This window comes from Helicoverpa armigera, chromosome 29 (assembly GCF_030705265.1).
Source record: "Helicoverpa armigera isolate CAAS_96S chromosome 29, ASM3070526v1, whole genome shotgun sequence".
Classification (NCBI taxonomy): domain Eukaryota; kingdom Metazoa; phylum Arthropoda; class Insecta; order Lepidoptera; family Noctuidae; genus Helicoverpa; species Helicoverpa armigera.
The window spans coordinates 2,635,348-2,779,526 of NC_087148.1; the positions used below are offsets into that span (position 1 = coordinate 2,635,348).

The 144,179-nt window shown below is 36.5% G+C and overlaps 9 protein-coding genes across 10 annotated transcripts; 5 read left to right on the top strand and 4 right to left on the bottom strand.

Moving 5' to 3' along the window:
- The first annotated feature begins 3,102 nt into the window (after window positions 1-3,102).
- LOC110377746 (mucin-2) lies at window positions 3,103-13,899 on the top strand. Its single transcript, XM_064042749.1, has 7 exons — window positions 3,103-3,225; window positions 7,309-7,407; window positions 8,715-8,894; window positions 9,841-9,903; window positions 10,544-10,765; window positions 11,434-12,455; window positions 13,204-13,899. Exons 3-7 carry the CDS (start codon window positions 8,768-8,770, stop codon window positions 13,339-13,341), a joined length of 1,572 nt encoding a protein of 523 aa, XP_063898819.1. The 5' UTR covers window positions 3,103-3,225; window positions 7,309-7,407; window positions 8,715-8,767; the 3' UTR covers window positions 13,342-13,899.
- An 894-nt stretch (window positions 13,900-14,793) lies between these two features.
- LOC110377724 (fatty acyl-CoA reductase wat) lies at window positions 14,794-22,418 on the bottom strand. Its single transcript, XM_064042524.1, has 11 exons — window positions 22,254-22,418; window positions 21,762-21,948; window positions 21,240-21,330; window positions 20,708-20,830; window positions 19,689-19,813; window positions 18,225-18,383; window positions 17,720-17,829; window positions 17,313-17,380; window positions 16,663-16,858; window positions 15,686-15,878; window positions 14,794-15,214 (listed from the first exon to the last, which is right to left on the bottom strand). Exons 2-11 carry the CDS (start codon window positions 21,929-21,931, stop codon window positions 14,860-14,862), a joined length of 1,590 nt encoding a protein of 529 aa, XP_063898594.1. The 5' UTR covers window positions 21,932-21,948; window positions 22,254-22,418; the 3' UTR covers window positions 14,794-14,859.
- A 732-nt stretch (window positions 22,419-23,150) lies between these two features.
- Window positions 23,151-29,465, top strand: LOC110377740 (fatty acyl-CoA reductase wat). Its single transcript, XM_064042525.1, has 6 exons — window positions 23,151-23,315; window positions 26,985-27,198; window positions 27,635-27,759; window positions 28,196-28,354; window positions 28,724-28,833; window positions 29,371-29,465. Exons 1-6 carry the CDS (start codon window positions 23,176-23,178, stop codon window positions 29,463-29,465), a joined length of 843 nt encoding a protein of 280 aa, XP_063898595.1. The 5' UTR covers window positions 23,151-23,175.
- Window positions 29,466-35,988: 6,523 nt separating this feature from the next.
- On the bottom strand, window positions 35,989-47,771 carry LOC110377744 (DNA-binding protein Ets97D). The gene is made up of 11 exons (XM_064042712.1): window positions 47,446-47,771; window positions 46,578-46,676; window positions 46,259-46,380; window positions 45,513-45,672; window positions 44,814-44,979; window positions 43,731-43,856; window positions 43,257-43,330; window positions 42,968-43,056; window positions 40,558-40,696; window positions 39,208-39,361; window positions 35,989-38,809 (listed from the first exon to the last, which is right to left on the bottom strand). Exons 1-11 carry the CDS (start codon window positions 47,585-47,587, stop codon window positions 38,683-38,685), a joined length of 1,398 nt encoding a protein of 465 aa, XP_063898782.1. The 5' UTR covers window positions 47,588-47,771; the 3' UTR covers window positions 35,989-38,682.
- Window positions 47,772-49,588: 1,817 nt separating this feature from the next.
- LOC110377739 (sorting nexin-32) lies at window positions 49,589-60,863 on the top strand. Its single transcript, XM_064042645.1, has 12 exons — window positions 49,589-49,737; window positions 50,202-50,330; window positions 51,272-51,442; window positions 51,941-52,062; window positions 52,620-52,788; window positions 53,455-53,614; window positions 54,701-54,816; window positions 55,444-55,553; window positions 56,064-56,136; window positions 56,755-56,772; window positions 57,809-57,918; window positions 58,518-60,863. The coding sequence occupies exons 1-12, from the start codon at window positions 49,627-49,629 to the stop codon at window positions 58,606-58,608; spliced, it is 1,380 nt and encodes a 459-aa protein (XP_063898715.1). The 5' UTR covers window positions 49,589-49,626; the 3' UTR covers window positions 58,609-60,863.
- Window positions 60,864-61,748: 885 nt separating this feature from the next.
- LOC110377721 (uncharacterized) lies at window positions 61,749-65,422 on the bottom strand. Its single transcript, XM_021336709.3, has 3 exons — window positions 65,189-65,422; window positions 64,017-64,280; window positions 61,749-61,927 (listed from the first exon to the last, which is right to left on the bottom strand). The coding sequence occupies exons 2-3, from the start codon at window positions 64,200-64,202 to the stop codon at window positions 61,787-61,789; spliced, it is 327 nt and encodes a 108-aa protein (XP_021192384.3). The 5' UTR covers window positions 64,203-64,280; window positions 65,189-65,422; the 3' UTR covers window positions 61,749-61,786.
- Window positions 65,423-70,194: 4,772 nt separating this feature from the next.
- LOC110377732 (transmembrane protein 145) lies at window positions 70,195-81,504 on the top strand. The gene is made up of 15 exons (XM_064042526.1): window positions 70,195-70,322; window positions 70,832-70,981; window positions 71,485-71,621; window positions 73,601-73,901; window positions 74,263-74,451; window positions 75,043-75,127; window positions 75,509-75,730; window positions 76,294-76,466; window positions 77,035-77,166; window positions 77,554-77,641; window positions 77,856-77,929; window positions 78,047-78,121; window positions 79,955-80,046; window positions 80,457-80,920; window positions 81,326-81,504. Exons 1-15 carry the CDS (start codon window positions 70,227-70,229, stop codon window positions 81,502-81,504), a joined length of 2,457 nt encoding a protein of 818 aa, XP_063898596.1. The 5' UTR covers window positions 70,195-70,226.
- A 5,534-nt stretch (window positions 81,505-87,038) lies between these two features.
- On the bottom strand, window positions 87,039-92,997 carry Sgt1 (suppressor-of-G2-allele-of-skp1). Its single transcript, XM_064042715.1, has 6 exons — window positions 92,837-92,997; window positions 90,772-90,888; window positions 90,319-90,520; window positions 89,664-89,749; window positions 88,666-88,770; window positions 87,039-88,225 (listed from the first exon to the last, which is right to left on the bottom strand). Exons 1-6 carry the CDS (start codon window positions 92,867-92,869, stop codon window positions 88,121-88,123), a joined length of 648 nt encoding a protein of 215 aa, XP_063898785.1. The 5' UTR covers window positions 92,870-92,997; the 3' UTR covers window positions 87,039-88,120.
- A 484-nt stretch (window positions 92,998-93,481) lies between these two features.
- On the top strand, window positions 93,482-103,342 carry LOC110377738 (nitrilase and fragile histidine triad fusion protein NitFhit). Of its 2 annotated transcripts, none has more exons than XM_064042703.1 (11): window positions 93,482-93,624; window positions 94,185-94,367; window positions 94,706-94,864; window positions 95,157-95,352; window positions 98,139-98,271; window positions 98,904-99,122; window positions 100,177-100,386; window positions 100,980-101,094; window positions 101,580-101,657; window positions 101,908-101,993; window positions 102,411-103,342. In XM_064042703.1, exons 1-11 carry the CDS (start codon window positions 93,616-93,618, stop codon window positions 102,523-102,525), a joined length of 1,503 nt encoding a protein of 500 aa, XP_063898773.1. In that variant the 5' UTR covers window positions 93,482-93,615; the 3' UTR covers window positions 102,526-103,342. The 2 variants fall into 2 exon arrangements, with proteins under 2 accessions (XP_063898773.1, XP_063898774.1); XM_064042704.1 differs by lacking the exon at window positions 93,482-93,624 and adding an exon at window positions 93,773-93,889.
- Window positions 103,343-144,179: the final 40,837 nt, after the last annotated feature.

Here is a 144,179-nt window from a genome sequence, read left to right on the forward strand (position 1 = left end):
ATAGGGACTGTAGTGAAGTATAAGGTAGGATATAAGGTAATTTATAGGAGCAGTAAGTACGTACCTATATATATTACGTTATTATGGTAGGGGAACTACAATATATGAGAGTACATAAAAAGAAGAAAGGAGTGTAACGTCACAGGTACATTAGGGTTGTAGGGCACTACGGTACTCGGTAGATCCACCAGCAAATTAATGAGTATAGTCAGCCATTGATACTTGCTTTCATATTATACCTATTATGTTTGAAGATAGCCTGTTTTGAAGAGTAGGTAACCAAAAGAAGTTCAAATGTTTAACCGACAATATTAATGTAATATTTTTTCCTTATTTTTTCCTTAAAAGTACCTATAATAAAAGTTAACAGACAAAATTAGTCATTAAGAAAACTGTTCAAAGTTCAAAAGAAGACTAATATGTAATTAAGTAATTGATTTGGCATCGAGTGTCACGGATTCGATTCAATTTTTGTGTGTTTTATGTAAAGACTTTTTTATAAATATGTAGAAAGAAAAAATATTTAACAATAGCTGTTCTCAGCGGTTCCACTCGCGTTCTGAAGAAACTATTTCTAGCACCCGGATAAAAAGTAGCCTTTGTCTATTCTCAAGCTGTAGTAAAACCTTGGAGGAGGTGGGATACATAAAAGGCCTACGACGGAACACGACGGTTTAAGTCAGTAAGAGTCTGACACTCCCTCAGCGCTGCTAACCCACAGCGGGAGGGCAGCATTTGATGATTTTTGACGTCGTTAAAAAAAAAGGGATCTCAGGGGCTAAGCTATCTATCGAGTGGCTAAACTACAGCTGCACGGGTTGAATGATCATTAGGTTAAGCAGTCAGATTTCAGAAGCCAGATAATCGGACAGCCGGTCTCACCAAGGGGTACTGGGATCCGGGGCTGCGGGTTGTTCGAAAGAGATGTTGATGTTCGAGAGAGAGCGGCCCTGGTACATAAAAGGCCTATGACGGAACACGACGGTTTTTAGTCAGTAAGAGTCTGACACTCCCTCACCGCTGCTAACCCACAGCGGGTCATTTTATGATTTTTGACGTCGTTAAAAAAAACGGGGTGCCTACTGGGATGTCCAGGTAACTGAGTTGAGGAGGTCAGATAGGCAGCCGCTCCTTGTGACACACTGGTACTCAGCTGCATCCAATTAGACTGGAATTTAACGCAAACATGTTTGACTGATGAATAAGCCCTAGGCCTAACAACACGAATGAATCAATTATTATTCCAATTATTAATAATTTTTCAATAACAAAGCATTTTATTTGTTAGGTATCCGCCGATACTTTGCGGTCTAGCTGTTGAGGAAAATATGTCAATATGATTAATGTGTAATTCATTTAATATCATTGCTCGACATTTTATTTCAGTTCTATATATGTACTCAGCGGAGTGTTTTTAATCCTATGTTTGTTTATTTTTTGTGATATAAATAATGTAATAATAAAGATAGGTATACAAGAAAAACTATACTTTCAGTGTAAAGGTTTTCAAAGTGCGGAGAAAGTTGGGAAAAATTGTGTTTTCAACTCGTTTGCTTTGTGTTTTTGATCACAAAAATAAAGAGAATGAATCTATGAAGTTTACATATTTACCTCTACATTGATGTATTAATGTGGTAAGTTTCTTTCATTTCGTTACCGATAAAGTGTCAGTTATAGTCTGATAGTTATAAGCATATAGGCTATCAGTGACTTTATTAATTTACCACTAAAACTGGCCATTAATATCCCACTTTTTTGCTTTTTGGTTTATCCTTTGATGCTCATGGCAGCTTCTGCATGTGGCCTGAATAGACCAATGAAGACCACAATATTTGGGGAGTTTGTTCCGCCACTTCTTCCCCGCAAAAACACATAGGAAGTGGTGAAGGGTGGGCGTTTTGAGGGCTGTCTTTTGTTAAGTTCTGACGTTTAAAAAGTGCTGTTTTGTAGTTGGTAGCCATGTTTGAATAAACGATTTTGACTTACAAATTACTTCGGCATGTGGCCAGGGGCCCGATTCTCCTAATTTTACTTAAGTGACATACGATTCACGTTCGACTGAGATCCAATCCCGACTCAATTACGATTGAAGCGTATGTGGCATTCCGCTATTTTTTCTTTGAAATAAACGTTTTTATCCTTTTCTGTCATTCAATAATGAATTATTTTGTCTGCAAATGATTTACGATTGCAATATGATTGTAGAGAAAACTACCGTATAGACCAAAATCACCAAAATAAGTAGCAGACCAATCGAATGTCATTGGAATACGATTGGTCTTATATTAGTTGCAGAATGCCCGATATGTTAAAAACTGCTATTGCGATCATATTGCGATTCGATTTCTATTACATTTTTACATTATTAACTTAGGAGAATCGGGCCCCTGAGTAGACCAATGATGACCACAATATGATATCTTCCACAGACACTACGGATCTCTTAACTTGCTAGAAGTCTTCAGAAGAAAACAATTGAATTATGATCCATATTTGGGTATTCTTTTTCGTCACCATTGTATTTCAAACAATTGTTAACGGTAAGTTATTTTAAATTTTTATACAAGTAGCGGGGTGTATTAAGTTGAGCATTTTTTGTATCAAGTCTGTCGGTGGCATTGATGATTAACTAATTTGTATGCCATGTTTTTTTTTTTATTGAAAGCTGTCTTTTAATCTGTGGCACGGTTCTTGCTCACAAAATAAATAATTATTGGATTCCTTTTAATTCTTACCAATAGTGTACCCGGGCCCAAGGCTCAATTATGCAAATTTTTCTTAAGTGACATACGATTGATATCCAATTGAGATTAAATCACGACTCAATTACGATTGAAGCGTATGTGACATTCTGCAATTTTTTGTTTTAAATAAACGTTTTTATCTTTCTGTAATTCAATAATGAATCATATTGTCTGCAATTGATTTGCGATTGCAATACGATTGGCAATCAGACTACCCTATAGACCAATGGCATATCAATGGCAAACCAATGGCCAACCAAAAACTGCTGTTGAGATTCAATTGACATATTATTAGATTATTAGAATTGAGACCCAGGTAACTGGGTTGTAGAGGCAAACGGCTAGCTAGGTAGATGATGATGATTTTTGTACTATTATAACCATTCTTTTTTAGCTCAAACTGGCACATTGAACGCGACGGAACATTTGAAAAATATCCCGGCAAATATCGATCGGTACGAAATAAGCTATAACACGACAGGTATGTTAAAAATTACCCCTATATTATATAGACTCCATTCGAGTAGGCACTTTCTTAGGTAAAAAATCTTGACAGGAGTTTATATCTACACAAATGCATAGGTAGGTATTAAACAAATAAACTACTTCTTCGAATAATAAATTCAATCGATTTACAGCCAGTTAAAGTTAAAGCCAAAGTAAAAGTCAAAGTAATGTCTAAAGTAAAAGTAACGGTCAAATTCAATTTTTCTATTAGTTTTGCTGTCACTTTAGCCTTGAAAAAATGTATTTGACCGTAACTTTTACTTTAGACATTACTTTAACTTTTACTTTTGATGAAGAAACTGACTGTAAGTAAGTGTCATTATTGTTGTATAGTGTTTACCTACGCTGATTTTTAAGCATTTTTCTTAAAATATTTTTACATAAATTGAGTTCATCTTTACGTAAGAGCCTACCGAAATGGAGTCGGTAAATACAAGGTGTTGATTTGCATTTGTGCAATATTTCAGGAGGTTGACACACAATACGTAAATAATCGATTGGAATTACGGTAGACGGGAAATAGTAGTGTCATAGTATTACAGAAGTAACCTAATTTTATGTATGAAATTTGTCAATGAGCGTTGCGTATGCTTGGTGTGATAGCACGGCTTTAAGGCCAGTAACACACGCGCCGAGTCTAAATACGGCTAAGTGACATTGACGGATTTCCGAAAAAAAAAAATACGTACCAATTTTTTTGTTGATTTGGGTCGAGATTAATCAGTAGCATAATTACGTCCTTGAATATTGCACGGATGCAAATCAACAGCTTGCTTAGTGTCTTTGTCATTGTTTTATTTACATGCAAAAAATAAACAGTCTAACAGCCAGTTTCTTCATCAAAAGTTAAAACCAAAGTAAAAGTCAAAGTAATGTCTAAAGTAAAAGTAACGGTCAAATTCAATTTTTCTATTAGTTTTGCTGTCACTTTAGCCTTGAAAAAACGTATTTGACCGTAACTTTTACTTTAGACATTACTTTAACTTTAACTTTTGGTGAAGAAACTGGCCGAGAGAGAGCAATTCTCTAAAGACACGGGTGGAACCGCAGGAACAGCTAGTAATTCGTATGGGTTTAGTTCTCGCCAAACATAATGGCGGCTCTTATAAGACTTCGTAGCACAAATGTGTACCTAAACTGTAAATAATGGCGTCCACGGCCGATTTCGGCCATGGCGGCTGTTCTCACTTAAGGAGATCAGCCAGCTGCGCGGGACATATTATAGTGCACGAGCATTTGCGCAGACACAGGTGCACTCACTATTCCTTCACCCTCATAACCCGATGGGATGGCAATCCGACCGGAAAGAGATCAGGCGCAGGACCGACATTTACGTGCTCTCCGATGCACGGGTGAATCAATCACCTAAACTACGGGCTGCTTTGTGAAAGTTTAACCCTTATGTGAGTGACGAATAAAACACCTTTATTAGAGTGACGAGGTACCCGGGTACCTTCATACAGTTTAGACGTAATGTAAACAATCAAGGTCTGTTTTAAAATTACCCTCACTTTGAATATTATTATTTTAGTTAAGCTAAACAGTTGACGATCGGACAAGCACAAGAAACACTTGAATCCATTCAATACATCGTGTTAGATCTCTTGGCTAAATATAACAATTCAGGACTAAATGTAACTACGGATATTTTTTTTTATCTCTTCAACTGGCTCATTCCTTGAATTCGTGGAACATGACACTAGTTAGAACGGTAAACGGTTTCTTCCTCCAAATATGCAAGCACACAAGGAGAGGGTGATTTATGCTTCTAACTTCGCCTTTAGAAAATAAGTAACTGCGTGCTCCTATGTACCCAAAATGAATAAAGCAGTAATAATGTTGTCATCAATGCACTTGTCACCTGTTATTGAAAGTGATAGGCCAGAAATAATTTTATAATATAACAAAACCAAAAGTGAAGTGGACAATTTGGATAAGTTGTTAGCAGAATACACCGTAAAACACAGAGCGAATCGGTGGCCTTTAGCACTTTTTTTATAATATTATTGATATAGCAGCTTTGGCAAATGATATATGCTGCTGCAATAGCAATAGCTGCAATAGCTTTGGCAGCATATACCATTTACACGGAACATAACACACAATTTGTCTCGAGTGACAGACGTAGAAAGTTTTTGAAATCATTGAGTCTACAACTGTGTGGTAAAAATATAGAAGAAAGATAAAAAAAATCCATTGTGACATACGAACTTAGGCTTTCGATTCCTTCTGGATCTACAACTTCTGTAAGTCGGACCTGACGAGATTCTACAGGGCGTGTTGCAGTCGTAGGAAGTTGCTACATATGCAGAGAACTCAAACGCAAGCCAAAACAAAATCACGAAAAGCTTGCACTAAATGTAAAAAAACAGTTTGTGATGAACATGCAGTAACTCGTCCAAGATGTACAAGATCTGCATAAACCAAGAATTTGTAATTTTTATAGAAATAAAACATATATAATACCAAATTATAAAGAGGTACCCGGGTACCTTGTCACTCTGTTGTGAGTTTATATTATGTTTTGGTTTCCACAAAACATTGTAAATAGTTGACTGGGTTGAAAGATTAAAAAATATATAATTTATAAATAGTTAAGAGCTCTCAGGAAATCACAGCCACCTACAGAGAGTAAAACATACTTTTCTTTATATGTATATGCAAAAGGTACCCGGGTACCTCGTCACTCACATAAGGGTTAAGAAAACCCACAAAGCGGTTTCAGCCCGACCCGGGAATCGAGCCCGAGACTTCGAGCACAGCAGCCGCGCTTGCGACCACTGGACCAACGAGGCAGTATTTTATGTTATCATATAATAACGATTCGTTAGTGGCTAATTGCTATATTTATAAATGACATAAAATATCTATTTATTTAACAGTATGATTTACATTACACTCAATTTGAAAAATAAATGTTTTTGTTCAGTTTTCCTATGAGGAAACTTTTACGATGACGCTGCTATGAATACATATGTATCAAACAATTGTTCCACAACTATATTTGGTATGATTTTATAATTACCAAAAGGTGAATCAGCGGAGCTTTGGAGTTCTTAGGAGATTTGCGGCCAGTTTCTTCATCAAACATAAAAGTCAAAGTAATGTCTAAAGTAAAAGTAACGGTCAAATTCGTTTCTTCAAGGCTAAAGTGACAGCAAAACTAATAGAAAAAGCGAATTTGACCGTTACTTTTACTTTAGACTTTACTTTGGATTTTACTTTTGATGAAGAAATTGGCTGTAAGAGATTAGCCAGCTGCGCAAAGCACAGTGAAGTTCCCTCATTAAGAAGTCCTTCCCAGACCCCGAACTTGTGTGCTTCGGAGAGCACGTTAATGTCGGTCGTGCTTGTAATCTCTCTCCGGTGGTGTCGGATTGCCGTCCCATCGCGCTATGAGAGTGAAGGAATAGTAAGTGCACCTGTGTCCAAGCACATGCTTGTGCACTATAATATGTCCTGCGCAGCTGGCTGATCTCCTATATGAGAACCGCCGCCGTGGCCTAAATCTGGCTTGGACGTATTATTTTTATGAACTTTGAAAACTAACGTTAAAAACATATTTAGTCATACTTTGTCTGTTAACTTTATTAATTTATTTTATATCTGTTACTGTAAAAACCCGAACTATGGTAAATCCTAAGTTTTTCCAGTAAAACCTAAGATTTACCGACATGAGTTGGTATATGTAAGTATTTATTATCAAGGTAGGATTTTTTCGGACTATTCATATTCGAATTCAGTTCATGTTAGTTTTACCAATGTAAACAATGATTGTCATTTGTTTTAAGTAACCATTAGTCAAAAACTTACGCAAAATTCTAACTTTTTAAATGATTTTTATTTCGAAGTTATATTAATAAAATATTTTATTGGGGATGTAGATGTGGAGGTAAAACCTAGCTTATATTGAATTGAAATGGTAGAAGTCCAAAAAAATCGTAACTTTATACTAAATTCCTACATTTACCAACTCATATTTAGGATTTACCATAATTCGGGTTTTTACAGTAACATATCTATTAATTTAAAACAAATGTATTTTCTTATGTTGCAGGTCAAGGGATAAATTGCAAGATTTTATATTCCTTTCTTACTTGTGAGGCTAACAACGATATTGAGAGACCCAGGAATTTAAGTCATTATTGGAATCAAAGTAAAAACCATTTTTTTTTTTGTTCTACCTGCGTCCTGAGATTTTTATTGTGTTCATCAGAATTCATAAACTTTGTCTCCAGGGTATATGGGGTGTGTCGTACAAAATCACATTAAATTAAATACGTTAATATACTGTTTAATAAGTATAGAAAAAAATAAAATACGTAAAAAAATAATTATTATAAGAGTCAGTCATTACAAACAACGGAAATTCTCCCTTGAAAACTGACAGCTATCAACTGGTTAAAACATTCGATATTCCTAACTTTATCTCTGCTTTACACATGATGTCGTAAATTATGAAAACGAAAAATGACTCCTGTGGCTAAACCACTGAATGGATTAGGTTATTTTTTTTACAATTCGCCATAGAATATCATAAAGTACATGTGATTGGATTTAATGTGATTAGGTAGGACACACCGGATCCATCCTCCGAGCCTTTTTCCCAAACTATGTTGGGGTCGGCTTCCAGTCTAACCGGATTCAGCTGAGTACCAGTGCTTTACAAGAAGCGACTGCCTATCTGACCTCCTCAACCCAGCTACCCGGGCAACCCGATACCCCTTGGTTAGACTGGTGTCAGATTTACTGGCTTCTGACTACCCGTAACGACTGCCAAGGATGTTCAATGACAGCCGGGACCTACAGTTTAACGTATCTAGCATTGGTACTTGCCTGACCTGGAATCGAACCCGCGCCCTCACACTCGAGAGGTTGGTTCTTTGTCCACTAGGCCACCACGACTTCCTTGTCCACTAGGCCACCACGACTAGGACACACCGGATATAGGTATTTAATTTCAAGTCGTTTTATCGTGATAACAATATGTTCACGCATGTTACCGCGGCCCTGGTCTGACCAGAAGCCAGAAAGTCTGACAACCAGTCTCACCATAGGGTAGTTAAAAGATGATCGGGTAACTGCGATGAGGAGGTTAGATAGGCAATCGCTCCATGTAAAACACTGGTGCACAGCTGCATCCGGTTATGCTGTTAGCCGGCCTAAATATACTTAGTTGTGAAAAGGCTAGACATATTATGGTGCTATCCAGGGCGCTGGTAAAATTATGTGGAAGAGTTAGCTCTATTACAGCCAATTTCTTCATCAAAAGTAAAAGTCAAAGTAATGTCATATAGTAAAAGTAACAGTCAAATTCGTTTTATCTATTAGTTTTGCTGTCACTTTAGCCTTGAAAAAACTAATTTGACCGTTACTTTTACTTTATGACATACTTTGGTTTTTACTTTTGATGAAGAAACTGGCTGTTAGTAAATAGTTAATAAAAATATGCGTAAATTACAGATGTTGAAAATTTAAAAATACCAGAAGTCGTGGCCGAAAGAACAAGATTTCAAATGGATGTTTTTCCATTTGATGTTAATACAACAATTAGCAGCAGAATAATATCCCAAACAAACGGCAAACGGGATTACGACAGAACAACGGAACCATACACTATTTTCGTGCCAAATAATGAAACCCGTATGTACCTATGAATTCATATTATGCAGGGATATCTATATATCTATACTACCTATGTAATAAAGGGGAAACCCGTTGTATGTACCCCAATTTCTCCACAATAGGCTAGTTTCCTAAAAAAAAAATTAGTCCGTCTTGTAGATTGTCCAAAATTAAGCGATACGTATTTTTTCTTTCTTAAATTGGATCAGAACTTAGGTATTAAGATATAGCGTATTATAGTTGAGTGTCACGTCACAAAGTGCTACAATTTTCTGATCTCTGCGACGTAAAACTCCTAATTTTTGAAGCGTTGTATCTTTGTCATTTTATGTATAATTAAAAAAAGAAAAAATGCGTATCCGGACTAAATATTATTTCAATATTTCTACCCTGGACACTATACCTATTACTGAACCTATTAGAAAAATACTATCATTGTTAGAAAGCTACACTCTTCCCGAGTGAAATAGGCTATATTTTATACCGGTACGAGTAGTAGTTCCCACGGGAGCTGGTGAAGACACAAGAAAAATTGTAAAAATAGCATTATTTTCAGTGTGTCGTATTTTCTACTTTTATTTGTATTGTTGGACTTCTCTGGAGGAGGCCTTTACCTTTCATGGAGAGGGTTCTTGCTAAAAATATGTAAAATTATTATTATAACAATCAAATTATTGTTATGCTAATCTACCAATGAATTATTCTTATTATATTTTTTTCCTATTTATATTTAATTAATCATATCACTTAATTTTAAATCTCTTTTTAAATCTATTTTGAATGCACAACTATTTTTGTATTGAAATTGTAATTTGAAAAGCAAGAAATATGTATAAGGCTATTTATTTTATTTATTTGTATTGTTACACAAGTATTCGAGAAAGCAGTTAAAGAGATTCTTCTCTATTCTTTATTTTTGAAAGTCTCGAGGTGTGGTACTTAGAAAAACTCATTTTTGTTTCAGGCAAATTCGACACAGAAAAAATCTATTATTCTCAATCTGATCGAAAGCCATTCGAATGTACAAGTGAGTTCTTCATAAATACAATTTACTAATTTATTTACAAAAATGTTTCTTTTTTCAAAATCATTTCTTTATTTTTACGTATTTTTCTTTTTTCTTTGTTTTAATCGACATATAGGTATTAACCAGAGTGCCTAGTGCGAGTTTTGCAAGTTAACTTTCTCGATGCGTAAATTATAATACAACTTAATTATGTAGTATTCATTTTTGACATATTTATTTCATAAAGGCTGTCATCGACACTTGGTTGTATTATAAACGCGCTCACTTGCGAAATAGTAAACGTCATTATCCGGAAAAATGAATGAACGTGCTATATTCTAATCATGTCATGTAGCATACGACTCTTTACTTCAGCCAAGTTATAATTACGTATCGAGCGCGTAAACTTACAAAACTCGGAATCAGCACTCTGTATATTAACGCATTTCATATAATGTGATTGTGAACGATATAAATGAATTATTAAAATTTAACCGTCGTACTACAACATTTTTGAAACGTCTGTTGAACACTTGTCTAAAAAAATTAAAGATTATGACGTTGAAATAAGGTCCGTTTTGCAGCCACATTTTTTTAGACGAGTGTTGAATACATGTTTAAGTGTTTGTAGTTTATATATAGACCATTAAACTTTTTACAGATAACGGAACGTATAAAAACGTACAGATAGGATTAATGTGGCAAAATCGAGTAAAGACGTTGCAATTTCAAAAAATTTCAACTGATGATTTTACAAATGGAATGATCTTTTTTTGTGTGGCGTACAAAATAACTACGGACGATAAGCAAACGATCGTAGAACGTCATGTATGGCAAAATACTATGTTGGTACATATTATAAAACCTAATGAAAAAGAAATTGGTAAGACATACATATTTATTACAAAACTAGCTTCTGCCAGCGACTTCGTCCGCGTTAGATTCGGACTTTGTGCAAAGAGAGTAAGAAATAATGAACACCATCCTATCCAATTATCTAAATCTATGCGTACCTAGCCTATTACTACTTAGTTTTAACCACTAAGGCTGCACAAGCGACCGAAGCTTAAGCTTAGCCCGTTTTCCCAACATTTCCCATCACTGCGCTGCCCCTATTAATTGAAGCGTGATGAAAAGTATCCTATAACCTGCCCAGGAATAAAAAGAATATTCGTGCTAAGTTTCATTAAAATCCGTCGAATAGTTTTTGTTTCCATAACGAACATACATACAGACAGACAGAAAGACAGACAGACAAAGAATTTACTGATGATTGCATTTTTGGTATCATTATCGATTACTAATCACCCCCTGTGTACAGAATTGACCTCTCTACAGATTTATTATAATTACATAATAGGTACAAACTTGAGTTACGACTAAACATTTCATTTTTGTATTTTTCTGTAATACCTACGAGTATGCATGTAACGTAAAATTTTTTCTATTAAATTCGCAAAACCTGAAAATAGATTGATCAGAAAATCGAGCGATAAAGTGTTAGTGTTTTTCTGTTATTTTTTTTACTGTTAATTTTTTTTTTTGTTTCAGAAAACCCCATTAATTCACATCAATTTCCGAATATGCCGAATGCTCCGAATTACCCTAACCACGCTGATATGCCCAATTATAATAATCATGATGACTATCGAAATAGTACTCAAATACCTGCATCACCTCCAAAACCAGATAACAACTATTATTATACGCATAACGGACATAATGCTAATCCATATAATAACAATTTGAATACTAAAATGAATCCGACACCAAACTACCCCAAACAGACACCGCGAACCATTCCCTATCCGACACCACCTGTGACTCCCCATCTAACACCGCCTAAGACTCCCTATTCAACACCGCCTAGGACTCCCTATTCAACACCACCTATGACTACCAAACCGACAATCAGTACGACTACTAGTACGACTACTACTACGACAACCAGTACGACTACCAAACCGACCACCAAACCGACTACCAAACCGCCAACGACTACCACTCCCAAACTGACAACAACTACCACTCCCAAACCGACAACAACCACTACTCCCAAACCGACAACCTCTACGACTACCAAACCGACAACGAGAAGGACTACCAAACCGACAACGAAAAGGACTACCAAACCGACAACGAAAAGGACTACCAAACCTACAACGAAAAGGACTACTAAACCGACAACGAAAAGGACTACCAAACCGACAACGAGAAGAACTACCAAACCTACAACTACTACGACTTCCAAACCGACAACCACTACGACTTCCAAACCGACCTCTTATGTCACTGTTACTCCCATCTCTAATACGGCTACCAAAACGACTGCCCTTATGACAACTGAGATTAGCAATGCCAAGATGACAGTCGATAAACCAAGTTATAACGAACCAAGTACAATGGAAAATGACTCCTTATCTCCATTTACAAACAAAACGAAATACTATTTAGCAACAGGCTTTGTGGGAATAATAGTTATTGTAGCTTTAATAGTATATGTAGTTTGTAAAAAACGTCACAAGAAATCTCCTAAGCAGGAAAAAGTACAAGAATTGGAATTGGAAACTTATGTAAGTATATTTTTGTTACTACTTCCTGTACATGGATAAAAAGTCCATATATTATTCCAATATATCGGGTGTGTCGTTCACAATCACATTATATCCTATCACTTAAATACTTTATGATATTCTATGGTGAATTGCAAAAAAATATCCTAATCCATTCAGTGGTTTAGCCATAGGATTAATTTTTCGTTTTCATAATTTACTACATCATGTGTAAAGCAGAGATAAAGTAAGGAGTATCGAATGTTTTGACCAATTGCCAGCTGTCAGTTTTCAAGGGAGAATTTCCGTTGTTTGTAATGACTGACTCTTATTCTCATGGTGTTCTAATTTGGTTTGGTTCTCTCTCATGGTGTTCTAATTCTCGCACATTTTTATTCTATTTACTTTGTTTGAAAAAAAGCTTTTTTTTTTATTTTTACGTACTATTTTATTTTTTTCTTTGGGCTAATCGACACACCCGATATATTTAGTGATATATAACATCATCATCATCCTCCTGCCCTTATCCCAATTTTATTTGGGGTTGGCGCAGCATGTTTTCTCCTTCCATACTCTTCTATCTGCCGTCATCTCGCAAGTAACATTCTTTCTTACCATAACTACTTTGACACAATCCATTCATTTTCGTTCTTATTTACCTAGTGATAGAATAGAATAGCATTTATTTATTTCTCAGTACATATATGGTAATTACATTCAGGCCTTACAATATAAAACAGATAGATATTGAATTGTTATTTTGTTACAGGCAACCAGTGCCCTATTGTATGCAGAACTTCGATTGGACCCCGCAAAGAATACAAGACAAGTGAATCAAAATGAAGAAACGTATGCACAAATTGTTGGTGTTCTCAAACCGCGAGAATCTCACGGTCAAAAGTATTAAGAAAATTGACCTATATATAACAAATGCTGAAAACTAGAATATAAATATTTTAGATTGCTTCTTTAGAGAAACCTGATGTTTTATAAATTCGATTCGCACTTGGCTGTTTTTTTTAATTACTAGCAATGTACCGCGGCAGTGGCACATAAAAAGGCCCACGACGGAAAACGACAGTAAGATTCTGACAGTCCCTCGCCGATGCTAACCCACAGCGAGAGGGGTCATTTGATGATTTTTGACATCGTTAAAAAAATCCCTCCAACTAAACTAAATATATTTGTATGTTTGTTCAAAGCCTAAAGTCATATTTTTAAGCTTACCATGCTCATTCCAAAATTAATCTAAGATTCATACATCACATCAACCTACCTCAATCTGTCAAAATTCTTCAATAGATTTTCAACCCTCTCACAATAGTGGAAGGTTAATTTTCGATTAGTAAAATTTTACAGATTCATGACCTTTGTACCTATCTTTCAAGCAAGTGACACATTAATTCAATAATCACCTAGATTAGTAGAAATTACTTTTCTTGATTGGTCCAATTTTTGCTATAAGTAAGTACAATTTAGTTTTAAGTTTTGTATATTATTATTAAATGTATGCTAGTTTGTCGTCTGTAGGTACCTACATATTTATGAAATCTAGTATAGTCTGACCGTTTTTTGATGCAGTTGACAATTCTGTCAGTCAAAATTGGCAGCTGTGAACTGCACAAAAAATCGATAGATATTATATATTTAGTTATATCTTTGCTATCCTATATACATTATGCTTAATTTATACTTAAAGACTCATTTATGCATTAAGAAATAATTTAAACTTTTTAAGAAGACTCTTATACTTTAGTTAGATTATTCCTAAGACGGGTAGTATACCAAAGAAATAAACTGCATAAAATTAGGTATTGTTTTTTTTTTCTTGATCTCGTTTTCTTTTATTCTGTAGGTAATTATGGGTAATTATATAACTTGTGTGGGGTACCTTTACATAACCCCCTCGACAGGATAATATAAATTAGGTAATGACAATATGACCAAACAAAATTAAAACTTTTAGTAATAAAACCTTATGCTGAGCGAGGGCCGTATTGCGCGCTTTAGGACGCATATTTTCCCTTAAATTTGTTTTATGTTCTTTTTATCTTTTTATCGATGTTATGCTCATTTTGTTAAGGGCATTTATGCGTCTTATATTTTGCGCAATAAAACTTATTTTCTTTCTTTCTTTCTTATACCCACTGAATTAAGTATCCCTTTTTTTGCTTCGAAACTATTGCTACTATTCCAGAACGATTTAAGAGAGGAAAGAGCATTCATTACAGTAAGAAGATATATGTAGTTATATAAGTACTTTCGTTTCCACATTTCTTAAGTACAAATTACTGAATAGACGAGAACTATATTTTCTACTTACCTTTTCATCCTGTATCACACAGACAAAGTCACGGCCTTAAGCTAGTCAGGTAAATAGTAAAAGCACAAATTCATAAATAACTATTTAATATCTAAATAACATCTAAAATAACCAAATAACAACTTTAAATAGTTGATAAAATAAACTTAAAACTACAATAACATTTAAACTAATAAATAAAATATTTGCTATTTTCAACTTTTGCTGTTTTCGGTAAGCTAGCTCACTGTCTTTCAGTTCGTCTTTAACTAGATACTTTCTTATACCTACACCCCAAACCATTACATATTCAGTAAAGTCAATAGTTCTAAGATCACAGTTAAAAATAGCTTTGTCGGCTGGACTCATTCTAGATACCATTTCTTGGACATTGTGGTCTTTGAAAAACCATTCGTTGGATAAAAAGTAGTGGTAAATGAGAGCGAATTTATCGATTTTTCTGAACACCGCTACGAATCTGTAATAATTGAAAAAACTTGGTAAGTAAATAAAAAAATAAAACATGCTTGTTACTCACAGTTTTGGACTCAGTGATCTACTTCACAAACCCGAGAAAATTCACTGGAATATTTTTTCACATCGGTCCACTAGTTCCTTAGATTACCGCGTTCAAGGAAAAAAAATCTTCAGCTTTATATTCTTAGAAAAAAAATCCCGGGTCAGACCAAAATTGATTTTTGAGTTTTAGAAACATTCACAGAGCAGCACGGAGCTTGGAATTTTTAGCACATAATTGTCGGTCCTGCGCCTGATCTCTCCCCGGTGGTGTCGGATTGTCGTCGTGCTATGAGAGTGAAGGATAGTGAGTGCACCTGTGTCTGCGCAAATGCTTGTGCACTATAATATGTCCTGCGCAGTTGGCTAATCTCCTTACATGAGAACAGCCGCCGTAGCCGATAATCGGATAGGAGGATATCACTATACTTACGAATTAATTTCCTTCGGCATGTTTCCAAGTATACCAAGCACAAGGTCCATGATATAAGCCGGTATGTAATGCACGAAGAACGAGATCACCCAGAAGACGAGCTTGCTGTTAGTTTCTATCAGCCAGCAGTACCACACCGCTTTGGGTGACGGTGACTTCTTGCCTTCTGAGCGCAAGATCACTCCTATGAAATCTGGAAGAAGATTGCGAAGTGTTCTAAACAGTGTTTGGGAAAAGAAGTAGAGGAAAGACATCGTCTGTAGAGCCTTTTCCCAACTATGTTGGAGTCGGCTTCCAGTCGAACTGAATGCAGCTGAGAGCCCGTGTTTTACAAGGAGCGACTGCTTGTCTGACCTCTACAACCCTGTTTTCCGTGCAACCCGATACCCCTTGATGAGACTGGTTGTCAGACTTTCTGGCTTTTGAGTACCTACCCGTAACGAGTGTTAAAAATGTTTATATGACAGCTGGGATCTACCAATTTTTCGTGCCTTTAGAAACACGGAAGAACTCGTCATGACAAGATGGTCACCCATCCTCGGACCGACCTCCAGCCAAGCATTACTGAACCTTATGATTGATCGACCCCAGCTTGAAAGTTTATAACGCCTTGTTTTATTTTTAGCTTTTTAGCTTTTTAGGGTTCCATACCCAAAGGGTAAAACGGGACCCTATTATTTTCGCTCCTCTGTCCGTCCGTCCGTCCGTCCGTCCGTCCGTCCGTCCGTCCCTCTGTCACCAGGCTGTATCTCATGAACCGTGATAGTTAGAAAGTTGAAATTTTCACAGATGATGTATTTCTGTTGCCGCTATAACAAAAAATACTGAAAACTAGAATAGAATATATTGTTGGGGCTCCCATACAAGAAACGTGATTTTTTTGCTCATTTTTGCTCTAGTACGGAACCCTTCGTGCGCGAGTCCGACTCGCACTTGGCTGGTTTTATTTATCAGCTATTTATAGTTAACCAACTTACCCCACGTAATAAAATGATCGTTATTAGACACCGTATAAACTTGTATGTCTTTATTTCCACTCTTTCGTTTCAAGTCGGCGTCCCAGGCTGCAGCTATGGTCGCATTGTTTACGTAATCCACCGGCGTTAACGGCAGCTTGCAATCTTTATCCACGTAGAAAATGTGAAGAAAACCCATTATAATACCAGCGAGGATCTGCGGAAAAAGCAAGGTTATTTGAACAATGTCGTATTAAGATAAATTATGGAAACACGCACACATATTTCGAGTATCCAAAGCCTCAATTAACAAAAATGAAATGAAATTAACGGTACATATTTTTCAGTAAAAAATAGCGTCGAGGGTAGGTCGTTATCATCATAATCGTCATTGTCTTTCATTTCTTCTGTCATAATCTCTCGCCTATCGCCATCACCAGCCATATTAACTTTCACACGATCCATCCATCGTTTCTTGTCCCGTTCCATATTCATGCTCAAAACCTTCCTTTCTTGATTCTCATTCCTCCGTATTACATGCCCTTACCACGACAGCTGGTTTTCACATAGTTTTTCGGTTACTCTTTCAAACTTCCTATAATGTTAATAATCATTCCTTACTTCCCTAGGTATATTAATAGGCCAAATCGTTTATTTATAGGGAGACTTACCCCTGTAGGTCCAGAAAGAGCGGATAAATCCATCCAACCGGGAGTGGGCTCATAATAAGTAGGTGTCACTGGAAAATACCAAAAAAGAAACATAAATATTTTCAATCTACCCGTGGCATATACGGTAAACTATTTATTGTAGGACCTTTGTTGTTTGCTTGGCGTAAAGAGACACACCTACACATTATTTTTCTAATCTACTCAGTCTAGCAAAGAGTAACATTGCATTCTAAAATATCCTCAACTTTAAATAAAATAGCAACATTTGCAGGCAAACACATACTACCTGTGGACTCGCCCCCACGCGTACACATTTTTGTTTGCGTACAAATACTTACTCGCGAAAATTTTTATGGAATCTTGTGTTATGCTTTAACATCTAAACAAACAGGTTATGAAAATCTTACCTATAGGTGGTCTGACAACGCAGACGGGAAGGTCAGGATCATACGTCCTCACCAACTCTTCAGCAATCGCTTTTGTAAACGTATATGTGTTGGGCCAGCCCACGATCAAACTGAAATACAAAACTTTTTATTTAGTATTTCAACATTAATGAAGTAAGGAAGAAGAATGAAGAAAGCACATTTATTTATGTAAATAAATTAAAAAAGAATGTTCTCAAACAGTCGCTCATATGTATATTAATGATGAGAATGTAACTAAATAAATTAATAATTATCCACTCAGTGTTACTAAAGGCTATGGTGCCAGAAAGTCTGTTTACCGGTGAAACCTACCAAGGGGTATCAGGTTACACCGGTAACTAACTGGTTTAAAGAAGACAGATAGGCAGTCGCTCCGTGAGGTCCACTGCTACTCAGCTACTCCCAGTCCGACTGGAAGCTGACCCCAACATAGTTGGCGAAAAAAAGCTAGGCAGGTAATAAGTCCTTCCTCAAGAATTCTTACTCTTCAGTGATGGAATTCAGGCGATCTTCCTCCATAGATTCTGCCATACCGATGATAGTTTCTGGCTGTACTGGACATGGGTAGAACTGGTCCAAAACTTCAGTGTTCACGCGATCGTAAGTAGCGTGGGAAAATGCGGTAGAGACGTAGATGAAGTTCCTGGTAAAGAGATAAAGTAATTATGTAGCATAATTTAAAGTACAAGTAGTAGTCTTTAGACGAAGAAATGGGTAAAAAAATAAAAGCGTACAAAAGTACATTCGAATCGAGAACCATATTTTTGGGAAGTAGGTTACAAAAATGCAACGTTGAATTAAATCCTTACTCATGAGACTAGCTTGTATTAAGTGTTTTCTGATGGAGCCAGCTGTAATCTTGAGATTTGAACTACATCCGAAAGAAATTCTTCCCGCTCCCTAATAAAAAGTAGCCCCTGTTCAGCTCCAGACTTCGGTTCAGTCTTCGAAAGATTACAGTAGTTGTTGCATAAAAACGCGACATAAAGATATAGGTACAGTTACTTTCGCACTTGTAATAGGGGTTAAAGTATGAAATTGCCGATTTGTACTGAAAACCTAAATTGTATTTTTTTTAAATTTTTAACAAACTTATTTAATCAAAATAGTTGCCATTATTATCTATACATTGCGGTCATCTAATAAGAAGGTCATTATGCCTTTACGATAGAACTCTGAGGATCTAGACTGCACAAACAGTGTGAAAGAATTTTGTTCTGCCTCCTGGGAAGAAACTTCTTGTGACGTAGATAATTGTCCAAATCACAAAAAAAAATGGTCGTCCGTTAGAGCAAGGTCTGGCGAATATGGAGGAAGACGAATAGTTTCCAACTGCAGTTCCTGAAGAGTTAAAACGGTTTATTTTGCTGTATGAGGCCTCGCGTTGTCATGGAGCAATAGCGGTGAAGGTCGATTCATGAGTCGTGGCTGTTTTACTGCTAATTTTTTCAACATTATTCGGTGTTCGGCTGGGTATCTGGGTAGTTTGACTAGGATCGGCGTTCACCGTCTCTCTTAATTTCTCGTTAATCACCTGTCAGGCGGTCTTTCTCATGGCTCGTTCTTCAAGTCGAAGTTTCCACCACGAAAGCGTTTAATCCAAAATCGCACGGCGCGTTCTTTAGCAGACACCTCTTCAAATGCAGCATTGATATTGCGGGCTGTTTCTGCCGTTCAATCCCGCGTCGGAACTCATATTCAAAAATTACTCAAATTTTCGCAGTATCCATCTTTCTTGTTTAAGTTGAATAACAAAAACAATTGAACATCGATAATCAAATGTTTCACATTTTTTAAAAGAAGAACATCACAGAAACCACGTGAAAAAAGTTCCATTCGAAAACCTCAAACCATGAAGACTCTATGGCAATTCAAAAACCTACTAGAATAAAACGGCAATTTCATACTTTAACCCCTAATATTATGTATTTGTAAGGATGAAACTTACTTGAAGTTGACACATTCCTTCGAAAGCGCAAGGCACTCCCTGGTCCCTCTTACGTTGGTGACGACTGCAGCTTTGAGAGGCTCGTCAAACCGGACTGTTGCTGCCATATGAAATACTGTCTCCACCTGTAAATATACCAAAATATAATCCTGAGAACCACACTTTTTTTAACGACGTCAAAAATCATCAAATGACCCCTCCCGCTGTGGGTTAGCAGCGGTGAGGGAGTGTCAGACTCTTACTGACTAAAACCCGTCGTGTTCCGTCGTAGACCTTTTATGTACCAGGGCTGGGTATCTCTTTCGAACAACCCGCAGCCCCGGCAGGCCTTGGCCCTACTGGGCCCCGCTGGGGCTGCGAATCACCCTCGAGCACAAAAGTTGCCTTATCATATATTAAAAGGCTACTCATCGCCCGAGCCTTTCCCAACTATGTTGGGATCGGCTTCCATCCGGCAAGGAGCGACAGCTTATCTGACCTACTCAACCCAGTTACCCGGGCAACCCGATACCCATTGCCATTAAAGGACTACAATCTAGATACCATAATTATTTGCACACATTTGTTCGAGAACAAAAAATATGTACGCGTTAGTACATACAAGACCATAATAATATGGATTTGTGCCGACGCACAAAATTTGCATTCTGCGGAAAATTTTAGAAAACTTTCCCACTTGTGTTACTGTTTACTAGAACGAATAGACCAGACGGAACATTTGCGTGCGTCATAGTGAACAGTGACTAATTATAACTGGATCAAAATATATTGTAAAGTAGTTGTAAAGTAGGTAAGTAATATAAATATACAAATTTTGTAAAGCTGAGAGTTTGTTTGTTTACTTGAACGCGCTAATCTCAGGAAATACTGGACCGATTTGAAAAAAATATTTCAGGGTTACATAGCCCATTTATCCAAGAAGGCTATAGCCTACTTTTTATCCGAGTTCGTGCAGAGGTACCCACGGGATGCGGGTGAAACCGCCGGCAGAAGCTAGTCTTTTATAATTAAGTCTTTACCTCTTGTGTGAGAAGAGTCCAATCTTCTTGGCTAAGACCGAGTCTCACATCAGCTACATCACCTTCCAGTGGAACTAACTTCTCCAGAAAGTTCGGTTTCTTTTCGCGAAGGAAGTCGTAAACCTGTAGGAAAAGACAGAATATAAAGATATTATCATTTATCCAAAGTAGGCTGAAAATAAGCAGTTTTTGGAGGTCAAATTTATAAAGGACAGCCCCCGAAACGCTCGCCCTTCTTATGTGTTTTTGCTGGTAAGAAGAAGTCACGAGTGCTTCCGAGTTTCGGAAGGCACGTTTTAAAAATAGTGGGCCTCGGCAGTCATTTGAACATCTTCAGCAGTTGCTAGGGGTAGTCTTACCATCGGGTACCGCGGGTAAATGGGTTGACAGTCCATTTTAAAGCCGACTAACACCAACCAATCCAGTTACCAGGGCAACACAATACTCCTTACTTGGTAAGACCGGTTGGCAGAGTTCGTGGCTTCTAATCCCCTTTACGAAAGATGTAGATGTCTTATAATGTTCTACTTACTGGATCTTTTAGCAAATAATCGAGTCTCTCCTGTATGGTCTTCCCTTTCTTCGGCCTCAGAAGCACAAACATCTTTTTCAAGTTACATGATCTGAAATAATAAAAAGATTTGTAACACATAATCGTTTTATCTGGTTGTTATTTGACGAGAAGTGTACATCATTAATCATCAACCTTTCTGGATAATACTACTGCAAGGCACAGGCCTCTTTTCATGCATTCTCTGCAAAAGCATTAATCACCACGCTTCCTCAAGACATTTTGGTGATTTCGTAATGACGTTTCTTCAAGATGTTTTCCTTCTTCTTTATTCAGTCATTGATGTCCAAGAATATACTCAGTACAACTAGGTAAGTATCATAAAGAGAGGTTTGAATTGAAGGAAAACGAAAGAAGAAATTCTTGTGCACATAGAAAGTCATGTGATTTTGCAAATACCATAGGCAAGCTTTATCCTTATGTGGAAACCAGGCAGTATTTTAAGATCCACATTAAGATCCCATTTACTAAACAAACTCTTACCTCAATAGTTTCTCTATAATCTGCTTGCCGAGGAAGCCGGAGCCGCCTGTCACGAACACGGTGGCCCCACTGTAGAACTGCTGAACATCGGAGTCCCCTCGATCTATCACTTCATTCATAGGTATCTGATGCTTCAGAGCCTGAACAAATATTTCTTGGGCCCGGTCCATTGCAACGGGGTAGATTTCTGATTAAAAGAAATACAAAATATTTCTATTTTTACCACGAAGATCAGCCAGCTGCGCACGACATATTATAGTGCACGAACATTTGCTTGGACACAGGTGCACTCACTATTCCTTCACTCTCGTAGCCCGATGAGACGGCAATCCGACACCACCGGAGAGAGATCACAAGCAGGACCAGCTTTTTTTAATGAGTGCTTTATATTTTTTATATTTAAATTAATAATAATTATATTTAGATAAGGAAGTATTTTTTTTTCAGTACTAGATAGTTAAGAATTTAGAAGAAAAATGCATTTTTTTTTACCTTTATGATTTATACGTTGAAATAAATACCAGGATTTTTCACAGGGAGCAAAGTTAATCCTAAGAATAGTTGTTGTCTAATGACCGACTTTTGCTATTTACGTATGTATGATGGAAATTGTATAGCAGTCCGTATTAATTATCATTATTAAATTAATTCAGGGTCTCATTTGCTTCGTCAAATGTCAAATCCGATCGGAACTAGGTACCTAAGTATTTGTTTTTTCGAAAAGTGCAAGTTTTTTTCCTCGCTGGTTAAAACCTAATTAAATATTTAAATATAATCTAGTCGCGTATTTTTTCGGTGGATTAGGTACTTCAACTGTTTTTTTAACTGAGTTTAAAATGGAATAAGTTTTAATTAGATTCTATGTTTTATTCAAGTTTTGGCTTATTTTCAATTCTTGGCAAAATTACCTAAATTATAGTGAGTAAATTATACATACGACACGTCATATCGAAATGTACAGTTTTTATTACATACGGAACCCGGTGATTTACAAGTAATAAATAAAAAAAACAATGGAGTTTGTTTTCGTGAAAAAATGTTCTGTCAAATGATTTTTAACGGATCACCAAAAATAAACCTTCTCCCTTTTGGCCTTCCCTTCAATTAAAAAAAAACAACTTCAAACTTGTTTATTCATTACGTCAAAAAGAGTAAAACCCTTCGCACGAGTTTCGGGAATTTTGACAATCTTTTTCATTTACTTTTCCATTTTTTTAAACATAGTTATAGTTTTTTAAGCAGCTCTTTTCAAAACTCAACTTATATAAAAAAAAATTTAGAAAATTAACATCCGACATTTTGAAAAAAGTGCCTATTTTACAGTCGGTCTAACTTTGCAGTTAAATATAGCAACCATTTTTTTGTATTTAAATCCTAAAAAAACATGGATCCCGCTCAAGAATTTGAGGCTAAAATGCTTTTGAGACAGCAACCAATGAACGATGTGATAGACCGAGGAGATTCGGTTGTTCAGGAGTTCTACCGAGGAGCCACGGTGTTCGTGACAGGCGGCTCCGGCTTCCTCGGCAAGCAGCTCGTAGAGAAACTCTTCAGGTGAGAAATAGACAAACTATCTGAGTATTTTTAGAACTCTAGAAGCACTTTTGTCACTCCAAAATTAGTTATAGGTCTAGTAAAATAGAAGGATGGATTGCCTGAAAGATGACATGAATAGGAAGGGAGTGAGTGTCAGTATGACGAGTGACAGGAAAAAATGGAAGCGAAAGACATATTGCGCCGACCCCAATTAAAATTGGGATCAGGGCGGGAGGAAGAAGAAAAATGTTAAATGTAGGACCATTTTGATTACATATCTATTAGAGATAATATTTCTAGCACAAGGGCCTACCCATTCTACGGGAATAATGACATACAGTTTCTTAATTATTTCAATTTTGTTACATTATCATCATTACACAACACACCCCTATGTAACACTAAACAATTGAACTTATTATCATTAAAACGTGACTCTAATTTATTTCCAACATTAATTCAATTAATTATTTACACAAATTTTAGATATTTAAGACAAAACTTTGAACGTAACCGTATATTTGTTCCTTCCTCACGTGCAAACGGCCGATTAGATATTAATGAAACTTGGCAAAATAAGGAGAAGAATATAAGGGGTATCGGGTTGCCCGGGTAACTGGGTTGAGGAGGTCAGATAGGCAGTCGCTTCTTGTAAAGCGCTGGTACTCAGTTGAATCCTTTTAGACTGGAAGCCGACCCCAACATGATTGGGCAAAAGGCTCGGAGGATGATGACACCAGAGAAGAATATAGGCTACTTTTTATCCGAGTACAGGAAGCAGTTCCGTCAGGAAGAGCATTAAACTGATGTGGTCTAGTTTTCAAAATACATAAATGCATCGATGAATTGTAAATTAGGTCTACCTATATTTTCATGGAAATAAACGTTTTTATCCCTTTCTGTCATTTAACAATGCAAATGATTAACGATTGTAAAATTCGATTGTACAGCAAACTACCGTAAAAAAATCTCAAAAATGGCAGACCAATAGCAAACCAATCGAATGTCGTTGGAAAACGATTGGTCTTATATTAGTAGCAGAATGCCCGTTATGGCTAAAACTGCTATTGCGATTAAATGTCTATTCAATTTTGACATTATTAACTTAGGAGAATTGGGCCGCTGGAATCGAAACTACACATTGAGAGTCTGGTGCTTTACCCATAAGATACAAACAAACAAAAATTGATTCCTCTTTATTATATAACTATATGTAGAAGTATACATAAATACTTAATATTCCAATGACAATGACTATGACTATGACCCTTTAATTAGTATTTTGTAACTATAAATGTCCTACCATTGACGCTTTTGTTTATATTACAATAAATTAATATTCAACTCACGTGATGGAATATTTTAATAGGATTGTTGCTTATGTTTAAACAATAATTTATGCAAAATAAATAGAACAATGCATATGGAACATTATTCTGGACGCTGATAACAGCCAAAACAATTTACGTAAGAAAGAGAAGCCTGATGACGGGATGTATGATCATCGGCACGAATCTTGAGCGCTGACCTTCTCTTGCGCAAAAGTAATTTATTGGGTCCCTTTTGTGGCATGAAGTGAGGCGCGGGGGCGGGCTAAAGCGGTGATTGGCCCGCAGCACATCGCGTCATAGCCGTCACTCGGGATTGGTTCTTTTCTAATATTTCACTACTGCGCAGGTGAAGGTCAGCGCTCAAGATTCGTGCCGATATATTCATATGGATACGTTAATGTTATAAACTTTATCAATGTACTTTGTTAAGTATTACAATTATATTTTTTGGAAGATCATTTTAAGAGGTGAATTTTATTTTATTTTTTGTATCGAGGAAACTTTTCAAGATCTTGTCTTGATCATTTCGGGGATCTAAGAAATTGAAGATTATCTAATCTATATTTTTTTTTCGCCGTCAACAACTGTATCGATTTTCCAAAAAAATTGAGATAAAAAAATATTGCTGGTTGTCAGCCTCCTAAGTTAGGGTATGGCCAACTGAATATAGAGTTCAAAAAGACTTTTCTTAGGTACTAAGTACAAGTAATAATAGGGGTTAAAGTATGAAATTGCCGATTTGTACTGAAAACCTAAATTGTATTTTTTTAAAATTTTTAACAAACTTATTTAATCAAAATAGTTGCCATTATTATCTATACATTGCGGTCATCTAATAAGAAGGTCATTTATGCCTTTACGATAGAACTCTGAGGATCTAGACTGCACAAACAGTGTGAAAGAATTTTGTTCTGCCTCCTGGGAAGAAACTTCTTGTGACGTAGATAATTGTCCAAATCACAAAAAAAAATGGTCGTCCGTTAGAGCAAGGTCTGGCGAATATGGAGGAAGACGAATAGTTTCCAACTGCAGTTCCTGAAGAGTTAAAACGGTTTATTTTGCTGTATGAGGCCTCGCGTTGTCATGGAGCAATAGCGGTGAAGGTCGATTCATGAGTCGTGGCTGTTTTACTGCTAATTTTTTCAACATTATTCGGTGTTCGGCTGGGTATCTGGGTAGTTTGACTAGGATCGGCGTTCACCGTCTCTCTTAATTTCTCGTTAATCACCTGTCAGGCGGTCTTTCTCATGGCTCGTTCTTCAAGTCGAAGTTTCCACCACGAAAGCGTTTAATCCAAAATCGCACGGCGCGTTCTTTAGCAGACACCTCTTCAAATGCAGCATTGATATTGCGGGCTGTTTCTGCCGTTCAATCCTGCGTCGGAACTCATATTCAGAAATTACTCAAATTTTCGCAGTATCCATCTTTCTTGTTTAAGTTGAATAACAAAAACAATTGAACATCGATAATCAAATGTTTCACATTTTTTAAAAGAAGAACATCACAGAAACCACGTGAAAAAAGTTCCATTCGAAAACCTCAAACCATGAAGACTCTATGGCAATTCAAAAACCTACTAGAATAAAACGGCAATTTCATACTTTAACCCCTAATAATTAGAATACATTAACTAGCATTATTATGATTGTTTGCGGCTATTAACATAGGCACTAACCTGACCGGGTATCAAGGGTATTAAAATGACAATTAATTACGATTATTGAAAATCCAAGCATTATTATGAATTAATCCTTACTCAACTACCTCCTTTTTTTTTGGTCGCTGGGTAAAAAATGCTAGCACGCATGCTCTTCCCGTCTGGAGTCTGGGGTATGTGGGACGCCCTGGTCTACCCACTAAAAAAGCCCAGCGGCACTCCGACCTCGGTGTGTGGAGGGGGTCTGTGAATCTATGGCGTCCAGTCCCCCACTGGCGACTGCCCGCCTAACGTCAGGCCCCTCATACTAACTCAACTACTAATATTATAAATGGAAGTGCTAGCTAGAGACTAAGAATCTAGCATAAAGATATCCTCGTCGGTTTGGGAGTCGCAATGAGCCACTGCTGAGCACGAGGTCTTAGAATCGATTCCCAAGGCAGGCTTTATTAGCCCAGAATCTAGCTAGAAGAATACCTCGACTTCGGATTGCCGACCCATCGGACTATGACAGTGAAGGAATAGTGAGTGCACCTGTGTCCAAGCAAATGCTTGTGCGCTATAACATGTCCTGCACAGCTGACTGATCTCCTTAGAGAGAACAGCCGCATTAGCCAACTATTGGTCGAGGCGCTATTTTTATTAGATTGCATGAAGTGAGCTAACAACATAATCTTGTACATTGTTCTATTCCTCTAGGGCATGTAAATTGAAGAAAATGTTTCTTCTGCTGAGACCAAAAAAAGGGAAATCGATGCAAGAGAGATTGGAGTACATGCTACAAGATTCAGCATTTGACGTGGTGCGCGGAAAACGTCCTCGTTTCGCAGACAAGATTGTACCAGTCAGTGGGGATGTGGCTGATGTACGGCTTGGCCTTAGTGATGCGGATTGGGCCACTATCACAGCGGAGGTAAGTCATTATGGGGCATTGTTTGAAGAAGTTACCGCGGCCCTGGTACATAAAGAGCTCCAGAAGGAACATGGTGGGTTTTAGTTAGAAGAATCTAATACTTCTTCGCGCTGCACCCACAATGGGAGCAGTGGGTTTCATTCATAGTTGTATGTCCTTATGAAGGCTATATTGCATCGCTGACACGTTGGTCCTGTAAGCGCATACCGCGACTACTGTGCACGGGGCTTGGGTACTACTCCCAAGAAGAGCCGCTTCGTGGGTTTTTGAAACTTTCTTTACATCACCATGCCTAAGAGAGCACTAAACACCGGCTAAAATCTACTCAGTAGCAGTCGTTGTTACAATTACACGTCAGAGGCCGTCAGGCGGATATGAGAAAACTCTGACATTCAATGGAAGTAAGGAAGATTAAGATAAAAACATTTATTTTCAGGTGGATATTGTGATTCACATGGCAGCTACCATACGGTTTGACGAGCCTCTCAATGTTGCCACGCTGACTAACGTGCGTGGCACCAGGGAGACCTTGGAACTAGCCAAGAATTGCAAGAAACTAAGGTGACACATACATATTTCACGTTTATTTACGTTGCGTAATAATTAAGGATGAAATGTATGCTATAATGTAGCCCGGTTTCTGATAGGTATCTGATAGTTAGGTGAGACTATCTGCCAGATAAAGGCTGGTTATAATTTCCGTCAAATATATAAGTAAAGATGTATGAAGATGTAGAGGTAAATAGAAGAAAGAAAAATAGATTGCCTGAAAAAGACCATGACAAAAAAAAACCGCAACAACCAGCTTAAACATCAGAACAACATAAGTTAATTTTTATCCTTCATCATCATCATCATCATCATCAGCCTATCGCAGTCCACTGCTATACATAGGCCTCTCCAAGTGCACGCCACTGATTTTTATCCTTATACGCGAAGTATTCAAATCAACTCCTGAAACTGCTAGTAGTTAGGTACATCAACCCCTATGTTTCAGGAACTACGTCTATGTGTCAACAGCATACAGCCAAGCTACTGAGGAGAGGATAGGCAAAGATGTGCTGGAGCAGTTCTACCCGTGTCCCGTGGCTCCGAACGTCATGATAGCCATGGCTGAGCGGATGGATGTAGCCAGGCTGAATGGCATTACTCCAGAGTAAGCATATTTCTTAAATATCCTCATCAGGGTATATATCAGGGTCAGCTTCCAGTCTTTACTGGACGCAGCTGAGTACCATTGTGTCATACAGAGTACAGAGCGACTGCCTATCTGACCTTCTCTATCTGTGCAACCGAATACCACGTGGTAAGACTCACTTTGATGTCCCTTACGAGAAACTAGTAATGACAAGATGGTTAACCCATCCACGGTTCAACCACGCCAAGTTTTGCTTAATTAACCTTATGATCCAGCGACACACGTTTTTTCTCCTCTATATTTCAAAAGATATCTAAGCTCTACAGTAGATTCAGAGCTGATTATGAAGAATTGAGAAACATATTTTGAATATCCAATCTGTTTCAGGTTGACCAAAGGATGGCCGAACACATATGCCTTCACGAAAGCCATTGCTGAGGAGATGGTAAGGATCTATGCTGCCGACCTCCCCGTCTGCGTTGTCAGACCGCCTATAGGTAAGATACTGTGTTATTTCGTTCATTAAAAAGATCTTATAATTTGTAGTCACTGAAAAAGTAGCTGAGAATCATCAATTTTGTATAATACAATATGTATGTTAGTCTTTAAGGTATAGGTATATATATCTATGGGCCAATGCAACCTGAAAATAAAGGTTTAGGTATCATAGGTAGATATAGGTATTAGACCCAATTAGAACATATTCCAAGAAGTCCTGAAATGAGTTTTATTTTCCCACGAATTAAACCTAAATTAAAGTAAATTCGGTCGTTGACTGTTTGCTTATAAAAGCCAATGTCCCAAACAGCCAATTCACAGATGTGGACTGAATTTTCAAAATTGCAAAATAATATTATGTAGTCAACATATACTCGGCTCATAAGACAAATATCGAATCCTTTGAAGATTGTTTGCGCTTTAACTTTAAAACTGCTGAATAAGGTCAAAAATCTTGAATCTAAAGATGCAGAAGCCCACTCTATACAACGAAGATTGAAAGATTTTAAAGGAATGATAAATATGTACCTTTTCAGTTGTGGGCGGTTACCGAGAGCCGATGCCAGGCTGGTTAGACATGAGCAGTGTCATGGGACCTAGTGGAGTAAGGGTTCTTATCTTGGCTTCATGAAAGGAAAATGGAGCGCAGAAGTTTGTTACATTAAAAAAAAAAAAAACTTTTCGTCTCTGTTCACTTAGTAGTATTCCTGAACGGGGCAATTCTATTCTTCTCTCTGCTTCGCTTTTTAGCCTGGAATCCAGGCTTTCAGTTACGCCAGGCCCTGGATTAATACATAGCTTTTTACCCGACGAAACCGACGTAAACAGCTACTGATACATAAACACAAAAAACATATGCAGGAAAACCTCTTTAATGATAAAGGAAAGGGTGGGCGCTTTTTTATACCTACCTACCTACATTACCAACTATGTTTTATAATTTCACTGCTATTGAAATTAGATTTTGTGATTATCATTGCCTCCAATCAGAGGTGTAGGCTAGTCGTCCCGCCGTCATTTCCGAAGTGTTCCCCGTCTGCGATGATCGGGAGGTGTGGAGACGAAATAGGGGGGCCTTCAACCAGCAGTAACACGGTTCAAGTTAGGAAGGAGAGTGATTTAATGATCTTCATGTTTCCAGATATTGGTAGGAGTAGCCTTAGGGATCATGCACGTATTCTTCGTAGATATTCACAAGGGGTTAGCTCTGACGCCGGTGGATTTGGTGAACAACGCCATTATAACTGCAGCTTGGGACTCCATGGACAGAAGGAAGATTACCAAAGACGTGCCAATCTATACTGTGACGGATAAGGAACAATTTATTAAGTGGGGTGAGTTTCTCGTCATATAAAAGTTTCTCTAGACCCGGGTTTAAAAACTTGAGGAACCAGTAGGCCATTCAAATAAAATGGCTCCCAAAGTTATTGTGGGCCACGGTGGCTGTCCTCTCTAGTGAAATCAGCCAGCTGTGCAGGATATATTATAGTGCACAATTAAGCATTTGCTTGGACACAGGTGCATTCACTATTCCTTCACTGTCATAGCGCGATGGGACGACAATCCGACACCACCGGAGAGAGGTCACAAGCAGGACTTCCGATGCACGGGTATATCAATCACCAAATCTATGCTATGCTGCTTTGTGAAGTTTCTTAAAACAAAGCGTTTTCGGCCCGTCCCGGGGATCGAACCTGAGACCTCTTCAACAGGAATGTGTGACTTTTAGATCAACTTTTTCACCATCTCTCATTAATTGATTAAGTTAAGGTTTAAGACATACTTTTTCTGACTTCCACTTCATTTTTTTTTTCTTTTTCAGAACTCGCTCGCGACGTGATGAACAATTCTAGAGAACTGGCCTCTGTTAAAGCAGTCTGGTACTGCTACTTGATAGAAACTAGCAACAAACTGAAATACTTTCTGCTGACATGGTTAATACATTACATACCCGCGTATTTGCTCGATGGAGTTTGTGCGGTGTTGCCTTTTAGAGCCAAGGGGATTCCACCGTAAGTATAGCTTCTTAAAAGACTTTAACACTAGAAAGACCGGAGTGGTCAAATGACCCCAATGAAGTTTTTGATCAATCATATTTTCAAAACCAACGCATTGAAATCGCTGTGGTTTTATGACTTTTAATATTTCGCCATTCTTTACATTATTCTGATGTGTCGATACCGAAAGCTAGATAAATACGAATTAAAAATTATCATCTACCTAGAAAGACCGCAGTGGTCATTTGACACCACTACGTGCGTGCTATGTAAATTCGTTGAATATACGTGTGCGTTCGCGCAGCGGAATGTTGTTGAATTTAAAGATTTTAATTATGCAGATAATTAGTGTAAGACGTCCTATAATTGTGTATGGTAAATAAAAATTTGTGTATGCAGCCATTGTGGAGAAATTCACCAAAAACAAATTCCGCTGGGCGAACGTTGGCGAACGTTGTCCTGGCGGAACTTTTTTTAATCCATAGACTTTACAAAAGAGTGTATTTGTGTATAATTGATTATGTATGAATGAAATCAGTGCATGCATAAACTTCGGAGAAATTCAAGTTTCCGCTACGCGAACGTTTGGCCATTAGCTAGTTTTCATATATAGCGCTTACATGAGAGCTGTAGATTTTTATACGTTGTTTTGAATTTGTTTATATTTGTTTAAAAACAGATTTAGAAAAGTCGTAGGGTTTAAAAGATAAAATATAAACGTAAAATACACTTATTAGGTCTTAGTTCTTAAAGTATGCAGTTTGGGGTCTAGATTTTCACGTTTACACAAACCTTGTAAGTGTCTCAACATGTTGCCAAGTATCAATGATGTTCCGTTAGTAATTAAAAGTTATAGGATATTTTACCATGAACAGATCACTGTTTACAAAGCAGTCGAATATCACGACGTTCTAAAGGAATTGCATGGTAAAATGTATGCCAATAATTAGTTTAATCATTCAACTATTCACTTGCAAAATTTCATGTCATTAAATTCAGTAATTAAAGAAAGACAATTATAATACTGACGAAGCATCGAAACCTTACATAATCCGACCAAGTTCGGATAGCTACAAAAAAGCGGCCGTGCCATATGTCTAAGCAACGTTCTTAACTTGGAAGGTTAGTATATTTATTAATATGGTACAGTTGCGTACACAAGCGTTAGGAAAAAATAAAACAATTGCATTTCTTGAATGAAAAATATTTTTTTAATAATAATGCCACTATCTACGACATTTTAGTTAAAATACGTAACGTTTATTAACGTTATTTTTAATCACATAGTCAAGTAATTTATGTAAGTAATAATAATAAAAATATTTTTGTACACGGATATTTAAATAGCAGAAATAATAGAAGTACTTGTTAATTGAAGATTTATTTTTATCGTAGATAGTGGCATTATTATTAAAAAAAAAATTCAATCAAGAAATACAATTGTTTTATTTTTTCCTAACGCTTGTGTACGCAACTGTTCCATTTTAATAAATACTAACCTACCAAGTTAAGAACGTTGCTTAGACATATGGCAGGGCCGCTTTTTTGTAGCTATCCGAACTTGGTCGGATTATGTAGGGTTTCGATGCTCCGTCATTATTATAATTGTCTTTCTTTAATTACTGAATTTAATGACATGAAATTTTGCAAGTGAATAGTTGAATGATTAAACTAATTATTGGCATACATTTTACCATGCAATTCCTTTAGAACGTCGTGATATTCGACTGCTTTGTAAACAGTGATCTGTTCATGGTAAAATATCCTATAACTTTTTAATTACTAACGGAACATCATTGATACTTGGCAACATGTTGGAGACACTTACAAGGTTTGTGTAAACGTGAAAATCTAGACCCCAAACTGCATACTTTAAGAACTAAGACCTAATAAGTGTATTTTACGTTTATATTTTTATCTTTAAACCCTACGACTTTTCTAAATCTGTTTTTTAAACAAATATAAACAAATTCAAAACAACGTATGTAAAAATCTACAGCTCTCTATGTAAGCGCTATATATGAAAACTAGCTAATGGCCAAACGTTCGCGTAGCGGAAACTTGAATTTCTCCGAAGTTTATGCATGCACTGATTTCATTCATACATAATCAATTATACACAAATACACACTAATTTTCGGACACATCTCTTTTCTTGTAAAGTCTATGGATTAAAAAAAGTTCCGCCAGGACAACGTTCGCCAACGTTCGCCCAGCGGAATTTGTTTTTGGTGAATTTCTCCACAATGGCTGCATACACAAATTTTTATTTATCATACACAATTATAGGACGTCTTACACTAATTATCTGCATAATTAAAATCTTTAAGTTCAACAACATTCCGCTGCGCGAACGCACACGAATATACTCGTATTGTGGGTAGTTAAATTAAAATATTTGAATTGATGTTGATTCAAAGTGCTTATGTAATGGTTTCCCATATTTAGGGAGAGATGAAGGCCATCCTCAAAATCAAAGTTTAGGCGAGTGCGTTACTGTATTGCGACTAATGGACTCATACTTGAATAGTGGTCGAAATATAACAACTGATATTTTTTTTACCAGTGTAAGTTTATCAAAAAGCTAATTGAAAAACGTACATCAATAGTTGGTACGATTAACAAAATACGAACAGATATTCTAGCTACTATAAAAAAATGCAACCTTCAGTTTATATGAAACACATATTCAGGACTCTGAAACCTGCGCACTTACAGTTTATCAAGGAAAACCTTCAAAATCAGTTATGATTCTTAGTTCACTTCACTCTTATGTATTTGTTGATCCAGAAGAAGCAAAAAAGAAGCCGCACATGGTGAAGTTTTACAATGCTACGAAATTTGGAGTACCTGGACGTTATTGATCAAATGACCAAGAAATATAGTGTCAAAGCACCTTCTGCTCGTTGACCCTTACAAGTGCTTCATGATATTATAAATTTGGCAGCAACCAATTATTGGATTTTGTACAAAAATCCGAGAAAAAAGGTCATTCTTGACTTGGCAAGGGAGTTTATCGCCCGAGATACCCAGTCCCTGATGACGCCATCTAGGTACTTCACAGCCGGATATAGAATAGCATACCTCAGACCCTGAAGAAGAACGTAGCGAAAAGAGAAAACGGTGTCACGTCATTGTTACGTGCAAAAATGCAGACAAAACCAACAAATCTTGTATTAGTTGTAAAAAGCCTTTGTGTGGTTTTGTGATGTAAACAAGGAGCTAAAACATCAAAAATATGCCATTTTTTTCATTTTTATATCACATAATGGATGTTTAATTACTATTAAGGTCTTTTATTTTCTATTAGATGTTAATCAATAAGAATTAAAACCATAATACACGAATAAAACATTACAACCCATGAATGGGTCATTTGACCCCACGTGGTCTTTGTAGGTAGTTCAAAATTTCGGTCTTTCTAGTGTTAAAAAAGGAGGTTCTCAGTTTGACCTAGTGCTTAGCATTTGTGAGACTTAGGCCACATTATTATAAAACGTGGTTTAAAAAAAGTACCAGCTTTTGTACCACCTTCAAACCACCGCGCCGAACAAAATCAGTGAACTAAAGCGGGTACTTTTCAAAACCACTTTTTATAGTTTTTTTTGCACCTAGATAATTTTTGAAGCTATGACATAATTTTCATTATCTGCCTAGCCTTTTCCCCAACGACGTTGGAGTTAGATGCCACTGCCTATAACCAGATGCAGCTGAATACTAGTGTGCCCCATGGAGCGACTGCCTATCTGACCTCCTCAACCCAGTTATCTTTGCAAACCGATACCCCTTGGTAAGACTGGTTGTCAGACGGTCTATCTTCTGACCAATACATTCTTAGCTGACTTCCCAAAAAGGCGAAGTTCTCAAATTCAATTGTATTTTTTCAGGTTCATATCAATTTACACAAAAATCGACAAACTATCATACATCTACAGATATTTTCTATCCAACTCTTGGGAATTTGGTAACGAAAACCTCAAATCTATGATGGATAGCATGTCCGATACCGACAGGGCAATATTCAATTTTGACATGAAGAAAGTTTCTAAGCCGGATTTACTTAAAATCTGGCTTATTGGCGTAAGGAAATATATACTGAAAGATGGCTTAAAAGATAGTGCTGTGGCCGTCAAAAACCAGAAGCTATTTTACATAGCAAATTGCTTTATTTTTGTGTTGTATTTTTATATTTGGTGGACGCTATTTTCTATGGTTTGGGCTGTTTTGAATTATATGTTATGAAGTCTTTTTTGTCGTTTTATTTTTGATGATTCCTTGTTATTATACCATTGTTGAGGTTGAATATCTCAACTCACTGACATTGCTGATTTAATTTTGTATATACAGAGTAGTAATATACAACTAATAACTTTAAATGCGCAATAATGATTTTTAATTCAAATGACCAAATTCGAAAGAAAAAGTGATATAAGTAAGAAAATACCTATTTTTTTTTTAACGACGTCAAAAACCATCAAATGACCCCTCCCGCTGTGGGTTAGCAGCGGTGAGGGAGTGTCAGACTCTTACTGACTACAAACCGTCGTGTTCCGTAGTAGGCCTTTTATGTACCAGGGCCGCGGTAACTCGCGCGAACAATCCCGCAGCCCAAATACCTATTACATTTAAAATGTGTGAGCTAAACAGTCCATAATTGTCTTTTAATTCTTCTACTGATAAGGTCTACTGGCAATTCTGACCTTGTGTCTGTGACGACGCGACTACTTGGCTAAGTTCATTCGCGCACGTGATGGCTTGACCTATAAATAATGTTTTTCTGAAAGACATACTTAATTAACCTATAGAAAGTCGTTTATTGCTGTTCATTGTTCTGATGAAATTATTTTCAAGTTTAATGTTACACATATAAATAATGTCGGGACACCTTTTCACACACGGTCGGTTAGCCCCATAGTAAGTTATTAATTAACTTGTGTTATGGGTGCTAACACAAGTGACAAAACTACATATAGCTACATATTTATAGATACATATTGTAACACCCAGACCACGGCCAACAAGCATGCTCATCACACAAATGTCGACCGAACCGGGAATCAAACTCGGGACCTCGGGTTCGGCAATCCGGCATGGTGACCATTGCGCCATCCAGATCGTCAAATTGTATATTTCAAGGGTAGAAATTAAAAGCAAAGATTAAACACAAAAAATAGACTTTATTTGTACAAATACCTTATTATATAACATAACTATTTACATATCACTTTTCGTTCAAAAACAATTAAAAACTGACTGGCAATCAGACTTTTTACTTATACATACATTTACTTAGATACATATACAAATATATTTAAATACATTTTAAATTTTGATGGTCTAACTACAAAAACTTAAACATGTGTCAAACACTTGTCTAAAAAAAATGCGGCTGCAAAATGTACCTTATTTCAACGTCATAATCTGACATTTTTTTAGACAAGTCTTAAACTGACGTTTAAAAGTTTTTGTGGTAAGACGGTGAGAGTTTTATAACTATTTCGAGACCCACCAAATAAGTTTGCCTGTCCGAAGTTAGCCATTTGTCACATATCGCATACCACGGAGGAAGGAAAGATAGCGGAGATGCCATAAGGAAGGTAGGTCAGGCGCCTTCTTGTAGGTCAAGCAACGTGCGGTAGGCGTGATCAGTTACTAGAACTAACGAGACGTTCGGGTTTCTTGTCAAATCAAAACCAATCTGTCAAAGATTGGTCTTGACTGATTGGTGATTTTTTGAAAATGGGCGGAGCTAGTAACGTTCCTCGTCCCCCTCGCACCCGCATGTTGTCGCGCTACTTTCTTAGGAGATATTGCGTTATGACATATCCGCTAGTCATTTTGTTCTCGCTTTCATACTCTGTTCGTACATTTTGACTATAGTGAAGTCACTATTAGCTAACTTCAGAGAGGCAAACTTATTTGACAAGAACTTAATATATTTTTTGTTGTTGGTTAACAATCAAATTTAGACCCAGCTAAAGACAAACAACCTTGATATTTGTAACTTAGTTTAAAAATCAATATACCTAAATGACTTACGGCCAGTTTCTTCATCAAACATAAAAGTCAAAGTAATGTCTCTAAAGTAAAAGTAACGGTCAAATTCGTTTTTTCAAGGCTAAAGTGACAGCAAAACTAATAGAAAAAGCGAATTTGACCGTTACTTTTACTTTAGACATTACTTTGATTTTTACTTTGGATTTTACTTTTGATGAAGAAATTGGCTGTTAATCAATTAAATCATTATTTTGAACCAGTATTTCGTCTGTTTAATATGTATTTGTGTAAAAAGTCTGTTTTGACTTTCAAAAAGTATTTAATTTCAGCATAATTTGGATCAATGACTTTTTATCAAAATTGTTTAGCTTTAATTTATGTGCCTACTCAATTAGGGTATCGCCGTTGAGTTTTGCGAAAACTATACATATACAGCCTTACTTATAAAAATCATTTAATCATCTTCTAAGCATCATTTTAACTAATTACTACTTAAAGCCTTAAGTAGAATCATCGGCACGAATCTTGAGCGCTGACCTTCACCTGCGCAGAAGTGATTTATTAGCAAAGAACCGATCCCGAGTGACGGCTATGACGCGATGCACTGCGGGCCAATCACCGCTTTAGCCCGCCCCCGCGCCTCACGAATACCACACAAGGACCCAATAAATCACTTCTGCGCAGGTGAACGTCAGGGCTCAAGATTCGTGCCGATGATTATAGTGATTAAATATTTGTGTTCATTAGTTAAGACATGCTTAAGCAACGTTTATAAGTAAGATTTTTTCTCAAACAGCCCTTAAGTATGACTTATTATTTAATTCACGCCTTACATAATTCATTTAAGTAAGGCTGATAATGATTTTGATATAAATAATTTTTATAATTTAACATTTTATAATAAATTTTTCATGTATATCGGTCCAGCCCTTTTTCCTATATTAAAAGCATAACAGGTTTTTCGCATTTTATGCATATACATACATATTATTATATAGACTTATATATGTATATATATATAAGAAATGGCATACCTGTATTTTCCACTATTCTACACAACATAAACCTTTACTAATATTATAAAAGCGAAAGTAACTCTTTTTGTCTGTTTGTCGCGCTCTCATGCCTAAATTACCGAACCGATTTAAATGAGATTTGGTATACAGTTAATATAGAGCTTGAGAAAAGTAGTTCCCCACGTAGAAAATCTAGTTTTGAATATTAACTTGGTACTTCATGATATCGCAAAAACAACTAAATAAATTATAATTTACTTGTTTCTTTAAAGATCGCAGTCTAACATTTTTTTTTGTTTTCTATTGATTTGATTAAAAAAAAGAGTGAAGTATTAACAAAATGATGCTGATTTAGGCCTCCCTCAACGCGACGCGCACGCCCGAGGATCGCGCACGCCAGATGTGGGGGAGGCCTTACTTTAGTCTAGTTTTCAAAATTGAATAATAATTTTCAATCATTTTACAGCCAAAAGTACAAACAAATAAAATTATATCCTCCTTATGATTGCAGACAATTAGTACAAAAACAGTTCAATCAAACAGTTAGCCCGATTACTAAATAACGTCATTTAATCATTAGGACGTCCACCAACGAGGTGGACAGACGACCTTATGTCGGTCGCCGTCGACGCTGGATGCAGGTCGCCTCCAACAGGTATCTGTGGAGATCTAAGGGGGAGACCTATGTCCAGCAGTGGACGTCCTATACACGAGATGATGATGAATCACTCACCTAGTCTTATAACTGCGATATATATATCTCAAATGCATAAACCATAATCATAATCAGTATTTTTCGTCCGTCTATTCCATCTTAATTCCAAAACGGCTTTACTTATTACGATGTGTAATCCAGGCTGCTCTTGTTAGGTCTAGATTCGTGTACCTCTTTTACGAGATCGGCTAATTCTCCGGCGCCATAACCTAATAACTGACGTAGGTCACATACGAATTTGTAGACGAATCTGAAAAATAATATATTTTCAAGGTTAATATAGTTTATTTATTTATTAAGTGTTTTATATAGAGCGACTACCTATCTGATCTCCTCAACCCAGTTACCCGGGCAACCCGATTGATAAGACTGGTTAACCAAGTTTCTGGTTTCTGACTACCCGTAACGACTGTCATAGATGTTCACTGACAGCCGGGACCTACAGTTTAACGTGCCATCCGAAACACAGTCAATAGTGTCCAAGATATACTTAGAAAGTACATACAAGCTTAGAAAAATTGCATTGGAACTTGCCTGACCTGGAATTGAAACCGCGCCCTCATATTCGAGAGGTTGGTTGGTTCTTTGCCCACTGGACCACCACAACTATTCATTTGTATATTCAAGTATTTGAATTTTATAATATACCTTTTCCCAGAAACCTTAGCGATCATATCTCCGTCATAATAATAGCGTAAAGCTCTAGATAGTTTCTCATAGTTCATAGCGGGCTTGTGCTTCCTCGCGCCCCATAGTCTGGCTACTCGTTCTGGTTCGAGTAGCTTGAATTCACCTTCCGTACCTATGAAAAAAATATATAATTTATGTGTAAATATGGTATAGTATAATAATACGTGTATGTGAGTGATGACTTGCGCAAGACGGCTGGCAGGAGCTGGATGCGAGAAGCCGAAAATCGATCTCAGTGGCGTGCACTTGGAGAGGCCTATGTCCAGCAGTGGACTGCGATAGGCTGATGATGTGTAAAACCATAATATATGTATAATCTATGATTAACGCTCAATCCTTCTCCGTGTGAGAGGAGGCCGCAGCCCAGCCGTGGGACGATAAAAAGACTGTAACTAACTATATAATCTATACTAATATTATAAAAGGGGAAAAAATGGGTTTGTTTGTAAAATGTTAGGTTTTATAGTAAAATATGTATTGATACATACTGTAGTGTACTATGTCAAATCAAATCAAATCGTTTATTTTGCAGAGAATATGGGTACAAAATAAGATGTTAGATTTATACATAGTTCCAACACATTCTACCTTACGGCATGCAAAAGAAAAATAAAAAGTTTTATTAGGTACTATACAAACAAATAAAAATTTATTAAAAGGCAACAATTACTTAAATTATGATAGAAAAAAAAATATATATAACATTATTACTGACTATCGTCATTCAGAAAATTTTGAATTGAGTAATAACATTTATCTATAAATAGTGACGTTGGCCTCTTTTTGAATAGACCTAAAGTTAGTTCTTTGTAGGCTGGGGTGTTTTATTATAGATGACAGGGCCCATTGTTAGAAGTAATAAACGTCGCACGCTAGACGGCGCGCCGGTCGGTGGTGGGGAGCGCGGCTAGCGAGTCGCTAGGCGCGCTCACTCTCAACTCAACCGCCGAGCGACTAAGTGTGTTACAACTAGAATCCGGTGTTTTATTTTCCGTGTACATACAAAGCGAACCGTACACATACAATAATAGTATGAGAAAATCATGTGAAATCGCAGACAAAACAAAATCTTCCTTCCTCCGAGCCTTTTTCCCAACTGTGTTGGGGTCGGTTTCCATTCTAACCGGATGCAGCTGAGTACCAGTGCTTTACAAGGAGTGACTGCCGATCTGACCCCCTCAACCCAGTTACCCGGGCAATCCGACACCCCTTGGTTAGACTGACAGGCAGACAAAACAAAATATGAGAATAAATCGACTATAGAAGGTAGCAGCCTAAAAATTAATTATTATCAGTATAAATACTAACCATGCCACCGAATAACATCAAAATATTCAGCACTAGTGAGCAGTTCTAGTAGAAATTGCCACAATTGTATCTGTCCGTTATTTCCATTGCGTGATGTTACATATGTAGATAGTTCCTCTTCTGTAGGCCTTATTACTATCTGAAATTACAATATAAGTAATAATAATATTATAAAGGAGAAAATGTGTGTATGTTTGTAACATGATCACTCAGATAGATACCTATTCTTTATTAGATACACCAATTTTACATTTTTGATCTTAAAGGCTCGAGCAGACCGGATGCGTATGCGTAACCACGCGCGTAGTCACGCGCGTTAAACCATGAGTTGTAATGTATGGATGAGACAGGCCACACCGCTTGCGTAACGTAGACACGCGCGTCGTTACGCAAGCGGTGTCTACATTTCCATACACAACCATGGTTACGTTAACTACGCGCGTGACTACGCGCGTGGTTACGCATACGCATCCGGTCTGCTGGAGCCTTTAAACTAGGTAGTTAAAGTAGGTGACATAATGGGCGGTTTTATCGCTAAGAGCGATCTCTTCCAAACAACCTTAGGATAGATTGAGACGAGAAGGAAAAGATTATATGGTAGGCAGTAAGGCAAAGTGTACACTTGCTCCTGCAACTTGTGTACCTATAATAATATTGTTGTCATAAATACATAAACTATATCCTACTAATATAATAAACGCGAAAGTTTGTATGTATGGATGTATGGATGTTTGTTACTCTTTCACGCAAAAACTACTGAATGGATTTTAATGAAACTTTACAATAATATAGCTTATACATCAGAATAACACATAGTCTACAATTTGTAAACATATTGTTCGAAATACTAAACCTGCGCAGACGAAATCGCGGGCACCAGCTAGTATATATAATAATTACAATAAATACATATATACTTATATATAATGTCAATGCTAAATATGACACTCAGAAATAGTAAACGGATTCTGAGTGCTGATTCAGAGTTTTGGAAGTTAACGCTCTCGATACGTAATTATAACTCGGCTGAAATAACGTCTTAGGGTCAATTCCCACTGAAAGAGCAGCGGCCGGCAGCGGCCGTAAATGCAAGGGATTGAGCGCGAGCGCGGCGGGCCGCGCGGCGCCGCGCTCTTACATTTTCCGTGCTCTTACGGCCGCTGCTCTTTCAGTGGGAATTGACCCTTACGGCCGCTGCCGGCCGCTGCTCTTTCAGTGGGAATTGACCCTTATAAGACTACATCACATGATTTGAATATTAAACCTTCATTCATTTAAAGGGTGAAAAAAGTCGTGGTGGCCTAGTGGGTAAAGGACCAACTTCTCAAGTATGAGGGCGCGGGTTCGATCCCAGGTCAGGTATGTACCAATGCAACTTTTCTAAGTTTGTATGTACTTTCTAAGTATATTTTGGATACCAATGGCTGATAAAAAAGTGAAGGAAAACATCTTGAGGAAACCTGGACTATATAGTCTATCACCAACTCGCATTAAGCAAGCGTGGTGATTAATGCTCAATCCTTCTCCGTGTGAGAGGAGGCCGCAGCCCAGCAGTGGGATGGTAAAAAGGCTGTAACAGTAACGTTTACTTAAACATGTATTCAAACTTGGCTACAAGACAGGCTGAGCGGGAGCACCGCCGCCGCACCCCGGAGGGGGGCTCGCCTGCAGACTGGGTGAGCGACGGACGTATCGTGCGCTCACACAAATATTATCTATACTAATATTATAAAGCTGAAGAGTTTGTTTGTTTCTTTGTTTGTTTAAACGCGCTAATCTCAGGAACTACTGGTCCAATTTGAACAATTCTTTCAGTGTTAGATAGCCCATTTATCAAGGAAGGCTATAGGCTACTTTTTTATCCCGGTACGGGATCCCACGGGATGCGGGTGAAACCGCTGGCAGAAGCTAGTATAAGTTATAATATGTATCAGAATAACATATTGGCTACTTTATATCCTGGTGCAGAAAGTTGTTTTTTCAGGAAATAGTTCTCACTGCGGGTCAAATCGCTAGCAAAAACTAATCTATATCTATAAATTACACTGGTCTAAAAATATAAAATTTTTCTTTTTTTTGTGACCAAGGTGAAACATAAATTTTTGCAGATTATCTATCGCAGAATCAAAGTCGAGGTTTTGGAGAAAAACCAATCTGAAAATGCCTAAAAACGCTTTTTAACGATATTTAAAGCCATTTTTCTACAGGATTCTTTAGTTAGAAACTACGATAGATAATCTGCAAGAATTTATATGTTTCACCTTGATTACAAAAATGCTGTTGACCAGTGTTATACATAAAAGAAAGTCGTGTTAGTTATAGGATGTAACTTAGCTCAGAGAAGGAAATAGCATAATTTTTATGACCATCCAGAAAATAAGACATAAATATGTATTTATTTCATACTTACTGGTTTTGGTTTCTTCTTAATAGCAGACTGTGGAATTTCTAAAGGATCTTTGGTTGGAGAATTCGTCTGTTCATCGTTTTGTATTACCGCTGCAAATACCATAATAATATATTATTAATAGTTAGAAACTAATTTTAATTAATAAATTAAATATATTTTTTGTTTATATTCAAAATTATTAAAATAGAAATATATACGTCATCATCTCCGGAGCCTTTTCCCCAATTGCGTTGGGGTCGGCTTCCAGTCTAACAGGATGTAGTCGAGTAAAATATTTATAAATACTTACCAATAAATTTACATTTTCTAAGCAACTCGAAATGCGTCCAAAATATGTCTCCAGGGTCCGAAGGTACTTTTTCTCTGAAAAAACATATAAGATAATAAATATATCTCCAAAATTAAAAAGATATTCCCTCGGCTCTAGCCGCATCCCGAGGGAACTATTTCGTGAACATGGTCAAAATTAATATTATTCAGATATCCATGTCTTGTTAAACATCACTGCTGCTGAACCGATTTGTCAGAAAATTAGAGAGGAGGTAGCTTAGAACCGGAAGAAGGACATTAGATGTGTCACCATCCGGCTACGGGGCATTAGTTCCCACAGTAGTCAAAGTCAAAGTATTTTTTTATTTCAAAAAGGCCTATGAAAGCTCTTTCGAAACGTCAAACTAGTTGCACGTTGCCAAAGAGTCATGGAGAAGAACCAACTCCATATACACATTAAAAAAAAAATATCTAGTAAATAATATATACTTACTTAAACTCGACGTTAGTGATAGCACATAGTTCTTTTCCGTTTATATTCCAATCTGACAGTTTCACGCCGATTAAGTTAAACTGTCGGACGGCCCATTGAATCCACAGTTTGACGTGTTGAACCGACCTGAAAGATTTCAAAGGTAAAAAGTTAAAAGGAGGTTAAAATTTAATTATTATTCTTAATTTATTCATTGTTGATAATCGATGATCAGACAGGCAGTCGCTCCTTATAAAACACAGGTCAGCTGCATCCGATCAGACTGAAAGCCAACCCAACATAGTTCGGAAAAGGCTACGCAGACGATGATGAAACAATTAATAATGGGATTTCGAGAATAAACTATATAACAAGAAGTTAATCTATTCTAGTTTTCAGCATTTGTTTTTTAGCAAAAACATAATACATCATCTTTAAAAATTATCTTATAAAATATATGTACCTACCTAATATAACACAAAACAAAGGCTACTTATTATCCATGTGCGGATACAAGTAGTTCCCTTCCACTGGCAGACGCTTATAAAATAAAGAAGTAAAGACAACCTACCATTGAGCCGGATCATGAGGCACTTTAACCCTATGCTCGCTCTTGAACTGGGCATCCACCACCCACTTCACAGCCACTGCATGAGACACAGCCCCGGCTTCTATCTCTGTACCTTCTGATACTTCTAAGTAAAATAACCTACCATTGAACACTTGACGGCTGCTGCATGAGACACAGCCCTGGTTTCTGACTCGTTGAATAATAAGAAATAAACACAACTTACCTTTTCTAAGTGTGTTATGTACTTTCAAAGTATATCTTAGACACCAATGACTGTGTTTCGGATGGCACGTTAAACTGTAGGTCCCGGCTATCATTGAACATCCTTGACAGTCATTACGGGTAGTCAGAAGCCAGTAAGTTTGACACCATTCTAACCAAGGGGTATTGGGTTGCCCGGGTAACTGGGTTGAGGAGGTCAGATAGGCAGTCGCTTCTTGTAAAGCACTGGTTCTCAGCTACATCCGGTTAGACTGGAAGCCGACCCCAACATAATTGGGAAAAGGCTTGGAGGATGATTAAACACAACTTACCATTGTGCCGGATCATCAGGGACCTTAACCCTGTGCTCACTCTTGAACTGGGCATCGACCACCCACTTGACGGCTGCAGCATGAGACACAGCCCCGGCTTCTATCTCTGTAGCTTCTGACACTTCTGTTAGTTCTGTGTCTTCTTGACGGTCTTCTAGCTCCAGTACTGAAAAAGCAAAGGTTCATTTTTGATTAAACTTCTCAATTCAGATGTTTATATATTTTTTTTATGTAGAACGTTTTCTTGGAGTGTTTAAAAGTTGTTGCAAGAAGTTGATGGTTAATATTAGAATAAACATTAGACAAAAAGTGTGTATTATCAAAGGGTAACTGGGTTGAGGAGGTCATATAGGCTCGATAGATAGTTGCTCCATGTAAAAAACATACTCAGCCAGTTCCAATAAGACTTGAACCAATATATAGAATTTTTTAGTACTTGCTGTTTTCAATAGTTTCACTCGCATCTTCAGAAATAACAAAATATCCAATCTTGTTTAACACTTACGGTTTTTAAAGCTATGCATAAGTTTCCATGCAATAATCCCCATTTGAAAGTCAATTTTCTTACTCTTTTAAGAGAACTTGCTCCAGCTTCTCATGGCTGTAAAAATACCTAAACCTACTCGTCCTACTCGTAACTCTTCCAGCGGGTTTTGAATTCATCACAAACAGATATACAAACATGATAAATAGTCTTACAATCCTCATCCATCTGATTAGGCAGCTGCACCAATTCCTCATCAGGTTTGAGTACATCTAAGATGTTGATCTTCCTCTCCAAAGCACGTATTTGTATGTTCACTTGAACCACGCCCTCCCCTCTGATGCATTGTTCTACTAATGTCTTGTGATTCTCCAACTGGAAGTTAAAATATATTGGAGTTATTAAAAAATAGTTTAACAGACGTTTAGAGAGTGTTTAGAGCCCAATTTCACCAACAACACAAAGAACAGTTTTTTTTAAAACAACTGTGCCCAGAGTGGGTTCATACCAATAGTGTAATTGTTGGATATTTAACTCATGACATTATAGACATCATTTGAGTTATTACTACTTTAATTTTGTGAGTTATCAACAATTTATTGCAATATAAATGACAAACCGTCAGTTGCACAAAGCTCCATTAAAATGACAGCTTCATTAAATCTATTGCTAACACTTTTTATCTCGTTGACAAAGAAAGAGTCAGCAATAGATTTAAAGCTTTAACTTTAATGAAGCTTTGTGCAACTGATGGTAAGACCTGACTTCACTAACAACATAATCATCTGTTTTTCTAACAACTGTGTTTATAAGTTTCAAAGGAAACAGTTGTAATAAAAAAAACTACAAACTTGGGGCTATTCGTTCTGGAATCCTTTGTGTACAAGGGCAACGGTCACTCTTGCTGCCAATCTCGCAGCTCCAGCAGCCGCCCGTGATAAATGAGAAAAAAAATACTTACCATCTTAGCGTTTTGCAGCCAAAAAGTGTAATCTGAGAGATCAAATCCAAGTCTCCTTTCCAGCATCGCTCTCAATCGAGATAAATTGGTCCTTATATCCATTAGTTGGACTATCACCTCATCTGTAATTAGAGAATTTAGTTTATTACCTTAAAGAAAGTTAAAGATGTCTGAAGAATATTTATTTGTTATTTGGGTTATCATCAAGGTTACACTCGTTAATTTTTTTATGATTTCCAATCTACAAAAGAGGTACACATAACATGGCATAGGTATAAATAAGTATTCGAAGAGTTGGAGTAAAAGAAAGGAGACAAACCACTGCTTTCCGTGCTCTGCATAGTATCATCCTCATCGGGAGTATCAGAGAAAACTGCTAGCGGAGTCTGCAGTATCTCACCTCCTGCCTGCATGAGTCCTGAAACTCATATAATATTCTTGATAATCCATTTGATTTATTTATTTACATCTTAATTTGAGTCGTAAGGAGTCTTGGGTTGACCGGGTAACTGGGTAAGGGTGGTCAGATAGACAGTGAGTCGCTCCTTGTGAAACACTGGTACTCAGTTGCTTCCAGTTAGACAGGAAGTCAACCCCAAAGTAGTTGGGAAAAGGCTCAGAAGATGATGATAAGGCAAACTAACAACTTATTTAAAATTGCATACACAGATATACACATGCAATTTTTAGTCCTGTGTAAATAAGTCAGTTACAGGCGGGCGGACTCATCGAAGGACATTTATTATTGTTTGTTATTAAAAATACTGGGGTTATAGTGTTTTATCAATGTAACTTTTGGATAATGTAATTATGCACAAATAGATTAAATATCTACATGGTCGTGAGAACCTAGTTCCATATGTTTATCAATATTAAAGGCTGTTAATTATAAACTTTGGCTTGCCAGACATTTAAGATTTCTGATCAAGTTTCAAGATCTATGTGTATTATGTTACATTGTCTGATTTTTTACTCAATCAAAAACGATCAAAATTACTTTGCCATCAGTTTCTACATTCAATCAGAAACTATCTGAAGAATCATCATCCTTCTAGAAAAGAAATGAAAGAAACAAACCCAGTCAACATTTTACAAAAAACTAAGGATGAAACTTGATAAGCACGTAACATCGCCACAAATAGCAAAAGCTGGGTTCCGAAACTATTAAATAACCTTTATTTACTTACCCAAGTCAGTCTCAGTAACATATTGAGGAATAATAGATAAAGGATCCGAGGTTTCGACAGTACTTTCGTCAAATACTGTTTCTCCCTGTTCCATTTTAATAGAGCGAACATTTAGAAGATCGTTTAAGTCCGTCACCTCCATTTTGCGAACGCAATCACACACAAACAAGCAAATTACAGACGCTAGAACCCGGAAAATATTTGTTATCCCAAAATAATTTAGAAGTTTTGATGTGATTTGAAAATTTTAGGAAAAGGAAATCACTCGAATGTTCACTTCCGCGTGCGCCAAAACGAAATTATCATAAACAATGGCAGGATTTTGTCGGTTTTTGACAGTCCTTCTATGTTGGTTGTGGTGTGGTATCCGTTTAAAAAACTGGAGAATTTGGTAATGGAAATTGAAAAAGATGTTTTATTTTATTAATAACCAGCTGATCTCGCGGTTTCATCTGGAATGTTTTCCTCCCACATAAATGTTATAGCGATAATGTAGCGATACTCTGATCTTCATAGATCATAGCGAACCATGAATGATCATGGATTTTGAGCGCGAAATTCAAAATAGGTTTTTTTTTTTATTTTGTTTGATTGAATACTACCCTTGAATCCTAGAAACATGTTCAATAACTACATACTGATTTTGGAACTGCCTCGTTGGTCTAGCTGTCGCAAGTGCGACTGCTGAGCACGTGGTCTCGGGTTCGATTCCCGAGTCGGGCCGAAATCGCTTTGTGGGTTTTAGAAGACTTTCACAAAGCAGCCCGGAGCCTGGAAGTTGGTGATTGATACACCCGTGCATCGGAGAGCACGTAAATGTCGGTCCTGCGCCTGATCTCTCTCCGGTCGTGTCGGATTTGCCGTCCCATCGGGTTATGAGAGTGAAGGAATAGGGAGTGCACTTGTGTCTGCGCAAATGTTTGTGCACTATAATATGTCCTGCGCAATTGGCTGATCTCCTTAAATGAGAACAGCCGCCGTAGCCGATAATCGGCTAGGAGGACATCACTGATTTTGGGTACTAGAATATTTAACTATCCGGAGCCGCTGTGAACCCTTTTCTCAAAAGCGAAAAAAGCGCTAGCAGATCGTAAGTATTTATTTACACGATTCTACGCACGCGGTACGCTTGAACTGGTGATTTGAAAAAAGTCGTGGTGGCCTAGGGGGCAAAGAACCAACCTCTCGAGTATGAGGGCACGGGTGGGTTCGATTCCAAGCAAGTACCAATGCAACTTTTCTAAGTTTGTATGTACTTTCTAAGTATATCTTAGATTAGATACCAGTGACTGTGTTTCCGATGGCACGTTAAACTGTAGGTCCCGGCTGTCACTGAACATTCTTGTCATTCGTTACGGGTAGTGAGAAGCCAGTAGGTCTGACACCAGTCTAACCAAGAGCTATTGGGTTGCCTGGGTAACTGGGTTCAGTGGGTCAGCAGATAGGCAGTTATGATAGCAACATTAAAGTTTAGCCCAAACGTACTTAACTTTTTGTTTATTGACACTCACAAAAATAAGGCATATAGTTTCTGAATACGCGAGCGAAGCGAGCGCGAAACTTTAATTAAATTTATCAAATCAACCAATCAAATCAATCAGACACCTTATAGGTCAGAGCCAGGGCCCAGGGTGGGGCAAGTGCCCCAGCTTGCCCCAGTGTGGCTACGCCCATGTTCGCATCGCTGCCTGCCTCGGGTTACGAGAATCGAACACGGTTTCGGATGCCCAAAGACTGGCTTTTTAATTAACTGGGCAACATTAAAGTTTTCTGTCAGTCGAACGTCATGTATTATTGACAGATGCAATTTTGACAATCATCCTCTAATCTCCTTCCTGTGTGTGTCAAATAACTTTATTTCTCTTTATTAAATTGTTGATTACAACAAGGAAAATAAAGTGTTATTGATTTATTTCTAACCAACTGTAAGCGGTAACCCAAACTAACAAAATGATGGTAAGTTTATCCTCAAAAACGGTGCTATAATAGCGTAAATTAAATGTTTTTCCTACTTCGCCGGGGGGCGTCTCCATGATTCGAAATCAATGTATTATTTGTTAATTTGACCACAAATAATTATTATCTAAAGATAATGAGTCATTTTCGTGAAGATAAAGAAGATGTGGTGTATTACTTTGTAAGAATTGTTTATTTTCGGACTGCTTCTCGATAATTAGTTTAATGACGTGGATCCATAGTTTTTGTTTTTTTTTTCGCTTGATAGCGCAAACGACCTTGTTTGTATTGATGTACATTATTAGTGTGTTAATTTCTATCATAATTTACATGACGGTTAGTGTAATTATATGAATTGTTCATAATTATGCTTGTTTTATGGTGCCAAACATACATTGTTTTTGTTATTCTTATAGGAAAAGTTCGCATTAGTATTTTTTTAATAAGACCTTTTTTATCTTACCTCTGTGGCTGTGTGTATCTCATACTTGTATGAGTCCCATATAACTACGGGACTGATAAACATTTCTTTGTTTACCTATCAACCACTACATCATTGTAACACTGCATTTCAGTAACCTACCTATCTATATATTTATCTACTTACTAGAGATAAGACTTTGACAATCCTCATATGGGGCCCATGTTAAAACTCTTTGCTAAGTAAAGCCATAGATAGATTTTTGAAATCCATATTTAGTGAACAGATTGCAACATAACTTGGTATACTTAGAGAAAATCAAAATTGAGCGAATGCCTACCAAAACTGGTGAAAACTGAAATAATATTGTAATTTTCAGGACTGCGTTGAAGACACTAATCATGATCCCCTGTCAGCTCCGACACCACAAACTCCTGGCTCTGCAGACCCTAAGCTGGATAAGAAGAAACCCAATGAGAATGTTTGCTTAGCTGATAATAGCTTGCTGGTGAGAATCAAGTTTTTTTCCACATGATTTAAATAATTGTCAGCACTTTTTTAAATAGATTGATTAAAAGATAGTCTCCAAAATGTCCATTGTTGATAACTTTATTTATAAGTGTTTAGATTTAGTAAAACATATCTGACTTAAGATAAAATATGGAATCAGCATTACTTTGCAGAAATGCATATCATTAAATGGTAGGAAAAATATTTAACAATACCTACATAGAATAAATAGGCTACATTAAATTAGCACTTTTTAATGTCAAAATGACTGCACCCTTTTCTTTTGCTGGGAAGAAGAAGTGGCGCAATAAACTCCCCAGCAACACATGTCTGTCTGTATAATTAGAAGAACCTTTCAACAAAGTATTATATGTGTATTAAAACTTATCCGATGATTCATACCTAAATTCCAGCTAAAACAAAATTATCTGTCTTATCTTGTTGGCAAAACATAGTCTACACTAATCTATATTATTAAAATAAAGAGGAAACATTTTTTTGTTTGTTTGTAATCCCTAAAAAATGGCGGTACTTCTAAACCAATTTGAAAAATTCTTTCACTGTTGGAAAGCTACACTCTTCTTGAGTAACATTGGCTATAATTATATTATCCTCATACAAGCAGAATTTCACATGGGACGCAGGTGAAACCATGGGAAAATAGCTAGTATTTTGAACTCATAAGATCCCAATCTGTCTACAACAGAATCAAAGTATTTAATTCATTTATTAACCTCTTGAAAGCCGCTAATTAGAGAACAATAGAAAATCCATTGTCTCACGTAGATCTGCGGATCGGCATACAAGGGGTTGATGTGGTTACAACCCTGATTGGTGGGAACAATCAAAGGTTCGAGACGTGTGGAGACAAAATAGGCCTTTGCCCAGCAGTAGCAAAGAAAGAAAAATGTTGTTAAAGCTAAGTTCTTTTTTCCACAGGTGGACATATCAGACGCTCTAAGCGAGAAAGAAAAAGTAAAATTCACGGTGCATACTAAAACAACATTGCCAGAGTTCCAAAAGTCTGAGTTCATAGTAGTGCGGCAACATGAAGAGTTTGTGTGGCTGCATGATCGATATGAGGAGAATGAGGAGTATGCTGGATATATTGTAAGTGGAATTTGAGTAGATATTAGGTGTTTCTCGCAGTTTTGTGTACATGTTGAGAGAAGTTTGGCCTGGTTGTAGATAAAAATATGTAACTTTAGAAAAGTTTATGTATCTTGTATGAAATTTGATCAATTAAAAAAAAATAGTGAGTAGTTATGTAAATACTTAGTTGTAGCCAGACACGGTTTTAGCCGAAATAATAAGTTAAATTATACTCTTTGTATCTGCGGGAAACAGCCAGTTTGTCATAATTAGACATTGAATGCACTAGCAAAATGTCAAGATATGATTGCAAAATACTATTTATTGTTAGATGTCATAATTGGGTAATTTTTCAGTATTTATACAACAGACGTCATACCTTTATCCCTTGATATAAGCAAAATTGATAGAAATTATTGATTAACAATGATAAAATTGCGCTTTATAGCGTCATATAATCCAATATCTAGTCACAATACTCCATTTAAAATACTAATTAAATAAATTATCTACAAGATCCCCCCGGCGCCTCCGCGGCCGGACTTCGACGCGTCTCGAGAGAAGCTGCAGCGCCTCGGCGAGGGGGAAGGCGCCCTCACCCGCGAGGAGTTCCTCAAGATGAAGGAGGAACTTGAGGAGTGAGTACCACATGGTGTTACAAACCAACTGCAGTTTTACCCGCAAAGTAGCCGGTGTAATCTACTTAACAGCGGAGTTTCTCACAAATCTGTAATATTAGTCTGATTTACTTTTAAAACTGTATATGCATCAGTACCCATCTTATGGGATTATATGGTAATGAAGTCCCCATCGAATAACTACGCTTATAAGGGGTATTTGAGACAAACTACCGCAAGCCGTTTCATATTAATCAAAATCCGTTCAGCTATTTGTGCAGGAAGAAGTAACAAACATACATTCTCAATCCGTGTGTACTCACACAGACACACACTCCCGAACTTTCACCTATATTATCGTGTCAATGGACCTGTTCCTGACCATATCTCTAAAATTGTCGAGCAAAAATGTTTCTGGACTGTCTTTTTTTAAATTTTACCTTGAAAGAAAGGCTAGTTTTCATCATATTTTGAATTTATTATTTTTATCTATACCTCTTATTATGAGTAACCATTATGATCAATTTAATCCGGAATAAATAAAAAAATAAAATATAATGTATCTTCTCCTTTTCCAGTGAATATCTAGCAACATTCAAGAAGACAGTAGCAATGCACGAAGTATTTCTACAACGCCTCGCCGCACACCCGGTGTTTAGGAACGACTCGCACCTGCGCGTGTTCTTAGAGTATGAACAGGATTTGTGCGCTAAGCCTAGAGGCAGGATGGATCTTATTGGTGGATTGGTAAGATTGCTTACTTAATATTACTATGTTTTATTTAATAATAGCTACTATTATAATATAAAAATATATATAGGTATGACTTTGGTTTGAGAGAAAAGGAGATGTTATAAGACTAGTTGTCTTTTCACTCTTGTACCGAGGAAATTACTTCCCAGGGATAAAAGATTTTTCAATCGGTTCAAGTAGTGTCACTGCCAAACATGTTGTTCTCCTCTTTATATTAAGCTTATAGACGAGCTTGGGTAGTTAGAAAGGAGGAAAGCAAAATACTTTTAATGTTACTAAATAAAAGTAATTATTTTTCAAAAAAATTAATGTCATGGATTTCCGCAAAGTAACGCTTGATTACATAACATAATTTTCATTTAATATTGTCAAAATACAATTTTTTCGTGTCTTCATAACATACTATATTCCGCGATATATCTATAGACCCGCGTCCTGAAATAACCCTTATTCCCGTAGATCTTACTTAGATCCCGTGGTCAGATGATGACAAAAACTGTCCTTCTCCCGGGACTAAGCTACCTCCATTCTAATTTTCAGCTTGAATGCTTCAGCCAATCTTGAGTTATAAGTAGAGTAACTAATACGACTTTCTTTTGTATACGTGTATAGATCCTTATCTAAATTCCAGTTTTTCATATACCACTACTATTCTTTCAGATGCGTTCAATGACAACAACAACGGACGAGATATACTTAGGAGCTACAGTACGAGACGTGAACGATTTCTTCGAGCAAGAGACCACGTTCCTACAAGAGTACTACTCGCACCTCAAAGAGGCAGTCGTTAAAGTTGACCGCATGACTACTAAGCATAAAGGTAGGTTTAACTTTAACTGGCTGGTCTAAACTACAGTTAAAGTGGTGGCTTAGTGGGTATAGAAGGGTTAGGCAAGTATCAATGCAACTTATCTAAGTTTGTAGGTACTTTCTAAGTATATTTTGGACACTAGGTCCTTTTATTAAACAGTAGGTCCCGGCTGTCATTGAACATCCTTGGCAGTCGTTACGGGTAGTCAGAAGCCAGTAAGTCTAACCAGGGAATATTGGGTTACCCGGGTAACTGGGTTGAGGAGGTGAGGAGGTCAGATAGGCAGTCGCTCCTTGTAAAACACTGGTACTCAGTTGCATCCAGTTAGACTGGAAGCCGACCCCAACATAGTTGGGAAAAGGCTCGGAGGATGATGATGTAATTTAGACACTGGCCCCATTATCATAAAAATACATAATTTACGACAACAACGGACGAGATATACTTAGGAGCGACGGTGCGAGACGTGAACGATTTCTTCGAGCAAGAGACCACGTTCCTACAAGAGTACTACTCGCACCTCAAAGAGGCAGTCGTTAAAGTTGACCGCATGACTACTAAGCATAAAGGTAGGTTTAATATTTAACTGAATGGTCTAAACTACAGTTAAAGTGGTGGCATAGTGGGTAAAGAACTAAGGTCTCATGTATATGGGTCAGGCAAGTATCAATGCAACTTTTTTTAGTATATTTTTTACACTAATGATTGTGTTTCGGATGGCACGTTAAACTGTAGGTCCCGGCTGTCATTGAACATCCCTGGCAGTCGTTACAGGTATTGAAGATAGTAAGTCTGACAACCAGTCTAACCAAGGGGTATTGGGTTGCCTGGGTAACTGGGTTGAGGAGGTCAGATAGCCAGTCGCTCCTTGTAAAACACTGATACTCAGCTGTATCCGGTTAGACTGGAAGCCGACCCCAACATAGTTGGGAAAAGTTAGTATTATTTTTTCTGTGTTGAATAATTTTCAAAAAGGCGAGATTTCATGCGCATGTTTATCGGACACAAATGTTTCTTCCGGTCTTTTCGCTCTAGCAAGCAATAAAACATTGAGTGTGAATATTTCTTAAAACAATAATTTTTTTAATTCTCCAGAGGTAGCAGACGCCCACATAAGACTGTCTTCCTGCATCACACAGTTAGCCACGCGGGAACAGCCCCCCACTGAGAGATTCCTCACCAGAGCCGCCGAGACCTTTGACAAGTGCAGGGTGAGTTATATTGAAGTTAGCCACAGTGGCTCAGTCTTGCATCACACAGTTAGCCACGCGGGAACAGCCCCCCACTGAGAGATTCCTCACCAGAGCCGCCGAGACCTTTGACAAGTGCAGGGTGAGTTATATTGAAGTTAGCCACAGTGGCTCAGTCTTGCATCACACAGTTAGCCACGCGGGAACAGCCCCCCACTGGATAAAATATAGCCTGGGTGAAACCGAGAATAGTAGACTAGCTTCCCAGCTGTGAAAGAATTTTAAAAATCGGTACGTGCTTTGCTATGTACAAAGTACACCATTTTGTTTCAAATAATGTGATAAATAAACAACCGTTCTACCTATTTTGTGCAACAAACACATAGACCATCTACTAAATAGTCCGAACAAAGCCTAAACATATCGTTTGGATAGTTGAGCCCATACTTGAGTTATAAAATTACAACGAAAAGTGGCATTTTTTTATATAAATATTGGATTTACCACCTACTTCCCATACCGGTATAGAACTTTCTCAGTGATATCTCAACACAAAATGTATCTCTCAATTATCTCAGCCGATTTACCGTAAAAGAGAACAATTTACTAAATAAATGTAATTTACTAATATAATAATGTTGTTTGCAGAAAATCGAGGGTCGCATGGCGTCAGACCAGGATCTGAAGCTAGCTGATACCCTGAGGTATTACATGAGAGATGCCCACGCTGCTAAGGCTGTCCTCGTCAGGAGACTCAGGTATGGAACCTTTTGGAAATCTGTCGACCTTGTCTAGAACATTGTAGAACCGTATAAATCTTTCAAGTACTATATAAATTCTCTTAGAATCATTGAAAACCTTCTAGAACCTTATGAAATCTTTAACAACCGTATAAAACCTTCTACAAGCCTATAAAATCTTCTCGAAAATTCGAGATTTAGCTTAGAAGCGACATTAAAACAGCCAACCGGTTTAAGAATAATCGTAATCATCAGCTTTTTTATCGTCTCATGGGCGGGCTGTGGCCTAATCTTATATATACAAGGACTAAGAGTTTCACCAAACTTACTCAAGAAGGATTAGTACTATCTTGAAGCCCAAGATGTTTTACTTTACGCTTGTCCAGGATATACCTTCTTAGAAAGTTCATATACCTGGAATCGCACCTACACACTGGTACTTGATAAGCTAGTGCCTAGCTCTTTATCCATCAGAACTTTTAGTTTATTAATATCTTAAGTATTGCTTATAATATTGTTTTGTTATAGATGTTTAGCTGCTTATGAAGCCGCTAACAGGAATCTTGAGAAGGCTAGAGCTAAGAATAAGGATGTACATGCGGTGAGTAATATTCTAAATAATAAATCGTCGAAATAAACATCAATAAAACGCATCTACCACGGAATTCTTAATCTACCACATAATTCTACCAATCTACTTACCTAATTCTATCAATGTATTGACACAATGTACTGACGTAATTATACCAATTAACTGACATAATTCTAACAAAGCATTGAAATAATTCTACTAATACCAATGTTATATTTTTATCAAAAATATTCACATTATTCTCAAATAATATTTGTTCACGTGTGTGGTGATTGTCAATCTAATATTTGTGTTCACTATTTTTATGATGGGTACATATTGAGCCAACTAGTAAATTGAATTACATAGTATTATATAGAAAAATAACTAGTTGATTCGCCAATCTCCATTAAAAATATTGTCTCAATCGGTTCAACCGTTAAATTATAAAAGTTTGACAAAAAATATAAAATTCTCATTTTGATGACCAAACGAATTTTAGTGATATTTAGTACACAAATAGTCTGAAAAACCTAAAAAGGCTGTAAAACGTCATAGGCTACTTTTTGTTAATTAAGGATTGTTGGCCCAAAATGTACCAATCTTGTCACAAACGTTTGATCAAATACATTTCTATGTAAAACGCAGCCTTTGGAGGTGCAAGAGGTAAAACACGCTTGTTTTCGTGCAAAAGTATGTTTTTTGTATGTCTGTAGAAATTGTTGTATTAGTGTTTGTTCGTATTTTGTATTGTATCCCAATACTATCTAATAGTATATGTTATACCATGCGAAATGGTACCTTATGGTCTTTGGCGCTCAAGTTAGTTTAGTACAAACAGCAAGTTTTTTAGACTATAGATAGAAAAACAATGACGTAAGTGCCAACGCCCGTAAGGTACCTTTTACCGTAGACTGACATATATATTTCTGTGATATTATTAAAAAAAGAAAGGTATATTATACTAGTGACCCGCCCGGCTTTGCACGAATATACATTATATACCTAGACTTTCTAACGGCTTCGTTCTTGTAGCTAGCTAGTATATAAACTGACAACCAGTCTTATCTATACATATAATGTTGTCCGGGTAACTGGTTTGATGCAGTGGCTTGATGTAAAATACTCAGCAGGTTAGCATTGAAGCCGACCCCAACATAGTTGTAAAATGCTTGCATATTAGTAAACTATTAGTGGATAATGCTATTATAGCTCTAGGTGTTCATTTTTATAGCTCTTCTAGTTACTGTTTTTTATATATTCAATTGACAGTGTAGTGATTTTATGTATGCTTGTAATGTAGGATAAAGTTCCTTATAATTTGTAAATTACTTTAATTATATGGAGTACTCGCTTCCGCCCCGATGTAATCCAGATGGAGATAAAAAGTCCAACAGCCGTCTTCTACTTCTAAGCTAACTGTCCCCAATAACAATCCCACCAATTTTCTGCACAAATCGGTTTAACAGTTCTTGAGTTATAAATAGTGTAACTAACACAACTCATTTTATAAGTGTGTAAATTAATATTTAAGAAAACATTTCCTCCGTACGCTTGCAAAAATCTTTGCGGAATTCACTAGAAAGTTTTAACAACATTATAGATTTTAGAGCCTCAAGATACAAGCTGCACTTAGTTTAACTTTCCGTTAATAAATATCTTTATTTATTAGTTAAATTAACAATCTTATATGACGTGCTAGGCGGAACAAGCTCAAGCGGACGCGTGCGCACGTTTCGAGCAGCTGTCGGCTCGCGCTCGCGAGGAGATCATCGACTTCCGCACACGACGAGTCGCTGCTTTTAAGAAGAGGTAACATATATTTCTAAAATGATGATGTCCTCCTAGCCGATTATCGGTTACGGCGGCTGTTCTCACGTAAAGAGATAAGCCAACTGCGCAGGACATATGGTGCACGAGCATTTGCTTGGACTGCGGTGCACTCACTATTCCTTCACTCTCATAGCGCGATGTGACTACAATACGAAACCACCGGAGACATGGCTGGCAAGAGCTGGATGCGAGAAGCCAAAAATCGATCTCAGTGGCGTGCACTTGGAGAGGCCTATGTCCAGCAGTGGACTGCGATAGGCTGATGATGGAGGGATGGCTAAATAACAGTCGCACGGGTCGATCGATTATAAGCCTAAGTAACGCTGGGCGCGGTCGATCTGTGTGTGGGTGACCAGTTCCTGCGTGTTTCGGAAGGCACGATAAATTGTGTGGTCTTGGCTGTCATTTGAACATCTTTGGCAGAATTTACAGAAAGTCAGAAGCCAGAGCCTGACAACCACAAATTAACCAAATGTTTCACGTTCAAGTTTCAAAGTAAAGAGTTGTTTTTTTTTTAAACGGACGTATATGTAATCAATGAATTTTGGACTCAATTTTAATTTTTATATTTCTTCCAGCCTCCTGGATTTAGCTGAATTGGAGATCAAACACGCCAGATCCCAACAGGAACTGTTTAGGAAATCTCTGCAAGTTCTAAAGGAATGTTAAATAATAATAATACATTGCGTATGTTACTGTATACTTATAAATATACTTTATATTCCATGAGATTCATGAACTGAAGGACTGGACTGGTTCAATAATCGATACTGTGAATAATCCGATTATTTTGTCTATCGATATATCGTATCGATAAAATATGACAGCAATTTACAGCACATAAACCTAAATCATCCGTCTAGACTTTTCCCAACTATGTTGGGGTCGGCTTCCAGTCTAACCGGATGCAGCTGAGTACCAGTGCTTTACAAGTTAATCAATTTACCTCTAATCTGTCAAATGTCTTCAATGGATTTTCAACCTTATCACAATAGTGGAAAGTTAATGATCGATTGGTAAAAATTGACTAGAAATAGGTTGACCTGCTTGCGTCTGTATAATCCAGTGATCTCTCGAGTATTCATCGATCTTTGATCGAGTTTCGAATATATTATAATCGATTGGGATGTCTTGTGCTAATGGAATGATAATCGAGTAATGTTGTAGCTTATTTCTCAATATGGATTGTATTCTCGATTGACACTTAAAAGAGTAAATTTTTATGAGTATTTGAATATCCTAAATACAGGATGTTCTATTTTAAATATCGCTGGTATCGATTAAAATCGATTAATATCAAGTATCACAATATCTTCTTCAGTCCAGTCCGACAATGTTTTTTTTATATTATTATTTTTAATATTAATTATTCAAACGTTTACGAATAAAGTATGAGTCATTAGATTTTTTTGCAAATATATCGTTGTATGTAGTAAAAAGTGAGTTGAGCAGTTTTTTTTTTCAGACTGAAAAATCATCTGTAGAATTGTACGGTATAAATAATCTATTAATTTTTGCATATAGAGTTTAGTCTATGTAGATTAAATTATAAATTACAGGATAAATCTTTTTCAGTAATAAATAGCATTTTTTCATTAATATATTATGCATTTTAGTTAGACTGTATTTTTTTTCAATGTATAGTAATAAATGTATTTTTCACATTGGCAACACAGGAAATTAAAACTAATCTAAGATTAGTTAAGTTGATCTTTTTTTATATGCGGTGCAAATATTTTTTACTGTTTTTTTTTTATATGTTTAGGGCCGATTTTTCAATCACTAGAGAACTTTTATCTGAAGAATATGTTTGACGTTTTGACAGCTTTTGTATAGAAGATATGTCAAACCGCCATATTTGTTCCTCAGATATAAGTTAACTGATGATTAAAAAATTGGCCTATAATAGGTTAAAGTTTAGTTACAACGTGAAACGTGGACCAAAATTAGTTTTGTTGCTTTGTATTGCTTTTTTATGCACTCCCTTTTTATAAGGTTCGGAAATTCAAAATGGTGAGCCCTTTTTAAATTTTGAAAATGCAGACCACTGGGTACTACTCTCGAATTAAAGATTTCATTATGTTTAATAATTACAAAATCCTTTTCTCATGAAAGCTTCTAGAATATGTTGGAAGAGGCTTATTTCAATAACTGTAAATTATCTACTTAAAGTATTTGAGCATAAGAACATATTACAAACCATGTATCTCAAAATTGTGTTGAATATTTTTCCACACGTTTTTTTTGTAAAATTATGTAAAGCAAAAATCATCCTATTCGATGTTAAGTTTTAACTAAATCACTTGTTTTGGCTATGCAATTTAAATAGGTACATTATTTTGGAGCGACTCTTTGTGTAAGGCAAGATTCTGCAAGAACAGCAGAATTTTTTAAAATTAATTATTCAAAAAAAATCTTGCAGCGTAATCCGAGTATCTTGCATCTTAGACCGAGTTTCTTGTGTTAAGTCCGAGTTTCTTGTGCTAAGTCCGAGTGTCTTGCATCTTAGACCGAGTTTCTTGTGTAAAGTGCGATTTTCTTGCATCATAGACCTAGTTTCTTGTGTTAAGTCCGAGTGTCTTGCATCTTAGACCGAGTTTCTTGTGTAAAGTGCGATTTTCTTGCATCATAGACCTAGTTTCTTGTGTTAAGTCCGAGTTTCTTGCATTATAGACCGAGTTTCTTGAGTTAAGGCCGAGATTCTTGCTTCAAAGGTGGAGTTTCTTGTGTTAAGTCCGAGTTTCTTGCATCCCGGTCCGAGTTTCTTGCTATCATAGTCCGAGATTCTTGCAATCTTGCCTTGCGTCAAACGTCAGACGGTCGCTGTAACCAAAGTCTTCGTACTACTTGTATGTAAAGTGTAAGAGAAATGTGTTATTTTTAAATGTTTATATTTTAAGAAAATATATGAGTATCCTTATTTATTTTTGTGTTTCATTTGCTATATTCCTACTTAACATAAACTGTTTTGACTGTGTTCCGAGGTAACTATACTTTGCGCACCCTGATAAAAATTGCCCAGTCTTAAATGGACAAGTTAATAAAAGGGGATAAATATACCATCACATAAAGATAAGGAATCTAGGAAGAATGCGATTTGTGAGAATTCTCCACACAGAGGAAAACAAAAGATATCGGATTTTTAACATCATGTATTTTTTTGTTATAAAAAATCTTATCAACTATGTTTTCTTAAGTCTACTTAGCTCGTGTTTTTACATTTTGACGAAGTGTTCAGTTTCTGAGCACAGTTACACTCATAGAGCCACACCAACACCCTTTTGAGTTGCCATGAAGCTTGGCGATAACTGTAATAGCACTTTCACACTAGCGGGTCTTTGTCGCGCGTATCAAAATCGCTCGGTTTTAAACGATTTTTTTTGTAAATTTTGAGTGCTAATTGTTTGCATGAGAAAAGCTTCTTGTTTACACGTTTCTTCTGTCGTAATAATCTACTCTAAATAACTTGGGCAAGGCAATTAGTTTTGTATGGGTGACGATAAAAACATGTCGTATACAAGGCATCACGTTTTATTGACAAATGTGCCGTAAATTGAAAAAAAAAACATGCCGAGTTCCTACTAAAGTTCTATAGAGGTAGATACTTTATACGCGATATCGCCCTTACGCCCTTACCCTGGTATATTTATCTAGCTTTTTGTATTTAATAGTTTAATTTTGCAAGCTTATGGTCAATGCTCCTTTTGTTAAATAATACAAGTTTCACATGTACCCATATTCGTAAAAATAAATAAGTTTGAGTTTGACCGAAACGGTGACGTTCAGAAAAACCGTGCGAAAAATCCGCCAGTGTGAAAGTGCTATAATCTTTTCTTAAAAAGGCGTGTTATGCATAAATCTCTATAGCGAAGTCTAGTCTATAACTTCTTTGGCTTTTTAGCCTAAGTTCCACATAGTTGTAGCCGATGCCTCCTGAAGTGATGTTCACTGAAGCCTCGCTGTTCTGGAAGTCGTAACAGCTTATTGCCTGGAAAGAGAAATGTAATAAAATCAGCTATTTTCTCAACAGATTTAGTTAAAAGTGGTTTCCGCAGGTTTAGGGATGAAATGTATAGACCCACCTAGAATGTACAGGTACATACGCCTTTTTTTTTAACGACGTAAAAAATCATCAAATGACCCCTCCCGCTGTGGGTTAGCAGCGGTGAGGGAGTGTCAGACTCTTACTGACTAAAAGCCGTCGTGTTCCGTCGTAGGCCTACTTATGTGCTAGGGCCGCGGTATCTCTTTCGAACAACCCGCAGTCCCGGCAGGCCTTGGCCCTATTGGGCCCTGCTGGGACAGGTAGATACACCTAGAATGTATAGGTAGGTACATAAATTCATTCTAGGTGGGTAGGTATATATATAGGCTCTGTGTAAAAAACTAGAAACATTGTAACTTCTTTTGAGTAGGTAAACAATCTTGATAATTCTGACTTACAGCTTAAAATAATGTTTGAATTGATTAAGTCATCGTTATCGATGTGTTTACATTATTGATTTTATTTTTAAACTGAGTTAACATAAGGCGTGTTAGTGGTGCTTACTCAAAGTTTGTTATGTGTTATTTACATTGTCGTCATTTAATAGGTACTCAATCTATAATATAAAAAAAACCGGCCAAGTGCGAGTCGGACTCGTGCACGAAGGGTTCCGTAAATTACAGTTAAATCAACCTATCTCAAAAACTATAAGAGATACTTTGATCAAACCAAAAATCGTTGAAAGAGTTAATTAGCATGCATCACCTCTATTTTTTTTAGAATTTTATACCCCGTAGTTATAAAAATAGAGGGGGGGGGACATACTTTTTACGACTTTGAGAGCTGATATCTCAAAAACCGTTCACTTTAAGAAAAATGTTTTTTAGAAAACTTTATATCATTTTAAAAGACCTTTCCATTGATACCCCACACGGGTATGTACATCGAAAAAAAAAATTTCATCCCTCAGTTACATGTATGGGGGGCCCCACCCCCAATTCTTTTTTTTACTATTTAGTGTCATATTTTTGTAGCGGTTCATACAACACATATTCCCATCAAATTTCATCACTGTAGTACTTATAGTTTCCGAGTAAATCGGCTGTGACAGACGGACAGACGGACAGACGGACAGACGGACAGACGGACATGACGAAACTATAAGGGTTCCGTTTTTGCCATTTTGGCTACGGAACCCTAAAAATGAATCGCAAAATGTGTTGGTAAGCGCATAACTCAACAACGCCTGGACCAATTTGGCTAATTCTTTTTTTGTTGTGTTTGTTATTGTCAGGAGAAGGTTTTTATGAAAAAAAAATAGGGTAAAGTAGAGAAGTCAGTTGACGGGAGCGAAGCCGCGGGCAAAAGCTAGTACTCAATAACTTTATTGCATACCATAATGTATACAGGCTGGTGGGTAAATTAGAAGAAACAATTATGGACCCTGTATTAAAATTATTTAAATCCGGGAATCGAACCCGAGACCCCGTGCACAGCTGTCGCGTTATGCAACTATTTGCAACTAGACCAACGAGCTAGTTTATGGTGCCCACACAACATTTTTTAACGGACTTCGAAAACTTCGAAAAAGCAAACTTTTTCAGTTAGACCTGCGGGCCCCGATTCTCCTAAGTTAATAATGTCAAAATCGAATAGAAATCGAATCGCAATATGATCGTAATAGCAGTTTTAACCATATCGGGCATTCTGCTACTAATATAAGACCAATCGTATTCCAACGACATTCGATTGGTTTGCGATTGGTCTTCTATTTTGGTGATTTTGATCTATACGGTAGTTTGCAGTACAATCATTTTGCAATCGTAAATCATTTGCAGACAAAATGATTAATTATTGAATGACAGAAAAGGATAAAAACGTTTATTTCAAAGAAAAAATAGCGGAATGCCACATACGCTTCAATCGTAATCGAGTCGGGATTGGATCTCAGTCGAATCGAGTCGAACGTCAATCGAATGGCGCTTAAGTAAAATTAGGAGAATCGGGCCCCAGGTTTATTTCTGAAGACAGTTTTATTTTTTTATAAAAAGTTAACTTTCGTGTTTTTTTTTAATTCAAAAGTTATCTTTACCTTTATAGGCGCCGTTCCGTTATACGTATAAGTCTTGATCCGTTTCTTCAAAGGTATGGCCTCATATCTTAGTTTATCTCTATGTATTATCTTCGTGTCCTTGGTTTCTTTGCCGAAGAAATAAGTGGAGCTTAACACAGAAGCTAATGTCGTTAATAACACACACAGTATTAATGTGGACTTCATTTTGTCCGGTTAAAAAAGTTTTATTAATTAAAGTATTATGCACTGCACTTTTTGGTCTTTGCTTGATGTGGTGAAATTCTGTAAGAAAGAAAAGATTATTGTTAAGGTAAGTATGTAGGTAGGTAGGTACTTGAATTTCGAAAAGTGTTTTGTGATTACAACTTCAAAAAGAACTGTAGGTATCGTCAGGGCCGGAGCCAAGATCAAGGTATTAGGTTATAAACCTACCCCAAGACCACCCACTGACCAAAAAACTTACTACCAACTTTCTTTCCACGCAGTGGAAGACACGGTCTAAATATAGTAAGGGTACCTAAGTACTGACTTTTTAATGTTATTATGAATTCGAAAGTAACTTTGCTGCCTCTCTGTCAAGCTGAAACTACTGAACCGACATAATAAAAGTAGTTTGGTGTACTGATAGTCTAGAGCCTGAGCATAGGATATTTTTATCCAGGTTCTGGAAGTAGGCAGTTCTTTTGGGTCGTGGGTGAAAACGCGGGGCAGTCAGTTAGTTACAGATATATATTGTAGTTTAGTGCTCCGTCCATCGATCTAGATTATTCGTCACATTCCTTAACCTTGACCTAGTTCGACATACGTAAACATCAAAACTATGAAATAGTTAGGTACAATTTTTTTTATAAATAGTAAAAAAGTCTAAGAGCCTCCTCCTTTTATTGAAATCGGTAAAAAAAATGATTTGTTTTGGAACACAAAACACTAGTCAAAAAATTCTAGAAAAATTGACAACGTTTAGGTACCTAAGCTACTATTTACTCAGCCAATAACTAAGTATATTTGGCTTATAAATATGTAATAATATATATGTATGTAGGTAATAAATATCTGATTTAAAATAAAATCAATTAATAAAAAAAAAATTAACGTCAAAAGGGATCCTCGTTTGCATAGCTACAGAATTCAATATAAATATTTATAAGGTCACTGCATAAAATCACAGGGCAATAACCACAATTACGTACCATCAATTGACTCCCATTTAGCGCGGGAAATTCACAGCTGACATCTGTCAAGATTCGAAAATGGAACACTTACGAACGTTCTAGAAAAAAGTTTTTATACTTTTTATAATCTGCATTTATAAAATAAGGTTTTATATTTTCTTTATTTAACACTAAATATTAAATATTCACAGTAAAATTGTTAGAATAATATGGACACAGTTTGTTTACTCCGTGTTTGACAAGTTACTGAGTGAATTAAACTGTTGTGGTCAGTAGGCGCGACGCTAAAGTCATAATAAAGAGATACACAGAAAACCAACTGCGCAAAATATTTCCATAATATATACCTTCACACGAACTGGTTGAACACACGAAGTTCCCTCTAACGATATAGGGAAAGCTGCAGTATATTCGCAAGCTGTTTTTGACAATTTTTCACACACCCCAAAGAAATTATCACCAGTTTCAAGATTTAAAACGAATAAAATATGTGGCTTTCTATTTGCAAAAAATAAACAGAATTACGTTAATTTATCAATATTCGAATTACTCCTAAGTTAACCTACTGACTTTGCGTGGCATGATTTGGAAGACAAGTTAAAATTGTGCGCACTGGCTGTCATCGGTCAGAAAGTACCCTACAACTTTAAAAGTCGTAACGTATAGCCAGAAAGTCTGACAACCAGTCTTACAAAGGGGCAGCGGGTTGCCCGATTAACTGGCACACTGGTACTGAGCTGAATCCAGTTAGACTGGAAGCCGAACCAACATAGTTGGGTTGGGAAATGCAGATGATGATGATTTTATTTTCTAGTTGTACTTCTGCACAAAATTGTCTATTACAATTTAAAGTATTGTTCGTACCTATGCAAAATTCTCAGAATCGATACTGACTAGCTATATCAACGTAGACTCAAGATAGTGCAAACAATATTATTAATAAAAAACTTCTATTTACTTATTCAAAGTCTGTTTGTTTTGTGACTTTGTGACCCACGGTCATTTTACGATTTAATTTTAGATAATTTACTTACAGCTGGAAATAAAATAACATAGTGAATGTTTTCTTTAAAGGTAATGAATTATGATACAAGTCTTTATCGCTTATCTTTCTGCTAATAATAAAAAAACATCTACATTAGTAATCAAGAAAACTATTTGTCTGAGCTGGAATCGAACCCGCACACTCGTATTTGAGAGACTGCTATTTAAACACTGGGCCATCACGACTTTGTTATTGTAAGTAATGGCTAGAAATATGAGAAAAGGATGACCTTATTATCCAAATGACGCATAGGAAAAATAGGATCTGCGTATCTAAATTCCAGTGCCTAAGTAATTTATTGTCAACACACTAATTTAATCATCTATGCTGTTGGCGTTCCTTTAGTAAATCATCTGCCTAGCCTTTTCTACTCTATAACATACTATATCTTAGAGCACGTAAATGTCGGTCCTGCGCCTGATCTCTCTCCGGTCGTGTTGCATTGCCGTCCCATCGCGCTATGAGAGTGAAGGAATAGTCAGTGCACCTGTGTCCAAGCAAATGCTCGTGCACTATAATATGTCCTGCGCAGCTGGCTAGTCTCCTTACACGAGAACAGCCGCTGTAGCCTACAATCAGCTAGGAGGATATCATCATCATCATATTCTAACATAGTTAGGTTGGGGTCTGCTTCCAGTCTAACCCGATGCAGCTGAGTAGGTACCTACCAGTGTTCTACGTGGAGCCTATCTTACCTATTCAACCCAGTTATACCGATACGTACCCGTTAGTAGCATGTAGTCAGACTTTCTGGCTTCTAAAAACCCGTAACTACTGACAAAGAAGTTCAAATGACAGCCGAGAGGACTTCAAAAGTTTGAAAGGCCGGCAACCAGACTATTTCTTCAAGAGGTTGCCATGACAACTGATTTGAGGAGGTCAGATAGTTCAGTCACTCCATGTGGCACACTGATACTCAGCTGCATCCGTTAAGACCCCTTAACGGATGTTAAGACCCCGTTAAGACTCATTACTTATAATCATCGGCAAGGATATTGAGCCCTGACCTTCACCTGCGCAGAAGTGATTTATTGGTTTATTGCCTTAAGTGTACAGTGCGCAAAGCGATCCCCACTCTTCCGCCGAGAGCTCATTATCCGTGCCGATAACTATACAAAGAAAGCCACATGACGATTTTATCCAGAACAAGTTATTACTCGGAATATTGTCGAATGAATCATTTTCGTCACATCCTGAGCCCACAACAGGAGGAGGTCAATGCAATCGTCAGTACAGTTGGTCGTATATCTTCAAATTATTATAGCTGACGTATATAGTGACGAAACTGGTTAACCTCCATAGTTAGTGAGGCTAAACTACGGAGATAAATATATCTACGTACTTTTTATAAAACTAAGTCCTTCGCGTTTGCGTGTCTGCTCGGGGGAAGTCAAAAACTACAGAATGGATGGATAAATAGATAGCAATCATTCTTGAGAAAGGTCAAGGTTTAAAATATACTTACTCATCCGCGTCAACAAAGCGGGCCACTAATTTCCAATTAAAAAAAAATTAAGAAAAAGGCTTGAATAACTTTCCCAAAAGAGTTCTTTCGGGATTCGACATGGACACGCTACCAAAACAGAGCAGAGAGGTTTTTAAACAAGCAATATTTAGTTATTCAAACATCCCATCTCAACCCACTCAGTAACTAAATACTATCCCTGAGCGGAGAAGTTCTATTGGTTCCTTAAAAACTCCTCCACTTCGCTACGCTCTTGTGGAGAGCGCGGGAAACAGCTACTAGGAATATTTTCGTATCCCCGAAGGTAAGATCCATATTAACCTTGAGGAGGACAATTGGTGGAATAATCCCCATAATACGTAATTTAATAAGCGCACAAGTAATCGCATTATGAGCCGTATCCTGCGTTGAAATCCTCAATCGCCTCTTCCGAGTTCCTCAGAATCACGCAGTAAGGAAATTAGAGCGGAGATGCCATAACGCAGGTAGGTCAGGCGCCTTCTTCTAGCTTAAATTCGCAGTGGGCATGACCAAAACGATCTATTACGAGTGAACTAACGAGGCGTTCAGGTTCTTTGAGATGTCTATCAATGATTTTTGCTATTACATAAAATGGTCGGGTCCAAAGAAGGCGTATAAGAGCGAAAACAGTAACGTTCTTCGTCCCCCACACACTCGCATGTTGACGCGCTACTTTCTTAGGCGGTTTTCCGTTAGGGCACCTCCGCTAGTCATTTTGTTCTCCATGCTCAGAATAAATTGCGTGGCAGCTCGTAGATAAGTGCCGAAAATTCCACGCAGTTTATAAGCGATCAAAGGGGACTGAATTCTAGAAGCATCCAGATGCAATTTAAATATAATGTTTTGAAAATAAACTCGTGCGGCGACTTGTAGGTCAATCTATTACACTAGGTAATATTATAAAGCTGAAGAGTTTGTTTTCACGCGCTAATATCAGAAAATACTAGTCCGATTTGCAAAAAATATTTGCGTGTTACCTAGCTCATTTTATTGTTTTGGATATCTACTCACTTTATTTTGTCAGAAGAAACGCTTTTCATAAGATAAAAAAAAAAAACATAATATAAACATATGGATTTATCAATAGGTATTGTAAAGTTCACAACCTATGAGTTTTATCTGTGGTCCGAACGTAATTAATAAGGTACCTATCAGTTAATGACTGACACTTTCGGAATTCCCCGTATTAAGAAAATCTTAAGCAGGAAAGGCCTACGGAAATATGATCCAGGTGGACCTAGGTGAAATTGTATTTTTTTTTTTTTTTTGTGTTTATATCTGGGAACACGATTTTACTTTAAAAATATATAAATTATGTTCCTAAACAAATTACCTACTCTTCTTAATTAAAACAGTTGAAACAAATGAACGCATCCGATTTCATCGCGTTCTATGTAAAGCACGTAAAAGTATATGTATGGACGCGTAACCATGGCAACGGATATCACAACACTTTACGAGTTCCAAAACAAACTAGAAATCTAATAATTATTATTAAATAAAAACTAAAGTAAAATAAAATAATTTTAAGTGTAATTTATTGAAATTATTTTGACAGCCATTTTGGAGGGAAAATTTCATAGACAATCTAGAATATTAGGAACATGGTAAGTGATATTCAAATCGTTTTTATGTGACCTAATTATTTATTTATGGTAGGCATAGTGTTTAATTTTGCCCTTGAGGTTTTTAGTAAAATTCAAGGGAATTTAAATTTTAATAATGTTTCGAAAATTGTGTAATATTTACTTAGGTAAATATACGTAAAACTTACGATAATTATTATAAGATGCTTAACTACATAATTATGTGCTTTTATAAGACTTATGGAAATAAAATTTGTTTATGAGATACAATAGTTTCACCCGCGTCCCGAGGAAACTTCTTCCCGTATGCGGGAAACGGAAATAAGTGTCTCCTGTTTTTTTTTTCAAAATATTTTTTTTTGTTTTGAGTTCGTAATTAAAATTAAAAAAAAAGCCTAGAAAGTTACCAATTACTTTAAACCCATTTGTATAAACGAACTACACATTAATTAATGGAAATAGTAGCCGTACCTACATCGGGCACTCGTTTTAATTAGAACTTTAGAACTATTGCAATGATCGTACAAGCTTATAAAAATATCGAAATATGTACTAGTAGGTACTCATCCTTTTATATGAAGTTTTAAGTTTTAAATAAAATTAAAAATCAACATTTAAAAAAGGACCAAAGTAAAAATACCTATGTAAGCACATGTAGGGCCGATTTCACCGATAGTCGTTTACGTAATCGATTGGTTAAACGACGTTGTTTTTTATTATTATGTAAAGTTACGACTTATTGCTAAACTTTAATAATATTTGTATTAATTTCCTATAATTCCATTATTTATTAAGATCTTAATAGAACCATTTAATAAAAATAATCCCCCAAAACATTTCAGATGCAAACAACGCCACCAAAAACCCAAAGGACGCTACCATTTACAGGAATTACCATAGAAATACAATAAAGATAAAACAAGGATTATTAGATCAATAATGCAAGCGTTGCCGGGGGCTTGGGTTATAGTCTGGCTGGCCATGACGTCACGGGTTTATGGGAAGTGGGTGGAAGGCAGGATCGATACGAAAGATGTAAGTTTATGACAACGATGTTCAAAACACAGGATTTTTTTTCTATAAGGAAAATAACTCCAGGTTAACGCTCAATCCTTCTCATCCGTACGAGAAGAGGCTTTCGCCCAGCAGTAGGACGATAAAAATATTACTAAGAAGGGGTATCGGGGTTGGCCATTTAACTGGGTTGTAAAAAGCGGGTACTCAGCCGCATCCAGTTAAATTGGAAGCCGATCCCAACAAAGCAAAGTTGGGAAAAGGCTGGCAGATAATGATGAAAGAGAAAAACGCGCAAAACCAAATCTTTGCTCTAAAAGTTATATTTTCAATTAAAAAAAAATCGAATTGGCGCAAATGAGTAAAGCAAGTCCTGGATTTGATCCTCGGAATTTTGAGATTTCTAGCTTCTGCGTACCGGTAACGACTACCTAAAACTTCTAAATGACAGCCGCGATCCACCATTTTATCGTGCCTTCCAAAACACAGAGAAACTCGTCGAAAACAATGATCTTCTGCATTTTTTTCAGAACTGGGCATTTTTAGCGCGCTTCTGTTTTCTGTCCTTGGAAGGGCAGTTTGAGTACCTGATAGAATATGATAAGGAGTCCGGTATACCTAATCTGTTGCTTTACTATGATGAAGACAGCCAGTGGCCTTCAGTGTACCATAGTAGTAAGGTAAGAGAAAAAAATATATTATAAAAGACTAGCTGTCTTTTAACCTGCGTCCAGTGGAAACTACTTCTCTTACTAAGATAAAATATAGCCTATATCACCCAGGACTAGTCACCCGACTAGTCATTAGTGTAGCATCCCAATAGCGAAAGAATTTTTCAAATCAGTTTAGTAGTTTCAGTGCCTTTATGACACGAAAAAATCAAAAAACATTTCATTGCATTGCATTCAACAAGTTGGCTTAACAACGTAGGTATAGACGCAGATTACCTACTACATATAATAGTTACTACGTAAGTATAGACATGTGTTTAAATGGCGATCATTGGGGGAGACCTTCATTCAGTATTGGAAGTCTTTCGGCCAAAAAGAAGTTCAGTCAAAGGGTTAGCTGTTTAGTTGAAAGCTAGTTGGCTACCACATATAGAGTTACCTTCACGAATTCGCAATCTCGGCTTTGGACCACAACCCCTTTTATTTTCTTAACCTCCCAATTTCTTCGACAGACCTGCAAACAACGCGAAGAGGTACTAAACCGAGCCGGTCAGAACCAGATCATCAGGTTATCTCATTGGTACCCTGACACGGAGTACTCTGGCTGCATCATCACCAAGCATAATAAGGAACTACCCGCTGCTAAGAGGTAAAAACTTAATTTAGTCTTTATTTTCAGGATAATTGGTGTTACTTTAGGAAGAAATTACCAAAACATTTTTGGGCTACTTATAGATATCGGCACGGATAATGAGCTCTCGGCGGAAGAGTGGGGATGTCTTTGCGCACTATTCACTTAAGGCAATAAACCAATAAATCACTTCTGCGCAGGTGAAGGTCAGGGCTCAATATCCTTGCCGATGATTATACTTAAGAGGCAACTTTAACTCAATGAATCGAAACATCCTATACCGATGTATAAGAAGGGATCCTGTAATACCCAGATATCTACTACAAATTAGTGATTTTGACAAAATTCTTATGTTATCTTAATTTAAATTGTCAGTCAATTGTCCATATACCTACAATTGTTTTCGTTTTGGGTATACCATGGGGTCAAAAGTAATTAAAAGACCTCCCTCCCACTCTGAAAATAAGATCAGATCTACCTTAGAATTTTCGCCATCATCCTCAGAAACTCTAAAGTCTAAATAAATGGATTGAAACAATATGCACCTACTTTCAAACTACGTCCTACGACAATATCAAAAATGTTCTCTGCCATATTAACAAAGTGTGTAGCTCTACATACCAAAATTATTGTATTGTGCAGTTTGACTAGCAAATATTGCTATTATACTAGCTAAATCTTTCTCTATCTGATGTAACACTGCAATTTTACTGACAATCAGGGTTGCCAAGTTTTCTGTTTATAATATAATCGCGTCAACGGCCGATTTCAGCCACGGCGGCTGTTCTCATAGAAGGAGATCAGCCAGCTGCGCAGGACATAACATAGTGCACAAGCATTTGCGCAGACACAGGTGCACTCACTATCCCTTCACTCTCATAGCGCGATGGGACGGCAATCCGACCGGAGAGAGAACAGGCGCAGGACCATCATTAACTTTCTCTCCGATGCACCGGTGTATCAAATTATCAATCATCAACTTCCAAACTTCAGGCTGCTTTGTGAAAGTTTCTTAAAATTTAAACCCTCAAGAACATATGTATAATTTATTATAGTGTTACCCAGTGTAACCCAGTACAGCACCATCAATTTAGACTGGAAGACCCCAATACTTAGGAAAAGGCTTGGCAAATCATCATATTGCATAGTTTGCTAACCCTAGAACATCTCAACCCACGTCTAAATGAGTTAAGTGCATAGATATCTGGGTCATTGTTGTATTCATAGTGGGGACCTTACTTCTAGCAGTACATCAAACGGTTTGTATTTATAGTCGTGTCCTAGGTGTGAAGGGTCATTCAGTAACCTAGTAATTGGATTGTAGAGGTCAGATGGTACACTTTATTACAATAAATGGGATAAGTAGAGTTTCTATGACGTCTAAAGCCCAAGTTCACTGACAAAATAAACGTCATGATAATTGAACGTGAGAATTCATAGTAAACAGTTGTTTTAAGTAACTGATGTTTATGTCGTGTGTGAAAATGGGCCTAAATATATGTGAATCCAATTATTGAGTGAGTTCATTTTTAGATAAGTAAACATATGTATGTCTATTCTACTCAATATTATTCCTAAAGCTTAAGATTATGTTTGTTTAAGCTGTTGCCAGCTTCACCCACGACCCTGGAAAACTATTTCCTGCAACCATAAAAAGCAAGACTACGTTTTTTCTCAGGCTTCAGCCTATAATCATCGGCACGAATCTTGAACGCTGACTTTCACCTGTGCAGAAGTTATTTATTGCGTCCCTTTTGTGGTATGAAGTGAGGAGCGGGGGCGGGCTAAAGCGGTGATTGGCCCGCAGCGCATCGCGTCATAGCCGTCACTCGGGATTGGCTTTTTGCTAATAAATCACTTCTGCACAGGTGAAGGCTCAAGATTCGTGCCGATGATTATAGTATACTAAATTTTATTTAAATTAATTGGGGGGTTTAGGTGTAACAATAAAACTATAGATTGATAAGCAAAAACTACAAATACCTTTCTTTTCACAGCACAACACCACCAAAACAGACAGACCCTCCCAAAAAAACCCCAAAGAACACCACGAAACTCCAACCACCAGAGCCCTCATATTACGACCAGTTCCTCAAAACCACGACCCATAATCCCAAACCCACTTTGACGGATAGTAACAACACCACGTGGTACGAAATAGTCCCAACTGATGATGTGAATACCACTATGGGACCTGATGATGAGCTTTGGGAGAGCATAGGACCTGGTAATGGCAGCCATTTTGGAAATTTGAATGATGAAGTGGAAATTTTGTTTGAAAATCGGAATAGGAGTGGGGTGAGTTTTTTTTTGTATTTCTAACCACCGAAGCAAAAGAGGTGTTAATGGTCGGATGGCACGTTAAAGTGTAGGTCCCGGCTGTCATTGAACATCCTTGGCACTCGTTACGGGTAGTCAGAGGCCAGTAAGTCTGACACCAGTCTAACCAAGGGGTTGAGTTATTGGGTAGCCCTGGTAACTGGGTTGAGGAGGTCAGATAGGGCAATCGCTCCTTGAAAAATGGTACTCAGCTCCGGTTAGACTGGAAGCCGATCCCAACGTAATTGGGTAAAAGGCTCGGAGAATGATGATGAATTAAATTAATCAAAGAAACCTGATACATAGCATTTCTTAAATAATAATTGTGATACCGTTTCAGCACAAAATGAAACGCTCACTAGACCTCTACGAGCGGTTCCGTCGTCGTCGTCTGAACTCTGAAGCGCACAGCCTACCCAGTCAGAGTGAGAAAGAGAGGTTACTGGTCTCCTGTCACAATTCTAGAAGATTCCGCTCTGCTAGAGAGCGATGGTGGTTTATAGCTATCAGCAATTGTGATAGTAATAAGGTAAGTCTTGAGTGAAGTGTTTATTTCAAATACATATAGTCTTTACAGGCTCTCATATTGCATACCATTTTTTTAACGACGTCAAAAATCATCAAATGACCCCTCCCGCTGTGGGTTAGCAGCGGTGAGGGAGTCTGACACTCCCTCACGCAGCAATACTTTGTAAATTAAAAAAAAGATTGTTGAATGGTTCTTCTAGCCTACAGACAGACATATGTTGCTGGGCAGTTTGTTGCGCCACTTCTTCTTGCTAGCAAAAACACATAGGAAGTGTTGAAGTGTGGGCATTTCGGGGAATGCATTTTATAAATTTTGATGTTAAAAAAGTGCTGTTTCTTAGCCTTGAATAAATAATTTAAGTTGTCAATCAGACACTAGTGGCGAGGTTCGTTAAAGTACCTAAATCCCATGGAGAAGAACTGGAAACTCCATAGACACTCTTTAAAAAAAATGTTATTTCCAATGGCGACGTGACGTGATCCAGGAACGTGACGTGAATTGTGAGGGCTCTCACGACCAGTCAAAGGGGCTTTCCCTTTTACCTTTCATCACTAGGTCGTCGAAGATTTCAATAGTTTTCTTCTTCTACAGGGTTTGGATGTCCGGTATAGATTCTTGATGACCAACGGACCTGATGGCGATTTTTGGCATGAACATTTCTCCGCTGATGAATTTTGTAGGTATTTCTTCTTTATAAATTTTTTTATATGGGTACCTCCACTAACTTACCTACACCAGTTTCACCCTCGTCCCGTAACTGATTTATGCGCCCATATGTATAGCCATCTTTCTTTTCTCAATGAATGTGAATAAATATAGGCTTCCGCTGGGTAAAACAGTGGTTTATAATATTAGTATATTTAGATTCGATGAGTTCACCGACAACATTCGTTTTCCTTAAAATAACTGTTTGAATTATTGCTATAAATTTTTAACATCAATTTTCAAACAAAACAATTGATTTACGAAAACTGGCGTTTATGTTGTCAGTGAAATTGGACCTTTGTTAGCAAAGGCATAATTTTTTGTAATAAACTTAACATTTATTTTCCCACAGATGTACTACCAGTCCTCCTAGCCTACACATTCGCCTACGTCATAGTAATGATAGCAGTAGTGATGTGTAGTGTCGAGCTAAAGTCTCGACATCTTCTACACTCGACATACAAGTTGTTCCTAATGTCGATAGTATCACAACACTCGGGCGTCATGTTACAAAGTTTGGCGTATATACGATATGCGGCTAATGGATTCGGTAGTGACAATGCTAAGATTGTTGGTAAGTTCTTTTTTACACTTCTAGAAATTTCTGTTAACTTCTGTTAACATCTATTAAATTCTGTTAACTTCTGTTAACCTCTGTTAACGTCTGTTAACTTCTACACCGAAGCCTCTAGAAAATTCTAGACATATGTAGAAAGCAGATGCGTATGTATAGCGTGATTGCTCTGAACAGTGTCTCGGGTTTGACTCCCGGGTCGGGATGAAATCGCTTTGTGGGTTTTACGAATTTTTACAAAGCAGTACGGAGTCTGTAAGTTGGTAATTGATACACCCGTGCATCAGAGCACGTAAATGTCGGATTGCCGTCCCGTCGCGCTATGAGAGTGAAAGAATAGAAAATGCACTTGTGTCCAAAGAAATGCTGCAGAAGCTGATAATCATACAGGGAAAAGCCGCCGTGACCAACCATTAGTCAGAACACTGTTTTATTTATAAACACCAAGATTTTCGCAATCCAATTTCTTTAACTTTTTTAAATAAGCTTCCCAATGCCTAGGAATAAAGAACCATTGAGATACATAACTTTAGTTAAACCAGTTTTTCTTTTTATGTTTTCAGGGCAGTTCTTCTGCGGCCTCTCAGAGATGACTTTCCTGTTACTCCTAGTTTTGATGGCGAAAGGTTACACTATAACCCGAGGTAGACTCAAAGTGGGATTCACTGTCAAACTGACCGTCTTCATGTGTTGTTACGCAGTCACATATATCGTGCTCTTTGTGTATCAGGCTAAGGTAATCTAATGACTTTCATTCATTATGTGCCTGTATTTTTTCGAAGTATGTTGGGGTCGGTGTCCAGTCTGAGATGCAGCTGATTGCCTGTGTGCCACATGGAGTGATTGCCTGTCTGATTTTCACAACCCAGTTACCAGTGCAACACTCCTTAATAAGTCTAGTTGCCAGAGTGTGTGACTTCTGACTACTGACTTCAAAAGACAACCATAATATGACCTACTAATTTAACGTTTCTCTATCTATATGGAAATAGTTTTACTTGCTTATAGAGCTGGTCATTTTAACATCCATACTGGTCAGTATTGACGAGTTCCTCCGTGTTTCAAAAGGCACGTTAAATTGGTGGATCCTGACTGAAAGAACATTTTTGGCAGCCGTTACGGAAGCCCGCGAGTATGACGACCAGTCTTATCAAGTTACATCGTGTTGCCTGGATAATTGGGTTGGAAAGATTAGACAGGCTATCGCTCCAAGTGACACACTGATACTCTGCATTCGGCTAGACTATGCCGACCCCAACATAGTTGGGAAAAGGCTAGGCAGATGATTTTATCTCTTTTTTCAGGCATTCGATCCAGGTGAAGTGCTGTATCTATATGAGAGTCCAGCTGGCTATGGTCTCATTGTGTTGAGAATATTGGCGTGGTGTATGTTCGCTTACTCCACTTTCTTTACTGTTAGGAAGTATCCTGAAAAGGTAAGCAAATCTGTAGCTATATTATAAAACTGTAGAGTTTGTCTTGAATTCGCTGATCTTCGCGGAAGTATTGGTCCGATTTGAGAAATCCTTTCAGTGTTTGATAACCCATATTGCGGAATCCTATAGCTAGTTTTTGACTAGGCATGTGGAGTAGCTAGTGAACAATATTGCTATAAAATAAGTACTTTTAATCTTCGCTACATAATTCTAGCACAATTCTTCAGCCGAGTCTATCTACATAGATTTTCCTGCTTCTCAACAATAAGAAAAAAATATTCATGACGAAAGTTAAGGTCCAAATTCATATACGTACAAAGCTGTATCGGGTCTAGCAACATCTCAAAAACAATAAACTTGTTATTTTGAACAATGTTTATTTTTCAGAATATGTTCTACTGTCCGTTCTTTATCTGTGGCACTCTCTGGTTCTACGCCGGACCCCTGTTCATTCTCACAGCTAACACTTATATTGGTAAGTACAATAAAATAAAACACACAACACCACTCTGTCTTTGAGATAAGACAAAAAAAATCTTACCTTATTTTTTTCCCAACACTAGTCATCAAAACCTCACTTTATTTAACTTTTGTTAAAAAAAAAAATTACTAAATCTGGAACATTTTTTGAATTTTTATAACGGTTTTTATTACCGAAGATGTTTATGAATTGTTTTATTTTTCTTCAGATAAATGGGTGCGAGAGAGCGTGGTAACAGCCGTGCTTCTATTCATCACATTTAGTGGCCACATCATGTTTTTGGTAAGATTCAATAAATCAATACCTAATAACATTATAAAGCGGAATAAAAATTTTTGGTTATTTGTGCTCTAGGTACTACTGAACATATTTTAAAAATCTGTTTATTATTTTTTGCAGTTGCTGACACTACCAGTCTTTGCCAACAAAAATTTCCCATACCACGTGAGGACTACACAAATTGGTGTCATGGAGGTATATAATAAAACTTCACTTTTAAAAAATAATAATTTGAAATATGATAAACTGGCCAAAAACAAACAGTAATTAAGGGTCATACACAAAAAGTGAACATTACAAAATATTTATAATAAAAGTTCACTATTTTTTATAAAATGTTGTATTTATTTAAAGTTCCATATTAATATTCTTACAATAATATCACTAGAGATCAGTCTTGGATATTTTAGGAAAAAAACACGTTTTTTGTTTTTTCATGTCCACAGAAGAGATTGTGTTGTCTGTAGAAGGGAACAAAATGTGACTTTATTATAAGCATATTAATAAGGTCAAGAATAGAAAAAATAGAAAAAGAAACTTAAAACGGAGTTCTCCTCGATCCCTAAACAAAACATAATAAAAACGTATACCAATTCAGTACAAAAAATATTTGACATTTGTCCACAGAACAGACAATTAGCTTCTGTAGACGTACTAGAATGAAAACATATTTAACATCTCATCGCGATCCTTTCGCGAACTGCGCATTCGCCAGATGTGGAGGTATCCTTATGTGTAGTAAAATATGTTTCAATGATAGGAAAACATAATTTAGTATACAGAATATTAAAAAATGTTTTCCTCATCAGAATCGTCCCACATGAAATTCATCGGCCGTTTTCTCTGTGGTGAATCTTCAGAAGCTTCAGAGTCATCTGAATTGATTCTTTTCTTCTGGGGTTTATGCATCTGGTTAAATATTTCGATAGAAAGATCTGGTGTCAGTCTATCTGAAAGTCCTGGTGAATTTGGCTCAGTCGAAGCATCAGGTGTGGCTGGAGCCATTTCAAAATCAGAAGAAGCCTGATGATCCCGATCTTTCGAGGCAATCAGGTGACAAATTGTACGAGGATGAATCAGGAGTGCCTATCGTTCTAGATGTGAGAGGCATGATTGAATCCCTTATATCCCTTCCTTCTTCTTTCTTCGAGAGCTGCGTCATCCATTTAGCCTTCCATTTGAAGTTAGAATTTAAGCAATATAATATTTGCAAACCGCGCCCACATATGCACTTACTGTCTGTGTTTTTACATATTTGCAAAGGTTACTTACTCAGGTATCCTATTCACAGGAAAGACACACTGATCTCGACTGAAAACTTGTGTAGTTGAATAATATAAAGAGTTTCTCTTATCACACGCACTTTACGTAAAATTACAACCGAGCAAATGGTAGAGAATGCAATGCTACCAACACAAGAGACAAAATAATAACGATGCGTTCATCTTTAGCAAATTTAGGCATATTTTATTTGTCTACAGAAGTAGACCCAAAATTTGTGAACAACATTTTTATAACGTTTAATTCAAAATTAAGTTTTATATATTTTTTTATTCGTTATGTTATGAATATTTGATAATATGACTGATGTTATAAAATGAGTTAAAAGTATCAAAAGTATCTGTATATATTTTTAATTATCACTTGAACTCAACTACTTGCCATCCGAACAGTCTACAGAAGGAGATCTTTTCAGATTCAAAAGCGAGAAAAATTATATAAATTCCGGTTAAGCTGATTTTTTTTATGATCCAGAAAAAGTTTTCTAGACGATATAATTATTAAAGAGATTTAATGTTGATATGATATGTATTTAAAAAACGGTTTTTAAGTTGTATGAACATTTTTTTTCTCCTTTTGTGTTTGACCCTTAGACTTTGATTGCTTCGGGGAATAAAATACATAATTTATTGTAGGTAGGTATAAACTTGTAAATAACTCTGTATCATAGACCAACAATTGGTCTATGCTTTTTATATGTATTTTTGTAAAATGATTTATTATGTTTAACTTTGATTTTATACGCAGGTGACAGGAAATTCAGCGCTCGATGGTTTCGGTCCGAATGCTTACCATCCCACAAACGCACCTCCTCAAACAGTTATCATACCACTTACCAGGTAATTAGTTATAAAACATGGGACTAACAGCATTTTCACACTAGTGGATTTTCCACGCGGTTTGACATGTCATCCTTAGAGCGGTTGTCAATTGTTTGAACACCCACAGTTGTAAATCAGAGGAAAAAGTCGGTTGTGTGAAAATGCTGTTAAAAATATTGATGTAATAACCGAATAATATAACCTCTATAAAAGTTCTTAAAACCTAACAGGTACATGTGTTGCTGGGGAATTTGGTAATCCACTTCTTTTCAGCAAACATACCTATGCTTCTTTAGAACTTGCTGAACGTTTTTGGGGTCTTTCAAAACGAGCAACAACCATCACTTTATAAGCTTTTTTTCTGATACCAGAACACATAGGTACCTATTATATAGGTATTTTTCTTAAAACCGATTTTATATTTTCAGACGAACAGAAGAACTAATAGGCAACATGTACAGCCAATACATGGCCACCGCCCCACCCCTTTCCTTAGAAGACCAAATACCCAAACTTAAAAACATACCAAAAAGAATAGACTCAATATCCCCAAAACACCGTCTTCTATCTCAAGACAGCACTGAAACGAATTCTTCAGCAGATATTAAGCCGGTAATACCGAAAGACGAAACAACGAAAGAAATATTTACCGTTGAAAATCAAATTTCGAAAATGGAACCACCAGTATTACCAGCTCAAAATACACCTGTGTTGCCAGAGCGAAATATAGTAGACACTTTAGAAGAAGTTAATAGGGGTGATTTGCCTAACGTAATGAGGTCGAGGAGAAATATTTTGGAGCCTATTAAAAGGGATGAAAATGTGCCCTCTTGGTCTTTAGCGAAAGGGCCTAGTATTGTTGGTATGCAGAGGAAGAAGGCTGTTGATGATGGTAAGTGAGTATCTTTCTTTAAACTATTTGTCTTACTACATATAAAATGACTTCGGTACGTACTTACACTAACGGTCTTTGACAACATAAATATTTCGTCGAGCAGTATGCGAAATTATTGAAAAATGCTATTTGTGTATGATTTTGGCTCTACATTTCGAAGTCAAAAACCCTTTCCATATCGCGAATTTTGGAGGATATCCTGCAGATACAGTGAAACAAGCTTAAACTATTAAAATATGTGTAATATTATGCTTATTTGAAATAATATTCCCTTTGACAGAAAGTGCATATCTCGTGTCTAACCTAACCTAATTTAAACTTAATTTAAAGTAAATCATTATTTTGCTATTTTTGTTGTATGTAAAAAATCTTGTCTTCATTCTAACAAACATTTTTTTTCAGACACACCAGATATCAATAGCCTAATGATGAACGGCAAAAAAGTACCTCCAGTCAGAAATGGTCTCCAATCCAGCTCAGGAGAAATTTCCACCATCATGGAAGGTCGAGTACAAAGTTATCCTAATGCCGTCAGCAAAGCTACCATAGATTTATTCTCAGCGGGAAGCAATAAAGGATAATTCAAGTAGTTTAGTTTGGTTCTCGTCAAACTTAATGGCATCTCGCAACTATATAACCTCAGATTAAATCAAAATGTTTTAATTTCAAACTAGCTTCCGCCCGCGTAGAGTTTGGTTATTTCGCGTCTCCAAGAGAATTCTTCAAAAGTCCGGAATAAAAACTATCCTATGTTCTTTCTCAAGGTCTACCTTATCTCCGTACCAAATTTTATTCAGTGGTTTAGACGTGAAAGCGTAACAGACAGACAGAGTTACTTTCGCATGCATTAATATTATTAGGTATAGGCCTTTTCAGGCTCCTATGAAACGTCACACTATTTGCACGGTTCCAAAATGTTGGTCTCGTGGAGAAGAGCAGGCAAGAAACTCCATAGACACTCTTTTAAAAAGTAATATTTTCACAAACAGTCTATTACATAACAATAGTAAGCTGACAAAATTATACAATGCAACTGAAAGTTAAACTGTAAATCTATATAAACCGAAGAGAGAGATAAATAGATGTTATAAATACCTGAATGATTCCTATCGAGCACCATTAAGTTTGGCACGAACAATATTTTGTATTGAAATTATAGGATAAGTGAATTTGCAAATGATTGAAAATGATTTACAAGTTGGCGCCCAACTGGGCCATGTAAGTACTAGAGTTGGCGCCCATCTGGGTCAAATGAGTGACAAGTATTTTAATATAATTTTGTATGTACCTGTATTCTGTTAATCTCATTATTTATTATGATATTTTTATTGTTGTACTCATAACAATAGTTATGATCATGGAAACGGTGTCCCATTTTCACAAAAAATCTAGTCCCATCTGGACGCCATCAGGTGGGACTACAATTTTTGTCAATTTTATTATAAAACAGTGTTTTTTTAAAAAAATCCGACCATAGTTTATTGATACATATAAACTGAAAATGTTTCCATATCTTTTTTGTCCTTTTTTCTTTTTATAATCTCGAGGAATTGATTTATTATCTAGTCATTTTATGTAACGCAATAAATTTTAGAATTTTAGTAATATTGTAAATATCACTTAGCCATAAGATCCTTGTCTGTGTATTTTCGTAACTGAAAATAGGTATTATAACCTTTTTAGTGTGTAATGTGTGTGTGTCATTTTATAGTCGTAGATTTATAATAAAAGCTGTGAAAGACTCGTTGTTTTATTGTAATGTAACTTAGATTGAAAATATAGGTGACTTATGCAACTCGATCAAATGATCACTCACGAAACATTTAATTGCACTTTGCTACAAGTACAAAGTGCATATGTGTTTGCAATCTCTTGGGGCATGAATTAAACGAATATAGAGAGCTAAGCCATTTCCGCGGCTTCACTAGCATGTGGAAATTACTGCCCGTACCGGGATAAAATATAACCTATATTACTCGGGAAGAGTGTAGGTATCCCACAGTGAAAGAATTTTTCAAATCGGTTAAGTAGTTTTCGAGCCTTTAGGGTACAAACAAAGAATGTTTATTTACTCTTTGTTATAATACCATAGATAAATAGATTATGGTTTCGTAGCTACAAAGTTACAGCGTTTTTACACAAACCGACGTACCACTCGGTTGCTTCGCAAACAATTGACAATTGTCTATCAGACGATTAAACATGAAACCACGCGAAAGGTTTCCATTATTGCTCCAAATGAGTCGCGTAATACCTAACACCAAGCGGAAATTCCGCTGGTTTGAAACATCTGTTGCTGTATTGGGCACAATGGTGTGAGGTTACCATAGCAACCCTACGACATATAATTGAAGTATCTTCGTTTACAAAATCCCTCAAAGACTTTCAATAAGAATGACCCTTGGTTGATACTTAACCCTAGAAAGATAATCATATTTTGTACTACGGAAAAGATAATCATGCGTAAAATTGACGCATGTAATTCAATTAGCTGTAGCTCTAGGTTTATTAGTTTTTTTCAATAAATTGTATTTTATTATATATACACATATATTCTAATAATTAAAACTGCAGATATTTTTTTAACTTATTTGTTTATATTAAAAAAAGCAACAAAAATCTAAACGTCTTCTATAAATCAATGAAATTATATAACACTTACTCTTTCAAGTGATAACTAATTTATTATTCTAATAATCAGTCTGATTTTTAGGAAAATATCAACAATTAGCTTATCTTATAATATAGGAACATAAATTTATATAAAAGTAAGTTACAAACAACTTTGGCACATATCAACGTTATGCTCACGACACATCACTTTCCCATACATTTTTTGCAGGACGCATTTGCTTTTCAATTTTTTTAGAAGATAAATAGCAACAATAAATTCGTTTTTTCGCTACTGGCTCACAATAATTGTCTTCGGGTGTTTCAGGCACTTCATTTGGTAGTATATTAGAGGTATTATCTCGCAAATATCTCTGCAAAGTAGGGGCGTCTAAATCACGATAAAGATAATCATGCGTAATTTTGACTCACGCGGTCGTTATATTTCGAAATTGGTGGCACTTACCTTATTGACACGTACACCATACGGTTACTCCCAGTGACGAATGAAATGTCATAAACGCACAGCTATGAATTCGCGCTAGTTAGAAAGAAATAACAATTTAAAAAAAATGCATGCGTAAATTTTACGCAGATTATCTTTCTAGGGTTAATAAGTAGGTAGACATTACTTTCTAAAAAGCTATTCTTACATCACTTCATTCATAACTGAACTCAATGAATGATGATACCTACCTTTCACGACTAACCGTTGAAAAGTTTTTATCTCTCTTCTTAGTTCCCATCAGTCCATTGTCTTCTTTCTCTGAAAATCAATAAAGGGGCGTCCACAATAGCTATAGAAACCTTATAACTACGGAGTAAAGAAAGATGAGCGGAGATGCCATAATGCAGGTAGGTCAGGCGCCTTCTTCTAGGTCAGATACGTACGGTGGCATGACCAAAACGATCAATTACAAGTGAACTAACGAGGTATTCGGATTCTTTAAGACATCTTTCAATGATTTTTGGTATTACAAAATAGGATAGGGTCTAAAGAAGGCGTGCAAGGGAGGAGCTAGTAACGTTCCTCGTCCTCCGCACACCCGAATTTTGGCGCGCTGTCTGTCTTAGGAGATTTTCCGTTATGGCACCTCCACTAGTCATTCTATTCTCCATGCTTCAAACAAAACAAAACATCGTTAGCTCCAATGAGAACTCGCGAAACCAAGGCTTATGAAACATCTCTTTTACTCATATAGGAAATCTCGTAACGAATTATCTGCAAATTCAACCCTTGAAAACACAAAAACCAAAAATCCTATCACAGATTAAAAAATACCATTAAAAACTACGCAAAATTATCTTTAAGTCTGCAAAAAAATATTTGAGATTTTACAAGGGAGTTTTCCGCAAAAAAATCCTGAAGTTTAATTCCTGCATCTCGCAATCAAAGTTTTCACGTCAACTTGTTACTGAAGGCGTCTTGAAATTCTACTTTCGGGGGGTCCGTAGCTACTTCGGAAGCCGGTTTGGCTAGGAGCCGGTCTAAATCCTAGCCGCAGATATGCTGAGCGCTGCGCACAGAGCAATCAATGGTAATACTACGTTAAAATAATGTCAAGAAAATGATAATGAGAGATCTCGGTCTCAACCCCACGATGGTAGCTAATTTGACCTCCTTTTGTTCTTTTATATTAAATACTTTTTAAAGGTAAGGTACCTACTTTTTTATAAAAATATTTTTTTCAGTTCAAAAGACTTATGGGACACCCAGTATTATGAGGATGACGGCATATAGGTAGAGGAACTGCAGCATATTTGGAATACTGCAGGTAACTTGGAATACTTCGATATCTAAATATATATAAACGCCATCTGAGTTTTATGCCGTAAACATAACGTCAAACGATACACAAAGCCATACAGCATTAAAAACAGGACGCCATCTTGACATTTCGGCTACCAGCCCCCAGCGAACGAGACGCCTGATTTGAAAACTTTTTCGTTAAGAATGCAATCAGAGTAATCATTTGCTGTAATACTCTAAATCTTTATTGTAATTATTTTAATTGCGGAGTGACCTTGTTAGTTTAAGATATTACTATGATTTTGTGCATATTTCTAGAATTAAAAATTTGACATGCAATTTTAAGTTAGGTTGGTGTGTTGTTAATTTGGAATACCGTGTTTTTTTTGCTTTTCAGTTTTTTTGGGAGTCAGTTTTATTTTTTTGTAAAAGTTTCTTTTTTTTGTAAAGAGCCAATGACTATAAAAATATTAGAATTCTATTAGTTTCTAATAAAAAGTGTTAGCAATTTTCAAAGAAAAAAATATGAATATAATTTGGAATGCTATATTCCAAATTATCTGCACCCTAAGTCAAATCACGTTTTTGGAGTTTTTTTAGTTTGATAGGCATTTTGATAATATATCTGGTATTTTTTATATTTGATTGTTCTCATTATTAAAGTTTAATATTTTGACAATAATTTAATGTATTTTTTATTGAGCTATCCCGTTTCTCCTTCAATTTATTTTCAAAAAACAAACTGGTATTCCAAATATGCTTCACTTCCTCTATAAGAGTATAGACAGACACCAAATAAAATTTGGGGGACAGTATGATAAAAATAATCATTTTAAAGAAATTATTTTTAGAGTTTGTCAATGTTTGTGGAATATTAACCAGTTATTTAAGTTCATGGGGCAAGTAACACAACTTCAAAAATGTTAGATTTTACCACTGACAAATCCACTTTAAGATTTATGTATTAAAGTACCTAAAAAGTTTAAAATCCACACTTCAAAAGAATTAGAAAATAAATAAATGATGATTAGAAAAATTTTACAACTTATAACTTTACTAAGTTAGGCATTTCCTTCTTATACTTCTACTATTTTTCGAAATAGTTAAAACTAAAGTACAGCGTCACCTATCTAACAATGTAGGTATCACGCGATCACATAGTGAGCTTCATATAACGACATGGGCCGCATCAAGTTACAAACGAGTCAGACTTAACTTGGCGAATATAAAGTACCTGAGCTATAACTATATTTCATTAGTCTGCAATCGTGGTTTAAGAGGGCACTTTTTGAAGGATTTTGTGAGGGCCTCAAAACTTGAGGGAATTGTTTTGCAATATTCAATCACTGCGACATTGCAAAGTTGCACGGTAATTTTCAAAATGTAACTACATTTTTTGAGTATTAGTTACAAAGTGTAACTCTGCGTGTAAAACATTTCTCTCCACGAGGATGCATTTACGCGGTGCAAGTAGCTTGCGCATGTTGAGGCACATGCGCAGGTTACATGCATTTTAAAAACGTGCGGCTCCAGTGACTCGCGCATATACCAAAATACCCACCCGCGTGCTCTTGTCACTTGCGCATGTTAACTTGCTCCAGCTACATGCACCGTGTAGACGCACCCTTACGGTCTAGAATTGCGGAAATTATAAAATAAATAATAATTAGAATAGAGTTTTTGAAAAGAGGTTTCTCGTAGAGAAGAAATTCTGTTGGTTGTTTATGGAATAGGTAAAAAATACATTGTCTAGTAAAAAAAAAACATATTTATTGCGTACATAATAGTGTAGTTATTTTGGTCACGCTACACATAATATAGGCACTTGAAACTTAGTTTTAAGAAGCTAGCAGAATATAATATTAAGTACAGAATACCTATTTATTAATGAAATTATTATGGGAAACTACCAAAAAACAATAAGAACGGTCTTTTTATTTATAAAAATATAAAATACTAACGACTCAGGGACCCGATTCTCCTAATTTCAAAATGTCAAAATTGAATCGCAATAGCAGTTTTAACCTTAGCGGGAATTTAACCGGAAATTAGACCTTTGATTGGTAAGCGATTGGTCTGCCATTTTGGTGATTTTGGTCTATACTATACGGTAGTTTGCTCTACAATCATATTGCAATCGTATATAATTTGCAGACAATATGATTCATTATTGAATCACAGAAACGGATAAAAACGTTTATTTATAAGAAAAAAAAAGCGAAATGCCACATAGGAGTTACTTTCGCATTTATAATATTATAGTAGGGATTATGTGCTTCTAATTCTGCTTGCCTCCTAATTACAAGTATCAAGATACATAATTCATTATTATAAAATCTATTAACGCAACGAAGAGCAATTTTCATTGTCAAACTATTATCGACATTTTTATTTATTGAAATAGGGTCTAAATTCAATTCATATAAACTTCCGCATGTAAAATCACAGTTATGTCAATTTATTTTAAGACTAAATTCTGCCAGCAATTTCACCCGTCGAAAAAGTAGCCTGGATTAATAAGTTAACACTGAAATATGTATTTTTTTTTAATCGGACCAGTACACAATGAGATTAGCTCGTTAAAAAGTAGCCTCAATAAATAGGTTACCTCTGAAATATTTTTTTATAACGCCTCACAGATAGATCCTGAGATTAGGGCCTTTAAACAAACAAGAAATTCTTCAGCTTTATAATATTTATTATTTTATGTCCTATTTCAATAACCTTAAAGTCGATAATAGTTTGACATAAAAAACATTTCTGCGCTACACCAGCCGTAATTCTCATTAATAAGACATTATTATTATAATTAATTATGCTTTTAATTATTATGAAGTTCAATCCCATTTCTTGAATTCAACGCCATCTGGCGGCTTCATTTCGACTTTATCTTGGCCTACTTGTTGCCAGTTTGTGCTTAAGACGGTACCTCCGGATTCAACCTGTAAAAAAATAAAATTGGTTTAGCATTAAAGATATTTTATTTCATGAAGGTTAAGTCAAAGCTGCGAGGATCAATCGATCATAAAGTTAGGCAACACTTGAATAGACCGTGTCTCGGAAAACACGATAAACTGTAGGTCCCGGCTGTCATTAAACATCCTTGGCAGTCGTTACTGGTAGTCAGCCGGAACGTCTGACAACCAGTCTTACCAAGTTTTGTCCGTGTCATCTCATCCTCTGAGCCTTTTTCCCAACTATGTTGGGGTCGGCTTCCACTGAGTGGTTAGAGTGGAATCCACTCTAACCGGATTCAGCTGAGTACCAGAGCTTTACAAGGAGCGACTGCCCTATCTGACCTCCTCAACTCGGTTACCCTGGTACTCAGCTACCATTCCATTGTCTTTAAAGCAATCGACAAAAGTTAGGTTACCATACTTACAAAACTTTTGTTCATAGCTCGTCTAACTTCGTCTGAGCCTTCTCCGTATATCTTCTGGAAGAGAGCGTTCAGTGCCGCGTCACCTTCTGGCTTCTCTTCTTCTTCCTGTTATCAGAAGGGCAAGAAGTTCAACAAATAAACTCATGAATAATAACATGTTTTTTTTAACATATTATAGCTGTAGTTCGGTAGTAAATAAAAATAACATATAAATTCATAGTCATACTGTACAGCGTGTGTACAGCCTTTTTATCGTCCCACTGCTGGGCACAGGCCTCCTCTTACATGGAGAAGGATTGAGCATTATTACAATTGATGAGTATATTCATACATCAGTCCGCAAATCCTTCCTAATATAGTAAACGGTAAAGTAACTCTTTCGTCACGGTTTCAGGCCAAAACCACTGAATCGATTTCAATGAAATTTGGTGCACGGATAAATCAAGTCTAGGGCCCACGAAAGGACATAGGCATATGTTTTATCCAAATACGGCAAGTAGTTCCCTCAAGATGTTGGTGATCTTTATATCGGGTGTGTCGTTCACAATCACATTAAATCATATCACATATACTTTATGATATTCTATGGCGAATTGTAAAAAAAATAACCTAATCCATTCAGTGGTTTAACCACAGGAGTCATTTTTCGTTTTTATAATTTACAACATCATGTGTAAAGCAGAGATAAAGTTAGGAGTATCGTATGTTTTGATCAGTCGACAGCTGTCAGTTTTCAAGGGAGAATTTCAGTTGTTTGTAATGACTGACTTTTATATGGTGTTCTAATTTTTGCACATTTTTATTCCATTTACTTTGTTTGAAAAAATCATTTTTTTTATTTTTACGTATTTTTCTTTTATCTTTGTGTTAATCGACATATATTAACCAGTATATTAACGCATTTCATTTAATGTGATTATGAACGACACACCCGATATAATATTCCCTCAATGGGAAACCATATTTAAATAGAAAATAAATAATACAAAAACGCTTACCATTTTCTTCATTTCCTTTTCAATTTTATCCCAGTCTTTTTTGAATAGCTTCGGCGGTTGTTGAGGCCCAGACGCATCTATGACCGCTGTAAACAAAAAATATTCAAATATATAAAAATGAATTGATGTTCGTTAGTCTCACTAAAACTCGAGAATGGCTGGACCGATTTCGTTCGTAGAGGTCCAGGGAAGGTTTAAACGATACGAAGTTTGTTGGGTCAGCTAGTATTCAAATATTTATGTGTTATTAGATTATCGGTTTCGATACCTGACTGAAAAGATTTTTACCCCTTACCATATTCAAATGATGATTGAAATAAATATGATATTTATTTGTATGTTATTTCATTTCCTAGCTGTTTGGCAAGAGCTTTAGAAATTATATGTGCTAAAAAGTACAGATGTTCTATTCTCGGAAGCGTATTTATGTCTATAATATGTTTTATGTATGTTTATATATTAAACACTCTAAAACTACTCAACCGATTTGAAAAATTCTTTCACTGTTGAATGGCTAGACTACCCCATACATGTTATATTTAGTCCGGGACGGGAAGAAGTTCCCCTGGGATGCGGGCGAAAACTGCAGGAAACAGCTAGTCGTGAAATACAACATATGTACTACTTCACTATTAAATTAATAAGATAAACTCACCTTGTGGTATAGCCTTAATATTATCTTCTTTCCTATCACCGTCTAACTGTGTCCACCTCAATCCTTCTTTCTTCCGTAGCTTAACCTCAATTTTGGATGGGGTGACGACTAGGTTACACATGCTAGGTACTATTTCATGGGCTAGGTCTAGTTCCAGACTGTATTCGGAGTCTGAATCGGGTATAGCACTAGATATGGATAGCTGAAATGAGAAAATAGCATTTATTAGTATAAGCCATATACCTATCCTTTTCCTGACTATGTTGGGGTGAGCTTTGTTATGACCACATAGTCACCCATCCACAGTACAATTTTGCATTTTTTTTCGTTTATTGTGTTTGCCGTAGTAGTTAGTAGCTTTATTGAGAAGGTGAGGTCAGATAGGCATTGCTTATGTTAGACTGAAAGCCTGACTGGAAGCCATAAATTAATCATAAAATTATTTATACTTACACTTCGCTCTCCATAGTTAACTTTAACTTTATCCTTAGGTGCATTCTTCAGTAGAACTGTGATGACAACTTGAGCGTCAGTCTGATACCAGTCGTGTTTTATTTTAGTGCGGCTCGGCTGTAAAGGGAGAAAAACTCACTTTTAGATTTAAAAAAAGATGAAGGGTTGTACTCTTAAGTTGCGGTGCAGCCTCAGTATTTACCTATTATATAACCTAAGATATCAATTTAAACATAGTGATACCCCTGCATAAAAGTTCAGCACAATATCGGAAAACAACAGGTTAACCAGCTTTTACTAGAAAACTGAATCCAAATCGGATTATTCATTTAAGAGCTATGGTGCCAAACACAGTGGTTAAAGTTATAATACTAATTACACCTCTTTTTTGTTGGCAGTAAAAAAATAAAGGTGTTCTTGAAAGATTGAGGTAGACAATGTTTTTCTTTTCGTTGTCTTGAGAGACTGCTGAGAGAAGTCGTGGTGGCCTAGTGGGTAAAGGACCAACCTCAAGTATGAGGGCGCGGGGTCGATCCCAGGTCAGGCAAGTACCAATGCAACTTTTCTAAGTTTGTATGTACTTTCTAAGTATATCTTAGACACCATTGACTGTGTTTCCGATGGCACGTTAAACTGTAGGTCCTGGCTGTCAGTGAACATCCTTGGCAGTCGTTACGGGTAGTCAGAAGCCAGAAAGTCTGACACCAGTCTAACCAAGGGGTATCGGGTTGCCCGGGTTACTGGGTTGAGGAGGTCAGATAGGCAGTCGCTTCTTGTAAAGCACTGGTACTCAGCTGAATCCGGTTAGACTGGAAGCCGACCCCAACGTGATTGGGAAAAGGCTCGGAGGATGATGTCTTGAGAGACTGCTAATAAAATTTATTTTATAGTTCTTCATAAACTTTCTCTCTTACAATGAGAATAAAGTAAATAACTGAATAAATTACATTAGTATGTAGTGCAAATCAGTAAGTTTAAAGTAAACGTAGCAAGATCTTTCAGTACTGGCTAGTAGCCAATTCACAGAGAAACCAGTCACGCTCATGAGTGATTTAGCAAATTGTGCATCATAGATGAATGCAAATTGTGAAAAGAATGGTGTTTTCAACAATACATATGGATGGCGTTTCTTGTCTTATGGTGAAGACATTACTACATTCTTTTGTTTTAAGGATAACAATAACCATTCAATCTATTATATTTTCTACTAGTGTAGAGTGCGGTTATCACGTTTCCAAGAGAACTCTTCAAAAGTCCAGGATAAAAACTATCCTATGTTCTTTCTCAAGGTCAACTCTATCTCTGTACCAAATTTTATTAAAATCAGTTCAGTGGTTTAGACGTGAAAGCGTAACAGACAGACAGACAGAGTTACTTTCGCATTTATAATATTAGTAGGGATTACATGGTTATGCTTGAGTTTTATGAATATGTTGCTCTTTGATTCAGGTAATATATCAATGCTGATGTAGATATCTTTCTATATCTTTCAGACATTTTTGGATATAATCAGAATCTTACTAGAAATTAAGTCAGTCTCCTTGATATTACCGTGTGTTTTATATTACCGCAGTGCTAACACCTTGGTATCAAAGCTAATTGAAGTATTTTAGAATGTTATATTACTCATACTAAAAACTTTGCTGCATGATAACTTAAGTAAGTATTGAGCGATGCCATATGGACTAAACTTACCATGACAACGCTTCTAGAAATGGTTCTTTTACACTTTTTTAGCTACATTTAATAAATTAACCTTACCTAAGCATATTGTCCTAAAGATATTTAGTTTAGCTCGTATACTTTCTAAGTTATTAACTTTGAGAACACTGGTAGCCAGTTATTTTTGAAATTCAAGCAGGTCTCTTATTTTAGCAAATTAAGTGCTTCCAGAAGTTTCCTAAGCTCATGATGTTATTAATATTGTTGAAAACATTGCAATATGTGTTTGAGAAAGTGTAAGAATACCAAAAAGTAGGCGAGAGTGAAATCATTGACTATTCTATTCTAAAAATGGAAAGTGCATTTTCTATGAATAAACAGTAAGTAAGAGTTAAAATGTTACCTCAATGACCGGATTCTCTTTAGTTTCAGTCATGTTTTCTTCTCAGATGCTCGGAATTGGTTGTTTTAGTCCACAGAAATGTTGAAAAATATTTATTTTTACACACCGAGCGACACAATATCAGCAGATTTTTCTAGACTAATGGTGCGTTCATAATCAATATTCAAGCTATATGTTGATAAGTCATGCAAAACGAAATATTGAAGATTTTTTTCTTTTATTTTAGAAATGCTTCAGTTGTATATCATATTGTAAAAATATTAATCAGTTATCAAATTTATAAATGCTAATTTCTGGAACTGTTTGTGTTATTAAAATATCCGTAATTTATATCCAAAACAATCGTCACCGTTAATTACGTATAAAGTTTTTGAACACATCTCGGTCACTATTTCGTTTCACGCATAGATTTATTTTAAATTATGTACGTTATAAAAAAAATACATAATTTGTCTGAAAAAGTAGTATCTGAATATAAGAATTGAAATTAATTTGATTACTGTTTAACTGAAAAATGTGTTGTTATAACAGCAAAGTGACTTACATTGAATTTAAGAAAAAATAAAACGTGACTAAACGAAACGTTGTGTAGGCGCCGAATGTCAATGTCAAAAAACATTTTGCATTTTTGCAAAAACTGTCAAAATAGGTAAAATAGGTACTGTCAAATTATTTATAATTTTGCAGTGATATCGTAAAAATATTAATGGTTTAAAAACATTACCGACAGTATTTTAATGTAACCAGATAACTCTTTTCAGAGTCTTCTTTTAAGTCGTATGATGCTGGTAAGCGGACGTTTATCTTGTCTGTAAACATTGATACGATACAAGGTTACAAGATGTATAGAAATAAATATATTTATTTACATAAGTAGTATTATATCAGTATAACTTTGTTATCAGTATGACTATAAACTTTGGTAGATTGAGAACAATTCTATATCAGTCTACAGTGTTATCTTAGATTCATTGTTTTTTAAAAGTATAAAAGCTTGTCATTTGTAAGTGCTCGTAAAACTACTAAAATATACGTAAAAATAACTATACTAAGGTAAAATATTACCGCTTTTCATTGTAATATATGTATTTATCTGACTCTAACTCTAAAAAATATTCTTCATAATTTAAACTAGCTCTTGGCCCTGGTTCCACCAGTATCCCGAAAGAACTATACTTATGCCCTGCATCTGGATAAAAAGTAGTCTATGTCCTTCTTTGGGCTGCAGACAATCAGTATACTCAATTTCATTTAAATTGGTCCTCTAATTTTTCTGTAAAAGCTAGACAGAAATCTAATAATATCTCTACATAACTTCTCACTCGAAATTCCTCATTTCTCATTCCAGAATTGGCCCTTAAAACTCTTAACATCGGTCTCAAGAATACATTTCATAAGACAGTGCAGTATTCGCAACATGGCCACCGTGAAGAGAGTCGCGGTTTGTCAAATGACTTCTGTGGCCGATAAGGCGGTTAACTTGGAAGTAGTTAGTAATTTAGTTAGCCAGGCTGCTAAGGATAATGTGCAGGTATGTTGATACAGTAGTTTTGTGGAATTAACAAGTTAATGACCAGCAGTTTAATTTGTGACCAATTTTAAATACTCAGCTCACTTTTTCAATACATTGTCTTGTATCCAAGATACAATATGAAATTAGTAAAGTTGCATTTCTACCTGACTTGCAATCAGACCCACACACTCATACTTGAGGTGAAGGTGGTTTAACCATTACGGCACACAATGTGTTGCGGGTGAGAAAATTGGTCATGTACCTGATCTCTCTCCAGTCCCATCGGGCTATGAGAGTGAAGGAATAGAGAGTGCACCTGTGTCTGGCTAATCTAAAAGTGCTATTATTATTTTCAGATGCTATTCTTCCCTGAAGCATGTGACTATATTTGTGATAATAAGAATGACACATTAAGCCAGGCTGAGTCTATCATAGAAGGAGCCACAGTGGCTAGTTACAGAGATTTGGCGGCTAAGCATAAAGTGTGGTTGTCTATGGGTGGGATTCATGAGCTGGTTTGTATTTTTGCTTTTCTTAAATAAGCAAAGAATATTGCAAACATTTTTTTCGCTAAAATTACTAAAAATATATGTTTGAAGCACCCATTGGTGTGATAAGGCACGGTATTAATAATATGGCAGTAAAGTTGAGATTAATGTAACTTTAAATTGGTAAGTAGTTGGTTTTGTATTGTTAAAATTGGAATTAAACTTTACTGCAATGCTATTAAATTATAGAAAGTATTTTTGAACTCATCAATTCTTAACTGACATGCACAAAAATCTCGACCAACCCAATTTTTTCCAGGATGAAGCATATCCTTCAAAAGTGTGCAACACACACATTATAATAGACGACAAGGGTAACATAGTACAAACGTACAGAAAGCTGCATCTCTTCGACGTGGAGATACCGGAGAGGAATATCAGGCTTAAAGAGAGTGACTTCTGTCAACCCGGAGACCATATTGTTGCACCCGTTGAGACTCCGGTGGGGAAAGTTGGTGAGTACACATATAATGGCGTCCACGGCCGATTGCGGACACGGCGGCTGTTCTCATTTAAGGAGATCAGCCAGCTGCGCAGGACATATTATAGTGCACGAGCATTTGCGCAGACACTTCACTCTCATAACCCGATGGGACGGCAGTCCAACACCACCGGAAAGAGATAAGGTGAGTACACATACCTATCATATAGAATAGTAGTCAGTCTTCGGCAGTCGTTACGGGTAGTCAGAAGCAAGTAAGTCTGACACCAGTCTAATCAAGAGGTGTTGGGTTGCTTGGGTAACTGGGTTGAGGACGTCAGAGAGGCAGTACCTCTTTGTAAAGCACTGGTACTCAGCTGCATCCGGTTAGACTGGAAGCCGATACCAACATAGTTGAGAAAAATATATACATATATGTAATATGTATATACAAGCTGTTGATTTGCATCCGTGCCATAGTCAAGGAGGTTAAAATTAAATACGTAAATAATCGATTTGAATTACGGTAGGTGGGAAAAAGCTAATATGCGCTGCTTTTTTTGATGTTGTAATTTCATGGTATTTCAGAATTTAGCCCACGGTTAAACACAAATCATAACAGAATTCCCCCGCGGCCACAGTGTGTGCGTGATGGCAGCTATGTGTGCGTAGACAGAGAAAACTAATGTCTACGTGTGTGCGTGAGTGTCGATGTGTGAGTGTCTTATCTACGACATGACAGCGCGAGCGCGCGAGCGAGCGAGACCGAGTGATACGCGATAGCAATCATTTTACCTAAAGTTTCGAAAATCACCTTCATTATTGTCATTAACTTCGTTTTACTTTACTTACTAATTTTTGAGCATATCTTATTAACTACAGTAATAAGCAATACTAGTGCGCGAAAGAAAGTTCACTAACATGTTAACAGCTGATTGATAAAATGTTCGTTTTGCTTTATCTTTCAGCATAAAGTTTTCGCAGTGATTTAGTTTTTATTTTTGAATTAAATTGGTTAATAATTAGAAATTTTGCTTCCTTCTTAACGGTCTTAGGACCTTGGAACACGGAAATCTTATTAATGACGTAATACTAGTGCGCTAAAGGAAAGTTCACTGACCTGTTAACAGCTGATTGATAACATTTTCGGTTTGCTTTAACATTCAGCGTAAAGATTTCGTAGTAATTTTGTTTTTACTTTTCGATTAAATTGGTGAAAGATGTGTTAGTTAAGTGTAGGCACGAGGTGATTCTTTCGGGTCGTAGGTATTATTGGCGTGGTTAAGAAATCAACTTATTTACACTAATAAAATTGATTAAGCTGACTACGTATTTACAAAATGTACAAATAAATAAATTACCTAGTTTAGTTACCCGGAGGTACTGTTCAAAGCTGTCACCTTCACACTCTTGGCACAATCGAGCACGACGAAGTAGCTGGTTGTCCTTCAGCTAACATAACACTATCACATTCGTTTTTAATGTGTCGAAAGTACTAAGTTAGCGGTCCTAGCACATAAGTCTGTCACATGACCAGCATGACCCTCCGTGATGAGGGTTCCCGGTCGGTAAACATTTCCCGGAACATAGGTATGTACGGCTGTCATTGCACATCCTTGGCAGTCGTAACGGGTATTCAGAAGCCAGTAAGTCTGACACCAGTCTAACCAAGGGGTATCGGGTTGCCCGGGTAACTGGGTTGAGGAGGTCAGATAGGCAGTCGCTTCTTGTAAAGCACTGGTACTCAGCTGAATCCGGTTAGACTGGAAGCCGACCCCAACATGATTGGGAAAAGGCTCGGAGGATGGATGGCTGTTAGTACACTGTTGTCACTGATGGCATACAGGCGGACCATCGCCACCAACTCGTGTTCGTGTAGTTTTCCGTCATCTCGCACTTTGTACCTACACGTCGCGGAATTCAAAGCGCACGTACGCAGCAGCGGTGGCGACATCAAACACACTGCTTGCCGTCGGCGCTTGTTTGTTCCGGCTTCAAGGGCACGCGGGGAGCGGCGAGGCGAGTGTGTGGGAGTACTCGCACTGTGATTGGGTGAATTTGGGTAGGCTGGATGATCTACGATTTTTATTGAACGATCGTTGCGTATGCTTTGTGCATGTATCGTTTGCGTTTGTGTGAGTGCGCAGCGCGGTAGTAAGGCTAGTAACACACGCGCCGAATTAAAGTACGGCTGGGTTACACTGACGGATATACGTAAATAAGAAAAAAACATGAAAAAATTACCTACCCATTTTTTCGTTGATTTGGGTCGAGAATCATTAGCATATTTACGTCCTTGACTATGGCACGGATGCAAATCAACAGCTTGTATATATATATTTTTTTTTTATATATAGTTGATAGATATAGAACAGTAGAAAGATTGGCAATCAAGTTATTTTAGTGAAGCCAAAACTTAAATACATCAGCTAAGTGTCATTTTTACACGCTTTATTAGGTCGACTTGTATGTAACTAAAGTAGCTGTGTGTAATGGAATCTGAGGTAACTTATATAGCTGTCTTCCAAGAATCTTGCGTTATGATTCTTACAATCGCAAGACGATAATATGATACTGTCAAACTAATCTGATGATGGAGCTGGATGATATGAACTGGAACTTCATGATGGAACATCGTACCATAGCTGTGTTTGGGCTTGTTAGAAAGGTCCTGTACTGAACTATGACCACGATTAGATTTCAAGGTCTGATCATGAAGCCGGAAGATAGGCACTGGAATTCTTGATTTTTTGGATTTTACGTGCATCTATAAAAACGTGTTTTTCTGGTGTTTTTTAACTATGTATTATTTATTTACAGGTCTCTCAATATGTTACGACATGCGTTTTCCTGAACTAAGTACTTCGCTCAGTATAGTGACGGCTGAGATACTGACTTATCCGTCAGCTTTCACTCAGGCTACTGGAGCAGCTCATTGGCATGTTTTACTCAGGTGAATTAGAGAGTATTGTGTTTTGATTTAGTATTATTTTTTTCTTAGTTTTCTTCAATTTTAATAGTTTTTTTTGTTATTTTTTAACAAACATACGTTATTTATTTTTCGAATGTATTATGAAAAGGACAAGATTTTATATACTTTCATGTCATCACCTGTCTAGCCTTTTTATAGCTTTCCAGTCTAACCGAATGTAGCTGAGTACCAGTTTGTCACATAGAGCGATTTCCTATCTGATCTCCTCAATCCGGTTACCTGGACAATCCCATACTCTTTTAAACATCTTTGGCAGTCATTAACGGTATTGTTATCGGCACGGATATTGAGCTCTCGGCGGAAGAGTGGGGATCGCTTTGCGCACCGTACACTTAAGGCAATAAACCAATAAATCGCTTCTGCGCAGAAAGGCCAGACAACCGTGCCTTTTTCAAGGTGCATCTGGTTGCCTAAGTGGGTTGAGGAGATCAGATAGGCAGTCGCTTCATGTACACTGGTACTCAGCTGCATCCAACATAGTTGGGAAAACGCTAGGCAGATGATGTGTTCGCAAATAACTACGTCGTTTATAAACTAATTATGATAATTCTTTTTTGGACTAACTATATTTACAAGTTTTTTGTCCTTTCTAGAGCCAGAGCAATAGAAAATCAATGCTACGTCATTGCAGCAGCCCAAGTGGGGGCCCACAACCCCAAACGAAAGAGCTACGGCCATGCCCTCATAGTGGACCCCTGGGGCGAAGTCCTAGCCGACTGCGGGGAATCCGCCCCTTGTTATAAAGTAGCGGAGATAAGTGATGAGAGAATCAAGAATGTTAGGAAGAATATGCCTGTTTTTCAGCATAGGAGGTTGGTAATTTTTTAGTTTAGTAGTTTTTAAGTAATGAGATAAATCTGGTCTTAGTTCTTTTTGGTACATTTCCTGAAACAAATGGTTTTCATTAAAGTTAAATAAAGATATATTTTTTCGACATAATGAAATTGCTTGATGGTGCTTGAAAATATTTTAAACTTGAAGAGTTTATTCGCTTGTTTGAAAGCGGTAATCTCAAGAACTGTAGGTTTTAGGTTAGATTTAAAATTCTAGCCAATTTATTTATCCTCCATCTAAGTAGACACTTAGCTGTAAATAATCTCTTTAGGGGTTTTTGCACAAAATACATATTACTCAACTTCCTAAAATAATGATTCCATTGACGAAGTAAATACTATATATTGCATTTACATTGATATTGTAGCCGTATTGAATTGAGATTCAAAATAAATACTTGTCGGCGTCAGGATCCGACATCGTTAAATAAAATAAAGAGGTCTTCACACAATCACTTGGTTTATTCCAATTAACACAATATTAGTCACGACAATTATTTATCACGAATTTGTGGGAGGTGTGCACTCGGCAACGGTCGGCGAACGAATGACCCGAGACGTGCGCGCCGCTTTATATAAGCTCCACCGTTGACAGATCGACGGTTGACACATCGACGGTGGCGCCGTCATACTCATATCAAGAGTGTTTACCTTTAGTTAAATTCCTACTTAAATATAATGAAGCTGAAGAGTTTATTTTGTCAGAATAAAAAAAAATCTAGCCCATTATTCTACTAATATCATTATCCTCCGAGCCTTTTCCCAATCATGTTGGGGTCGGCTTCCAGTCTAACCGGATTCAGCTGAGTACCAGTGCTTTACAAGAAGCGACTGCCTATCTGACCTCCTCAACCCAGTTACCCGGGCAACCCGATACCCCTTGGCTAGACTGGTGTCAGACTTACTGGCTTCTGACTACCCGTAACGACTGCCAAGGATGTTCAATGACAGCCGGGACCTACAGTTTAACGTGCCATCCGAAACACAGCCTAAGATATTATTCTACTAATATCAGACCCTAAATATTTTTCAGACGCAACATCTACTCTTTATACTGCCTAAGTCTTCGCAAAGACTTACTCCCGGCTCATCAAAAGTCGGCCGCGGTCGAGCCGTGTTCGAGAATCTCGTCCGACGCGGGCGTTAACCCGGACGAGCCGTATTATAACTTCGGCCACGTTATAGTGCCTGAGTCTTGTGTGTTTTTTAAGTCGAAGTTGACATATGCTTTTGTTAATTTGAGGTAAGGAAAATTTAGAGTTTTACTAGCTTTCTGAGGTTTTCACCTGCTTTTTGGGGGGAACTATTTTCAGCGCCCGGATAAAAAGGTTTGTTAATGATTTTGAGGGAACTACTTTATGCATCCGGATAAAAAGCATTAGTAAAGATATTATTCTATAAGCTATATTTCTTTGCCAAGTTTCATCAAATTCCATCAAGTACTTTTTGCGTGAAAGTGGAACAAACATACCTATACATATCTATACATACGAACTTTCTCATTTATACCTTACTAGCTTCCGCCCGTGGCTTCGCCCGTGTGGTGTGTTAGTAAAAAGTAACCCATGTTCATTCTAGTACTACCAAGAATATGTGTACAAAGTTTCATGATGATCGGCTAAGTAGTTTTTGCGTGAAAGCGTAGCAAACAAACGGACTTTTGCGTTTATAATATTAGTAGGATAGACATGGGGGCCATTTTTCAAACAACAGTTAATTTCTATACAAAAGCTGTCAAAATGTCAAACATTCTTCAGAGAAAAGTTATCTGGCGATTGAAAAATAGCTGCAAGGCCAGGACAAACATAAATAAAAATTTGACTATTATTATTACAGATGTGTATTACCAGGGCACGTATTGGTAGCTCCCATCAGAATGGCTGAGAGGAATAGAGATATGACAGAAGATGAAGCACAGGACTTTTATAAAACTATCCGATTGGTGCAAAGGGTAAGTTTATCATCATCATCACCATATCATATCATCATCTCCCGAGCCTTTTCCCAACTATGTTGGGGTCGGCTTCCAGTCTAACCGGATGCAGCTGAGTACCAGTGTGCCACAAGGAGCGACTGCCTATCTGACCTCGTCAACCTAGTTACCCGGGCAACCCGATACAGCTTGGTAAAACTGGTTAACAGACTTTCTGGCTTCTGATTAGCTGTAACGACTGCCGAAAATATTCAAATGACAGCCGGTACCCATCAATTTATCGTGCCTTATGAAACATTAGCTTTTCCCGTACCCGGTCAAAATTTAGCCTATAATCATTTCAGTAGTTTCGATAGTACAGTCAACTTCAGGTCAGTGGTAACAGTTTTATAGGAAAATCGAACTTATTACTATTGAGTTAAGGTGCATGACAGTTACCACTGATGTGCAGTCTACCGTACATTTATTATTTTGTTTTTATATTACTTGTTTTTTTCTTGCAGTTGATGGAAAAAGTCCACAGTGCAGATTCTTGTACGGTTACCATACAAGATGGGAGAGACGCAGGACAAACTGTTAAGGTAAATAAATAATATTGTATTTATATTTGTGATTTTGAGAAAATTATTAAAGAAAAAATTGCCATGGTGAAAAATACAGGGAAATAAGAATTTTGAAAATCGAAATATGTTCAAAATGTTTTTCAGAATTTTTGGTGTTCCCTAAAATAGTTTTTAATAAATAATATTATAATTAATTATATTAAATTTATTTTTGTCAATATCTGTAACAAGCACTTTCAGCATTTTTTTAATAATATTGTTATTTCAGCATCTCCATTGCCATATTATGCCGCGAAAGAAAGGGGACTTTATTGAAAATGATCTCATCTATTTAGAATTAGCCAAGCACGATCAGTAAGTTATTTATCTTATTAACTATCTCTTCTATTCGTCACTAGAGCACTATTTCCCGCAACCGGTTAAAAAGAAGTACAGTCCTTCCTCAGGTTCTCGACTATTTGTGTACCTGTCATTAAAATCGATTCGGTAGTTTTAGCGTGGAAGCATAGCAAACAGACAGTTACTGTTGCATTTACAATACTAAGTACTAATCATTTTCTTTGCCACACTCAGTCGGTCCTGGGTACACTTCAGGTCGGATTATAATATTTTTTTTACGGCATTTAAAATAACGCCAGAATAGATTGTCAAATACTTCCTATTCTTTTGCTCAAAATTGACCGTATCTGAAACAAACGAAATTAGCCCAAATATTTTATTCATATCAATATTTTTACACATGAAATTAACCCTTATTTCTTTGCCCTCAAGGTTCAAAAAGGGCCACCCATCGAAGCCGCCCAGAACACGCGAAGAAATGATCACAGAAGCCACTCATTTGAGGCTAGAACTACAAAACTTGTTGGCAGAAGAGAAAAATAGTTGATAAGTATATTATTTATTTAGATTTCTGGTAAATATATGCAAAATTTTCGTAAAAAAAGTCTGCCTAGTGGGCTAAGAACCAACCTCTCGAGTATCAGGGCGCGGGTTCGATTCCAGATCAGGCAAGTACCAATGCAACTTTTCTAAGTTTGTATGTACTTTCTAAATATATCTTAGACACCAATGACTGTGTTTCGGATGGCACGTTAAACTGTAGGTCCCGGCTGTCATTGAACATCCTTGGCAGTCGTTACGGGTAGTCAGAAGCCAGTAAGTCTGATAACCAGTCGTGCTTAGGCATATTGAGTTGCCTGGATAACTGGGTTGAGGAAGTCAGATAGGCAGTCGCTCCTTCTAAAACACTGGTACTCAGCTGCATCTGGTTAGACTGGAAGCCGACCCCGACATAGTTGTGAAAAGGCACTGGGTTGAGGAGGTCAGATAGGCAGTCGCTCCTTGTAAAACACTGGTACTCAGCTGCATGATAGAAACCCTGAGAAATGGAGGGTAACTCTCGAAAATTAAAAAAACTTATTGATCAACATCAAGTTAATTTTTTGCATGTATTTACCAAAAATAAGTAAATAAATAGTAGGTAAATTAATAAGTTTAAGACATAAATAAAATTAAAAGTTACAGCTCAAAGCCATGGATTGTACAATAACAAATAAATTGTTGTTAAAATAGTTGGCATTGTTTGTGAGAAAATAAGGTGATTTCTTGCGGTTCTAGGCTCTTGGTCTATGATTAGTTTATCGAATGTAGATAATATAATTACTGTAATATATTGTTGAATTAAATAAATTATTTTAAAATATAACTAGTTTTTTTTTTAACTTTGTCAATTCCTCCATAAGATACCTTTCATTTTTAGCTACATGACTTTTCTTACTAGTCCAAACGGCTATGATACGATGTTCCATCATGAAGTTCCAGTTAATATTTTTCGGCTCCATCATAAGATCAGTTCGACAGTACCATATTATTGTATTGTCATTAGAACTACATACAGCTGACAATTTTTATGACGCTAAAATTCTTGGAAGATGGTTAAATCAGCTACCTTAGATTAGATTATATTACATCGTTACATACAGGGGTTCAATTATGCTAATTTTACTCAAGTGACATACGATTGATATCCGACTGAGATTCAATCACGACTTAATTACAATTGACGCATAGGTATGTGGCATTCCGTATTTTTTTAATGAATAGTTATTATCTATCCTTTTATGTGTTACAATAATGAATCAATTAATTTACGATTGTAGAGCAGACAACCCTATAGACTTATATATTGCAGACCAATAGCAAATCACTGGAATGTCATTGGAATACGTTTGGTCTTATATTGGTAGTATAATTTCCGCTAAGGTTAAAACTGCTATTGAGATTCAATTGTTATCTAATTGTCACATTATTGAATTAGCAGAATTGAGACGCATTTCGACCTAATAAAGTAAGGAGTCAAAAAGTTACCTTAAGAATTGAAAACTTATTTGGTACGATAACACAACATACCCAAGTTGCAAAAGTATTGGCTCAGAAATCTTTTGAACTACATAATACAGTGGAGTTACCTGGTTAAATCGAGTGTGAAGAAAGGTGTATGAGCTACACGCGATGGGAGAAACGCCAAAAAGATCTGTTTTATAACTTTTAAGGGGTGTTGCTTTGAAGTTTTTTTATAATTTATTTCTTTGTGTGGAAGGAAATAAAGGATTTGATGGTGTATTTTTTTTTGTTGTACTACGAATATTATAAATGCAATAGATGTTAAGGGTGTATTATGTTGGTTACTTTTTAGTAATTAAATAGTTTTTGCCCATTTGTACAACGGCAGAGTTAGGGGTATTCGTTCCGAATTTTCTTGTGGGTGGCTACTACTTTCCGCGCCCGGGCAAAAAGTAGTCTACGTCCGTTTTCAAACTCAAGACAATCAACGTGTATCTAATTTTCTCTAAATCGGTTTAGTGCCTGCCTAATTTTGGCGTGAAAGCGCGACAGAGCTGCCTATAGTAAGAATGAACATTTCCTTCCTAAAAAAAATCTAATAGGTAGCTAAACAAAAAACTACATGGAACATGTATCTACCCAATGATATTATATATATAATTATCTACCCAATAAACTTGCGTAAGTGCGAATCTGACTCGCAAATGTCGGGTTCCATACCACTACCTATGAAACTCAAAAATCAGGTTTGTTGTAAGGCTCTCTGGAATATGTATTTTTCCAGTTTTCAGTAGGTACTTAACGTAACCTACCTATTTATTGTTATAGCGGCAACAATAATACCTACAACACCTGTGAAAATTACAACTATTTAATTATCACGGTTCGGCCTATTTACAGACCAACAGTAGAACCTCAGTAATGTAATAGGGTCCTATTTAATCTAACCCTTCAGTTACAGAACCCTAAAAAACACTACAATATCAACGCTACCGGTAACTATAGCTACTTAACTTTCGGTCCACGAGTCTGCAATTCGACGTACGTTGCAACGTTGTTACGCATCGAATCTAGTTTGAGAGGTCGCGTTGACACTCGCTATCCGATTACAGAGGACCCTTGAAATAGTGGTGGGACACGTGTGTGTTCGAAAAAAGTCGATGCTTAAAATTTTTTTGGAAAATATTTATCGATATAATTAGACTAGCTGTTGCCCGCGACTTCGTCTGCATTCTCGTGCATTTAATCGTTCATTGCTCATCCCCCGTAGGTGATAGCGTGATAATATATGTGTACGTGCCTATGTGTTGAACCGGCCCCCAGTAGTAGTCATGCAAAATTTGATTTAAATCCATGCAGTACTTTTTGAGTTTATCCGGGACAAACATACAGACAAACAGACATACAGACAAAAATTCCAAAAACTACATATTTGGGTTCAGAATCGATTATGGATCACCCCCCAAGTATTCTTTAAAAAAAATATTCAATGTACAGTTTTGACTTTCCTATCATTTTATTATATGTATAGATGACGCCTGCAACTTTGGCCCTATAAGAGAGAACTACGTCCCGTATCCAGGTATAGGGTAAAGAGTAAAAAGCAGCCTATGTTCGTTATAGCGTAAGTACTTCTGACAATCTACCTCTATGCCAAATTTCATCTCCATCGGTCGGTTCAGCGTGTTTTAGCGTGAATGAGTAACAAAGTCACTTTTGTACATATAGTTCCATGAAGTATTTCACCAAGTTCTATTATAATCAATTCAGTAATTTTGGCTTGATAGGGTACCTACAAACATAGCTATTTATAGTAGGTATATACATACCTTACAACCTTTCGTATTTATACTTAATATTTCTAGGATAAAGACAAGTAAAGAGTGTATCAAAACATATCCTTAAAATGGATAACAATAAATTCAAAACATTTTGTACAACAACAAGTTTGTACAAATGTAATATGATTAATGCTATTTACGTAGGAAACTGGTACTTTACAATCCATTTGTGTAATAACTAATAACTTTTGACACGCGACGTGTTTGTGTGTCGTTTGTCAATATCGTTCAAGTGCCTATTTTGGTAGGCATTATGAATTATTTGGACAAAGTTATGTATGGTAGGTAAAGTAAATAGGTTTGGTTATTTTTGTAATTAATTTCGGAAGTTAAGTAATTTGTTGATTAAATAATGACTTTTTTGTTCACAAATTAAACTGACAGTATTGTATTGAAATAAGTATACCTAATAGGTACTATGGATCAGTGCTGCCTACACTTGGGTATAAATCTATGCTTTTATTATAAAGCAGAACATTTTGTTTCTTGGTTTGAAAGCGCTAATCTGCAACTATTAGGCGATTCAAAAAACAGAGTAGACAGACGGCTCATTTTCCGAGGAAGACTATACAGGCTCCTTTATCCGAGTGTGCGGAAGTTCCCAAGGAACCTGCGTAAAATCGCTGACAGAAACCAGTTTAAGAATTTTTTTAAGACCACAAAAAAATCTCTACGGAATATATGAAAAATATCGACAAAAAAAATCCAAATAAAAAATATTGGTCCCATCACTATCCCGCTAGTTGAAAGTAGTTGAATAGTTACCATTCCAGGGACCTTTTCGCCCAGTGACTTCGGAAGCACCGTTTGAAATATTTATAGGTTACCAAAACCCTTACAATGGGTAACTATAGCTTAACGGCCGATCCCAATACTCTATCATCTGTGGATTTGCTCAGTAGGTAAAAGGTTGAATTGTGACATAAGCCCCATACATGTAGGTACTTACCTAATGTCAAATTTCTACCCGCAGTATGCAAAATAAAGAATAGGTAGAATATTATAAACAGCCGCAAGTTTGAAAACAGTTGTCAGACTTTCTGGCTTCTGACTACCCGTGACGACGGTCCCACCAATTTATCGTGCCTTCCGAAACACGGAGGAACTCGTTATGACAAGACGGTCACCCATCCACGGACCGGCCGTGCCAAGCCAAGCTCTTTTACTATGGGGAATATTGTTGACTTCGATCCTCTCGAAATACATATAGAGAGTTGCTACCTAATTGCTACCACCTACCATTAGTTGCTACCAATTGCTACCCGTGGTTTCGAAGATATTCAGCATCTAAAGGTGACAGCCGTTCTGATATCAGGCTAGCTGTATGATGACAATGTATTGTCAGTATATTGTCGATCCTGACGTTAACGGAATATCTAGTAACTTCATACTTCTCAATTCCATTTATTCGGTAATAGATAGCAATAGAGGTATATTGGCCCACTTACCAAATGGTCCTTTAAGCTTCACCCGACCCCTTTAATTTTGAACATGTCATCAACTAATGCTATAGGGTATTATTACTTGACTAGCTACGCCTGCGGTTTCACTCGATCTTGGCTTGGACTTATATTTAAAGCATAGTGTTCCGAGCCTTCTCCTAACTATGTTGATGTCCACTTCCAGTCTACCATGCCACATGGTGCGACTTGATCTGACCTTATCTGAAATTACTCGTACCTATTTATTCTAGCATGAGAACTACAACGCATCTGGATAAAAAATTAGCCTACTACCTACCTACCTTCCCCAGTAAATCGGCTATCTAACACTGAAAGATTTTTTCAAATCGATCCATTGTGTCATTAGGGAGTTCAAACAAACAAACTCTTCAAATTAATATTGTTATAATATCAGTAGATACAATAAGGGTATGACATGTAGTAGAAGTATACATCCAAGACCCTAAGGTCGAGCCCCGTATAGCAATCTCGTAAAGGGATGATTAATACATAGCGCCCAATCAATTTGACATGTTCCAATGAATATTGAGTTTGAAGCGACATTTTCGATGATAGGAAACTTCGGTCTAATCTTTAAAGCCATCTTGCCTATTTTTCATTCTATCTTAGGACCGTAAAGGAAAAGTATTAGAGTACCGGCACTAAATAGTTTGCAGACTAAATAGTCGGCCGATAGTTGACCCGATTTCTATTTTTCTTTGTTTTCATCTTGGTTAGAATCAAAGTTTTCAGTCGGTCTGATACCGGCTTACCTGATCTTTGAAATGTGCGTACTAACATTATGATTTGTGAGCCCAAACAAACTATCGACCGACTAAAAGTCTGTAGTGTTTGGGTAACAAATAACAGGTTTTCCAGTCGTTACGGGTAGTCAGAAGCCAGTCTTACTTAGGGGTGCCGGGGTAACTGGGATAAGGAGGTAAGATAGGCAGTCGCTCCTTATAAAACACTGGTACTCAGCTGCATCCGTTTAGACTGGAAGCCGACCCCAACATAGTTGGGAAAGGCTAGGCAGATTATGACGTAGATATAAACAGTGAATGCAACTTCTACACAAGTTTCTCACTGTTAGACAAATGAATGACGAATCGCATCTCGTGCAAAGTTTCTTCGTAAATGAATATAGTTTGTAGCATGGAGAACAAAATGACTAGCGGAGATGTCATAACGCAATATCTCCTAAGAAAGTAGCGCGACAACATGCGAGGCGAGGGGGATGAGGAACATTACTAGCTCCGCCTTTAGGGTCAATTCCCACTGGAAGAGCAGCGGCCGGCAGCGGCCGTAAATGCAAGGGATTGAGCGCGAGCGCGGCGGGCCGCGCGGCGCCGCGCTCTTTCATTTTCCGTGCTCTTACGGCCGCTGCCGGCCGCTGCTCTTTCAGTGGGAATTGACCCATAGGCTGCCTGTCCACCGGACCGGAGCTAGGCTGCGGAGTGGAGAAACTGAGAAATATTAACCAATAGGATTGAGGAGCGGAGGTTTTGTGCAATCCTATTGGTTAATATCCTCCGGTGGACAGGCAGCCTTACACGCCTTCTATGAAACCCAGTCATTATTTTCAAAATAAAATCACCAATCAATCAAGACCAACCTTTGACAGATTAATTTGACAAGGAACCCCAACGTCTCATTCATTAGTTCTAGTAACTGATCACGCCTACTACGTTGCTTGACCTACAAGAAGGCGCCTGACCTACCTTCCTTATGGCATCTCCGCTATATTTCCTTCCTCCGTGGTTTGGAACATACCGTTATTTAATTTTAATTAAAACTTTTAACTGTTTTATCGGCGCTAAATCCCAAATTGATTTGGAAACTTCGTCTCACATGTTACTGAGGATTATAAGTTTTGGGGGAAGTTCAAATGATGTGGTTATTTCGGGGCTAACTGTTATTTAATTTTAGAGAGCTTTGTGTGGAATTTAGGTTACATTACAAGTCTATCTTTTGTATAAGTACATGCTAGTTTATTTATATTTTCTGGTAGTTTCACCCGCAAGGGCCGCTAGAACTTCGAAAAGGGCAGGAGGATGATAAAAATGAGTTTCACCCGCTTCAAAAGAAGAACTTTTGTCTTGAAAGTATCTTGTTTAAAAACCTGATAAATTAGCTATATTGCTGCCAAGTTTTTTCAAAATCCATTAAGTGGGCTTTACGTAAAAGAGGAACATTCGAATTTATAATTATTGGTAATGATATCATAATATTAAAATAACATATAAGCTATTTTTTATCCACGCACAGGAAGTAGTCCCCTAAGAGCACGAGAAATAGTTAGTATGTGGAAAATCCTATACGAAAATTAAATTAAATTGTGTGGTAAAACTTACTCACAGAGTGGCCTCCAGGGATCACAAAACATGAGCACATAAGTTCTGATTAATTTTTAAGTGGGTTAGTCATATGTTATTGCTGATAACAATAGGTTTTGTTATAATTAGAACCTTTGTTAAATGTGTAGGTATTATAACACTTGACACACTTCAAACTTTTAGTCGGCCGGTTTTGTTTGGGCTCATAAATCAGTATGAAGATGAATGGTAGCACGCATATTACAAAGATCAGGTATGTAGCCGATATGATATCAGACCGATTGAAAACTTTGATTTGTCTTGAGAAACATGTCATTAAAATTACTTATACATCAGAGTAAGGTAAGACTTTTAGCCAGGTGCAGGAAGAAGTAGAAAGCAAGGGAAGGAAGCGGATAAAATTGCTGGAGGAAACCAGTTCAAATATCCTACTAATATTAAATGTATATGTCGGCGTCAGGATCCGACATCGTTAAATAAAACAAAGAGGTCTTCACACAATCACTTGGTTTATTCCAATTAACACAATATTAGTCACTACAATTATTTATCACAAATTTGTGGGAGGTGTGCACTCGGCAACGGTCGGCGAACGAATGACCCGAGTCGTGCGCGCCGCTTTATATAAGGTCTACCGTTGACAGATCGACGGTTGACACATCGACGGTGGCGCCGTCATATATTTATGTCTCTTTCACGCCAAAATTACTGGATGAATTTTCATGTACCTGTCATTAATATAGCTTACCCATCAGAATAACATATGTATAAGCTATACATATACTTTCAATATGTGTAGTTACGGCGAAGGCAGGTGAACCCACGATCGGAGTACTACTTTCATAAACATATGTTATTAAAGTCAAACGTATATTTACGTAGAGTGGTTTTGTAGATAAGATCTGAAAATAGTAGATAAAAATGTATGTTCGTGTTAACGGTCTATGCACCCGTAATATTCAGTACACGCGATTGCAAGTTCTGAAATCATAATTTATGTGACTTTCAAACGTCATGCAATGCACTTTATGTTACCTATTTTGGGGATTGGGGATGTGTATAGATGTACCTTAGATAACATATAATTATAAGCAGAAAGCTGATTAAAGCTATAAATAACCCAAATAAAAGCGGCCAAGTGTGAGTCGGACTCGCGCACGAAGGGTTTCGTACCATATACCTCTATATGTCACCCAAAAAAAACCTCTGTTGTATGAGAGCTCCTTAAAATACAAAATTTAATGTATGTATTTAGTTCCCATAAATTTGGGAAACTGACAACTTTCTAGCTATCAAGGTTCATGAAATACAGCCTGATGACAAACAGATCGACGGGAAGCCTTGGTTCAAAACAGGGTAACATTTTACCGTATGGTTACGGAACCCTACAATACAACTTACATTTGTACATATATACATGTATTTAAAAGCCAATGTGGTACACGTTAAGTATTAAAATAACTTGCGTCTAACCACAGTGTTTGACTGCTATCGACAGTAGAGACAGCTTAATTGACCACTTTGTGTTACATCTAGCTCAGGGATGGTTAACCAATGGTAGCACGTTGCTAAATAATTTGAGAACGCCTTTATTTCGCATCTACCTGACTATGCAGCAAAATAATTTGAGCACGATATTATAGTGCATCTAAAATTTTACATTTGAAATTATCTTGTACTAATATATAGTTCTATACTAATGTAATAAAGATGAAGCATTTTTTTTGTATTTTTGTACCCTAAAGTTTCGAAACTACGGAACAGATTTAAAAATCTATTGCTGCTGGGCAGCTAGATTATCCCCAAGTAACAGCTACGGGAAGAGAATTTCCATGGAAGCGTGTGAAACCGAGGGAAATATATAAAATAAGTTGTCTCTCACGATTTCACCCACGTCATGAGGTACCTCCTTTCCACATCTGGATAAAATAGAGCACAATGTTATTAAGAGGTTCGAGCATTTTAATGGTGAATTAAATAAAATAAACAAACAACTAATTAGTTTTTTTATTCATAACAAAAATGCAAGTATTTGCTTGAAGACGGTGTATTTTTTTTTAAATCTGGCTTATGGATGAAGAAAATAAAGGTTGTCCATCCCTGAGTGCATTCGTGTGCAGCAGCTATCAGGCTGCTAACTTATTCATTAACTTGATACAAAGACTGCTTAGAACTGTGTATGTGCCTTTACTATGAAGACTAAGTGCGAAGAATTTAAACTTACATTGTACCTAATGCGAAGCTTAAGAATTACACTATTCCTACTAAGAATATGCGAAAGCAACTCAGTCTGTCTGTTGTGGTTTCACACCGAAGCTATTGAATCGATGTAACATGTGGTATAAAGATAATCTGTGGTATAAAGAAGGCCATAGATAGGTATATCTTTTAATCCTGGTGCGGGCAGAAGTTACCTTGGGACGCGCGTGGAACCATAGGGAATAGCTAGTTGTTGACTAAAGAAAAATTTTAATCTCTACTGTATTTTCGGAAGCTTTCTAAAATATAGCCTACATCATCAAAACTACGATATTTTTTTTCCATTCTATGACTAACCTCGAAAATTAATCCTTTTCTACGTACCTATATACCATTATTACATTCTACCGTAAGAACACTATTATATTCTACTGTGTCACAAAGGAAGGCTGCACTTTATCAAAACAACGCAAAACCCAAAAACATAAAGAAACAATATCAATTAAGTCATAACGCATTAACAATTTCCCATCAAAAAGAAAAACAGCAGCGACTTAAAATACACAATTTCCCATCAAAATAATCCATCAATCATTCTTATATTACAACAAAAATAATTATGTAAAATGAATAAATCCTTTATTGGAATTCCATGAAAAAAAAAACACCAATTTTCCTCAGCTTTTCGCAATATCCTTTTTACAAAGTTCAGTGGGCCTCTGGTCTCAGTCGCGAGCAGACGTCGGCCCCGTGTCGATTTTCGCGGCATACTCGAAAAGTTTTAGTGATTTGTGAAGTGTATTTAGTGTTGTGTTTTAACGTGTTTTCTGTGTGTTTTATTGTGTGTTTTCCGTGTATGAAAATGGATAATTTTTGAGTTATTTTTCGGGCGCTGATAAAAGGTAATGTAGCTTGATTTTTACTGTAGTTGTAACTCTTTTGTTTTGTATGAAAAAAATCTACCCTCGTATAATATATTTTTACATAGTGTGCACAATTTTTTGCTATAAGTTAGCAATTTTATTAATCAGAAGAAAACGTTCTGTAAATTACTTAAACAATGTAATACATTATAGATTTCAATATGCAATTTGCATTGCCATACATAGGTTAAGGTCCTATTTTTAATATCTAAGGTCACATTTGAAAAATTCTTTCAGTGTTAGATAGCCCATTTATTGAGGAAGGCTACAGGCTGATGTGTATGCAGTAGTTCTTAAGGATCGCGGATAAAGCCGTATACGAAATAGTTCTTAAGGGACGCGGGCGAAACCGCTGGTGGAAGCTAGTTAGACAATAAAATGCATATGCGAAATTATTACTAAAATCGTGGTATATATTCGCTTATCGTTAAAGTTAGATACTGCTTGATCAATAGCACTACCTCATATAGGTATTAAATAGGCATAGTTTACGTAGGTATATATTATATGTATTAGTCACCATAATGACTTTTCATGTCGGTTGATATGCTTACTTCATAAACATAGTCGCTTCATATGCTTGTAAAACACTGGTACTCAGCTGAATCCGGTTAGACTGGAAGCCGACCCCAACATAGTTGGGAAAAAGGCTCGAAGGATGAGGATGATGATGATATACTTACTTCATGAAAAGCTTGACAATCTCATAGAATGTTACGGGGCTCCTCTCTGTAAAAAAAAACCACGCAATGCGATTATCATCATCGTCATCTGAGTCGGGTTTTCCCAACTATGTTGGGGTCGGCTCCCAGTCTAACCGGTTGCAGCTGAACACCAGTGTTTTACAAGGAGCGACTGCCTATCTGACCTCTTCAAAACAGTTGTTTGGACAATCCGATTTCTTTGGTAATTCGGTTAATAACATGAAGTGAGGATATGTTTTATTATTATTCTTTATTGCACACATAAATACATTTGACACACTGAAAACAGAGAGAGTATGTACAACGGCGAGCTTAACCCAGTGTTGGGTTCTATATGGTGTGGGGTTTTATATGGCTACAATATAGTTTACATATGTAGAATACAATAGCTTGAATTTGACTATATACACAACTGGCGCTTGACAAAAGGGCTTTGGGAGGAATATGGTGGGTTTTAGTCGGTAAGAGTCTGACACTCTTTCATGCTGCACCCTTAGATAGAATGATGTATGGGCCAATGTAGTATGAAAATAAAGGTATTTTAATGCTGTAACAGTAACAGTAGGCTTAGATCCTTAACTTTCAAGATGATGGTTTATTTAAACCTAGCACGAAAGCTAGTACTTTTAGGTCTTCACATACTTTATTCAACTTCCACAAGGACTGGCCACAAAGGGCGACCGATAGGGAAAGATGGAAGGCTGTGGGGGAGGCCTTTGCCCAGCAGTGGGACAACACAGGCTAAATAAAAAATAATAAAAATAAAAAACTTTCTTACATTTTGTGATGAGTGAGTCACTGACCTCTCGTTATTATTGTATGTACATACATCAAATACATTTGCAGATATTTTGCCAAATCTCTTGCCAAGATTTTTTTTAATATAAAGAATGAAATAAAGAGATAAGATGTTTCATATGCAGTACTAAACCATTGTATTACAAAACAAAGTCCTTCGCGGCGTCTGTCTGTCTGTCTGTTAGTAATAAACTCGAATAACTGATTTAAAAGTAAGAAGTTCAGAAGGTCAGACATGCAGTGGCTTCATGTAAAACTCTGGTATAATTCGCGTCACATAAGTTTGAAATTAGCTTGACTCCTCGCGCTTTTGACTTTACAATTAGTTATATGAAAAATATAAACAAAACACTACTGCACATGCGTGAGGTGTCAAATAGCCAACTTCAGAATTACAAAGTTATGTGGAACTATACCTACTTAGCTGCATCTGGTCAAGACACCGTGTTTCGGAAGGTACGATAAACTGTCGTTTGAACAAGTCGTTAGGCAGTCGTCGCTGGTAGCCAGAAAGTCTGACAACTAGTCTTACCAACAGTTAACTGGATTAAGGAGGTTAGATAGGCAGGTGCTCCTCGTAAAACACTGGTACCCAGACGCAGCCAGTTAGGCTGGAAGCCGACCCTAACATAGTTGGGAATAGGCTAGGCAGATTATGCTGCCTGTTGTAGCTGGAAGCCGACTAAAACATACCTAGTTTGTGAAAAGGTTGAGGCTGTGATAATTAATAGAATCTCCTATATTATACCCTAATATATATTTATGGGAAATGCATCAAATGACTCCTGTGAATTGGCAGCGTGAGGAAGTGTCAGACTCTTTCTGACTAAAATCTATCATGTTCCTTCGTAGGCCTTTTATGTACCAGGGCCGCGGTAACTCTTTCGAACAATCCTTAGGGAGAAAAACAGACGTCACATAATTACATCGTACTTAAAGATTTTTCTGACCCATATTGAATGCACCAGAGTATTACACAACAGTATTATCCGTAGTAAATCAATTATTACGAGCTTAAACCTCATTAGTTGGATAACCCTGTTTATCAGTTGCCTGTGATGTAACGTTGTGTTATCGGGTTACAATGGCTGGAGAAAATACGGGTTATACAGGGTGTGTCGTACCTAATCACATTAAATCCTACCACATATACTTTATGATATTCTATGGCGAATTGTAAAAGAAATAACCTTATCCATTCAGTGGTTTAGCCACAGGAGTCATTTTTCGTTTTTATAATTTACAACATCATGTGTAAAGCAGAGATAAAGTTAGGCATATCGAATGTTTTGATCAATTGACAGCTGTCAGTTTTCAAGGGAGAATTTCAGTTGTTTGTAATGACTGACATGTATATGGTGTTCTAATTTTCGCACATTTTTATTCTATTTACTTTGTTCGAAAAATTCATTTTTTTATTTTTGTGTATTTTTATTTTTCCTTTGTGTTAATCGACATATATTAACCAGTATATTAACGCATTTCATTTAATGTGATTATGAACGACACACCCGATATAATGAGGAGTGGACCTACTGGATTTTAAAAATATTATTGTTAATATAAAACAGGTAATAATTTAGATAATAAGTGTATATGATTTTACTATTTTAAGAATTAATGTAATTATTTTTCAATTTAATGAATCCTCACAAAAAAAGTCTGCATAAATCTATTGTTTTCGATATAATTTTTAATCGATATTCTTTTAAGAAATCTGTATTCTTGGTTTACTGTTTTGTTTTCAAGATATTTGTGGTAAGTGCAATGTTTTCTGCTTTCATTCCTCTCTTCCTTCACATCAACATCCACTCCCTTCTTATTCATGTCATCTTTCTGGCAATCAATCCGGGGTAATTAAGAAAGTTAATACCTATTGTATTATTGCACATGCACTTTGTGTTTCTATGACTCGGTGAATCGACCACTACTGAGCGCTCCCGACCGTACGCGTACAAAGACAATGTGCATGTATGTGTGTATAGCTCAATAGCAGACGTAACATAAATCTTCTATGTACATAATTATTGTAATAATCTTCATGTATCAGAGCTTTTTAGCCTATTACTTCCTGTGAAATAGATCAATTTTGATAACATTTCAAAACTGACCTTTTCTAATCGACTACTTTTTATCCAGGTAGGTACTGCTAACATTTACTAATCATTTCATATTTAATCATTCTCTCAGAATGCAAGTGAAACAGCAAAAAACACCCAGTTACCTATGTTATGTTTACAATTTTATTCCATGTAATAATACTTTCCACAGTGCATAGCTTCAACAAAGCTATTTCAAATACGTTGACGATATTGGCTGCGTACCGTAAGGAATTAGAAATTAAATATTTCATATCGCTACGTTGTTTTCCATTGAGGAAAATATTATTTGTTTTTCTTTTAGATCACTGTTTTTTATTATTTTGTTTATATTGTTATGCTTGTGTAAGAGAATTTTATATTTTGTGGTGAGTAACCTTATACATAGGTAGATAGTTTTCTTGTTTTACAGAGTTCTGATTATAATTAGTTGAATTATTTATGTCTTTGTAATGATATTAATGTTATGTTGCGTATTATATACTGGCTATTTTCCGCAATTTTCATTTTTTTTCTCGCAAGCGGTGGCAACTAGTTTGCACCCAAATAAATCTTCCTCGATAAATGAGCCATAGGTATTACAGTAAAATATTTTTCCAACTGGTCCAGTAGTTCCTGATATTAGCTCGTTTAAGCAAGCAGATAAGCTACACGAGATTTTTTCAGGCTAAGCCAAAATACTTATACAGTGTAAAACAGACTTTTGTACAATCAAGCAATCCATTTAAAGTTATTTTCTTATCTATGTAGTTCGAAACCCTAAAACTAACATTACCAAACAACCCGGTACCCTTCCGTAAATATTATTTTTTTGCTTCAAAAAGTGCAAAAATATGACATGGTACAGTAGTTAAATTATGCAAAATAGGTGCTCGGTATGCGGGTTTTGTTCCCGTATTTTGGGTCACACAAACAAAGGGAAGTTTATGTGAACATGAATCTGTGAATAGGGAGGTAGATTATGATATTATTTTATTGCTTGTGGTAGTTTAGAAGGGGGTAAAATAATTTTTCTAGTACACTTTTAAACATGTATAATAATCAATTTACTAAAAAAAACCGGTCAAGTGTGAGTCGGACTCGCTCAGGAAGGGTTCCGAACCATTATTTAAAATGAGCAAAAAAACACGTTTGTTATATGGGAGCCTCCCCAAACTACTTTTTTTTTTAGTTTTCAGTATTTGTTGTTATAGCGGCAACAGAAATACATCATCTGTGAAAATTTCAATTCTCTAACTATCACGTTTCATGAAATACAGCCTGGTGACAGACGGACGGACGGACGGACAGAGGAGCGAAAACAATAGGGCCCCGTTTTACCCTTTGGGTACAACGGAATGGAACCCTAAAAAAATAGACAGACACAGTTCATCACGTCTTTTTGAAAATTTTATATGGCCTTATCCTTAAATACTTGACTAACGTGTGTTTAACTGTTTTTGTAGTAGACCATAACAATTATTTTGAAGTTTATCGTAATACCGGCCGAATACCTGATCGTTGTAATGTGCGCACTATCATTTATTTCCCTACTGATTAATGCGCCCGTACAAATTATCTGTACAATTTATAGCTATTTCCCACACGAATCCCGTGGAAACTAATGATAGTGTTCTACTAAACAGTGAAATAAGTTTTCAATTCGGTTCACAACAAAAAATAAAATAAAAAAAAAACCTTTTTTAATAAACCTATTTAGATTCATGGATTACTTACATTTTTGTTCCCTTCAAATACATTTATGTTGCCATATTAAATTAATTAAATGTTTCAAAAACAAGTTTTAATCTCCTAAAATATTTTTTTGGTTTTACGAGTAAAAACTGGTTTAAAAAGGCCACATGAAATATAATGTTTCAGTGCGCTACATTTATTAAAGTGCTGAAAAAACCCAACAGAATTAAAAACGCGAACTAGGTCACATTCTATTTTAGGAAAAAACCATAAAGTACATCATAGTGTTTTTTGAGTTTTTTTCAGGAAAATTACAGTGTTTCACTTAATATTTCAAGGAAATTTCCACTTTTATATCATCATTATCAAGCTAGCCTTTTCCCTACTATGTTGGGGTCGGCTTCCAGTCTAACTTGATGTAGCTGAGTGCCAGTGCTTTACAAGGAGCGACTGCCTATCTGACCTCCTCAACCCAGTTACCCGGGCAACCCAATACTCCTTAGACTGGTTGTTTCTGCCCGACTGCCCGTAACGGCTGCCAAAGATGTTCAAATGACACCCGGTACCTACAGTTTATCAAGCCTTTCGAAACACGGATACGTAATATGGTAATTCATCTAAAGACCAAGTGTTGCTTATTTTATTATTTTGAACGAAGTAGTAGGTTAATTGATCACTTTTTATACATATGTCTGTTTATTCTCTTTAAGTGGTATATGTAACTATATAGTTTCCGCCCGCCCGTTTCACTCACGTCCCGCGATAACGGCTTCCCGTAGCCGGATAGTGACAAAAACTATCCTATGTCCTTCTACCAAGTCGAAGCTAGTTCGCTTCTAATTTTCAGTTTAATGAACCGATTAAACTGAAAAAGCTGTTCACATATGATGCCGTGACCAAGGGATATATGGATAAATTTTTATATAAATAATAGTTATATAGAGATACTAGCTTCCGCCCGGGACTTTGCCCGCGTAGAGTTCGGTTATATCGCGTTTCCAAGAGAGTTCTTCAAAAGTCCGGGATAAAAACTATCCTATGTTCTTTGTCAAGGTCAACTCTATCTCTGCACCAAATTTTATTTAAATCGGTTTTATTAAAGTCGGGTATTAAAAGTGGTTTAGACTTGAAAACGTAACAGACAGACAGACAGAGTTACTTTCGCATTTATAATATTAGTAGTAGCTTATAATATTTATTTCCTGAAATAAATTATTATTTATTTTAACCTTATGATCGATCGATCCTTTCATCTGTAACATACCCACGAGCTTCAACGAAAACTGTAAAATCCAGCTCCAGAGATGTATGACTGAATACCGTGTAAACGCGAATGAAAGCCGGACAAAACCGGACATGAGTGTCCGGTTTGTTGGCGCACCGGAGTCGGACACATTAGTTCGGGAAGTTTCGAGTGAAAATCGGACAGTTAGCGTTGACTGAGTGGTTTTTGGTTTACCGAAGTGTTTGAAATTCTGTATGAACTATTTTTTTATATGTGGAATATCTGTGTGTCTGGAACTTTCTATGTAATTTAGATGATAACTTTTGAAGATAATTTTGGTTCACGGAGTGCCGGTAGCAAAAAAATATGGTTTTAGCAAAAAAAAAATGAAAATAATGACATTAAAACAATATATTGCTTGTCCATTTTTTTTAAATATAATTAGAGATAGTAAGAGATTTTCCAAAAATTATGTTTTTCCAAAAGACGACCCAAACAAGGAAAATATTGAACAATTTTCTTGTAACATATGTGTAAAACAAACATTACTTTCATACGAGTACAAATACAAAATAATAAAAATAAAAAGACTATCGCTCTGATGACAATACAAAGCCTACGCGGCTACGGCGTAGCTGTCATGCTACGCCGCTACGACGTAGCAGAAAATATATTTCTCTTCCGCGACCGCACACCTGATATACCACGGAGGAAGGAAAGATATCGGAGATGCCAGAAGAAAGGCAGGTCAGGCGCCTTCTTGTAGGTCAAGCAACGTACAGTAGGCGTGATCAGTTACTAGAACTAACGAGACGTTAGGTTAGTGGCAAATCAAAATCTATCAAAAATTGGTCTTAACTGATTGGAGATTTTTTAGGGTTCCGTACCCAAAGGGTAAAACGCGACCCTATTGTTTTCGCTCCTCTGTCCGTCCGTCCGTCTGTCACCAGGCTGTATCTCATGAACCGTGATAGTTAGAAAGCTGAAACTTTCATAGATGATGTGTTATTGTTGCCGCTATAACAACAAATAATGAAAACTAGAATTAAATAAATATTTTGGGGGGCTCCCATACAACAAACGTGATTTTTTTGTCCGAGTCCGACTTTTGACTTTTTTTTGTCCGAGGCCGGTTTTTGTTATTTTAAATATAGGAGTTATAAAGTTGGAGCTAGTAACGTTCCTCGTCCCCCTCGCCCCGCATGTTGTCGCGCTACTTTCTTAGGAGATTTTGCGTTATGACATCTCCGCTAGTCATTTTGTTCTCCGTGGGACACAGAATGACTAGCGAGAAAATGTATGAAACCGATTACATGTAATTTCAGGTCGTCTGTGTGAGTATGGGGTTTTGAATGATTTATGGTATTTACATTAAGCCTACTTTGAGGGAATTTCGGCTCGATAACTGCTGACTAGATCGATTGGATGAAGGTTAAGTTTTACTGGCCGAGGTTAGTAAATGGATGGATGACCACTGAATTTATAATTAACTAGCTTCTGCCCGCGGTTTCACCCGCGTCCCTCATGGTGACAAAAACTATTCTATGTCCTTCTCTACTCCCGGGTCTAAGCTACCTCCCCTCTTATTTTCAGATTGAATGGTTCAGCCATTCTTGAGTTATAAAATGTGTAACTAAAACGACTTTCTTTTACATATATAGATAATTCATTCAATTATTTGATGTCTGTCTTTTTTAGATCACTTATAACAGTTTTACCGAGAGATCGTGTGACAGAGTAGGTAGCTGGATTGAGGAAGTCAGATAGGCATTCACTACGTATAAAAACTGGAAGTCAGGACTATCCAGTTACATTGAGAATAGACCTCAATACACTTGACAAAAGGCTAGGCAGTTAAAATAAATGTTTTCAAGTGTCTATCGACCTTCCTGTTTTTTTTTTCTGATAACAATAAGAGGCTTTTAGCCCTTTCAGAGTACCGCACACTGCAAGCTTTAAGTCGGGCGATAGTTTGTTTGGGCTCATAAATCAGTATGAAGATGAATGGTAGTACGCACATTACTAAAATCAAGTATTTAGCTGGTATCAGACCGACTGAAAATTTTGATTGGAATAAAGATTTTCTTTAAGGATTTGCCGTCTTTTGGGTCAACTGTCGGCCAACTGTCAGCCTTTTGGCAGTTTTTTTTCCTTCACTCTCTGCGCGCGATGGGACGGCAATCCGACACGACCGGAAAGGGATCAGGCGCAGGACCGACATTTACGTGCTCTCTGATGCACGGGTGAATCAACCACCAACTTAGAGTCTACTCAAAGTTTTCAGTCAGTGTGATACCGGCTAAATACCTGATCTTTGTAATGTGCGTACTACCATTCATCTTCATACTGATTCACAAACCCAAAGAAACTATCGGCCGACTAAAAGTTTCTAGTATACAGGTACTCTGAAAGTACAGCCTTTCAGGTACTCGGTGTAGGCTTTTAACGCAACTAGAGGTGGTTAAATGCAATTATTTCGCATAGAGTGACTTCCATTTATCTAGTACGACCCAATTACTTGGATAGCTGAGAATTTTGGTCATAGGTTTTGATCCTGAAGTTAGTCAAGTACTTTATTTGGTCTAGTTGTCGACGGCTGTGCACAAGGTCTCGGGTTCGATTGCCGGGTCGGGCCGAAATTGTTTCGTGAAAAGTTTTAATTTATGGTTAACAGAAACAGCTGTTAAACAGTTAAACATTTAAACAGAACTCAATCAGATATTATTTTGGACCACGAATCCTCCCATGTTACTTCTCGTACTCAAAGGGGCTTCTTTTGGATATTCTGTACCTTTGTATCGGGTGTGTCGTACCTAATCACACTAAATCCTATCACATATACTTTATGATATTCTATGGAGAATTGTAAAAAAATAACCTAATTCATTCAGTGGTTTGACCACAGGTGTCATTTTTCGTTTTCATAATTTACAACATCATGTGTAAAGCAGAGATAAAGTTAGGAGTATAGAATGTGTATCGTACATACACTTTGTATAGCTATGTATCTAGTCCGAAAAATCTTGAAAACCTCTCTGTCTTTGTTTCTCATCCCTGGCACCAAAAAATAACAAAAAATACTCGAAACGATATTTAAAATTGTTGCTTTGGTTTCGTAACTGACCCGAATAAATTGCACTGAAGTGTAAATCAAAAATGTTTCCTTTTACACAGATTTTGAGCAAGAACAAAGAAAATAGAAGTAATAAGCAATAAAGATCTTTTACGATAGAAAAGGTGAAGGAAACATTTAGAAAAGATGAATTCAAAGAATGTAAAAAGTGTATAAAAAAATATTTAAAAAAATCTTTGTATCATAATGGGAAGAATTTGTGTTTTTGAAAATGTATCAAAATGAAACACGACTGAATAGATGAGAAAACTCGGTCAAATATTATTATATAAGCAGGATTTGATATATATAATACAGTTACTTGGGTTGCCTTTAGTAAGATTGATTGTCAGACTAGCTTCTGACTGCCCTTAACGACTGCCAAAGATGTTTAACTGACAGGCGGAACCCACCAATTTAACATGCCTTCCGATACACGGAGGAACTCGTCATGATAAGATGTTTACCCTTGTAACTTCACGATCCACTGACCCGTACCCTATAACTTAACCACGAGCTCCTCCGAATTACCAAGTTACCGTGCATTGGACAGCACGTTAATGTCAGTCCTGACCTGAGCCTGATCTCTCTCCGGTGGTGTTGGATTGTCGCCCCATCGCGCTATGAGAGTGAAGGAATAGTGAGTGCACCTGTGTCCAAGCAAATGTGCGTGTACTATAATATGTCCTGCGCAGCTGGCTGATCTCCCTATATGAGAACAGCCGCCATGGCCGACTAGCTAGGATGCCATTGTTATACAATATCCACACTATTTCCACTACTCCTTTTTAAAAACGTTTTAGTTTAGTTTCCTAGCTCAAAAGCAATAAAAAAGCCACAAGTATTCAATTTAAATCCAGCTCATTTTGTATCAAAATAACTCAGAGCGTTAGGTTAAGAGCAACGATATATATTTACTTACCTATATTACCTGCCGAAAGCTACCTTCTTGAAAAATATTACCCACTTGTAAGAAGTATTTTTATTCAAGATTAATGTTTTTGGGTACCTCTTAAACTTGTGTAAGATTTAGATTCTGGAATTTATTAATACCTACTTGCTTGTGAAGGTATTGTTCTTTGGTGCCGTAATGGAATAGATTTTTTTAAGTTGTTTAATCGTGGTATAACATTTACTTGGGCCTTTTTGTTACCTGTTTTTGACGTGGAATTGAATTGTGGCTATATATAATGATATGACATTATGTATATATGTATGTGTATTTAACATGACAGGCACTAGAAAAGTAAATGAGTTGGAACCACAGGATCAGGAGGTTGGATCCAAAGTGTCAAAAACGGTATGTTAAAGAGTGACATTTATCAAGTATCATCATCATGTGCTAAGCCTTTTCCCAACTTAATATGGATCGGTTTCCAGTATAATTGGATACAGTTGAGTACCAGTGTGATACGTGGAGTCACTGCCTATCTGACTTCTTCAACCCTGCAATCCGATCATTTTTGGTACGACTAGTTTTTCAGCTTTGCACTGGTAGGTACTGGCAAAGATATTTGAAGGTCAGGACTCACAATTTACCGTACCTGAGTATGACTCAATATAACGTATGGAATACATATACGTATTTTATGTATGTATATACAGTGGTCTATCAATCAATTAATGTTGTTGTACGAACTATTTGTTATTGATGTCGGAAACTTCGAAGTTTGACGATTGATAGCTTTATAGCAAAACTAGTGTTTTGCCAGCATTTTTACTGAAACTTTGTGAAGGCAACAATCTCGGATAGCAAATATCTCACGTCGTTCAAGTTTAAAATTAAATCTTCTTGTAAAATGTGTTTCGATTCTATAATAAAGAAAACGTGAAAACCCCCACTATAAACCTCATATATTGAACATCAAAACATCCTTGGCAGTCGTTACGGGTAGTCAGAAGCCAGTAAGTCTGACACCAGTCTAACCAAGGAGTATTGGGTTCCTGTTGTAATTGGGTTGAGGAGGTCAGATAAGTAGACGCTCCTTGTAAAGCACTGGTACTCAGCTGAATCCGTTTAGACTGGAAGCCGACCCCAACATAGTTGGGAAAAGGCTCGGAGGATGGATGGATGACTCACTAATCCCCAATGTCACATTTCAGTATTTCAGCTGCTGAAACAAAGAACACAATATGTATTTACCTGGCCTCGATGTTCAGACCACAAAGCTGACTTTTTAATTTAAAAATCCTTGTGTAACAGCGGCCATTTTATTTCAATTCCACCTTTCAATCTAAGGGCGATGTCAGACTGTCGTTTGTTTCTTCGTGCGATAGTTTATTTCGGGATTAGTGCTTCAAAAACCTGACGCACGTATGTGTACCTTTTCTGGTGTACTTGAACTGGGAGATTTCAGATACATATTTTCTATCTTTTACATATATAGCCTTATTAAGGCGTAAATAAATATGGGTGTGGAGACTGGTTCCTTTAGGACGTTTTAGGATTCCTGGGGAAATACTTAAAGAACAATACTTAATTTATTTATCGCTTTCAACAATGTGTTTCTTAGGTGGTAAATTATAAATTATGAGATCATCATGGACCCTGTCGGGTACAGCAAAGTAAAACTAAAACTAAAAGTTTTGCTGCATTTCGCCATATTCGTTAATCAAAGTTTTCAGTCGTCCTAATACTGGTTACCTGATGTTTGTAATGTGTGTACTACCATTCATCTTCATACTGATTCATGAGCCCAAAAAATCGGCCGACTATAAGTTCGCAGTGTGAGTTTACTCTTACAGTACGTGCCAGCAATCAGCTAAACTGTGCTACTGTTTCTACTGGTTCTACTGTTAACCAGTGCACGTATTACTTGCTGGTACAGCTTAACGTTGTTTTAAATTCAGTACACCTACTGGGACAATGGTTATATAACGTTTGTAGGTAAAGGTTGTCATTTGTTTTGTTCGAGAGAAAGGATTCTTGTGATTACAACTACGTATTTGTTATTACAGAAATATTTCTTGGATTAAAAAAATATCAGTAAAAATATAAGACAGTACAAACGCATTTTTTTCCAAATTGGTTACATTAGCTAAGATTTCCTCCCAAGGGTTATTGGGTTGCTCAGGTCAGGTAGGCAGTCGCTCCTTGTAAAACACTGGTACGCAGCTGGGTTCGGTAAAACTGGAAGCCGACGTAATATAGTTGGGAAAAGACTCGGGAGATGATGATTCCATGCTTCGGACTAGACTGTCAGGCAATAGCTGGTTTGATGGTTCGCTGGCAGTTTATTTTTATTTTAATTGTGAATGGAATCAAACTTTTTAGTCAGTATGGTGGAAATTTGATCGTTATAATGTCCGCACGACCATTCATCTCCATACTGATTTATGAGCCCAAACAAACTATAAGCCAACAAAAATTTTGCAGTGAACCTTGAGCAAAACTGAGTCAAAAAAATAGGCTTAATTTTCAACAAAATAGTAATTGAATTCTAATAAAACCAGGTGACACCTTCTTGGAGACAATTTTCGTTTCCCCAAAATTGTAACATACGGCAGCGAAACGTGACGGGAATTTTTATTACAATTTACTTTTAATACTGGGGCAGAATTTTCACGTAGTTTCGGTAGCTACTTGAAGATGTAGCTTTAGTACTTAGATGTGAAGTGGTAATGTTATAATCGTAGTTATTAATTTGTCGCATTAAGTATTATGTATAAGATTTAGTTAACTTACACGATTTTTATTATTGTTCCAATTGAACCATTTTATGGTACATTCATTGTTGTTCAGTGAGTATGTTTGTAACTTCTTGGCGCTCAAATGGTTTGACCAATATTACTGATACTTAGCAGTAATATAGCTTCCATATATATATCACAATAATAACTGCAGTAGGTACCTACTTGGATGTAAAGTCCTATCCTAAACACGAGTATGTTTGTTGCCTCTTCATACTCAAACGGTTGGGCCAATATTGGTGATATTCACCAGTAATATTATAGCTTGTAAATCAATATAACACATATGCTACTTTTTATCCGTCTCTGCAAAGCGTAATATATTGGCTCGGGATGTGGTTGAAACCGCTGGGAACAGATGTCATTTGTTACTCTTTCGTACTAAAAATAATGAATGGAGTTTGATTAAAACCTTACTGCAATAAAGCTTATATGTGAATAACATTTAGAGGGTACTTATTATAGAGGTACTTTCGCGTGAAGTTCTCTTGAGATGCTATTAAATCCGAATTCATTATCAGCCTTTTTATCGTCCTACTGCTGGGCTGCGGCCTCCTCTCACACGGAGAAGGATTGAGCATTAATCACCACGCTTGCTCAATAGATTGTGCTATAATTTACTTACAATAAAAATAGATTTTTGGCTACAAAAGCAGATTGACACGACATGAATTTAGGTCATCTTATAATTAAAGGCAAAATTACGTACTTCTTTATGCGGAAAAATCTGTCAAAGAAGCTAATGATACGGCCAGAATTTGGGTCACCCTATAATTTTTTTAATTAAACCTATAGGCACACTGCAGACAATCGAAAATCGTGAATTCAATCAAAATATTTAGGCAGTCTTATACCGAAAAAATACCTGATCGTTTTAACGTTTAGTACTTCCATTCATCTTCATACTGATTTATGAGCCCAAACCAACTATCAGCCGACTAAAAGTTTGTAATATGTGCGTGTACTTTAACGCATTATTTTATACTTTTTTATAGTGAACTAGCGACCCACTCCGTCTTCGCACGGCATTACAGTATTTCCCCACTATTTAATGTATGTTATTATATTTATAAACCTTCCTCTTTAATCACTCTATCTATCAAAAAAAACCGCATGAAAATCGGTTGCGTGGATTTGAAGATTTAAGCGTACAGTCAACTTCAGGTCAGTGGTAACAGTTTTATAGGAAAGTCGTACTTATTACTATTGAGTTAAGGTGCATGACAGTTACCACTGATGTGCGGTCTACCGGACATAGGGATATAGGGACATAGGGACAGAAAAAGCGACTTTGTTTTATACTATGTAGTGAAGAAAGAGCCTTTTCCCTTAATATATCTTGTTATATAAACTACTTATATGTATCTAGAAGTTAGGAGCGCTGTCCTCGAAGACAAGACGTGACCCGAAAGCTTACAGTATATTCGAAGCTTCTAGAATATATAGGTATATAATAGGTCAATGACCTGAGTAATTGTTAGGTGATTGACCTTGATAGTACTGGTCGTTTTTGTTGAAGGAAAAAGGTAATTTGGACACTAGGAAAGGTAGGGGTACAGTTGATGTATTATTAATGAAAGAGTAGTTCAAATATCTTGAAACAAGGCAGAAGTCTGGCAAAAGAAAAGAAGTAAAAGGGTAATGTACTTAAAATTTTCAGGAAATGAAGAAAATAAGATTATAACGGGGCTGTCACACTAGCGGATTTTCCGATGCGTTTGTCATGAGAAACCGCTCGTATCATACGGGCGCTGTAAACAATGTTAAACAATAGGCTAGTTTCCTAAAAAATAATAATTAGTCCGTCTTGTAGATTGTCCAAAATTAAGCGATACGTATTTTTTCTTATTTAAATTGGATCAGAACTTGTTAAGATATAGCGTGTTAAAGTTGAGTGTGACGTCACAAGTTGCTACAATTTTCAGGACACTGTGACGTAAAAGGCCCCCACTCCTAATTTTTGAAGTGTATTATCTTTGTCATTTTATGTTTAATTAAAAAAAGAAAAAATACGTATCCAATATTTTTTGATTATCTAAAAAGCGGACTAAATATTATTTCATTATTTCGACCCTGGACACTACCCTATTGACAACTGCCGATGAAAAAGCGACAGAGTTCCGCTACTCAGAAAGTATTGCGCGTTTACGCTCGCTTTTACGCGCGTCAAAAATCAGCATGAAAGCGCTTAGCTATAGGATCCATCGATTCATTACTTAGCCATAAGTACTAATTTCGATACATGCATTACAAAGACATTATATACAACAATGTTTCCTTGCACTAATGATCGCTCAATTACTTAATGGCTATATTTCATTAAGCTAAGTGTCAGGTGCTGTTAGTTCAACGAGAGGCCTTGGGTCGGTGAGCTAGAGGTCGTAGGTTCAAAGTTTACCTATTTCTTTACTAAGGCCCGGTTGTTCGTACGTTACGGTAAAGTTAAAGTTAAAATTTTACCGTTGTCAATTTTGACCACTGTTAATTTGACGTTTTTATTATGAAATTTGAACGTTCAACAACGCTTTTTGAATTTAAACCATGTTAATTTTCCTGTAACTAGAATTTAACCCTAACCTTGACGTAACTGAGCTTCGAACAACCGGGCCTTAGTAAATAATTGCAGGCACATGGGAGTAGTTTTAGTTCTCAAATTATTTTTTTGTTACCTGTGTCATTTTTTTTGATAGTATGTATTCTTGTAAACAGAAGCGTTTTGACAATGTTGAATTTTTGTTGCGCGTAGCAAAACCGATCGGAGAATCCGCTAGTGCGTTGATATTGCTTTCATAAAAGTTTATTGTGCTTTTAATATCGGGTGTGTCGTAACTAATCAAAGTAAATTCTATCACATATACTTTATTATATTCTATGGCGATTTGTAAAAGAATAAACCTAATACATTCAGTGGTTTAGCCACAGGAGTCATTTTTCGATTTCTTAATTTACCACATCATGTGTAAAGCAGAGATAAAGTTAGGAGTATCGAATGGTTTGACCAGTAGACAGCTGTCAGTTTTTAAGGGAGAATTTCATTTGTTTGTAATGACTGACTCTTATATGGTGTTCTAATTCTCGCACATTTTCATTCTATTTACTTTGTTGGAAAAAATCTTTTATTATTTTTTACGTATTTAATTTTTTTTTTGTGCTAATCGACATATATTAACCATTATATAAACGTTTAATGTGATTAGGTACGACACACGTTGAATATAGAATTTATTCCTTTTCGTTAAATAAATATTTTTCATTTAAAATGTAACATTGCTTGCGTGAAAGAAACTATCAGCATGAGGAAACTAGTGTCACGAACGTTTTCATGAAAATGTTATACGTAAACTCTGAGAGAGATTTTATTTTCAAAGAAAACTGCATGCTACTTCACGATAATATTGTAGACTTTAAAGTTTTGATGTTACGATGTTTCTAATTGTGACACAAAAACGACTGAACTTATTTTGATGTTTATACGTATTTATTTATTTGTTTTGGGTTTCCGACAGAGGTACACAAATCACATACACTATTACAAAAGTACACAACATTTACTTACTTAAATACTTTTTTTATCTACTGAGAAGACAATGAAAGAAAAACATAATACCTATAATAAACAAAATGAGGTACAACTGGAAAAACAATAATAAAGTGAAAAAATCTAAAACATTGCTGCTATCAATTAAATCATTAGAATTTTGACAGTATGACCTATAGGTATCTCTAATACATATGTAGTGTTGATTTGGAATGAATGTCTATTCTCAAAAAGTGGCGTTATTCTTTAATTTATTTTATATTTATCTTTTAATGTAAAAACATGGTTAATAAGATTTCCTTACATTTATTTATCTACAACTGAAAAGCAATTTCTAAATAACTAAACTAGAAAATACGTAGGTATTGAAAGTTCTGTCTGTCTATCAGTTCCCGGGAGGCCTCCCGTCCAATCGGATAGGATTTCAAGTCACGTTCCTTCACATACAGCAGATCTATTCCGTTCGCTTGAATACTTGACGAGACATTTTCTAAGACTTTCTGCAGTGTTTTCTTGATTAGAAAATGTCTTGTTTTTCATGCCCAATCTCTTAATTTGGCACGAAATTGGTGTTACCTAATCTCTATTCTTTTTTAGGTAAATATGATCCATCTGTCTAGCATTATCCTAATTATACCTAATTAAATTGGGGTCGGATTTATCCGAAAAGCCTTTTCCCAATTTTATAGGGGTCAGCTTCCAGTCTAACTGGATGCAGCTGAGTACCACATGGAGCGAATGTCTATCTGATCTCTTTAACCCAGTTACCCGGGCAATCCGATACTCCTTAGTAAGACTCGTTGTCAGACGTTCTGGTTTCTGACTACCACAGAGAAAGGAAAGATGAGCGGAGATGCAATAAAGCAGGTAGGTCAGGTGCCTTCTTCTAGGTCACATAAGAACAAAATGAGCTTAGTTATTAATAAACTAACGAGGCGTTCGGGTTCCTTAAGGCATCTGTCGAAGATATTTGGTTTAACAAGCAATGGGCCGGTTCCAAAGAAGGCGTATAATGACGTAGCCAGTAACGTTCCTCGTCCCCCTCGCACCCGCATGTTGTCGCGCTACTTTCTTAGGAGATATTCCGTTATGACATCTCCGCTAGTCATTTTGTTCTCCATGTTTCCCAAGTTCTGTGAATCTCAGAAGTGCTGATATATCCTTGGCACATACAAATTAAGTACATGTTCTATGTGCCATGGGAGCGCAATAAAAGATGCTCTACTTCACATGTTTGCTTGAGGATTTCGTGGGATTTTGTTACACCGTAGTGTAAGCATTTTTTTAACCGACTTAAAGAACCGAGGTTGACAATATGTTTGTAGGTGTCTATATTTATGAGAGATTATCTAGACTGAGAGATATATATAGTAGATATTGAAATCAATCGAAGTTGATGTGGTGAAAACCACAACAATGTATAGTTTTTTTTGGAAAAAGTATTTTTAGGGAAAAGTAGATTTGGCATTAGTTGCGGTTAAAAAAATACGTTCCTTAAAAAGTTTTATACCACCCCTTTTCGGGGGTTAAAAATAAAGTAAATATTGCTATTCAATTCACACACGATTGGAATTTAGAAATTGGATTGCAGAAATAAAAGAAACTAACTCGTATTCGTTTAAAAACAAAATCCTTTTACCCGTATAATCTTACCTGAGAAAAAGTAAAAACGGTCTGTACCTTCTAAACCTGGTTAAGTTTAACTTAATCCCTGTCTTACCTAAGTTAAGCGGCTTCGCTTTAATCTTTTCAAAAGTTTCTTGTGATCATGTAAACATGGTGGGTTTTATTACGAGTATATTGCGTTCCCCTTTTTTGACTGAAAGTAATTAAAATGTCTTTGCTAGCTCCAAAACTTAAAAAAAAATTGGTTATTTTATTTATATATTGGACCTCCAACAAAGAATATACACAGCACATCCTTAAAACTAAGACATAGTTTATTTGTATAGTATAGTTTATTTGTTTAGTATTCCTTTAATTACAGGAGGACACATCATGCATACATTTTTTTTTAATAATTAGGTACAAATACTTTTATTTATTTAACATGCATAAATAAAACAGTACGAAGATATTAAATTATAACAATTAATTTCGATTTAATCAATTGAGTATTTCAGATTGGTAAATATAAATGGGTTATCTAACATCATCATCTTCATCTGCCTAGCTTTTTCCCAACTACGTTGGGAACGGTTTTCAGACTAATCGGATGCGGCTTGTGCTGTCTCCTTGTAAAATCAGTGTAAAAACACTCTTGTAAAAACCTGCGCGACTGCCTATCTGACCTCCTCAACCCAGTTACCCAGGCAACCCAATACGCCTTGGTAAGGTTGCATCCTTGTTTTGCCAACGTCAACACAGTTGGGAAAAGGCTCATCTGATGTTACCATAATAAAATCTATTGTTCACTATTTTAAAAATATCAAAAAAATATGTTGCATTTAAACTAGCTTTCGAAATAACTACGTTCAAATAACAACCAAACTCTTCAGCTTTATTATAAGGACATCCTTCCTAACTAGATGTCTTAATCCAATTTCTAACACCAACACTTCTGTGTAACAGTCGGCCATCTTCTTATTATTCGGTACAGACACCAAAATACAGTTGGTAGGCAAAATTTGTTCGCAGAGTAAACAAAAACAACTTTAATATTATTACAACAACAGTCAGGGTTGAAACTTCTGGTTAGAAGGTTTTTGCGAAAGGAAATTTTCGAAATTCTGGGATTAATGATTCAAGTTTGGGGTTTATGTTTCATTTGGAAGCCACTGTTATTCATCGCTTGACTAGCTTTTTTCCAACTATGTTGGTGTCGGCTTACAGTGTCACCGGGTGCAGATGAAAACCAGTATTTTTTATGAAGTGATTGCCTACTATCTGACCTCATCTAGTTAGCTGGGCAACCCGATACTCCTAGGCAAGACTGGTTGTCAGATTTACTGGCTTCTGACTACCCTTGTTCAAATGACAGCTGGGACCTACAGTTTATAATAATTTAATGGCGTCCACGGCCGATTTCGGCCACGGCGGCTGTTCTCATATATGGAGATCAGCCAGCTGCGCAGGACATATTATAGTGCACAAGCATTTTCTCAGACTCAGGTCCGCTCACTATTCTTTCACCCTCATAGCTCAATGGGACACGACCGGAAAGAGATCACAGGCAGGATAGACAGTTACATGCTTTCCGATGCACGGATATTTCCAGATTCCGAGCTGCTTGGTGAAAGGTTCTTAAAACCTGAGATCCCGTGCACTGCAGTTGTAGGCTTACATAAAGATAAATAACTTAAAGATCATTAGTTTCCTTATTAAATGTTAAACGAAAGGTTAAACTTTCTATGAGTATCTTTACCGTTATTCCTTACAGTTTAACACAGACATTACATAAGAGTGAGCATAAGTTATCGTTTATAGATAGTAGCTAGACCCTTATTTCCAAGGCGATTCTCACGCCCCCTATATCCCTACTAATATTATAAATGCAAAAGTAACTCTGTCTGTCTGTTACGCTTTCACGTCTAAATCACGGAACTGATTTTAATAAAATTTGGTACAGAGATAGAGTTGCCATTTAAAAAGAACATAGGATAGTTTTTTATCCCTGTCTTTTGAAGAATTCTCTTGGAAACGCGATATAATCGAACTCTATGCGGGCGAAGCCGCGGGCGTAAGCTAGTATGTTATATAAATGGATAGTCGTTATATGTGTTCTCATAACATTGCTATCTAAGTGTTAGATAGAAGAAATATCTTCATGATTAAGGTGCACCTATCTATCTATGTTCCTTTAGGGAGAAAATTGTATTTAGAAAATAGCTTCTGCTAGTTGTTTTACCCGCATTCTGTAGGAACTATGCCGTGAAGTCAGATAAAAAGTAGATTATAATCTTTCTTGATAGTTGGGCTTTAAAATATTGAAATAAATTTTCAAATTGGTTCAGTAGTATTAGCATGGACACTTTATATTTTCTGCATTTTCTTGACTTGGTTCTTGAGTATTCTAATTGAGATTGTTATGCTCAACCTATTGACATACAGAAGTAAGTAATACATATACTTCGACTTTTTCGTCAAATTATTACAATTGTTATACTTGTGTACTTCATAATTGTGCGTAATGTTTGGTATCATGGTACCTCTCATAAATAAATAAATGAATATACGTTTCGTAAAGTAGAATTTGCAGAAATCGTTATTTTCTACTTTTTAAAACAGATAATTACTTAGTAGAAAATAGAAACTATTTTGTAACTAACCACAGTAAAACTTTAACTATCCTGAAAGTAATATTAAATTCTTACTAGCGTTTGTTCCACAAAGAACATGACGTAAGATTTCTATAGAATTTCAGTTTATTGCATGTTCTAAGGAAACTATGCTGTTTCGCCGCAAAAGTATGCAACTGGAATGAGAGTAATTTTTATCCTTACTAATATTTTAAATGCGAAAGCAACTTTGTCAGTCTGTCAGTCACTCTTTCATGCAAAATCTATAGAATCAGTTTTAAAAAAAAGGTTACGTTTGACATAATTTGGCTAGGTACTTAGCTAGACTTGGGAAGTCGTTTACTCAAGTATACATAGCTAGTATACGCCAAATACCTATATAACCTATACATGTAATAAATCGGTAGAAAATTATTTTTTGTACATTGAAGAAATTGACAAAATAAATAGTAATAAATATAAACCAAATTCCTCCATTTCGTCTGTCTATTTGTATGTTTTCACAATGGTTCACAACACAGGTATCATAATGTTTTCTTGGTTTTCAAAGGTTCAAGTAAGTACATACTTATTTATGCTTCTTATCATAGAAGTGAAGGTTTTAATGTAAGTATGAATATTTTGGGTCTCTTACTCACAAAAACTACTCAATGGTTTTCGATGAAACTTGTCAGTAACATAGCTTACGCATCAAAATACCACATAGACTATTATTTATTTATATGGACACGAGTAAAACCACTGATGGAAGCTAGTATGATTCATGAATCCCAAAACAGGTCACTAGCCTCTACCAATAACTACCTAATAGTATAAGTATCTCCATAGTAACATCATCATCATCTCCCGAGCCTTTTCCCAACTATGTTAGGGTTGGCTTCCAGTCTAACCGGATTTAGCTGAGTACCAGAAGCTTGCTTTACAAGACGCGACTGCCTATCTGACCTCCTCAACCCAGTTACCCGGGCAACCCAATACCCCTTAGTTAGACTGGTGTCAGACTTACTGGCTTCTGACTACCCGTAACGACTGTCAAGGATGTTCAATGACAGCCGGGACCTACAGTTAAACGTGCCATCCGAAACACAGTCAATGGTGTCATCTCCATAGTAACATAACCTACAACTATTCTAAAGGGATGACCGCGATTATCATGATATAACCTATCTATTATCTACTCTACAGTTATATATAGAAACTAATCCTGTTTGCAAACTAAAGGGACTTCTGAGAGCCCTGACATAACTTTAGTAAACTTTCTGACCCCTTTGATTCCGCCCTTGTAGATATTTTACCGGGAAATGGACTAATTGTGGGATTAGTAAGTTTTAGGCACAGTTAGTTTAGATAAATGATAAGGTTTGATTTAGTCTGTCTCATGATTAGTGCCTTAGTTAGTATTGTAAATGTGATAGTTACTCTGTTAAGTTTTCATGCTAAAACTACTGAATTGATTAAAATGTTACATGGTACATAGATAGTCTAGAGAGAGAGAGAGAAAAGACGCAGAGTGCTTTGCTTAATGCGAGAAGTAGTTTCTAGGTAGAACTGTGAGGAAAATATACAAATAGTTGAACTAAGTAAAAAATTGTACAAAGGCAATATGCACGTACACATACACACACTAGTACATAAAACCTCTATATACTTGCCTGGCTTTGACCATTGTCATGACGTGTTTTTCCTGAATTAAAAGTCGTTACGGGTAGTCATAAGCCAGTAAGCCTGACACCAGTCTTCATCATCATCATCATCTCAGCCGGCGGACGTCCACTGCTGAACATAGGCCTCCCCTTTAGATCTCCACAGATACCTGTTGGAGGCGACCTGCATCCAGCGTCGACGGCGACAACTGTCTTACCAAGGGGTATTGGTTTGCCCGGGTAACTGGGTTGAGGTCAGTTATGCAGTCGCTCCTTGTAAAACACTGGTACTCAGCTGCATCCAGTTAGACTGGAAACGGACCCCAATATAATAGAGAAAGGCTAAGCAGAAAATAATGATACAGAGGAATTATATTAATACCTACCTGGCTTGGATTTGAACATCCTAACTAGATTCTAATGATATACATATGAGTGTTTTTCTAATATATCAAAAGCCTAGATTTTTCGCGATACAAAACAAAGCTCCGTTGAATTGCATCATCGAACAAACCATGTTATCATTGATAAGGACTTTCATAAAAGCGTGTTGCACTCACTTATTAAACGTTATCACTTTCATATCTTATCTGCGTTACAGAAGGTGGACTTTGTGTGTAGGCACAGTTAGACATACATAAGCACATATACACATCATCATCTGCCGAGCTGCAGCTGAGTACCAGTGCTTTACAAGGAGCGGCTGCCTATCGGACCTCCTCAACCCAGTTACCCGAGCAACCGAATAGTTGGTATGACTAGTGTGTTTAGGCACAGACAGACATAGGTTATTATGAATAAAGTAAATAATAAAATTTTATGGTCATCTTACAAGTAACATTCTTTCAAGCGTAATTGACTCTCTCTTTATAATCCATCCAAGGTTTCATTGGTCGTCCCTTTCCACTGTATCCAAAATCTTCCTCACATATCATCATATTCATTCCTCCGCATCAAGTGCTCTTATACCTACCCATCTTAACAACTTTCAAGCAAGTCGACGTTTGCCTTTTAATTACGAATTCCGTAGTTCTTCCCACTTCCCAAGAGATCCACTCCCCGCAGCAGGATAAAAATGACCCTAGGTCCTTTCTTAGCTTTAGACTTTTTGTGTAATCGATTCTCCAATTTTCGTTTGAAAGCACGACGGAGAGACAGGCAGACAGACAGAGTTACTTTCGCATTAACAATATTAGTAAGAATTACCAAGTAATATAATTAAAATACACCACAACATTCTACATAATGTGTTGGCTAAACAAACGCCATACCTACACATACTACCCTATATGAATGTTTGCCAATTTTATTGAAGGAGGTCAGCCGAAGCTCAATTAGTACAACATAATTGAATTCTGACACGACAATCAGATAATCGATTTAGTAATTAGTGTCGGTAATCGGGACAGGCTCGCCATTATGAATCGAGAGATCGATTCATATTTGTAAGTACTTATCTTTACTAATACTAGCATGCTGAGAGGATTTTCTGTACCCGGATAAAAGTAGCTTGCCTATACTAATATTATAAAGAGGAAAACTTTGTTTGTTTGTTTGTAATGGATAAACTCAAAAACTACTGGACCGATTTTAAATATTCTTTCACCATTAGAAAGCTATATTATCTGCGAGTAACATAGGCTATATTTTATCCCGGTGCGGGCAGTAGCTCCCACGGGACGCGGGTGAAACCGCGGGAAAACGGCTAGTATGTTATATTACTGAGAATTTTTACACATTCAGTAGTTTTTGCGTGAAATATGAAAGAAGAATACCATAATAGTAGCAAGGGTTGCAAAGCTAAAAATTTTTTTTTGTATAACGCGTTGATCTCATAAGCTACTGGACCGATTTGAAGAATTTCATATAACTTAAATTTAATAAGAAAGGCTCCAGGTAATTTTTAATCCAGAATTTTGATGCGATAGGAACTAGGTAAGTGTTTGCAAAAAAGAATATTTAGTTAACCTAAGATTAAAAAAAAACATATTTGACGGTGCTAAAAAATATGCGAACGGTTACCAAAAAGTATGTTATTTTATCTTCTTAAAACACTTTACCTTTTACGAAATATTTTCACACATTTTCAACAAAATTTAACCGCCCAAGAAAGTTCTAAAGCTACGTATTAAATATCAAAGTGAAATTAAATTGTTATAACCGCAGTAACTTAGAAATTTCTTAGAAAACTTGCCGAAGTTACTAGAAAGCTTAAAATACTTAGTAGGTACTTAACCAGTGTTACTTAATATAAAGACTTGGACAAAGGGTTTTAACCGGTCAAGTGTGGTTTGGGTTCCGTACCACGGAGAAGGAAAGATGAGCGGAGATGCCATAATGGTCTACCGGGGCTGCGGGTTGTTCGAAAGAGATACCGCGGCCCCGGCACATAAAAAGGCCTATGACGGAACACGACGGTTTTTAGTCAATAAGAGTCTGACACTCCCTCACTTCTGCTAACCCACAGCGGGAGGGGTTATTTGAGGTTTTTTAAGCGTTGTTAAAAAAAAAAAAAACAAGAAAAAATCACCTTGTTCTAGATTAAATTCGTACGGTAGGCATGACCAAAATGACCTGTTACGAGTGAACTAACGAGGCTTTCGGGTTCTTTAGGACATTTGTCAACGATTTTTGATATTACAGAAAATGGTCGGGGCCAAAGAAGGCGTATAAGATCGAAAACAGTAACGTTCCTCGTCCCCCTCGCACCCGCATGTTGTCGCGCTACTTTCTTAGGAGATTTTGCGTTATGACATCTCCGCTAGTCATTTTGTTCTCCATGGTTCCGTATACAATTGTGACGTTACAATACTCGGTTTACAATTTTCTTTTGTTTTTTTAAGGTTCAATACGCAACAATGGTAGAATGAAACCGTTTTGGGAGATTATGCTTAAAATAGCTTGTTATTTTGTACTTAACCATTACTTAAATAAATGAGTGTTCTGAGTTTGAAGATATTTAAAAGATACAAAAAAATCTCAAAGAACTACTGAGCGTTAATCACCATGCTTGCTCAATGCGGGTTGGTGATTTTAGACTTTATAGTTCAGGTTTCCTCGAGATGTTTTCCTTTTACTTAATCAGTCATTGGTGTCCAAGTTATATTTAAAAAGTACAGTACAAACTAAGAAAAGTTGCAATTGATTCCTGGTTCAAATCGAACCTATACTCATATTTGAGTGGTTGATGCTTTACCCACCAGGCTACCACATCACTCTATCTTACAACCCAGGTATTGAACAAATGGGCTGCGGGATTGTTCGCGCGACTTACCGCGGCCCTGGTACATAAAAGGCCTACGACGGAACACGACGGTTTTTAGTCAGTAAGAGTCTGACACTCCCTCACCGCGCGTAACCCACAGCGGGAGGGGTCATTTGATGATTTTTGACGTCGTTAAAAAAAAAAGGTATTGAACAAATGACTAACGAGGCAGTAAAAAAATAAAATATTTTTTCATATATTTTCAAGAAAAAAACTACTTCAAAGTTTCCCCCTAAATCTTAAGTCATTAACATACCAAAAATATTCCACGTAGAAACAAAACGCGATCAGCAAATTCCGCCAAATGTTGCCAACTTAAAAACAAGTTGCTCCCAACTTTATAACTGGCAACCTCAAGACGATTGAATTTCGTGGCCGCGAATTTTCATCTGTGGCAACTTCGCACATTGCTTTCTTGACTCAACGATCGTTCTAATAAGTTATAATGTCAGAACTTTCAATTGTTAGGATTTTGAGAAGAGGGAAATGATTTAAATCTTCTTATTGTACTTACTTTTCATGGTAATTTGGAATTATCGATATACGACCTCGTACATTGATAATTCCAAAGGCCGTTGGCTCAAAGGTGACCATGCCGGTCTGCCAAACGGGTGGTATCGGATTCGATTCCCGGTATAGTCAACATTTGTATGATGAGCATGTATGTTGGTTGTGGTCAGAGTACTATGACATGTATGTGAATATATGCATGTTATCAGTTGTGTTAGCACCTATATACCAAGCTAATAAATAGCTTACCATGTGGCTAACCGACCATGTATTAATAAAATAGTAGTTATTTCAAAAGATTGCTTTTTGAAGTAATAGATGTAGATTTTAAAATAAAATAGCTTATTTTTGTGACAATATTGCCTAAAAACCATTTGTTTTCTGTTTAAGGCGAAATTCCCTAAATTAACTTTCCACTATTATGTAACTATTTCCCTCTCAATAAAACCCAACACAGATGCGAACATTTTTCATTGTCAACAGATGGGCGCGAATAGGGTGACCATACTGAAGAGTTGTTATATAACTATCATCATTTTTATTCTATACAGTTCAGATGATTATAAAGAAAATAATGTGCTTGAAAAATACATGAAAAGGTGGAAAATATGAGTTTCTTAACTGCACTCAACGCATCGATCAAATCGAAGTGTAGAATTATTTTACTTAGGTAAGTTTGAGAAATCTCGCTCACTTGCATGCGTTTTGTCCAAAATAGGCAGAACCCTAGAGGAATTGGGATGATATCATTAGCAATTATACATAAGCACTTTTACAATTAACCAAATTATTTGTAAAACTATGCACAAATTGAAATAATAAACGATTTATTATGAATAGGTTCAACGTGGTTGACAGTACCTTATGACAGGTGTAAAGGAAATATAAACCATTTCAATTGTGCGTTTGGCTAAAATGAGTGTGTGATAACTACTACTTGTAATAATAGTTAACTTATTTTACGCAATATTTTTATATAATCTCAAAACTGTGACGGGAAAAAATTAGGACAGTCCTACAAAATTCCAAAGCATACTAAACCTAAGCATTTTCGCTAGAATGATAGATCTACCGAAGTATTTTTAAATTGAGAATACGAATAGATGTGATCTTTGATCGTTCGTCCAGAAACTTCCATTCCATTAACCATTTCATGGGTTTCTGAACGGAGGCTATCTGGCTGAATGTATCTAAGTAGTTTCCTTTGAAGGAAATGTGGGTATTCTTGATATTTTTTCTAGGTTTTATATTTTTTTTTGTTAGTAGCTAGGAAGTTTGGACTGATTTAGAAAATTGTTTTAGTGTTAGATAGCCTATTTATCGACCTATAGACTACTTTTTGTATAAATTATAAATTATTATTTATATAAACCACTGGCGCTGGTAGCCTATGGCCTACCTCGATTAATGGGCTCTCCAGTACTTAAATATTTTTATAGGATTAGCGCGATTAAATAAACAAACTCTTCAGCCTTATAATATAAGTATATATTTAGGATAAGGTCTTTCCAATCTTACACGTAAAAAAACAAATGTTAACACGTAGGTATTAAACCCATACATTCTCACTCCTAAAGAAAAAGAAAAATGTCTTTTGACATATTTAAGCAAGAAATATAATATTTTTTCTTTGAAATTTTCTTCATCCAGACGATGAATCATAAATATGTATAAACTATAAAATATTCTCAGACTTTTTCATAATACTTACTAGCTAATTCACACAATTTCACCTGCACCCCGGGATAACTTCTTCCCGTACCCGGATAATGTAGAACGAGTGAAAGAATTTTTGGAAATGGTTTCAGTGCTTTCGGAGCCTTTAGGCACAGACAAACAATTATTTTTGTTTTCTCTTTACTGTAAGTAGGTATATAATATTAGTTTAGGTGTAGTGTTTTAACGCACCTTTTTCAAAACTCAAGCAAACGAATATAACACTATAACAGTCCCAGTGGAGATTAAACAGCCAAAAAAACTTCTTTCAAATAACAGAAGTGTGAGATTTTTTATTCAACGTCCTCTGGGAGGACCCGCGACGAAAGGTATAATATATTTAAGTTGAATGTGAGTTCTTTTTGCTAAGGAATGCTAAATCTCTTTTTGAAGACTAGGCAAGAGTCTTGAAATATTTTTATAGTTGCTTCCGCCCGCGACTTCGTCCGCGTAGAGTTCGGTTATATCGCGTTTCCAAGAAATTCTTCAAAAGTCCGAGATAAAAAATATCCTATGTTCTTTATCAAGGTCAACTCTATCTCTGTACCAAATTTTATTACAATCTGTTAAGTGGTTTAGACGTGAAAGCGTACAGAAAAACAGACAGAGTTACTTTCGCATTTATAATATTAGTATGGATTAGTTGCTTTTACGTATCCACTGGCGTTCTGTGGAAATCATTCCCCGTTCCCAGTTACAATATAGCCTATCTCGCTTGACAAAAGTGTAGCTTTCCAATAGTGAAATAATTTTACAAATCGGTTCAGTAGTTTCGGAGCCTCTACATTGTTTTGTTTATAGTAACACAATAATGTATATTTTTTATTATAGTATTAGTCTACCTAGATATAGAGATATAGGAAACCTCATTATGCTACTTTCTAAGTAAACAGAAAACATGCAGAGAAACGCAGTAACGAACTTTGTTCTATAACCCTATTTTTATAACAAAAAAAAAATAATAATTCTTGCACAGCATAACATTTGCATAACATAGCAGAAATCCATATCGTTATAATTAAACCCTTTTTTTACTTCTTAACCCTATTTTTTCATGGTTATTCATTATTCTATTACGGGCGTTAATCACCATACTCGGTGGTGATTAATTTTATTCGCTAAGAGGGTACGGGTGATTAAATTCCACGTTCATACATACCTATGTTAATTTATTCAATGTATACCGTGTTATATTAATGGAGGAAAAATATAGCTTGTAAGAATTCGGTATTTGCATATAGTTTTAAAAATATGTAAGTTTTAGTTGATAAGCTGAAGAGTTAGTTTTTTCGAAGTAGACAGAAGATCAGTTAGAGTTTTTATATAAAAAAGAATTTCCTCTCGCGGTTTTACCCGCGTCCCGAGGGTACTACCTCCCGGCCTCGAATAATTAGGTCCACATTTCCTTTCTTAGGCTCTAGATTATCCATGTACCGAATGAAATCAGTTCAGTAGTTTTTATGTAAAACACAGACTTGCAGACAGAAGATCAAATTATAAAGACCACCTTTACTAAAATCAATTTTCAATTTAGATATATATGCTCTTCACCGCAGAAAAATCCATATCGAATACCAATTCAAAATGCCAATTATGGAATGAGTACTTATACAAACGACATGCTTACAGGATTATCTTCATAATTTTCAGCTTATTCTAACCAGAATTGCTGAAAAAAGTGAACTGAGTTTTTTCGGATTTCAATTATCATAAAAAGTGGTTGAAAGAGCTCATCTTAAAAAATATTTGATGATGGTAAGATGTATATACCCCGATACCCCTATATAAAACTGGTTGTCAGACTTTCAGGATTCTGACTAGGTACCCGTAACGACGTTATAAGATGTTGATGTTATATGACAGCTGGGACACCTCCGAAACACAGTCATTGGTCGGGATAATGTCGAACAAACTCATATTTGAGAGCTTGGTTCTTTACCTACAAGGCCACCACGACTTTACATATTCGTACAGTCAACTTCAGGTCAGTGGTAACAGTTTTATAGGAAAATCGTACTTATTACTATTGAGTTAAGGTGCATGACAGTTACCACTGGTGTGCAGTCTACTGTACCACCATGATTATTAAAGCCTAGTGGAACAATTTATTATCTTATCTCTCACATACGTTTGACATCTAGTTTTCAGATATGCCTTTGTATTTTCATCTCTTTGTTAGTGGTCAAAGGCATACTCAAAATGTAGGTACAATAGAAGTACGTGCCTTTATCTGTATGTCTGTATGCCCGGATTTTGTAGTCAAACAGGAATAGTAAATGGTTTTATATGGGGCTGGCTGTTTTCTGTAGTTTCACTGTTTGGTGGGTTAAAAGTTGTCTTTAGCTTTCCACGGTACGTAGGCCATCTAACATTGAAAGAATTATTGAAATGGGCTTAGTGGTTTACGAGTTAAGCACGTACAAAGAAACAATTTCTGAACTTTAGGATTTGGTAAATAATGTTTTCCAGTGATGTCATTGGATTTTTCCTAGACTAAAAATATAATTGGAGTAGAGATAATGTTGGTTTATTGGGTTAATATTTTTATAAAGATAGATTTCTGAGGAGACTGCATGCTGCAGGCAATTTTTAATCTGGGTGCAGTAGTTTCCAAGGAACGCGAGTGAAACCCCTGGTAAAAGCTAGTATATGTACTTATATAAGCGTAAAAGTATAAAAAATAAACTTTGATAAACCTCTTCATTCAAATCATGACATAATTCAATAGCGCTGTCTTTACTCATATAAAAAAGGGGACCGAAAATAATTTTGTGTTATCTGTCATCAACTTTTAAATAACCCTCCCGATGCTCAAGGTCGAAAGCCTTGTATAAAGCTCAAGGTCAAACAGTTTACATATTGTGATATATATTGTTTACATATGTTTGTGTAACTGTGTACTCATATGGATAGTGTTGGTAAAACATAATTTGTTATTTTGTTTAACTCATATTTTTTATCTAAAGTACAACAAATTGTATACAAACATAGATACTTTAATGTATAATGTACAATTGTACATATTTGTATTGTATATATTTTTTTGCTGTGTATTATTATTTAGGTAGCCTATACTATGTAATTTTAAGGTTAGAGTATATAGGGTGACTGATAAATAATTTAATTAGTCACTGATACTTAAACACGTGATTCTACCAATGGTTATAATAAACTTTTCCAAAGAAACTTTTTTATTGTTATTAATTTTATCATCTTCATACTTCATAGGAAATGAGCTCAAATG

Excerpts from the sequence above, each read along its gene's own strand:
- LOC110377746 (XM_064042749.1), top strand. The coding sequence starts at position 8,768 with ATGGATGTTTTTCCATTTGATGTTAATACAACAATTAGCAGCAGAATA. Across the intron at positions 8,895-9,840 it reads CGTGCCAAATAATGAAACCC|GCAAATTCGACACAGAAAAA; the intron begins GTATGTACCTAT and ends TTTTTGTTTCAG. Across the intron at positions 12,456-13,203 it reads AATTGGAATTGGAAACTTAT|GCAACCAGTGCCCTATTGTA; the intron begins GTAAGTATATTT and ends ATTTTGTTACAG.
- LOC110377724 (XM_064042524.1), bottom strand. The coding sequence starts at position 21,931 with ATGGACCGGGCCCAAGAAATATTTGTTCAGGCTCTGAAGCATCAGATA. Across the intron at positions 21,331-21,761 it reads ATTATAGAGAAACTATTGAG|ATCATGTAACTTGAAAAAGA; the intron begins GTAAGAGTTTGT and ends TTATTATTTCAG. Across the intron at positions 16,859-17,312 it reads CTCTTTCTGGACCTACAGGG|ATCCTCGCTGGTATTATAAT; the intron begins GTAAGTCTCCCT and ends CTTTTTCCGCAG.
- LOC110377740 (XM_064042525.1), top strand. The coding sequence starts at position 23,176 with ATGCTTTTGAGACAGCAACCAATGAACGATGTGATAGACCGAGGAGAT. Across the intron at positions 23,316-26,984 it reads CTCGTAGAGAAACTCTTCAG|GGCATGTAAATTGAAGAAAA; the intron begins GTGAGAAATAGA and ends CTATTCCTCTAG. Across the intron at positions 28,834-29,370 it reads CGTTGTCAGACCGCCTATAG|TTGTGGGCGGTTACCGAGAG; the intron begins GTAAGATACTGT and ends GTACCTTTTCAG.
- LOC110377744 (XM_064042712.1), bottom strand. The coding sequence starts at position 47,587 with ATGGAGGTGACGGACTTAAACGATCTTCTAAATGTTCGCTCTATTAAA. Across the intron at positions 46,677-47,445 it reads TGTTACTGAGACTGACTTGG|GACTCATGCAGGCAGGAGGT; the intron begins GTAAGTAAATAA and ends TATGAGTTTCAG. Across the intron at positions 38,810-39,207 it reads GCTAAGGTTTCTGGGAAAAG|ATTCGTCTACAAATTCGTAT; the intron begins GTATATTATAAA and ends ATTATTTTTCAG.
- LOC110377739 (XM_064042645.1), top strand. The coding sequence starts at position 49,627 with ATGACGTGGATCCATAGTTTTTGTTTTTTTTTTCGCTTGATAGCGCAA. Across the intron at positions 52,789-53,454 it reads TGGATCTTATTGGTGGATTG|ATGCGTTCAATGACAACAAC; the intron begins GTAAGATTGCTT and ends CTATTCTTTCAG. Across the intron at positions 53,615-54,700 it reads CATGACTACTAAGCATAAAG|AGGTAGCAGACGCCCACATA; the intron begins GTAGGTTTAACT and ends TTAATTCTCCAG.
- LOC110377721 (XM_021336709.3), bottom strand. The coding sequence starts at position 64,202 with ATGAAGTCCACATTAATACTGTGTGTGTTATTAACGACATTAGCTTCT. Across the intron at positions 61,928-64,016 it reads ACGGAACGGCGCCTATAAAG|GCAATAAGCTGTTACGACTT; the intron begins GTAAAGATAACT and ends TTCTCTTTCCAG.
- LOC110377732 (XM_064042526.1), top strand. The coding sequence starts at position 70,227 with ATGCAAGCGTTGCCGGGGGCTTGGGTTATAGTCTGGCTGGCCATGACG. Across the intron at positions 77,167-77,553 it reads TTAGGAAGTATCCTGAAAAG|AATATGTTCTACTGTCCGTT; the intron begins GTAAGCAAATCT and ends TTTATTTTTCAG. Across the intron at positions 77,642-77,855 it reads CACAGCTAACACTTATATTG|ATAAATGGGTGCGAGAGAGC; the intron begins GTAAGTACAATA and ends ATTTTTCTTCAG.
- Sgt1 (XM_064042715.1), bottom strand. The coding sequence starts at position 92,869 with ATGACTGAAACTAAAGAGAATCCGGTCATTGAG. Across the intron at positions 89,750-90,318 it reads TATTAAGGCTATACCACAAG|CGGTCATAGATGCGTCTGGG; the intron begins GTGAGTTTATCT and ends TTTTGTTTACAG. Across the intron at positions 88,226-88,665 it reads GAGCTATGAACAAAAGTTTT|GTTGAATCCGGAGGTACCGT; the intron begins GTAAGTATGGTA and ends ATTTTTTTACAG.
- LOC110377738 (XM_064042703.1), top strand. Across the intron at positions 94,368-94,705 it reads CTGCTAAGGATAATGTGCAG|ATGCTATTCTTCCCTGAAGC; the intron begins GTATGTTGATAC and ends TATTATTTTCAG. Across the intron at positions 94,865-95,156 it reads TGGGTGGGATTCATGAGCTG|GATGAAGCATATCCTTCAAA; the intron begins GTTTGTATTTTT and ends AATTTTTTCCAG.